The sequence below is a fragment of the Heteronotia binoei genome, chromosome 15 (assembly GCF_032191835.1).
Source record: "Heteronotia binoei isolate CCM8104 ecotype False Entrance Well chromosome 15, APGP_CSIRO_Hbin_v1, whole genome shotgun sequence".
NCBI classification, from domain to species: domain Eukaryota; kingdom Metazoa; phylum Chordata; class Lepidosauria; order Squamata; family Gekkonidae; genus Heteronotia; species Heteronotia binoei.
The window spans coordinates 24329906-24468270 of record NC_083237.1 but is presented as its reverse complement, the minus strand read 5'-3'; the positions used below and the strand labels follow the sequence as shown (position 1 = coordinate 24468270).

The 138365-nt window shown below is 46.7% G+C and overlaps 4 protein-coding genes across 6 annotated transcripts; 2 read left to right on the top strand and 2 right to left on the bottom strand.

The window, feature by feature from the left end:
* The first annotated feature begins 549 nt into the window (after positions 1 to 549).
* Positions 550 to 39014, top strand: NTN5 (netrin 5). Its single transcript, XM_060255714.1, has 7 exons — positions 550 to 936; positions 28651 to 29625; positions 30613 to 30801; positions 33264 to 33413; positions 36001 to 36054; positions 37211 to 37291; positions 37832 to 39014. The coding sequence occupies exons 2-7, from the start codon at positions 28695 to 28697 to the stop codon at positions 38158 to 38160; spliced, it is 1734 nt and encodes a 577-aa protein (XP_060111697.1). The 5' UTR covers positions 550 to 936; positions 28651 to 28694; the 3' UTR covers positions 38161 to 39014.
* A 1063-nt stretch (positions 39015 to 40077) lies between these two features.
* On the bottom strand, positions 40078 to 47809 carry LOC132584103 (sulfotransferase 2B1-like). Of its 3 annotated transcripts, XM_060255898.1 has the most exons (9): positions 47409 to 47809; positions 46771 to 46881; positions 44302 to 44407; positions 43389 to 43537; positions 42861 to 43069; positions 42552 to 42678; positions 41393 to 41487; positions 41090 to 41270; positions 40078 to 40772 (listed from the first exon to the last, which is right to left on the bottom strand). In XM_060255898.1, exons 4-9 carry the CDS (start codon positions 43531 to 43533, stop codon positions 40633 to 40635), a joined length of 897 nt encoding a protein of 298 aa, XP_060111881.1. In that variant the 5' UTR covers positions 43534 to 43537; positions 44302 to 44407; positions 46771 to 46881; positions 47409 to 47809; the 3' UTR covers positions 40078 to 40632. The 3 variants fall into 3 exon arrangements, with proteins under 3 accessions (XP_060111881.1, XP_060111880.1, XP_060111882.1); XM_060255897.1 differs by lacking the exons at positions 46771 to 46881; positions 47409 to 47809 and adding an exon at positions 47264 to 47355; XM_060255899.1 differs by lacking the exons at positions 44302 to 44407; positions 46771 to 46881; positions 47409 to 47809 and having other exon boundaries at positions 43432 to 43511.
* Positions 47810 to 58928: 11119 nt separating this feature from the next.
* CA11 (carbonic anhydrase 11) lies at positions 58929 to 74114 on the top strand. The gene is made up of 9 exons (XM_060256323.1): positions 58929 to 59093; positions 60174 to 60248; positions 66591 to 66733; positions 67731 to 67916; positions 69779 to 69874; positions 69978 to 70050; positions 71343 to 71497; positions 72148 to 72313; positions 73052 to 74114. Exons 1-9 carry the CDS (start codon positions 59018 to 59020, stop codon positions 73084 to 73086), a joined length of 1005 nt encoding a protein of 334 aa, XP_060112306.1. The 5' UTR covers positions 58929 to 59017; the 3' UTR covers positions 73087 to 74114.
* A 1954-nt stretch (positions 74115 to 76068) lies between these two features.
* LOC132583953 (sulfotransferase 2B1-like) lies at positions 76069 to 117755 on the bottom strand. The gene is made up of 7 exons (XM_060255708.1): positions 117619 to 117755; positions 102449 to 102692; positions 87412 to 87620; positions 83081 to 83207; positions 82419 to 82513; positions 81241 to 81421; positions 76069 to 76871 (listed from the first exon to the last, which is right to left on the bottom strand). The coding sequence occupies exons 2-7, from the start codon at positions 102582 to 102584 to the stop codon at positions 76717 to 76719; spliced, it is 903 nt and encodes a 300-aa protein (XP_060111691.1). The 5' UTR covers positions 102585 to 102692; positions 117619 to 117755; the 3' UTR covers positions 76069 to 76716.
* Positions 117756 to 138365: the final 20610 nt, after the last annotated feature.

Sequence of the window (138365 nt, the reverse complement as noted above, 5' to 3'; positions counted from 1 at the left end):
CTTAGCAGCCTTCCTGTTTGTATTGTCTCAGACAATAAATATAAAACATTTACAGACAGGCAATAAATACAAAACATTTACCAAGTTTTGTGCTGGTGAGCTGTGTTTGTTTGATGTGCTGGGCCTTCAGTTGTACTGGCTTGCTTTACAACTGTACCTTCTGAGGTAAAATATGTGCTAGCAGGTGATTTCCCCCCTGGTGGTGTATGTGTGGTAAAATATCCTTGAGAGACCATGACTCTTCACCCTTCACCATTTAAACCTTTCTTGTCTTCTTCCTCAAGAATCAGAAAAAACATAAAAGTCCTGAATTCTTTCCCCGTGTGGTTTTTGGATTCATCGCTATGTTTGTGTTACTGCTGTTCCATGTACATTTCTGGGGATGCTACTGTGTATGTGTCGGTAGGGTGTGTATGTGCCTGTTTATGTTTGTCTCTCTCCCCCTCTCTCCTGACCCACCTGTCTGCATGCGTTTGGGCATCTGTCTTGTCTGTGTGCTTATCCGTTCTCCTTGACACACTGTTCATCACTGTCAGAAGCCAACTTGCTCTATCCCATGCTACCCGGGAATGTAACACCCACAGATCAAAGCCACAGAGTTCTCGAACCCTCTTTCACCACCAGTGGCTCATGGTTCCAACCCTGGGCGAGAAATCTGAATATCAAAATTCACTTAGCTGACTAATGCTTTTGCAGATCTTCAGAGGCTCTATTTCCCCTTTCCCATCAGTGGATCGGATCTAATTCGACGGGGGTGAATTCGCCTGCCATTTACACAAGGGCTTGTAAAACTCACCAAACTTCCTCATAAACTCCCCACAAAGAGGGTTTCATTTTTAAGAAACTCCAGCCCCGGCTGATATCGGATTCCAGAAACCTCGGCGGGGAGAGTGGTGGACGAGGTACTCCAGACCCGGCATTCGGGGGGGAGAAAAGGTTGGTTTGCAATCATCGCTGTATTGTGTCACTATGTTATTGTATCACATCGTTTTCCTGCATTCTTTTCCCTAATGCATGATAAATTCTAGCGCAGCCTGACTAAGCAGCCGAAACCGAAAAATGCGATCAGAGGAAAATATTTAAGACAGCAAAGTCTGCAGCATTCATGTGGATACATTATCTGCATTATATCGGCCTTGCCGATGGTTTTGTAGTATAATGGCTATAGATAATACCCTAGCTAACAAATGCAATAGAAAGCCGACATGGTTATTGGAATATGTGGTGTGTGTCACCTAAAGCCAGCAATGTTTATATTGCAGCAATATCCAAACGAATCCATAATATCAGACGCAGGCGAGAAAAGATTAGATAAAGGTTAGTCAAGCTATTGAGACAACTAACATGCTGGCGGTTATATTGCTTAAATATATCCATATTTGCGACAGACATTGGATAATAAATTATGTAAGAGATGCAGGGCAAGGAAAGCATCTTGCTAGTAAATGGCACAATCTTTGTTTATAATTTCTGGTTTCAGAGACAATTTTGGGGATATTTTAGGGGGGCTTTGCAAGCCTTCCAAAAATGCTTGCGGGGGGGGAAGTTGCCCTGAACATTTGCATCTCAGGAACCCGCAAATCCTTTGTTTCCTGTCCCTCCCTCTGCTCCAAATTGCAACGAAATATTGAATTGTCCCAAGTGACATGCTGAAATTATTGTGACGCTTGTTTAATTACCTACTCCACAGCTCGTAAGTAGAATAGGAGCTGGGCTGAATATTCGGCAAATGTGAGCAGCAGCTTCAGCCCCAGCAGCTGTGTGTTGATGTGAGCTAGTTGATTTTGGTGTAATGGATTCTTTATTTCTACATATTGGTTGTTGTAGCAGGAATTGCAATTGAAATAGGCAGTAGTGAATTCTGGTAAACATCTATGTCATATATATGACAGAATTTTTAAAAAGAATTTCATGGGGAGGACTAGGTTTGACTAGATCAAACCTTGATTATTTGCACTCAGGATTGTGCACACTCTTCTAATACATGAAATTCCATAAAAAGCCATCATTTCCTCCATTTTGTGGAGGACAGCCTCCCTTGTTGGAGAAATCCACAGTCTTCTACTAAATTTGAATTTGCTGGAGTTGAAAGCTTGCTGATGTGAAATTTGCTGAGTATCAACTGAAGAGAAAAAGATTTTGAAACTGGAAAGGGATTTGGCCTCAAAATTTTATGAACTGGTTTTTCAGAAATGCTGCATATACACCAGCTTTTGCTGTGATAAGTTTCCTCATCGAGACTGAAGCCATTTGAATTTGGGTATAACATCCTTCTCCTGAAGAAATAAGCAGCTTCATATATATATGCTAACATTTAAGACTTGATTGCAGGTATTTTGTTTTAATGACACTGAGAACAGGTAGATTAAATGCCACAATTCCTTAATTTAAATGTAATTTGAGTAGGAATTTTTCATCACAAAAACAAATTACAGTGAAGCAAGAGTAGAGAAGATGGATAAGCAATTCATGGGCTTTCGACATTTGCCAAGACAGAAAATTAAAATAGGCTTATTTTATATCAGGTTTAAGAATGCATATTCAATGAAAGCTTAAAAATGAGAAGATGAGATACCAGGTTGGATCCTGGTAGGTTTTCCTCTGGCAGAAGAGGAGGATAAGTGTCTCTTCTAAATGCCCAGAGGGGTACACCAGAAATTGTGGGACCCTTGTGGACAAAAGTTGAATGGGTCCTGGAACAAGGAAGGGAAGAAAAACAGATAGGATCCAACCCGTCATTTTCATGTGGAAGGGGGACACAGTTGGTATGGCCTGCTAATTGTTTTAGAAGCATTCGGAATGTACCCTTTCCTATTGCTTGGATACACACCCATGTTTGTTTATAAAACTGGTAAGTAGGTGCTTTGTTCCAAAGAACAATTCTGAAAACAAGTTGCAACCAAAATATCCTAATGTAGTTTACAAGCTTTTGTGTTTCCCAGAACTCTTCATCAAACTGGATGTTTGCTACAGAATGGTGTGGGAGGTGTTCTTAGCATGATGGAGAAAGCTCCCCCCCAGTCTACAATAGTCTACACAGTCTACAATAATTTTCAGATTATCAACCTAGTTCTCCAAATAATACATTTCCCTCCAGAGTTTGAGGGCCCAGCTAATACTAGCAATGTTGTTAGTACTGAAAGCAAACTGAGGAAAGATGTTATTTGAAGAAAAGGCCTATGTTAGATACAAGTACGGTGCTTAGCTGGAATCAGCATCAGCAATGAGAAAATGGGAATTGTGTCTGCAAAGGTGGAATCTCTCTCTCTCTCTCTCTCGGCTTGGCTTGGCTTCGCGAACGAAGATTTAAGAAGGGTGCAATAGTCCACGTTTGCTGCAGGCTCGCTGGTGGAATAATTGGACAGAAAATACTCATTCGAGAGGAGATTACAAAGAGAACATATATGTGTTTATTTATAGCCTTGTTGAGTTGTATATTCGCATGTGTGGAACCTTCTATACCTAATAAGGGCCATCATTAGGTACTCTACAATGCAAGTCTAATTATGAATCATCATCAAGGTCCACAGAATCAGAGCCCGGTGGCTCCTCAGCTTTTCTTCAACAGTGTTTCAGCTGCTACCTACTGGTTTGTGCAGCTGAACAACAATTTTATTATTAACTACTTTCTTGGTACTTTTACAAGTCATTTTGGCTTCGTAGCATTACCAGCCTTGTCAGGTAGGCATCTCTATTACCATATCACAAGGAGGAACTGAAATTAAGAGGGGATGACATGACCATGGCTGTCCAGGATGACTGTGGCAGAGAAAAGCCCTCTCAACAGTGGTTTTCCAACTGTGTTCAGGCAGGCGGGTGCGGGGGCTTGTCTGGAACCCCTTAATGAGGCAATCGCAGAGGGTGGAATAGTTTCTGTAAAAGACACCTTGGCTGCTTTCACTTGTTCTCCTATAATGTGCAGTCACAGGAGTCCATCAATGTGTGTAGGTTGCAGTTTTCATTTTACACAAAGCAAGAGCTGTGCTGGTAACCCACATACCACTGAGAACATGCCCCAGAATTCACAGCCTTTGACAGACGGAGGTGATTGGATAGATACAGTCTGGATGGAAAGGGAAGGTTGTTTGAAGAATACATCCTCAAATCCCTTCACTAGTAAAACGTTTTCCTCTTATCTACAGAATAATTTTTTTTAACGCAAGGGCTATTTTAAATGCAAATAGTTTCTATTGTCAGGAGAGCAGGCAGCCTGTTTCAAAATCTTTCCACCCCAGTGCCTTAACTATAAAATCTGTATATGCATTTCATTGAAGTAACAGAGAAGATGAACAACAAAACCAGCTTGCATCAATGTAATAATATGGAGACCATGTTTCATCAGTTGAGGAGTTTGCTTAGGGGTATTGGTGCATTTCACTATTGAGATGTAGGGAGTGATAGATTTTCCATTACTATTTTTATTTTCGCTTTAACGGACCAGAGTAAAATGTATCCAAATTCAGACCCCAATCTTGTTAAAATCACTGGATAACTCTTGTGCATATTGCTCATATTTACGCTATATTTTATTCTGCCCAAAATGCAACAGAGAGAGAAGAAGCCATTGAGATATCTTGCTTGGCTGTCCACTTTCCCCATTACAAAATGTTTGGGATTTCTGCTTCAGCCCAAAATTATTAATGCGGAAAATGTTGCATAAATTTCAGTGGGACTTGCTTTGTTGTGCCACTTTGTGGGTTTCAGCTATGTTCTGTGCTTAAGCTAACCATTTCTCTATAGAAGGGTCTGTGGATTTTGGCCATCTACTAGTAATCAGTATCATGGGAACAGGCAGTGGATTTCAATAGTAATGCAATGTGGTTTTTATTTTCCTATTTTCAAAACCTTTTTCATAAAGGCTTTTAGACATTTGATAGGTCAACAGGCAACTACATAATCTGGAATAAACTGAGTCTCTCGAAGTACCTGAGTCTCGGAGAAAAAATCATATTTAGGAAGATTTACACAATACATTTTTGATAAAATACAAACTTCTGATGGCACTGGCTATTCCTCTTCTGCGTATATCTGATCCTGGTTTTGTTTGTTTTGGTGAAAGCTGCTCTGTACCCTTCTTTGTTGCCAGTTTTGGAGGGGAGGGAGATGAATCCAGCCTCCTGTCCTAAAAAAGTTTAACAAGAAACCTTTTGATTTTCAATAGGAGAAATCTAAGCAGACAGAACACACCCTTTTGCCTAGCCCCTAGCTGTCTAATCTCAGAAGACAAAACTTCAATTAGCATCCAGCATGCAAGACCGGAAGTAATTGTCACGTTCATTATCTTGTTACAAATTAAAAGTTAATGATTCATCAAGTCACTAAAGTGGCAAGGGGGGTAATGATAATGAGAATAAATAGCGCATGTTTGAAAATAGGCCAAATTCTTAGACAATCTAATGCCACTCATCCATGAACATAATCACAGGCAAGTTCCCAATGTAGGCACATTTCTTAGGGTTATTCACAGGTGAAACACTGGTTTGGAATATACCTGAATTATTCAATAGCACAGTCCTTTCTGTGTGTACCTGTCTGTCTCAGTCATAACAGAGATTGCAAAGCAAAGGTAGGAAATAAAAAATCAATATTTAGCCAGACAAATAAAAAGAATTAGAGGATAGAACCCTTCTGAAATAATTCTGATTGTTCTCGCAACTATGACATTCTTTTCCATTATTGATACTTTCCTGACAATACTGTGCCACATTATAAGATTCCAAGAAATCCCTGAGTGACAATATTTGGTTGTTTCTTATTGACCAGAAGGGAAGGGAATGTGTGTATCTCTTTCTGTGAGATGTTGTGCTTTATGAGAACTGGTCATTAAGTTTAATTACTCCAAATTATCAGACCTGAGTTTTCCATTCTTCATTAGACACTGGCTAGTTTCTGAGCATCAGAAATCAATAAGGAAATTAACATAATGTTAATTTAACGCTCATAATGTTTTTTTAGCAGTTCTTGATAAATGGAATCTCTGTCAGTGGTAAGGGAAATGTAGTTTACATGACAGTGAAGCAGAAATATAGACTGGGGAAAAATCAGTATTTCAGATAACGAAAGGCAAATGTTAAGAACACGGAAGAGAATCAGAGGAAAAGAGTCTACAAAATTGAATTGATTTAAATTAAGAACTGTGAAAATGTTTGCAACAAGGAAGGTCAGTGCAGAAAGAGTTGAATCTCTATTGCAGTATTTCTCAGGCTTCTGGTTGTTGGGACACCTTTTTATCTGAATTAAAATTGGAACGATGGTTCACTCACACTGCTTTATTTTTAGACCATGAAAAAGTAAGACTTGTCCATCTAGGGAAGAGCTGACTCCCTGGGTTTCTCCTTTGTCATTGTTCTGCCTTTTGATTGGAAGGACATATCCCCAAAGCAGAAACTGATGCAGAGATTAAGCAAGTGGTTGGCCTCCTTTGTGGGCCGGTAATTTGGGTATATCTCTGTAGTGGAGGCAATGGGGTCATTCTGTCCCACCATGCAGAGACAGGGCAGAATCAATACCACAGTGACTTCTGTGGAGGCTGGCTATATGAAGGCAAGGAATGACCTGAACCAAGTACAGATGCAGTTCAAATAGAGATAGCTTCTGTGGATTTTGTGTTGAGCTCATAATGGCTCTGGCTTTATTCTTGTGGCATGTGAGCTGCAACTTCTTAAGAATAGCCACACAAAAGCAGCAGGTGTGTGTGTGGAAGGAGGGAATTTCACACTAAATAACAAAAAGACAGACTTGAGTGAGAGACAAGCTGTTCTCTGCAGAGGAGTATAACTGGGGTGATTGTCATTTTATGGTAACCTTGCTACTTGGTGGGGATTGAAGAAGCAGCTAGGTCACCAGGGAGCCATGTGATCAAAATAACGTAATGACTAACAACTCTTATTCCAGTATGAGCTTTGGTAAGCAAGCACTCACTTCCTCAGTGAAGAATCATTGTCCTCATTTTTACAGAAAATTACAGAAGGGGGGGAGGAAAGGAGGAGTCCTCACATAGAGAATCCCCCACAGAGAGCCAGTTTGGTGTAGTGGTTAAGTGTGTGGACTCTTATCGGGGAGAACCGGGTTTGATTCCCTACTCCTCCACTTGCAGCTGCTGGAATGGCCTTGGGTCAGCCATAGCTCTGGCAGAGGTTGTCCTTGAAAGGGCAGCTGCTGTGAGGTCCCTCTCAGCCCCACCCACCTCACAGGGTATCTGTTGTGGGGGAGAAGACAGGGAATTGTAAGGTGCTACTGGATTTCTGTTTTATTGTTTTGCTACAATAGACTAACACAGCTATCCTACTGGAACTGTCATTTCAGCTGCAGTTTAAAGTCTCTTCTGTACACATGCTCAATGTGTTTGAAAAGTGGCAACAGTGGGTTTTGCAGAGTAAATTTTTGTGGAGCTGTGTGCAGCAGGAAGGGCAATTATTTCAAGTTCACTCATTCCAAATGAGAGAATGTGTTCTGAGGGACATCTACTCTTCTGTTTCTTTTCTCCCCCTCCATTTTCAAACATTTGACTTCACAGATTTTGTAGTCTATGAGGTGAGAGAACATGCTCATGATTTTTAAATGCCCACAGTAACCGCTCTGTGGAAGCCATGTGCTATTGTGACAGATACATTTCAAAGTTAAATGTTTGAATGTTTGTGTACTGAGACCCTCCCCTTTGTGCGTGAAGGGGGGGTTCTTTGTGTTTTAAGCTGAATACTGGCTGTGACTTTACTGGCTAGCAAATGAAGATGTTTGGTTATTTGAGGGAGGGGAGTGTTTCCCCTGTCATCTGGCAATAATTTATTTATATGTCAAAGGTCATCTAATGTGGCATTGGGGATTCCAAAAGTTAGTAAAATGTTGCTGTGGATTCTATTACATAAAAGAAGAAACAAGAACACAACACCCAGCAGTGGCAAGGGATATTATTGTGTTCCAAAATACTAAAAAGATACTAGTTTCCCCCTCCCTGGGCATGTATTTTGATCTGTTTAAGAACATTTATATACTGTTCTATTCCCATGGTTAGACTGGCCTACAGATAGATTATAAATGCGTATTAGTGATAGTAAATTATAAACAGAAAATAGTAACCCATCAAGCCATAATAAAATACTATACATCAGTATCTGACAATAATGCTCATAGAAATGTTTAGCATTTGTATAGCGTTGTCAAGTGCTCCAAGGCATTTATGTACATTAACTTTTTTTAAAAATCCCTTGAACTCAAAAGGAAACTATGATATCTCTTTTGAGAACAGAGATGTTGCATTCCTGACTTCCCGCTGGTAAAGATTAGATAAAAATAGGACAGCGTTAGGAGTGTCTGTATGCATAAACAACACTTTATCCCATTTCCTTTAGGTTAGTGATTTTAAAACGCAATGAGTTGGATTCAGCCAGTCTACTTTTTCACTCCATCTTGCTTGTTACGGCCTCTGCCACACCCTGTTTTTGTTTATGCAGATTCTAGCATAACCTTTTTTTGGTGGTGTTGGCCACAGGACTCTCTCATCGTTTTTTCACCAGTGGAAAAGTTGGCTGGATCCAACCCAGTGTCTTTTACTCCTGAGAAGACCTTTCAAAACCAGTGTGGCTGATCCAAGCGGGGAAAGCCCATCACCACTGTGCTTCTGCAGATCTGAAACTGGAAGGCAATTAACTACTTGTAGCTATTTCAAATAGTACTATCTATGCAGATCTAACAACGCATGCAACATTCAGATTTGTGCTCACATATTCTCGAGACATCAATATATGCAGAGAGATGCTTCTTTTAACCAGAGAAATTATAGACCGTTCAGCCACTTCCTACATCGGCAGCTCATTAGAGGCTCATGTTTGAGAGCTTCCTTATAAACTGGAGCAGTATTTACGGAGTTTTGAGAAAGATAGGCTTCAATTTCCCAGCAATTGCTAGTTATTTTCTAGAAGATTTTGCTTTGTATTGTGTCCTTTGCATTTTCTCCTTCCTGTCCTCCAAAGAACAGAGCGCAGGATGTGTAGTTTTCCCCTCCTCCCAGGCCCAGGGAAATTGAACTCTTTGGCACTGAAGTGATGTGAGGCCAGCAGTAATGTACATGACAGTATTTTGATAGAAGATGCTGCATCTCATTCAGTTGGTCGCAGTGATGAATACTTCTTTGATTCATCATTTTTCATGTGGATCTTGATGTTGTCCAATGAGATGGTATGAGAAAAATATGGACTCACTTTTGTCTGTAATAAATTTTCTATTTATTACGGACAAAGCTTGCAAATAAGGATGCTCCATAAAAACGATGAATGGCTGGTAATCATGCAAAGATTTTTGTTTGTTTTGGGTTTTTTTGCAAACAGGAGAAAATAATCCATGGGTTTAAGTGTGCTTAATTTTGTGCTGGATTGGGGCCACTGGCAATGTAATCCTAAAAACATTTTTCTGGGAGTAAGTTTCCTTGAATATAATGATATTTACTTCTGAGTAGACCTGCTTAGGTACAATTGTAGTACCAAACTACATATAATGCACATACATGTGCTGGTCCCCAGTATTTTATTTGCCTCTCCCCAATGTGGCCATGCAGGCTTCAGTATGCAGCAGAAAACCAGCACATGGTGCTGTGGGTGGTGGTGGGGGAGACTTTTTTAGTGGAGTTTTCAAATAAAAGTGCTTGTCTCTAGGATTCTCTGCCAATGTTTGGGAAAGACAGAAAACATTTACAACAAAAAACATAACATGGGGACTCTCAGAACTCCTGGTGAAGAAAATACCAGATGGGGTAAGGTCCCACGTTACCAGATTTCAGTGAGCTTTCCTCTCCTAGATCTTTTTCCTCCACCAAAGAAATGAATTTTCCTCCCTTCTTTTTCTTCTACCATCACTAGGAAGAATTACAATTTTAGAGGCTTAGTCCTCCTCCTAACTGAAACTGTTCCTTTTCCCCACAATGGTTCCTCGGGCGTCTTCCCTGGTTTCCTCTGAGTGCAGGGCTGGAGCAACCTCTGAATCTAACCAGAATGCAAATCAAACATTTTCTAACAAAGCTGTGAGTTCTACACAGGTTGCCCGTGGGGTGAGGAGTCATTTTGCAACAGGGAGTATGAAAAAGCAGAGGGTGTGGGTGGTCAGTGTGCCCGTTTCTTATCTCCCAATATTAGTCAAATGTTTGACTTCTCTACTTGATTCTGAGAAGTGGGCTTAAATTGGCACAAATAACCACTTCAGCAGCTGAGCATTTAAAGATTCAACAGCTTAATTGCTGCCTCTTTCCACCCCATCTAATCTGCATAGATGCAAGTGAGAGTTCTCTGATTATCACACAGAGTTTCTTGAATTACGCACATTTTGGAATCATTCACAAATTCAGCCAATTTACAGAACATCCCTCACTCATTCATAAAGCGCACCAGTTCCTGCCTTGCATGAAACAATGAAGAAAATACGGTATTCATAACATTTGGATCATATTACAACCTCTGCTAATGAACTGTTTATTAAGAGAACGGAGGTCAGTTTTGAGCGAGATTTTAGATAATACTAACATTAACACACTTGACAATTATCAGTTGTTACAACAGCTGAGTATATCTTTCAAAACTAGGAGACTGTTATGTTCTGTGAGAATGTGATGTGAAATGAAGGACTTATATATATATATATTCATCCCTAGACCCTTAAATTGGACGGGGAGACTCTCCTCTGTGCCATTTTCTTTCTGGAAGTCAAGCCTTTGGGGGCACTTTTTGGATCTTGCTACTTTCAGGGTGTCGCTGGAGAAGTAGGAAGACATCCGTGTTATCCAAAAACATACTAAGATTATAGTTAATAAAACAAATTCAAAGCACGTTTTCAGAGCTCTGTTTGATGAACCATAAGCCACAAGGCAATCACACTATCCATAGGTAGTTTTATTAAGCCAGGATTTCACATTCAGTCTCGACGGAGACTGACAGAAAGTCAAGGGAAAACCTTAATGTAGAACAAAAGCAGCAAGCAAGACATGTCTGTCTGTGACCTAAAGATGTTCCTAAAGGAATGCCATCTTCTACTTGGATAAATACTAGCTTGACCTGATAAATACCTTCTTTTTTTACCCTGAAGAAAAAAGTATAATTTCCTGGAGACATACAAGAAAACATTATTCCCGACATACAAGAGGGTGAAATGCCTCTGCTCTGCACACAGCATGTCTCAGATTCAATCCCCAACATCTCCAGTTAAAAGGATTACTTTGTAGGTGATGTGAATATTTTATTTAGGAAGTTGATATGCCTCCTCTTCAGAGTGCACCTTCCTAACAGATGTACAACTGTGCATTTGTGCATTTCATGCAAATGCACCAGTAGAAGCCATAGATTCCAAGATCTGCTTTGGTAATTGAATGAGAGAGACTTCACTGAGTGGAAGGGGTGAATACATATGTATATATTTACCCGCTGAGAGGACAGCTTGAAAGGAGATAGAGGACCTTCTTTGTGGTGAGTGAGTGCCAGGCTAGGATTGGGCTATCCAATGGCGGTAAAATTGCCACTCTCTTAGCTGAAATATTAGCTGACCCTGTCAAGAACGGTCTTATTTCCGACAACACTTGGTCCCTCCTGGGTTTCATTTGGTATAATAGCAAAAGGAGATGAAACAGAGATATGCCAGTGGGAGTCAAGAGCCAAATATCCTCAGAAGAGGAATGAAAGCCAGAAATTCTGACATCATGGAAAGGATGTTGTGAGTGCCAAAAGAGTGTGTATGAGAGAGAGAGAGAGATTGGCATTTCAGCAAACAGAAAACATTGCTTTCTTTTTTAATAAAGTTTTTAAAAGTAAAGGCAAATGACAAAATAATGTATCTATCTAACCCTGAACCCACAAAATCCTTTTATTTTGTTCCAGTTGCCTCCTCAGGGAGGAGGTAGGGTGAATTAGTAGCACAGACAGGGAACAGAAAAGCATAAAGTCCAGATTCAGCAAACTAATAGGCAAATGGTTCTGAAGCCTCTGTGAGAATCAGCGTCAAGTGATGTACAGCGCTGTACTTGGCCTCTGGAGAAGCACTGAATAGGTTTGGCCAAGTCTGGCAAGGCCAGACATTATTTTAGGCCTCTGTCACTGGGCCTCTGTACATTTACTCTAACCTTAAAAGGGGGAGGCTGGGATGACCACTTAGAATGGGGTCCATGGGGTGAGATTAGAAGGCTTAACTCTTTCCCTCCTGCACCATTTCCCAAATGAAAATTGCCTTGCCCCATGAGCTGCTGTTTGCCGTAATGTGAGGGCAGTACTCATGTTGTACCAGGATTCCCACCCCCCATCACTAGGGCCTTTAGCAGCTGGGTCTAGGGCATAGAGGAACTTTTCTGGATGAGTGCTCAACAGAAAGTGAAGGAAGAACTTTAGATAATGGCAATTGACACCCCCAAATTGAAAGGCTGTTTCATGGGGCTGCACCTCAGAGAGCTTTGGCAGGAAAAAAAATTAATTGGGGGCTTTTAATAGATTTTTCACCAGCATTCCTATTGTGAGATCTTTTCAGTGCCATAGAACACAAGTCTGCAAGAAGGCAGACTAAAATATTTCTTCCTGAAGAAAAGACCAAAGCTTATTTGTATTTGACGGTAACAGTCGCTAGGCCTTTTCTGGGTATTTTAGGTTCCAGTAGGGGAAGGGGGGCAGTAGAGGGGCGATTCACATCAAGGTCTTTGAGATACTGAAGACTGAAATATTTTTTGAAAACCCATATATTTAAAAATAATTCCTTATGTCTTCTTTTTAGACCTTGCAATAATTATAGCAATGTTAATAGCACAGACTATTCACATACAACCCTGGCCTAGATAGCCCAGGCTAGAAGATGTCATCAGATTTCAGAAGCTAAGAGTGTCAGCCCTGGTTAGTGCTTGGATGGGAGGCCACCAAGGAAGTCCAGCATGGCTAAGCAGAGGCAGGCAATGGCAAACCACCTCTGAATGTTTCTTGCCTTGAAAACCCTATGGGGTTGCCATAAGTTGACTGCAACTTGACAAAAAAAAAAGATTCACATGCATGCATACACATACATACACACACATCTACATCTTGAGAGCCAGTATGGTGTAGTGAAGAGCAGCAGACTCTATTCTGGAGAACTGGGTTTGATTCCCCTCTCCTCCATGTGATGCCTGCTGGGAGACCTTGGACCACTCACGGTTCTCTCAGATAGGGTTGCCAAGTCCAATTCAAGAAATATCTGGGGACTTTGGGGGTGGAGCCAGGAGACATTGGGGTGGAGCCAGTAACAAGGGTGTGACAAGCATAATTGAACTCCAAGGGAGTTCTGGCCATCACATTTAAAGGGACAGCACACCTTTTTAAATGCCTTTCTTCCATAGGAAATAATGAAGGATAGGGGCACTATCTTTTAGGGCTCATAGAATTGGACCCCCTGGTTCAATAGTTTTGAAACTTGGGGGGTATTTTGGGAAGAGGCACTAGATGCTATACTAAAAATTCGGTGCTTCTACCTCAAAACATAGCCCCCCCAGAGCCCCCAATACCCACGGATCAATTCCCCATTATTCCCTATGGGAATCATTATCCATAGGGAATAATAGAGTACCCAGTAGACATTCCCCCCCCCATGCTTTCTAAAGTGGGGGGAGGGCCTCCAAACCAGGGAATCCCCTGCCCCCTCCCTCTCTCACACACGCAAATACTTACTGGGTCTTGTTCCTGAAGAACTTTACTTGATCTGAAAATGAAAGCAAAACAAAGGGAGGGGCCGTTCACCGAAGCCCTTCCTGTTTCCTGCTTCCTGCTCAGCCCTAAAGGCACATATTTTAAAAATGGACCTGCAGGAGCTCTAAATCTACATGGTGACTGTGGGGGGCAGGGCTTCCCCTGCCAGCCAGCTGGCTGGAGGTGGGGAGAAGCCTGTAAAAACGGGGGATCCCCTGCTGGGACCTGGGGATTGGGAAGCCTACTCTCAGAACTCTTTCAGCTCCACCTACCTCACAAGTGCATTTTGTGGGAAGAGGAAGGGAAGGGGATTTTAAGGTGCTTTGAGACTCTTTCAGGTAGAAAAAAGCAGGGTATTAAAACTAATACCGTTTTCGCACACAGCTTACCACGCGGTCACATTCCTGTTCTCTCTGCAGCGTCTGTCGGATTTCCCACTATCTGCGCCGGAGTTACAGGAAGTGCTGCAGCTTTTGCGTAGCAAATGAAAACTGGGTTTTAGTGGTTTACGTTTGCTACACAAAAGCCACGGCACTTCCTGTAACTCTGGCGCAGATAGTGGGAAATCCGATGGATGCTGCGGAGAGAACAGGAACGTGACTGCGTGGTAAGCTGTGTGCAAAAAATGGTCTAACTCTTCTTATTTAAGGAAGGGGTTTTGTGTTTTTCTGAGATGTGCAGCTTGCATAGACTCATTGGGTTGGAGACAACCAGCTTTTCTTCTGGTGAAACAAAAAGGAGGGGGAGTCCTTTTGGACCACCAGAAAGTTTATGCTGGAGATGATGGAACTTGCATGGACAAAAGCCAGTCAGGATAGAGGCTGCAAGAAGGAGGGGAATCGGGCAAGATAAGAGCAAAAAATGCTGTCCAGAAGGATCCAACCCATTTGATTTGTTCATGAGCTGACCAGACATATTGATACTTCTAAGAAATAATCCTATGCAGCCTGGAAGAAGAAGAAGACAAGATGTACAAGGAAGAAGGCCAGAAAGAGCTCCCCCCACTTTCAAAGTGGTGCCCCTGCTTTTTCTTCTGTGTTGACACGCTCTAAACAGCACAGTCTGCATGCTTGGAGAAGGTGACATAACATATGTGTAACGAATCAGTACAGAGAACAAAAATTGATGGTCAAGTGGATAGTGGCGGGGGGGGGTAGTTTTTAGCTATGATTTATGCTTCCTGTACCCCTCCTGGAGCAGCAGTGTCTCCAGCCACCTGGTCTCTGGGATGCAAGTAAAGCGTCCAAGTGTAAAATCTAGCAAATAGGCTGTTGCCTACAATCAGCCGCCACCTGCCCCCTGCCGAGTAGTGGTTTACAGGGAATCTTTCCCCCTCTTGGCTTTACCTAAGTTTATTTTAAACCCTGTGTCATTGACAGCTTTGAGGCTGAGTGCTAATGCAGAACGAATCCCCAAAACACCCCTGACAGGTTCCTACTCCGAGTGCTCTGCTCCCTGGAGAGATCTCAGAAATATTTGCTGGCGCGGGGAGGGGGGCGCGGAGAGAACAGGACAGGGAGAGAAGACCAAATCCTGATGGCAGAACCAAGCAGATGGCTGTGTACTAGAAAAAAGCAAGAGACCCATTTCCTCATTTGGTGGCAACTGACAGGATTCTGGCCTCTAGTTCAAGACACGGACGATAGAGACAGGTGAGATTTAGTGGCAGGTGATCCAGATTACCTCCCAGTGGGGAGGGGAAGTGCTGGTTTCGGGAAGGGATTGGGGGCATCAAGGATACTGCTTGCCTGGGGCACCCCAAGAAAACAGAGGGTTGAATCCAACCAATTTTTCTGCAGGTGGAAAAGGAAGGCGGGATCCCAACTGACTACACAAAAATGGCTAGGCTGGGGATCATGGAAATCATGGACAGAAGCCATGCAGGGCAGGGCAGCAGTTGTAGTAAGGACGAAATCTGAGTGAAGCTTAGGTGCAAAAGCTGGCTGATTCACACCAGAGAATGGCGCTAACAGCAAATGTTTATTGGCATGGATGGTCATGGCAGGCACAGTGGGTTTAGGTTTGCCAGCAGAACTGGCTGGTGGCCAGAAAGGCAAGGAACAAAGTCTGAGAGGTTTTTTCCCCCTCTCATGCCTATTTAAGCTAATTTCCCAAGAACTTTCATTGCTCTTCACCATCTCCTCTTCTTCCACCACCACCACCATTGTAATAGCTTTAGCTGCAGTTATAGAGGGTAGCTATATTGGCTTGCGGTAGAGGAGCTAGATTTGAGTTCAGTAGCACCTTCAGACAAAGTGAACTTTGACTCTCGAAAGCTCATACCCTGAAGCTCTTGTTCATCTCTAGGTGCTCCTGGAACTGAATCTAACAGCATCAGTTGAAGAGAGAGACAATAAGACCTCTGGAGAGGCAGTTTGGTGTAGTGGTTAAGAGCAGCAGGTTTTCATCTGGAGAACCAGCTTTGATTCTCCATTCCTCCATGTGCAGCCAACTGGCTGGCATTGGGTGAGTCACAGTTCTCTCAGAGCCCTCTCAGCTCCACCTACCTCAGCGGGTGTCTGTTGTGGGGAGAGGAGAGGAGAGGAAGATTATAAGCTGCTCTGAGACTCTTGAGTGAATTTCTTTTAGCTCTTTTGGGATGCCCATTTCTAAGTTCCCTCCTTAACTGCAAGGCCTGAGGCTTGTAACCAAGATCAGCTGTCAGCCTGAACACCTCGTCTTGGCCACTGGAATGCCAGAGGTGCTGAGGCTACTGTCAAGAGGAAAACAACCACCCCCACAATCTTGGGATGATGATCTGGGGCAAAGGTGAAGTGTGACTCCCAACACTCACAACTTTCCCAGCCGCAGCCCCCTTCTCTTCCCTCCATTTACAGAGGGAATAAAGGGGAAATAGTACACAATTCCTTTCCTCTCCCACCATTCAAAGACGTGGGGCTGTGAAATTCCTTTCCACTCAGGGGCAGCAAAACATCCCAAGCCAGGCCTACTTATATCTTCTCCAAATCCTGGGGGATGTCACTTTCCCCTCCAAACTGCGGTTTTTGTAAATGCGCAACCCCTTTCAAGCCAAAACTTGAAAGGGAAATTTATTCCCACCAAAAAAAAAAGACACAAAGAAATAAAGCCAGTCTGTGAGATAAGTGAGCGTGAAATAAAGCAGCTTCAAACACCAAAGCCCCTCGAGTTCAGGGCTGTGAACAAGAATGGATATCCACTCACAAAAAAATGTAAACGAGTTAAGCTCTGCTTAATTCCTAAAGAGAGAAATAAGTGCCAGAGAGCCGGCCTTCCAAAACATCACATTTTTCTCCTCCTAGAAGCCACATCCTTACCATTTTCAAGTTTGTGGAAAATGGTTGTAGTTATATAGTACTGATCAGCCACTGTGTAACAACTGCACATGGTCAGGAGAACAAGGGAACAGTTGCTCTTTAAGTCTACCCTTCCTTTCCACCACTAGCATTAGCCCTAAGATGACTTTTTGCAGTTAGGGTTGCCAAGTCTGACTCAAGAAATACCTAGGGACTTTGGGGGTGGAGCGGAAGCAAGGGTGTGACAAGCATGATTGCACTCCAAAAGGAGTTCTGGCCGTTAAAGAGACCGTGCTCCTTTTAAATGCCTTCCTTCCATAGGAAATAATGGAGGATGGGGGCACCTTCTTTGGGGGCTCATAGAACTGGACCCCCTGGTCCAATCTTTTTGAAACTTGAGGGGTATTTTGAGGAGAGGCACCAGATGCTATGCTGAAATTGTGGTGCCTCTACCTCAAAAAACATCCCCTCTGGAGCCCCAGGTAGCTATGGATCAATTCTCCATTATACCCTATGGGAATTGGTCTCCATATGGAATAATGGAGTTGTGAGAAAAATACCCCTAATTTCAGAACATCGTAGTCACCCATTTGGTTGCCAGGGTGTCTGGAGACTCAACTCATACACATCTGCCAGGAAAATGTGGGTTTTGTCTACCAGACTGTAAGGGACTTATATGAAGTGCTAACAGCCACAACGTTGCAGCAGCACTCCGTATCTCCGGAAGAGTGCTAACCAGGAGAACAGATGGGTTTCCAGTCGTTCTGTGCGATCACCATCTCGGCCACTGCAGAGGAAGAAGTTGCGCTGCCAGGAACTGTCCAGGCAAGTGGTTTCCAGCCTTGACCATAGAATCCATATGGGAAGGCTAACATCACCAGCAACTATCTTCCTGCAGTGCCAGACTCCATGACAGCGAAGCAGGAGGCTCACGTACTCTACAGATGTCACCTATGCATAAGGCAATCAAGCTTATCTTAGGCGTGGATCCTGTTAGACTGCCTAAAGTCTTTGTCCAACAGAACTCAAGACAAAGGATGATGCCAGTAGAGGAATGAAGAAGAGGAAGAACATCTTCACCCAGAGCCAAGTTTCTTTGTATAGATCGGGTGTTACCTTAGGTAGCAATTTGGCCATCTATTGTCACCTTTTAGATAAGTTTTGATAGCCTTAATCACCTCCTCTCCCGTTCTTTCCCTTAATGGTCATCCTGGAGCCTCCCCCTTTGCCCATTGTTACCTGGAAGTCCAATCAGGTAACCAGGGCCAGGTCTGCTCATTGGCCAGGTATGGGCATCCAATCAGGTGCCCCCAATAAACTGGCTATTGGCTACTGCATAAGTCCAGCCCTTGTGGTCATTGCGGAGCCTCCCCTTTTTCTGAGGTCATGTACCAGCTGACCACTTGTCATCCACCCCTGTACCTCCCACCCCCTAAGGGCTCAAGGTAGTCCTTATAATCACGGTCCCAACTCCCCACAGGTGTACATCTAGCAGTACCCCATACCTGCTGTTTAGATACATCCCCGATTCTTGGCCAGTTGAGGGTCCCCTTCCCCATCGTCCTCGTTTGTCGCCATTGGAGCCTTCCTTGAAGACTAGGATCGGTAATTATCACCCTGTTTGTCCATCCTCATGTTACCTCTATGCATTTCTCTCTATTTTTATTAGGACTGTATGTGTGTTGTATGTATCCATTACCTTGTATGTATGTTCTATAATTTTTGTAATAAATTTTTAATTGTTTTACTTAATTAGTGTCCTTGGTAAATTTAGCAATAATTTCTGGAGGTGGATTCCTGTATACATAGATTCTAGATACTTTTTAAGCTAAAGATGCCCACCTGTCAATTCTCCAACCTCTTTTGAGGGCATTTTGGCTTACAGAGTGCTCAGCAGCAATTCCCGCCCCCCCTTTCTGATGACCCTAAAGTGGGGGGAGAGCCTCCAAACTGGGGATCCCCTACCCCCACCCGCGGATTGGCAACCCTATTTGCAATCCATTCTAAACAACCCAGGGGTGGGGATCCTGCCAGTTTTTCTGCTGGTAAAAGGTGAGTGGAGAACCACTGAATTAGGTTACACCAGGGATTACAGGAGGACGCATGTGAACAAAAACCGTGGGAGGCGGGGGCTGAAGTGAGGAGGGAAATCAGGTGAATTTGCATGGAAAAGCTAATAGAATTGAACCTTCAACAAATACCCATTTTTAACAAAAAGCTTCAAAAGGCATGTATTAGCAGTAACAAACAGCAGTTAAAATAAATCGGTCTTTATAAACCACTCTCAAAGGCTCAAAAGGGCAGGACAGATTTAAGTTGCTAACATCCAGGTGGGGCCTGCAGATCTCCCAGAATTACAACCAATCAGCAGGCTAGTTGGATCAATTCCCCTGGAGAAAATGGCTGCTTTTGGAACATGAACTCTTAGCATCATATCCCGTCCAAATGCCCTCCCTTTCCTAAACCCCGCCTAGCCCAGGCTCCAGCCCCAAATCTCCAGGATGTTCCCTACCCAGAACTGGCAACTCTAGATTTAGCCAAATAAAACAAAGCTAGCTGCCAGCCAGATGGCACATTGAAGAAGGAAGGGCCACAGTGATGATGTCACCATAGAGAAGGCGTTGTCTCTGGCAACCATCGTTACTCTCTTTGGTAGAGCAGTGCCTTTGATGATGATGACCAGGGCTTTTTTGAGCAGGAATGCACAGGCATGCAGTTCCGACTGGCTTGGTGTTAGGGGATGTGGCCTAATATGCAAATGAGTTCCTGCTGAGCTGTTTTGTTTTGTTTTTTTACAAAAAAAGCCCTGTATGAAATGATGGTGACATCAGGGGGTGCGGTCTAATATGCAATTGACTTCCTGCTGGGCTTTTTCTACAAAATAAGCACGGATGATGACAGTAGATAGGCCAGCTTATGTGAAGAAGGCAGTTCTTTATGACATCATGCACTTAGTGGCTGAGCCTTTGTAAGGGAAGTCAGTAGAGGAGTGCTCTCATTAAAAGCAAGTTTTGTGACCAGACTCTCTTAATCCTGGCTTAAAGTTGATCCTCAAGCAAACACCATCTACTTTTCACCCTTTGAGTTAAACCTTTCAAGGCAGCGATAAAAGGTCATCGCTAAATAAATGTGTATATACAGGGCCTTTTTCATAGGAGAAAGGCCAGCAGGAACTCATTTGCATATTAGGCCACACTCCCTGATGTCACCATTGTTTGGCACAGAGCTTTTTGTAGAAAAAGCCCAGCAGGAATTCATTTGCGTATTAGGTCACACCCCCTGACACCAAGCCAGCCGGAACTGTGTTCCTGTGCGTTCCTGCTCAAAAAAAGCCCTGTAATAAAACAATTTATACAAGTTAATCCATGCTCCGTGGCTGCTTACGTTCAAGCAGGATTTAACTCACTGGGAGCTGTTGATCCACTTTTTAGTGGGGGTCTATTGGCTAAAAAATTGATTGGAACAAAAGAGATGATCTGCATCAGAGCTGACCTTGCACAGTTCCTTTTCTGAGCACCTCATTCTAGATCACTGAGAGTTTTGGCCTCACCAAGCTCTCAAGCAGTTAAATATTTTTTAGGAAATTTGCCTTTTCCTAGCAACAAAATGTTGCAGCTTGATTGCAGAGAAAACACAATTTCCTTTCAATAGCAATGCCACCTTGGGGAAAGAATCCTGGATCCGCACAACAGCACAGCAACACTTCTAATGGATAAAGCGATTGTCCAGAAAGGACTCATGAGGAGAGAACTAATGTAATGTTTCTAAGAGTAGCTAAAGGGGCATCTGTTTCTACATGGGAATTCTGGTATGTCCCATCCTTTCCAGTGGAGATGGGAGGGGAGGCTACAACTCAGATCTTTACATGCTCTTCCAAATAATCTAATTTTGGCAACTGGGTAAACTGTAAGCCTATTCACCCTAGCCTGGTGCATGGTGGCCTTGTTAGGGTTGCCAACTCTGGATTGGGAATTCCTTGAGATTTGGGGGTGGAGCCTAGGGATTTGAGGAGGAAAGGGACTTTATAGTCCCGCTATCCAAAGCTGCCATTTTCTCCAAAGGAACTAATCTCTGTAGTCTGGAGAGATCAGCTGCCATTTCAGTAGATCTCCAGGTTCTACCTGGAGGCTGGCAACCCTGCTTGTTGTGGATTTGCTCAATCTATTTTGTGCATTTTGGCTGCTTTTCCAGTGGTGCCATTTTTGTGGCGTCAGTTGCTCATGGTGAAGCCTAGATACCCTCCACCCATGTTTGTTTGAATGAATGCATGTTTTACACGGATTTCCAACATGAATATTTTTCACAGAATTAGAATTTTCTGGCTTGAAGTGGGGCTAGTACATTAGCCTCACCCCCACCCCATCCCATACACCTCCCTCCCTAAAGGAAGGCATTTGTTTTATGTTTGACAAATGATTTATTGGTGTTCCAGATGTTTTCTGACCCATTCTCCAATTTGTCAAGATAGTCTTTGCTACTGGAAAAGAGAAAAGGGGGGAGCTCTTTGTAGAGGGGGAAACAGAAAGAATAAATTGCCCCCCCTTAAGTGACCATCTCAATTTTTAAGCAGTTACACTAGAGCCACCCCACCCCCATTAAGCTTCACTTTAAAGTGCCCCCCTTCCACGGCAGGTGCTAAGGCAGAAGACTTGTCAATAAGGATGTTTAGAGTTTCACAGAAGGGCATAAAATCAGATTTGGAACGTTTCACTTGTTACAGTGGAAAGGAAGGGGAAAACCTTGAGGCTGAGCATTTAAAGCAAAACAGAATATCAAGGCAACCATCTTGGCTCAGGCTAATGGAAGAAACAGCTCTCACCTGTGCTTAACTTCTTAGAAATGTCAGCACATAAGCCTGGATGGGAGCCAGACATCCCAGCAGCTGTGTCCCCTAATCTCAGATGTGCAGGGAATACTCAGTAGTTAGGAAATTATACTCTGTATACACTCAGGGATATTTTCCCTTTTCATCCCTCTTCCTTTACCTCCTCTCAAAATGGCCACTGGATGGAGCATCCTTGGGGCAGTGACCTATCACTTTTGTTTGTTCCTTTGTAAAGCACAATGGACACTGGTGGTTCCATTCTGTAAATTTTGATTATTGCTTCATATTTTCCAGCATTCATCCATATCCATCCAGCTTTTCTCCCCACTGAAAACCCAAAGTGGCTTACAATGCAAAAGAAAAAAATACTAGAGAAAAGGGAAGGGAAGCCTTCCAAGTACAGACTGGGTCTTCCTTTCTCTCTTAACTCATCTTGCTGTCAGCTCAAGACTAAAAGCAGATAGATGAGAGCCAGTCCAATCACATCCAAGGGCTTACACCTCTGGGCATGGCCAGTAGGCATCTCATTTCTCCACCTAGGGCTGGGGATTACTTGCCTCAGTCCCAGTTTCCTGCTCCTGAGGAACTGAGGAGAAGGAGAAAAAATGGCCTCCACATAGTGACTCTCTAGGAATTTATTTTATGGTAAGGACCATAGAGAAGGGAGACCACCAAGGAAGACTCTGCAAAGGAAGGCAATGACAAACCACCTAAGCTTCTCACTTGCCTTGAAAGCCCCCTGCTGTGGTCACCATAAGTTGGCTACAACTTGACCTTACTGTGTTTGTGTGTGTGCTTGCACACAAATCCCATAGAGACTAGCCTAGAGCATTACCCAATGTGATATCCTTTGAAACTCTGCCCTCTTTGGGCACTGGCTCCCAAATTTCCCAGCATTTGCTGAGGCAGGGTTGGGAACCCTAACACCTGTGGAGCTAACTGCTATGTAGCTACTTCCAGCCAGCTAGCAAGCTGTTCCCCTTTTCTTCCTTCCTCCTGTTGAACAATTGCATTTAGAACAGCTCCCTGGTCAACCCTAGCTCAAAAGAAGCTGCAGGTGTTTTAAGGCATCACCTCTGAGATGCTCGATTTACAAGTCTCATAGAGCTATATCAACATTGGTTGTGTCAGGATTGGCCATCTAATTTCAGAGAAGGATACCTCGTTCTTGTTGGCTCCCACTCAATGGAATCTCTGGAGAGGGAGGAATATCCATGTAGATGACCAATTGCAGTGTATTTCACTCACATGTCGAATCCTGTTGGGATCTTTCCAAAGGTAGTATCCGCAGAAGAAGCCACTGCACATAGCTGGAAAGAGTCTGACGCTGGCCAAGCCTGGGAACAGGATGCTGCCTGGTAGTGAGAAGAAGAAGCCACACACTGTGAAAGTCAAGACCTCCCTGGTGGCTGAGGAATGCGCCACAATCAAAGCCCCCAGGCAATTAGCGATTAAGAAAATCAGAGACAAGACAGAGGCATTGCTTTCCTCTCTTCCAAGGATTATCCCCCTATCAAGGGAGCAGAATCTGAGACTGGGCTCCCAAGGCCGCCAGACCTCCAGGAGCGCCTTGGTCCGGGCTGTAACCAACTGCCTCACCCAGAGCCCCGACTATGTTCAGGACATGTCATAAAAAAGCTGATTTCACGGTTGTGACTTGGGGGCAGCTTCTCTGCTTCTCACACTGTGAGGCCTTCTTTGCAAGTGGCGTGGAAAAAGCCTTTGGCTTTAGCATTGCTGCAAGGTGCCTGGGTTTTATTGGCCTGACAAGTCACATTGCGTTCTCCAGGGTAATCGGTAAATGCCTGAAAAGGTCTAGATTCCGCCAGGCTGTGCCATGCATGACCTGCGGTGTGCTGCTTATGCCCCATAAGATTCTGCCTTCTCTCTTTTAGGGTTACTAGCTAGGGTTGCCAGTCTTCAGGTGGGACCTGGAGATCTCCTGCTTTTACAATTGATCTCCTGGTGGCAGAGATCAGCTCCCCTGGAGAAAATAGCTGCTTTGAAGGGTGGCACTGCACCATGCTCCTCCCCTCCCCAAACCCCGCCCTTTCCCAAATCCACCCCAAGTCTCCAGGTATTTTCCAACCCAGGCCTGACAACCCTACCAGCCTCCAGGTGGGGCCTGGAGATCTCCTGCTATTATTATTATCAGGGCTTTTCTTGAGCAGGAACACACTGGAATGCAGTTCCGGCTGACTTGGTGTCAGGGTGTGTGGCCTGATACGCAAATTAGTCCCTTCTGGACTTTTTCTTAGAAAAAAGCCCTGTGCGAAACAGTGGTGATGCTAGGGGTGTGTAGCCTAATATGCAAATAAGTTCCTGCTGGACTTTTTCTACAAAAAAGCCCTGATTATTCTTTAATCGATTCTGCATTGGACCTTTAATTCTGGTTCAACCTTGTCCCCAAACTGACATTCTGCACATGAATCATGGAATCATAGAAACCAACTCTATGAGTCTATGATTCTATGGTTCTAGTGTAAAAAGCAGATAGGACTGAACCAAGATTAAAGGTCTAGTGCAAAACTGGCCTTTATCTCCAGACTACAGAGATTGGTTCCCCAGGAGAAAATGGCTGCTTTGAAGGATGAACTTCATAGCATTATGCCCCATTAAGGCCCCTCCCCTCCTTAAACCCCACCTTCCCCAGACTCTACCCCAAAAAATCCAAACCCAAAGCAGACAACCCTTCCTTACCCCTGGCCTCCATCCTGATTGACTCCTTCTCTGACTTCCCAAATTCCTTTGGCTCCATCTTTGCCCCACCCAGCTTCTGGCTCTGTTTGCCAGGGGAAAGCCTTATTTTTTGATACTTGTCTCCCTATTTTTACCTTTGGCAGAACTTCTTTGGGGGTACCCTTTCAAGTTTGTCTGTTTAAGCACACAGGCACTCGGAGTGCTATTTATGAGGTTTTCAGCTTCTTCAGCATGGGCTTTAGAACTTAAATCACTCAAATAGGAAATACAATTGAGGTGGCCAAACTTGCTTAACATGAAAATCACATAGCTGTCAGATGTTTGAGAACCACAAGACATGAATGTCAGATGTTTGAGAGAGGAAGGAAGGGAGGGAGGGAGAAGCGGAAAGAAAGCAACTTTAAATATAAATGCATTCTCCAAGCCACCAACTGGCTTGGCTTGGAGACATGATTTCAAGAGACAAATGCCTTCTCCAAGCCAGCCAATGGGGTGGAGGGGGCTTTAAGAGCCACACAATATGTGTGAAAGAGCCACATGTGGCTCCCGAGCCTCAGTGTGGCCACCCCTGGAATAGATGCAGCCTCTCTGAAGGGCTCCAAGAGGGAAGTCTTGCCAAACTCTAGGACAGCTGGAGAGCGATAGTCATCAACCAACAGAGACCAGAGTTCCTGGATACTGAACAATTGTGCAGGAAATGAAATTCCACAAGGCACAGCTTGTCACAACAGGACAGAGTATAGCAATTTGCACCTGCTAAATTCTCTTTTCTGCACTATGGTTGGATAGTGCTGCTGCTGCTGCATCTGATTGCCCAACAAGCAGCAAGTGGATGTCTCCAGATGTGAATGTAACAGGTTGGCCTCTAATCTGGAAGCAGGGTTGCTGCTAAAATCTTGCCAGTCAAAAATATATACTCTCAAAACTTCAGGCACTGTTATGAAATTTGTGGCTCTGCCCTCTCTGCCATTGCTAAACTGGAAGGAGACACTCTTCTTAGGCCATCTTCTCACTCACAAACTTCCCTGTGCAGAAGTGTGGCTGTTGTGGGTCCCTTGGGGAACAACCATGTTTACTCAACCCTTGGCAGGCTGGAACGCAGGGAGAATCGAGAATTCAGCTTATCATAACCCGCAAGTTAGCACTCCCTGATCCATCAGTCATTGTCAACGACACACCACTCCCAAAAGCCTTCCCCTCCCTCTGTGCCAGAGGCCAGATGCAACCCCTCATTGCCTGTGACCCCTCCCATCTCACTATCTGCTCCTCCCCCACCCCCTGCACTCGGGACTGGGTTAATTCCCATTCGTGCCTCTACTGTGAAAAGGGAGTTTAAGGCCACTTTCTCACGCTCATTAAATTCTCATCTATTTGCGTCTTTGGGCCCAGTTTCGAGATTGGGGCAAGTTGTTGAGATGTGCGTGCGTGTATGAATGATTCTTTCATGAGTGATCATAGAGCAGAGAACAGGTGGAGTAACCGCTTGGGAAGGCAGATACGCATTCATCTGCCTCTTGTTTACCAAGGGCAACCGACCACCTGCAGGAACATCCCCTTTAAATTCTAGAGAGGGTTTGGAGGAAGAGTGTGGTAGATGCTGTTGTCTTTCATAGCAACGTAGAAAGCATCTACTTTCTATGCTGATATGGAAGGTATTAACATCTACTTTCTACACTGATATGGAAAGTATTAACAACAGCATCTTGTATGTTGTATACAGATTGGAGGAAGCCTAGAGCAATGAAAAAGGATCGTTATAATGAATTTTGGCATGCTGGACCAATTGAAATTCTGTGAATAATTTAAATGATCCCAAGAAGAAGGATTTCCCATCCAAAACGGTTTTTATAATTGGACTGGCCTGCTGTTGGACTACCTGCAAGGACACTAACGTAACTTTGGCAATTCTTGCTTTATATGGACAGTAGCTGCAATGTTTAACTGTCATGGCTTTCCTTTTGTATTTTTCCCATTTTTGTGTTATATGGTGATTTATGGTGTTATTAGGATTATTAGAGCAATTCAAATATATATTCATTGAGTTTTATACATGGAGAGCTGGTTGTGTAATTCTGTAATTTTGGGGGTGGAGCCAGGAACAAGGGTGTGACAAGCATGTTTGAACTCCAAAGGCAGTTCTGGCAATTACATTTAAAGGGACTGCATGCCTTTTAAATGCCTTCCCACCATTTGGAAATAATGAACTATTGGGGCACCTTCTTTTGTGACTCATAGAATTGGACCCCCTGGCCCAATCTCTTTGAAACTTGGAGGGTGTTTTCGGGACAGGCACTGGATGTTAGACTGAAAATTTGATGTCTCTACCTCAAAAAAAAAAACAGCCTCCCCAGAGCCCCAAATACCCACAGATCAATTCTCCATTATACCCTATAGGAATCAATCTCCACAGGGTATAATGGAGTGCCCAGCAGACATTTCCGTCTCCCCCTGCCCTTGCATTCTGATAACCCTGAAGCGAGGGGAAGGGCTCCAAACTGGGGAATCCCCAGCCCCCACCTGGGGATTGGCAACCCTATCCCACTCCCATTCACCCCCCCCCCCGCCCCGAGGGCAACACGTTGGCCTGGAATTGGTCACACGTTGCAAATGAGGCTGGACTGGGCCTTCTAAAGTAGTGGCAACAGAAGGGTGAGGCATTGCTTAGAACTGGGCACAATATGATAAGGAGGTTTTTAAAGGCTTCAGATCAGAACCATAGAGTTAAGAAAGAGCTGGAGTAACCCACCACAATGCAGATGAATGGAATGTTCTGTCCCCTCTTTAAGGTTGCCAGCTCTGGGTTGAGAAATCCTTAGAGGTTTAGGGGTGCAGCCTGGGGAGTGTGGAGTTTAGAGAAGACAGGGACCTCTGTAGGATACAATGCCACAGTTACCCTCCAAAGCAGCCATTTGCTCCAGGATCTGGAGATCAGTTAGAATTTTGGGAGATCTTCAGACCTCAACTGGAGGACCCCCGTTTCTATGAACAAAAGAATACAAGAGAAACCCTGCTGGATTAGACCAGTTGTTCAGCACTCTGTCTCACACAGTGTCCAAGTAGTTACTCTGGAGGGCAAAAAACAGGGAATAGAGGCTGAGGACTTCCTTGGATGTTGTCTTGTGGTACTGTTGTTCATTTCTAGAGAAAGTCTAATTTGGGAACCACCCCCAAATGCTGTTGCTTGTACTGTAAGTGCTGATCAACTCACATTAGGATTGGGAGCCCTTGTTTATACAGAGGCATCCTTTATGAATTATCAATATGGACCCTTCTGTAAGCTTCGACAGGGAGGCTGGCTGCATCGGACAAGAGGCCTGGCATAGCCCTTCACATTTGTTTAATTTGGGGGGCTCCTACCTTGTGAACTGGGAAAGCACACCATGTGCAATCCTCCTCTTCTGTGCATTTGCCATTTTGTGTAATTAGGGAAATGCATGCACTTTCAAGCTTCAGTATGCATGAACGTGTACCTGCACCAAATCTGGGTACAGTCCAGAGAGATAGCCATGTCAGTCTAATTGCAGCAAAATAAAACCGGAGTGCAGTGGCACCTTAAAGAGGAACAACATTTATTCTAGCATGAGCTTTCATGAGTCAGGGCTCGGTTCCTCAGATGCAACCAAAAGAAAGAAAAGCCGATTTGTACATCCCTAACAATAAACAGTAGCTCTGACCTGGACTAGCCTGGTCTCCTCAGATCTTGAGAGCTAAGCAGGGCTTTTTTCTTTTAGCAGGAATGCACAGGAGCACAGTTCCGGCTGGCTTGGCATGAGGCAGTGTGGCCTAATATGCTGGGCTTTTTCTACAAAAAAAGCCTTCGAGCTAAGCAGGGATGGCCCTGGGTAGTATTTGGATGGGAGACCACCAAGGAATACCAGGGGCATGACATGAACACAGGAAACAGCTAACCACTTCTGAACATCTCTTGCCTACAGGTAGCCATAACTCATTTGTGACTTGACAGCACTTTCCACCACCACCAATAACATCATATATTTTGCTATAAATATGTTGTGCCTAAAGATAAGCAGTATATTCTGTAGTCACAGGAAAATGGGGGATAATGTAGGAAGGGATGGGGGAGGGGAGGGGAGGGGGGCAGATTGTCTTACTCCTTTTCTGATTGCAATCTGTCCTAATGCATCCATGGTGTCTTTTTTCTCCCTTTCTCTTCCAGGTGATGCATAGTTATTCTTGACTCCTGGCCCCCTCCCCCCAGAGATGCTTCACTTCCCATGGGGCTTTGCAGTCTTTCTTCTATTTCTTCTCAGCCTGGCTTCCGATCCCCGCAACCCTTGCTACGATGCCAACCGACAGCCACGTTACTGCCTTCCAGAACTGTCTGAACTGGCCTCAGGGCTTCTGGTGGAAGCGTCCAGCACATGCGGCAGACCACCTGGGCGATTCTGCACTTTCCGGGATTCAACCAACACTGCCTCCAAATTCTGTCAGCGCTGCAAAGATAACTCTCACCCGCCAGAGTACCTCACAGACACCGACAGTGGTGCTACCTGCTGGTGGTCCCAGCCAGCAGCCAATGCCACGCTTACGTTGGCACTGGGACGCCGCGTTGAAATTCTCTATGTGGCTCTCCGGTTCTGTTCCCCACGACCGGAATCCCTGGCTATTTACAAGTCTATGGACTACGGGCGCAGTTGGATGCCCTTTCAGTTCTTCTCTGCCCACTGCCAGCGTCGCTACCACTTGCCAACCACCACTGTTATTTTGAAGTCCATGGAGCACGAGGCAGCCTGTATTGATGCCCAAACAGCCCCAAAGCCTCTGGCTGGAGGATTGGTAGCTTTTATGCCTCTAGCTGGCCGTCCCTCGGCCAGAATGTTTGAATACAGTCCTGTCCTCCAGGACTGGGTGACTGCCACTGACCTGCGGGTGTCATTTGACCGCATGCACCCAACAAGGATACTGGGGCTGCGGAGAAGGGAGGCATCCTATGGGGTAGCTGAACTGCAGATCGGGGGCAGATGCAAATGCAACGGGCATGCATCACGGTGCACATCTGGGAAAGACGGTGGGGTGCCCCAGTGTGACTGCCAACACAATACAGCTGGGCTGGAATGTGACACCTGCAAGGCCTTCTACTGGGACAGACCCTGGCAACGGGCAACACCCAAAGATGCGCATGAGTGTGTGGGTGAGACTGAGAGAGGCTGAACATAAAGAGCCAATGATTAGGGAGGGTTCAAAGTAGAGCTAGGCTAGTAGCTTGGTAGTTTTCTTGAATTGTAGCAGGAACTCCTTTGCATATTAGGCCACACACCCCTCTTATGTAACCAATCCTCCAAGAGTTCACAGGGCTCTTCGAACAGGGCCTACTGTAAACTCTTGGAGGATGGGCTACATCAGGTGGGTGTGGCCTAATATGCAAATGAGTTCCTACTACAAAAAAAAACCCCTGGATTAATCCTCCATCCTGGAGTCCCTGTTTCCTCCAACCAAATCCCACAAGGGCTGATGGAGTTGAATGCAAACCTTGCCCATATTCTTACACAAATCAGGGTTTTATTTCAGAAGTGAGGATTTGTCTAAAATTGCAGGTGCAGCTTGAACCTCCCAGAAGTCAAACTGAGCAAATGTCTACCCTGCCTCTAAGCAAGGCTGGCCCTGGTTTAAAGGGAAGGATGGGGTTAAGGTTATGAACTCCAGGTTGGAAAATTGCTCCAGATTTGTGGAACCTGAAGAGGGGAGTATTTGGGGAGGGGAGGTAGGGTTGCCAGCCTCCAGGTGGGGGCTGGAGATCTCCCACTTTTACAACTGACCTCCAGCTGGCAGAGATCAGCTCCCCTGGAGAAAATGGCTGCTATGGAGGGTGGATTTGAGGGCATTGCACCATGCTGAGGCCCCTCCCCAAACTCCACCCTCTCCTGGGTCCACCCTCAAAGTCTTCAGGTATTTTCCAGCATAGACCGGACAACCCTAAGGGGAGGGGAGGGAGTTCAGTGGCTATAAGACCATGGAGTCCACCCTCCACAACAGCCATTTTCTCAGAGAAAACAGATCTCTGTATCCTGGTGTATCCTTGGAGACTGGCAGCCCTAAAACGGTGGGCAATGGGGGGCAGCTTTCAGCCAGGGTTTTGGGAAACTGGCAGTCCTGATAGATCCCCTTCCTGCTTCCTCAGCTTGCAACTGCCACCTCCACTCCAACCGCTGCCGGTTCAGCATGGAACTCTTTGAACTCTCGGGACGCCAAAGCGGGGGGATATGCTTGAACTGCCGGCACCACACAGCTGGGCGCCACTGCCAGTATTGCTTGCCTGGCTTCAGACGGGATCTTAACCGCTCCATCACAAGCAGTAAGGCCTGCAAAGGTGAGTTGGGACTCTGAAAAACACACCAGTGAAGTCCTGTTACCTTTTTTCTGTTTTCCCCATTTTGACTGCAAGGAAAAGCAAAAGGAATTGTGTATAATTGAGAGAAGCTGGCTTCACTCCCTGACAGAAATTCTCACAGAAGTGTATACTGCGAAAGTATTTCTGTGTCATTTTCTTCAGGGGAATTGATCTCTGCAGTCTCCAGGTCCTACATGGAGGATGGCAACCCTGTGCATTCTTTTCTCTTTGACAGATGGAGCATGCCTTTAAATTGGTTTCTAAGTTAATGTAACTCTCAGGATTTCCTCTAGTGAAGAAACTTGGGAAATGTAGGTTTTGTGAGGCTGCTGAGATTTCACAGAGATCTCTCATCTTCTTAGAGCCAGTTTGGTGTAGTAGTTAAGTGCATGGACTCTTATCTGAGAGAACTGGGTTAGATTCCCCACTCCTTCACATGCACCTGCTGATGTGAGCTTGGGTCAGCCATAAGTTCTCTCAGGGCTGCTCCAATCAAGAGCAGTTTCTATAATAACTCTCTCAGCCCCACTGCACCTATCTCACAAGGTGTCTGTTATTGGGAGGGGTAGGGAAAGGAGATTGTAAGCTACTTTGAGACTCCTTCAGGTAGTGAAAGATGGGATATAAACCCAATCTCCTCCTCCTCCTCTTTTTCTGTTTCTTCTTCTTCTTGCATTTCCTTGGGTGGTAAAAAGGACAGCTTATATCCTATTGTCTGTGCCACTTAGCAGGTATGAAGTCTTCCTCCATCTTAAGCACCTCATCTGCTAGTGGAAGGTGGAGGATGTCTTTTTTGGTTGGAGGAAGTCTCCAGCTTTTATTGGTGGCACAAGCTGGTAGAACATGAGGTGATATCATTCCCACTGGTGTCATAGATACATTTATTGTCTTCTGTTCAAAAGTGGTAGGCTTGAGATATTTATTGATTAATTTAAACTGTTTATCTCCTACTTTCCCTTGTGGCTCAAGGCTGATTATAATTCCAAGATTTAAAAAAAAAATACAAAATACAAGCCTGGCTGGCCCTAGGGTGCCCGGAGCCCTAGGCAAGCCCACTGCCTGCCACCCCCCATGAGGGGCACCCTGTTCTTTCTCCTTCATTTCCCTCTTGAGAGTTCCAGCAGCTCTTAAAAAAAAAAAAAAGCCCTGATATGTGGATGTGAGACTATCAAGAAAGTCCAGGGTTGCTATCAGGAATTCATTTGCATATTAGGCCACACCCCAACACCACCATTGTTTCACATTTTTTTGTAGAAAAAGCCCAGGAGGGACTCATTTGCATATTAGACCACATCCCCTGAAACCACCATTGCTTCACATGGGTTTTTGCAGGAAAAGCCTAGGCAGAACTCATTTGCATATTAGACCACACCCCCTGACACCACCATTGTTTCACATGGGTTTTTTGTAGGAAAAACCCAGGAGGAACTCATTTGCATATTAGGCCACACCCCGATGCCAAGCCAGCCAGAACTGTGTTCCTGCTCATAAAAAGCCCTGGTTGCTATGCAAATTGGGTTTGCCAGCTCAGGGTTGAAAAAGGTAGAAATTTATTTTTTTTAGGGGGGGGAGCCTGGGAAGGGTGGGATAGGAGAGGGGAGGAACCTCAGCAGAGAATAATGCTATAAAGTTCAGCTTCCCAAGCAGCCATTTTATTCAGGACAACTCATCATGATCTTCTGGAGATCACACTTAATTCCAGGAGATCTCCAGACTCCACCTGGAGGTTGGCAATATTGTGTTCAGAGACAAACACTCTCAAACAATCTCTGAACATCTCTTGTCTTGAAAACTCTAGGGTTGCCAGAAGTCAGCTGTGACTTGACAGCACTTCCCACCTCGAAGGATGGAGGAGCATTAGATGAGGACTGATTTCTCACTAGGCTTGTTCTGGTCTTGGAGTTTCCCCCTCCCCCAGCGCTTCTGTCCAACTTCGCACAAGCTGCCGGGGAGCTGCGACTTGCCCTGCCTCTTTTCCGTGGCAAGCAGAAACCGGGTTTCAGAGGATCTTGCTTGCTGTGGGAAAGAGGCGAGGCAAGTTGTAGCCCTGCGACAGCTTGTGTGAAATTGGACAGAAGTGCCAGGGGCACTTTTGTCTTCACAGGCCCCTCCCACCATAATCATATCAATATTAAAAGTTATTTTGATATAACTTTAAAGACTTCAATGTTTTTGTTTTTTTTTGTTTTAGACAAAATTTAATAGATTTGCATGGGCCCTAAAAATTCATTTGTTTTCTGATGTAAGAAAAAAAATTAAAACTTTTTCTTAGATCCTAAACATTCACTTCCCCCCCCTTCTGATTTTAAAAGAAATGAAAACATTTCCGTAGGCCCCTAAAAGAATCATGGACCCTAAGTACACTGTGTCTGATGGACAACTCTACACAAGACTCATGCTACTCTAACGCAATAACTGCCGTTGCCTTGTTTTCTTCACAGCTTGCCAGTGTCACCCTATTGGAGCAGCCAGTGCCATATGTAACCAGACGACCGGGCAGTGCCAATGCAAGAACGGGGTCACTGGACTGACCTGCAACCGCTGTGCCCAAGGTTTCCAGCAGAGCCGCAGTGCTCATACCCCCTGCATCCGTAAGCTTGCCATTGGAACCTTACTCAGAAGTAGTACCCTTTTTGGTATGCCCCCAGGTGTGGCCACAGCAGGCATCCCCAGTAAAGGCATTGATGTTGCAGTATCTGCATTTCAGCAGGTCCTTCTACTACCCAATCTCAACATGGCTATCTGGTAGACTTTCTCAGAAAAACAAAGCTGCCAGTCATATTTCTCTTTACAGAACCTGCCAGTGTCTTGGCATCTCTAGAAAGGCCTGTGTGTCAAAGGTAATGCCAACATGTCCTATAGGAGCAGAGGCAGTCAGCCTCTGAATTCCAGAATCAGAAAGGAGGGTATATCAAGGGAAGGTCTCTGCCCTGTTGTTGGATGTCTAGAGTATGGGTGTCAAACATGCGGCCTAAGGGCCAGATCAGGCCTCCAGAGGGCTCCTCCATGAGCATCTCACTGTCATCTGCTTCCTTCTTTCTCTCTTGTTTCCTTCTGTATCTCAACTTGCTTTGCCAGGCTTGCTTAATCGCACAGGAGCTATCAAGCAAAGCCTCTATTTTCTCCACTGGCTGACCAGCATATGAAGCAGCATATGTACAAAAGCCCATAATGCCCAGCCATTTCATGTTTTCCTCTGGGTCTTAGGCTCAAAGCATTGACCATGAAAATGTCAATAAATTGAAAGTAGGTTTGCAACTTACAGATACGCACTTGAACAGCAGCATACTCAAGATTGCTCTAGCACAGACACTGTCTCCAGATTTTGATGCAATAATTCAAAGCAAGAAGTGTCAGCTAACAGAAACTGTTAAATAAACAAAATATTGCAAGAGTGCTAATCTTTTAAGCATATTTTATTTTAAGTTTTTAAAAAAATCTTGAATTGTGTTTGTCTGTGCCCTTTATGTTTATATCTCCACTACCTGGCATTACATTGTATGACACACATGGCCCAGCAAGCTCTCATTTATGTCAGATCTGGCCCTCATAACAAATGAATTCACCACCCCTGCACTAGAGGTAATGGTCGGTCACTGTGTGAGACAAAATGATGGACTAGATCGGGGATGGCCAAACTTGCTTAATGTGAGAGCCACACAGAATAAACATTCAATGTTTGAAAGCCACAAGGAAGAAAGGAAGGAGGGAGGGAGGGAAGGAAGGAGGAGAGGTGGAAAGAAAGCAACTTCAACTTTAAATGCATTCTCCAAGTCACCAGCTGGCTTGGCTTGGAGAAGTGATTTCAAGAGACAAACGCCCTTTCCAAGCCAGCCAACAGGGCGGTGGGGGCTTTAAGAGCCACATGCGGCTCCTGAGCCTCAGTTTGGCCACCCCTGGACTAGATGGACTACTGGTCTGATACAGCAGGGCTCTCCTTATGTTCTTACGAACACCTCGTAACTGGGCAGCCATATATTTCTTCCCAACATAGCAATGTCAGAGCGTGCTAATTCCAGTAAACAAAAAATCCCTTCTCCAAAACCCGCTCCTCACCATCCTGGTATGTTGCACTTGGAGTAATTCTGCTTTCAAGATAAAAGGCAGTGAAAACAGAACATTCTGTCGCAGCTGCAGAAGCCCCGTGGTTCTCCAGTGAGCCCCACGCATTCTGCAGGAGGTGCTAGAATCATCTGACAAAGCCAGCTCCGGCTCTCACAAAAAATGTATGTCACACTTAATCCGTTAGTCTTTTGGGATCTGAGCAAAGCACCAAAATATCATTTGTGGTGGAACTGATGTGAGACATCCAAGATATCATACCTGCCGCCTTCTGGCAATATAATTCATAAAACCTTCCACTCACATCATGCCTGCACCAGATGTCACTGAGCACCTCCCTCCTCAACCACCTTGGCTTGGATCCAGGCGAGCATTTCCAAAGGCACCAGGACTTGCACCCACGAAGGGTGATTTTCCCTGTTTCCTTCTCCCACAGCAGTCCAAAACGTCCCCTGAAATCCTGTCCCCAGGGGACAGTTCTGTCTGCTGTGAAAGGGGGAAGGCCGAAAGGTCACACTGTGAAACACTGGCCTGGATCCAACTGCTATCTTGTCGTTTCAGTGGATGTAAACTGCTCAAGAAGCCAATCTGTAGCTGAAAAGCATACTAGAACACAACAGAAAAAAATTTGGTTCAGGGAATCATTGCAAAAAATCTCTGGGAGCTTAAAGAGTTCTCCTGACTATGTTCTTTTCCTGTGAGCTGACAACTAAAAGATCAGCTTGAGATCACACCTGCAAGAAATTCTAGTGCCGGAAGTAGGCTGGGCTAGGAAGACTTTTAACGTTCAGAAGAGATTTCCAATGTTGGCCCTTCTGATTTTCACACTAGACCTTTAAACCTGGTTTAGCCCTGTTCCCAAACTGACATTCTACACTAGAATCAGAGAAACCAACTCTATGACTCTAGGATTCTATTATTTCAGTGCAGAATGTCAGCTTGGGGACAGCACTAAACCAGAATTAAAGGTCTAGTGTGAAAAAGTCTATGCAAAAATCAGTGTGTGCAAATAGACTTCATCAGGATCCATTTGCTCAAACCACGAGGATTACTTTGCTATTGGTGAAGAATTTTCTTTAAATGTAAACCCCTTGCTCTGTACTTTTCATCCCTCAGGGATCCCAGAAGTGATGACGACCACAATGGTTCCCCCGCAGGAATGGAACACAGGTGAGGTAGAAAGGAAAGCTTGTCAGAGCTCTTTGGTCTTCTGAAGGAGAGGCACAAGCTTCTTTTGTAGATCCTCTGAAAGATACCCCCTGACATCTGGCTAGCATTGCCAACTCCAGGTTGGGAAATTCCTGGAGATTTGGGGAGGGGATCTTAAGGAAGGCAGAGTTTGGGGAGGGAACTTAGCAGCAGAGTCCACCCACTAAAGCTACCTTTTTTCTCCAGGGGAACAGGCCTTTGTAGACTAGTGATCAGTGGTCATTCCAGAAGAACTCCAGCCCTACCTGGAAGGTGGCAACCCTAAATCTGGCAGCTATTTGACTCCACCAGAAGACCTGCCACCAATTTCCAATCCTTTTTAAAAAATCAAGTGATGCCTATCTAAAAGATAGGTAGCACAATAGGGGAGAAGTATGGGCCATTACATGTGATGTTCCCCTCTTCTCCCAACCTCCAGTAAATCATTGTACTGGAACCCCTTCCTGTAGCTCTTATCCCCTTCTCTGTGTGGTTTGGCTGTTTAATTTCTTTCAGCAGCCATTTTGAGGTATGAGAGCTCATGACACAAGATGAGATCTGGGAGCTCTCTGGGCCAGCGTACACCATTTCCCACAAGCCACAGCTTGCTCTCAGCAACAGGTGGGCCTGGCATCATTTGGGAAAATGGAAGTTTGGTTTGGGCTGGATCTGGATATAGCCACTGCATTAGTACAGTAACAGTGGCTAGAAAAAGTGCTATAAAAAGTTTTTTTTAAAAAAGCAGGAATGCACAGGAATGCAGTTCCAGTTGGCTTGGTGCTGGGGTGTGTGGCCTAATATGCAAATGAGTTCCTGCTGGGCTTTCTCTACCAAAAAAGCCCTGGCTATAATGATAGAAATGGTTGTCAGCTGGCCCTTTGTACAGCCTCATTCCCGCAAGTCACAGCTGTGCAACCAAACATGCTAATCAGAGGCACTGATTCTCCATGAGAACACAGGTGTTCTCACACAGCCAGCCAGTCCTTATGCATGCTCAAGTGTAGGGTGGACAGGATGCATTTCTTTGTCTGAAGAATCTAGCAACTGATAATGATGCAGGTCTCACTTGGGGGGGATGACAGTCAGGAAAAGTTAGCAAGGCGGATATTACCACAGCCTAACCCTGTACATCTACCAGGCACTGAATGTCATAACCACTGTGAACCGCCACGAGGACGTGTCCACATGAATTTGAGGAACTACTGCAAGACGGATTATGGTAATATAAACCTTTGGTATGGTAATAGGAATATGGATCTGTTTCCTCAAGCACATCTTCCTGTGCCAAAGGGATGCTACATCTGCTATTCATGTCAAACCCCTATGACATGAATTGTAGAGCTTGGGGAGGTGGAAGCTTGAGAGGGCAGCAAAGATGTGATGCCATACAGTCCACTTTCTGAAGTTGCCATTTCCCCCCTCACAGAAACTGTCCTTTGTAGCCTGAAGATCAGTTGTAATTGTGGGAGAATTCCAGCCCCACCTCTGAAGGTTTCCAGCCTCACCCTTAAGAGGGGAAAAAATGAAGTGAGATGTACATGCAGGCTTGCTCATTCAGGAAGTGTTATCATAATTCCTCAGTTATGTTCATCATACCCTCCTGATTCTCTGTGGGATTTTGTCAGGAAATGGCATCATATTCTTGAAAGAACAGGAAACAGCCCTGTTCCCTGGAAAAGCAGGGCAGAATTGCTGACAAAGGAAGTGATGTATCTGTGACCGTGATTTCTCTTTCTTTAATTCTCCCTTGAAACTGCAGTTCTCCGTGCCCAGCTACTGGCCATGGAAAAGTCAGGCACATGGTGGAAATTCACAGCCACGGTCCTATCTGTCTACCGCCAGCGCCATGTGCCCATTCGACGGGGTGAACAGCCATTCTGGGTGCCGGAGCAGGATTTGGCATGTCGATGCCTCTACCTCCAAGTGAGCAAATCTTACCTGGTTATTGGAAATGACAAAGAATCGCCGGACCCAGCCCGCTTAATTCTTGATAAAAACAGCCTTGCCTTGCCTTGGAGGGATGCCTGGGCGTATAAACTGCGCAGTTTCCAGCAGCAAAGCAGAAGAGGAAAATGCCGGGTCGCCTGAACTACAGTGGCGGGGATGAGGGTGGACAGGAAATAAACAGAACCAGGGCAGTAGCCACACAGGTAATTACCTGCCTGAGCTTTGAGATACACCCTAGTTCTGAAAGCCAGAATTGCTGCAGCAGGAAAATTACACACTGCAACAAAACCCAGATCCCCAAAAGGAATTTATGGCAATCTGGATTTTGTTTTTATTACAACTACACAAGGCCTTTCATCCGTCCTCTAAAGGGGGCCATGTGGTGAGATTACAGTTATTCCAGCCCCCCCCCTTTTTTCCCAGGAGGTCCGGCTGAAAAATAGGAACTTGCCTTAGACTATGCACAGTGATGGGAAATAACTGAATACAAGATGGTGGTCAAATCTGGCAGAGGGAAGTAGAACGAGGAACATGTTAAACAGCTGGTATGAAATCTGAGGCAATAGCAAAATAGGTGAGACTGACATAAAATTGATTCAGGTTGCTGATAAGAACTGTAGAAATCCCTCAGCAATTTTTCCCATTCAACTAGGGTTGCCAACTCCAGGCTGGGAAATTCCTAGATATTTGGGGGCTGGAACCTGGGGACAGCAAGGTTTGAAGAGGAGATGCCATGGCGCCCACCCTGCAAAGCAGACATTTTCCCCAGGGGAACTGATCCCTGCAGTCCAGAGATCAGTTGTAATTCTAGGGGATCTCCAGGCCCCACCTGGAGGCTGGCAACCCTATCATAAGAGAGGAAGAGAGAGGAAACCCGGCAATTTGGAAAGGCTTAAGTCAAACTCTTCCAACATCAAGAAAGACCACAGGTGACCCATGACCTCTAACCCCCAGATATACTTGTTGAAATGATGTGAAATATTTTTTCAAAAAAACTGTCTTGTTCTTGATGGGGGAGGCATGGACGAGGGAGGAAAAATGAAAGGAAGACATGTGGTAAGTGCCAAGCTGTGTGTGACTGCCTGGCCTGAGTCGGCACAGGGGGAACCAGAACTTGGGGAGGCGGGAGGGTTGGCTTGGAATTCTTCCAGTATTGCTTGAGGGAGGGGAGTGTCAGTCCTCAAGAACTTTTCAGGAAAGATAAATGCTCTCGATTGAGATGCCATTTTGGGGGGGTTGCCAACCCCCAGGTGGGGGCAGGGGATCCCCTGGTTTGGAAGCCCTCTCCCCGCTTCAGGGTCATCAGAAAGCGGGTTGGCGGGAGGGAAATGTCTGCTGGGCATTTCATTATTCCCTATGGAGACCGATTCCCATAGTGTATAATTGAGAATTGAGCCACGGGTATCTGGGGCTCTGGCGAGACTGTTTTTTTGAGGTAGATGTACCAAATTTTTAGCATAGCATCTGATGCCCTCTCCTCAAAACACCTGCCAAGCTTCAATAGGATTGGACCAAGGAGTCCAGTTCTATGACCCAAAAGAAAGTGCCCCTATCCTTCATTATTTGCGATGAAGGGAAGGCATTTAAGAGGTGTGAGATCTCTTTAAATATGATGGCTAGAACTTCCTTTGGAGTTCAGTTATGCTTGTCACAATCTTGCTCCTGGCTCCAGCCCCAAAGTCCCCAGATATTTCTTGAATTGGACCTGGCACCCCTACGTTTTTGGGGGTCAATCTGAGGCTTGGCCAGACTGTTAGGCCTCAGATTTGGGCAGATGGCCCAAAGCTTATGCTAAAGTACAGCTTTATGAGAAATTTAGGGCTCACATAGAGCACCAGGCCTAGCTTGGTTTAACTGTCATGGCGTTCCTTCACACAAGACAGGCCTTAGGGGGGTGGGGAAGGAGGTATTGCTCCCACAATTCTTCAGAGAAAGCCAGGAGAGTTAAACCAGTTTAAAACTACCTTCTCCTTTGTGTAGTACCAGTAGCCCCACTATCTCACCGTCACCATTCCCTAATTATGCCTAAAGCAAAGGCTCCATCTAGTGTACAGCCAGGAGAGCAATTATTGTTTTATTTATTTGTTTGGGGAGGCAACATTTTACACCTATTGTCAATGCCTCCCCTCCCCCAAAATTTGCTTTATATTCATGATAAAAAGCAGATAAGCCAGTAAACAAAGGCCCAAAAATGTTAAAAATATAGTATTATATAAGACAATAGACTAAAGCAAGCACCCAGGATTTCAATTATCCCCTTAGGAATGTTCTCTCATGAAAACTCTCTGCCGGTAGAAAACCAGCATCTCAAAAAGAAAGTGCAGCCAAATTTGTCTTCCTGACACAAACACTGCTACATATTTCTTAGAAAAGTGTTGCCACATTCTTCTGACTGTATAAACAAATCCTCTGGGTTTCTTCTATTTCATACTGCTCACAGCTTAGAGTACAAGCTTGCATTGGGATCTGAATAGCACCTATGGTTGACATTCCCATACCTTCCATGGAAGGAGTGGACGCTAACAAATCAAAGGAAGGAAGCTAGTCCTCAAGGCAAAGAGTGAAGCAATAGTAGGTAGCATAATGCAGTCCTGATCTTTCCCTCTCCAAAACTCAAGGGTCCTGATAGCTTTTGCTTTGGAGTTCATCCCAGGGAAATCGGATGTCCACCTCCTTCATGTTTTGCTGGTAGAGACAATGAAATGCAGCACTCTGTTCTGGGGTGAAGTGATTTTTCCAGTCCCCAGAGATGCCTAAAAAGTAAGGGAAACAGGGAAGAGAGTCATTGTGCTACAGTAGCACCACCTGTCAGCAAAACTCAGAACTGCAGATATTCACATAAGAACGTAAGAGAAGCCATGTTGGATCAGGCCAATGGCCCATCCAGTCCAACACTCTGTGTCACACAGTGGCCAAAAAGAAAACAGGTGCCATCAGGAGGTCCATTAGTGGGGCCAGGACACTAGAAGTCCTCCCACTGTTGTCCCCCCCACCCCGCAAAGCACCAAGAATACAGAGCATCACTGCCCCAGACACAAAGTGCTTCTTTACCTGCCAGCTTCAGTTTTACCTTTTCGGAGGAAGGGGCTGACCTTTTGGTCCATAATATCTTCAGGGACGAGGCTGTAATTCACCATCTTGTTGCCCTTCATTGTCTCAAAGGAGGCGTTTGCCACAACAGAGTCCACAGCGGAGGCATCTAAGTCTTTGCCAAGGAATTGGCAGATGCGGAGAATGGTGTCCTGAAGGTTCTGGGAAAACAGGAAACCATGAATTGGAGCTAGAGGGCCTGAGGCCAGGCCTGGATGGCCAGAGAATCTGACCCAGGGCAGCAGGGAATGAGGGGCAAGGATTTTTTTAAAATATTGTTCACCTGCAGTAAATCATCATAGGTCAGAAGCAGAAAATTTGTCCGGTTTCTGTAAGTCAACCAGCCTTTGACGTGATCAAACCAGGAACCAAACAGAACTGGGATGCAGATTCAAGAGAAGATGTTTTGTTTTCACTAGGTTTTCTTTTTAAAGCAGAATGGAAATTTTAAAGACAAGATTAAAATCTTAACTGCCTAAAATCTTGAACTGTAGGGCTGGATCTAGTTGCAGCCTTTCCATGGGCACAAGAGAGACACTGTGCTGCATCCAGCCCATAAGTTCAACCACCAATTAATTGACACAAGCAGGGAATGAACAGTCCAAGGCCAGGCTGAGTGCAGATTTACACAGTATCAATAAAAATATGTAACAGATTTCAATTACAAGCTGCTTCGAGTACCAATTCAACTGGGAAAGCAAGGTATAAATTAAGAGTTTCCAAGTCACCCTTTGCCACCAGCCGGCGATGGGGACAGGGTAGGGGCCAGATCCAGGTTGGAAACCCCTGGAGATTTGAGGATGGAACCAGGAGAAGACAGGAATCTCAGTGAGGTACAAAGCCCTAGTAGAGCCCACCCTCCAAAGCATCCGTTTTCTCCAGGGGAACTGATCTCTGCAGTCTGGAGATGAGCTGTAATTCCAGGGGATCTCCAGGTCCCTCCCAGAGGCTGGCATCCTTAGTGTAAATGCATCTGAAGAATACTTAGTTCATAAAAGAATCGTATGACACAACTGATACTATGCTGAATGTTAAAAGATAACATGGTTTTTATGCCAATAAAGGTACTGACTGACTGACTGACAACATGGTTGCTTCAGCTATTAATGCAACAATAGGTGAATATGAAGCAAGACCAAACCAATCAGTTTTGCCAACAGCATCGTGCCCTTCTTGTATGTAGGTCAGTCCCATGACTTACTAAGAAACCATCGGCAGGTTTCATCAGAAATAGTACAGAACTGTCAAGTTTTATTTCACAAGAGGGGAAAGGAAGCAAGTACGAAGAGGGCAAAGCGGCTAATGGAGCACACTGTGGGACTGAAAGGGGAAAGAGAATCACTTCTGTCCATTCTCTTTCTGTCACACACAGACGAAAATGCTCTGTCTTGCAGCCTCCCCAGAGAACTCTGGATTCCTGGCTACTAGTTCGGCCAGCGTACTTTTTCCTGCAGCAAACGTCTCGATGAATTCGCCGAAATCCTCCTTGTGCTCCAGAAATGAGGCCATCTTGGCATAATAATAGAGTGACACGCAGACATCTCTGGGGTCTCGGACAGTATAAATGGCCTGGGAGGAGAAAAGGTTGTTGGGGGCTGGAACAACTTCATTCCAGTGGTGCTAAACCCTAAGGAGGCACGCTCACTAATGGGATGCCCTGAATCAGGCTTCGGGAGGGGGTACCAATCCACACTGCCTCCCAGTCTATGCAATCCCATCCCTGCCCCACTATAGACCACCCATAGAGTCACCTTGGCCTGCGACGCAAAAAAAGATTCTGGAAAGACTGTGGGGGGCAAGTGAGAGGTGATGAGACGGGGACTAGGCCGGTTCTCCAAGTATTCAGCTGCCGTCTTCTGTTCAATCCAGGGGACCCGTTCCCAGGAGGGAACTGACTGCGACAGTGTAGGCTCCCCATTGCTATAGATCAGGGAGAGAATTTCTTGCATCCAGGTAGTCCCTGGGAGGGGGGGGGAATCAAGGGGAAAAAACATTCTCTACTGATTGCCTCGAATCTGAAAGGAGCATCCACAGCTTTTTGGAAACATTCCAGCATGCATCCAGGTTGCAGTTACCGCCTGCTTCCTGGTTGGCAAGGTTCCTTTGCCTTTTGACAGCAGCTTGATGTGCAGCAGTTCAACAGGTGCTGCTTCCCAGATTACTAGAAAAGCATCACCTGTTGGATTTCCTAACTGCTGTGCAGCCTTACCATGCACAATGCTAAGAAATACTTCCCCTTTTCAGGCCTGAAAACAAGGCAGGCACAAAGGGCATCTCACCAGATTTGGGGTACGTGAGGTTGAAGACATCGCTGTCGCGCACCTGAAAGCTCCGATGAGCATACCGAACACTTGCCTCAGTGTGGACAATGCCTGGAAGGATGATTCCACCATACTCTATGGCACCTGTTGCCTCTCCCGCCATGGGTCTTTTGTTGGGGGAGAAGAAAGGTAGAAAAATATATAAAACCTACACTTCCCAGAGTTGGGGAAGAAGGGAAAAGGAAATCCCACCCTCAACAAGGGGGAAAAGAACAATTAGGAGATGTGTATGGGGGCGGGCAGGGAAGGGATAGGGCTGTATCCCACATAGGGTTGCTAGGACACCCCTGGCCAATGGCAGGAGATGGTGGGGCAGGGTTGCCTGATCCAGGCTGGGAAACTCCTGGCGATTTGGGGATGGAGCCTGGGGAGGATGGGAGCCTCAGTGGGATCCAATGCCATCGAGTCCACCCTCCCAAGCAGCCATTTTCTCCAGGGGAACTGATCTCTAGTCCGGAGATGAGCTATAATTCCAAAGGTCCTATCCAGAATTCCCATTTCTGTTCTTGGGCAAACAGGAACACAAGACATTAGCTGCAAGTAGTCTTTGCACTAAGTCAACTTTGATTGTATTTCCACTCACACAAGACATAGGTCCCCCCCCCCCCAGTAATGACCTTCTTTGATCAAATCATATTGCATCTCCAAAGTGCACTATAATGAGGGCATCTAATAGCCCTGAGAGTCTTGTATACTGCAATAGTGATTGGAAATGAAAAAAAGAAATTAGCCCAGTAGCTCTTGTACGAAGGGAGCTGTGCGAAGCCAAAGTTCTCTTCTGCTGTTACATGGTAAGACCCACCCAACCCACTCTTTGTGCTTCCCTGTATTTTCTCCCTTTGCTGTTTTGATGCGGAGATAAACCACTCACCTCTCCCAGACTTGGATTCCCAGCAGAGCTTGCTTCGTCGATCCCCTCTGGCCTCCTCTCCTAGTTCTCGTACCCTAGTTCTTTGCAGTAGAATCTAGACCACTGGCTATGGGGAAGTACAAAAGGAGGTTTTGTTTCTTGGGAGAAAGGGAGCCAGCGTGACCAAATCAAGGTCACATCTCTCTACAGACAGCTCTCCCTGCCTCTCACATGCTGAAGCCAGGCATACACCCAAGTTCTGTGATCACAATTCTCTCTCCGTCCCTTACCTCAAACTGTCCCTTCACATCTTCATGTAAGGATCAAATAAGCACATTGTGCTGAACTGTTTACCTCAGAAGACTACTGTTTTTCTCCCTAAGTAGGAGACAGTGTGCATTGCACTCTGCACAAGAATTAAACTGTGACTAGTCTCTTCCTTTTCTGGGAGAGGGCCCTCTCCCTCTCCCCCAGTTGTAATTGCTCTGGATAACTTTGTTGGACAACCCTGGAATCAGGGGTTCCCATTGCTAGGGTAACTCACTACATGGGCAACTGTCCTTTCTCAGGTGACTCAGCAAGAGCAGCTTCTTTTCTCTTGCCAAGAGGACTTCTGTACTGACAGTAGAAGAAGATGTTTAATTTACATCCCGCCCTGTACTCTGAATCTCAGAGTCTCAGAGCGGTCACAATCTCCTTTACCTTCCCCACCCCACCCCACACAACAGACACCTTGTGAGATAGGTGGGGCTGAGAGAGCTCTAACAGCAGCTGCCCTTTCAAGGACAACTCCTATGACAGCTACGGCTGACCCAAGGCCATTCCAGCAGCTGCGAGTAGAGGAGTGGAGAATCAAATCCGGTTCTCCCAGATAAGAGTCCAGGTACTTAACTACTACACCAAACTGGCTCTCTAGTAGAGCTTTGGCACATCTTTCTGGGTAGAAGAATAACTCTTCCTTAAGGATGGCAACTCTGTCTCATTTGGTGCCCAAACTCTTCCATATCCTGGTCCCCTGCCTTCTAAAACAGAGTCTGCTTCTTCTACCAAAGTGACTGCAAATATTAGCTCTTGTCAATCTAATTAAGTTACAATATGACACTCCCCACCCCCCCACCCCAAAAAAAACCCCTCTGGACTGCCCTGCTCTTGTGCCTTTATCTGAAATAATGCAGAAACTAGAGAGGCTATTCAAAGCAAAAATGTTTTAGGAAAAAATATTATTTGGTCACCAGGCTTCCACTTGGTCACCAGGCTTCCCAGTCTTACTTAGGTTCACTGGGCTGGACAGGAATCTGGCTAGAACCAAGTCTTGGTAGGAGAAGAGGAGAACACAAGCATGTACTAATCTATTTTACTGAACCTTAAGCAAAATAACAGAAAAGCTCAGAGGATAGAACTTAAACACAGTGTACACTGCTTAACCAAAGCTAAGAAAGTGAATTTCCTTGTCCTCCTTTCACTGCCCCCCAAAAGGACATGGAACATTGACAATATTTATACTTTTTTGCAAGATATAAAGACATACATCAAGCATTCCTGTGGGAATGTCATGAGGGCACCAGTAGCCACACCCTTTCCCTTGATGGCACCATAAAAGCATAAACTTTGTCCACCAACAGCAACACTTCCTCTAAGCTATGGATTCTTGTGAGCAAAAATTCTACTTTGTGAGCTACTGGCATTAAAGTTGTGAGATGCTGCATAAATTAGTTTGCTCTGGGGCCATTTTTCCTGAGCTAAGAAAAAAATATGTGAGCTGGAGGCTAAAAAACTGTGAGCTAGATTAGAGGGAACACTGGTTAACATTCAGGTGAAAAGCCTCTGCCCACCAGCAGGTTGTCAGGTGAAAAGCCTTTGATGTATAAACAAAAATCTCTAGATAGTCAGCCTTGCAGCTTAATGTATTTGGTTAAAGGAATATGAGCTATGTGTGGGAAAAGAACTTATGGTGTTCATAGCCAGCTACTAGAAAGAGAGGCATTGGACATAGTGCAGAGCATCATGGGAAGAAACCAAAGTCTGCTTTTACTAACATTTGATACATAAATAATCGAGTCTCCCTTAATCCAAAATTCTGTCACACAAAAAAAAAATCAACATTATTGCCCACTAAAAACGTTCCTAATGTAGTGGAGTGAAGGGGTGAAGGGCACAGGAGCAGAGGCCAGGAACACAGTTGGCAAGTTGTTCCCTTTAAGCTGCAGAGTCTTGTGAGCAAAAATTCTACTTTGTGAGCTCCTGGCATGAGAGTTGTGAGCTGCTGCATAAATTAGTTTGCTCTGGGCCCATTTTTCCTGAGCAAAGACAAAAATGTGTGAGCTAGAGGCTAAAAATCTGTGAGCCAGCTCACGCTAACTCAGTTTAGGGGGAACACTGTTGGCAACTATCAGTCTAACTTATGGGCGCTTGTTTCCTCTTCCAACGGGATTCTCTTCTCTCCCCCCCCCCCCCCCCCTGCTTTCCACACTTGGGCTATAACTGACTTACATGTGTGAATAAGCCACTGCGGAGTGATGGCTGCTGCTGAGCGGGTTTCTGTTATCACCCAATGCCAACTCAAACACAATGAAGAGGATTTTCAATGGAGAGGAATTCAGGCTGAAAAAATCATGGAGTGTTGTGTAACCAGGCAATAAGAGATTAAGTAACACACAAGCATGCGTAACGCATCCCAGTGATGCTGCTGGACCAATCTAGTTTACAGGAGGAAGGTGAGTGCAGGAGGAGGAGGAGGAAGGTCTTCTCACAGGAGTTCGGTCCCCTCCCTGCCTTCCCCCCTCCTTTCCTAATAATTCTACAGGTGCCCCCCTCCTTTTGCGGTGGCACAACAGCAAACAGATTTCTGCTTGCTCTGAATTTCTGCTTGTTTCTCCAAAAAACAGAATTTTTGCTTGTTTTGCTAAAACCAGAAGAGCTGTGTTTGGGGGGGGGGGTGTGTTAGCCCACCGGGCGGTCCATTTTATCTTGCTAGATCACTTACCCCGGCTTTCGCATTCATTGAGAAGGATTGCTCTCCCTTTCCCTCCTCCCTTCCCCCAGCCAATAACTCTGACTCCCAGGAGTCTCTCCCCACACTTGTCCCCCCCCCCCCGCTTCCCTTTTAACCCACTGAGTTCCCTTCTCACCTCACGAATCGTGACATGCAGGGCTTTTGAGAGTTCAATGTACTCCCATGCATTATTTTGCAATCCTTAGAACAGCCTAATAAGGTACTACTATCCCCATACGGGGGAGGGGGGTGAGGCACAGAGAGCTGCCTACGGGGATCACTTGAATTCATGGCTGAGGCATCATTTGAACCCACGACTTCCCGATACAAGGCTCACTCACAGTACATACGCTGTTCCGGCATCTATTTAGCCACGCGATTTCCCGGCGCTTCTCGCCTCTCAAACTAATAAACCTCCGTTCCCTCCCCGAGAAGCGAGAAATCGCGGCTCTCAGCCCTTCCCTTCTCCTAACCTACTAAATTTCACTTCATTCCCAAGGGACCCAGGAGTCCTGATTTTGCGATAACCAATCCAATGAAGGCAGCACTGGGCGGGACTTCCCTTTGAATAAACTTCGAAGCTTTGCCTCCTTACTAGGGAACCTCAGCCTTAAGGTGGCACCGCAGAGATGCGCGTGGAGCTCGGCTTCTTGTTACAAGGGGTAAGGCAGCTCCAAAAACACTCTAGGCGAGAGAGGTTTACATCAGCAGCGGTTACCAATGTGCAGATTGCCAAAAGCCTCGATAAAGTCCTCATCAAGCTGGCCAACCGGAATAATAACGAAATTGTTCAGTGAAAAAGGCTTCCTCAGTTGCCATCTCCTGATTTCATTATACACCCATTCACAAAACACTGCTTTACTTGGTTAGTTGTGAGTTTGACACTGTGTTTTCAACTTCCAGGGGTTCGTTTAAGGCCTCTTCATTCTCCTGGTCCTCTGGAGTTCCCTCATTTTCAAACTCCTCAGAAGGGGTCCAGTAAATACACTACAGTGGGTTGGGTATTTCCAGGGCTTTTTTAGTACAAAAAGCCCAGCATGAACTCATTTGCATATTAGGTCACACCTCCTGCGTCACCATTGTTTTACACAAGGCTTTTTGTAGAAAAAGCCCAGCAGGCTAATATTTGCATATTAGGCCACACCCCTTGACACAAGCCAGCTGGAACTGCATTCCTGTGCGTTTCTGCTCAAAAAAATCCCTGGGTATTCCCAAGTCTATCCCATCCGCAAGGGGGCCAGAAAGCACCATAATGGCTTCCCCACGATGATAGCCTTGGGTTTTCTATGTTTGTCAGGCCATTTACCTCTGGAGTCATAGAGTGCTTGTGCATCTCAGCCTCCTCATTGGGGGTCCCATAAATACAATGCATGGAAACAACCCTGCCAAAGTACATCTTAGATGCTGTTGGGATATTAAATTCCAGGTACCTGACAAGAGTGTCCATGTTCTCATCAAGAGCCTGAGCAGCACATCTTTCCTAAAATCACCTAATCTGGAACTGGTCCGAACCATTTGCGATTGCTCGGGGTGACTGGGCATGTTGCTAGAGGGGTCACACAGTCATACTTGGACATTCCCAGGGGTGGTTCCCTCATTTATGGAGTGGGCTGCAGCAAGTGGAAGTTCATTGGTGCTGCAGGGGTTGGCAGTGGAGAAAGGACATGTGGTGACATGAAAGGAAGGTGATGGTGGGGTTAGACACATCATTTCTAGTGATAGGGAAGGGGTGCAGCTGAATATGGAAATTGCTCAATTAATATGCAAGGTGTCCCCATCTTTTCCAGATATAGACGGGGAAGTGACATGATCATGACACTTCTGGTGACACAAGAGGGGAGGGAGGGTGGCCTATGCATATCACTTCTGGTGATGTGGTGGTGGGGAGTGGCTGGTTTATGTAAATTCCAGTGAAACATCACGTCTAGAAATGTGGCAGGCACATGGCCTGCTGATGTCACTTCTGGAGGCGTGGCAGGGAGAGTGTGGCAGGATGAAGACACTTCCAATGGGTGTGGTTTAATGTGCAAATTACAATATTTAAGTGTACCTTTTTGCTGCTTCTCTATGTATCTGAACACTGAGTTACCCTACAAGTGATGTAACAAGGCTAGGGAGGGACAGAGAAACATGATCAAGTCCTCCTGTTCCAGAATAGCTGTTCCCACCACCCCCAGCAGACTGCCATTTCCTTAACCAGAAGGCAGAGTTTGGCCTCTCAGAAGTGACTTTGCTTTCCCCAGGCCCACTTTTCTCCCTTAATGTCACTTATCTAAGTGCTGGTAGAACAAACTGGGACAGTGTCCAAAAGAAGTCGCCAAACACAATATTTATGTTTGCTTCTTTTTGGGCTTGGTCCCCTGACCAAGGCCACAGAGTCTTTAGGAACTAGTAGTTTGTCAAGGCATGTTCACACACACTAACTTATTTTTCCCTCAGCATGATTGTATACGTGAGAGTACAACCACATTGAGGAACATCAGTGCCTTGTTTGTGTGTTTGTGTTATGTCCTGTCAAGTCTCTTCTGACTTACAGCAACCCTATAAATCATTGACCTCTAAAACATCCCATTAATGAGAGCCTTGCTCAGATCTTGCAAACTGAGGGCCACAGCTTCCTTGACTGATCAGTCCATCTCAGGCTGGGTCTTCCTCGTTTCCTGCTGCCTTCCACTTCTCCCCACTCCTCCACTTGCTCCTGCTGGAATGGCCTTGGGTCAGTCATAGCTTTCGTAGAAGTTGTCCTTGAAAGGGCAAGTGCTGTAAAAGCTCTCTTAGCCCCACCTACCTCACAGGGTGTCTGTTGTGTGTGGGGGGGGGGGGTGGAAGGTAAAGGAGATTGTGACCACTGAGATTCTGAGAGTATTGGGCAGGATATAAATCCAATTTCTTCTTCTTCTTCCTCTAACCATTATTATCTTTTCCAGTGACTCTTATCTTCTCATAATGTGACCAAAATACAATAGCCTCAGTTGAATCATTTCAACTTTTAGGGAAAATTCAGGCCTGATTTGATCTAGAATTCATTTACTTGTCTTTTGCATGGTCCATAAAACTCTCCTTCCTCACCACATTTCAAAGAAATCATTTTTTCTCTGTCAGCTTTCTTCACTGTCCAGCTTTCACACCTGTACCCAGGAATGGGAAATACCACAATATGGATTGCCTTGATCTTAGTCTTCAGTGACACTTTTTTACACTTGAGGGGTTTTTTTCTAATTCCTTCATGGCTGCCCTTTCAAGTCTCAGTTTCCATTTGATTTTTTTGGTTGCAGTCTCCCTTGTGGTTGATGGTTGAGCCAAGGAACAGAAAATCTTTACCTAGCAACTAGTTTTCCTATCTAATACATTTGCATTATACCTAATACATTTTTTCTTTCACCTTCTCTCTACAATGCTTACAGTGACATCCATGACTGTCCCTTCCTTGTTTTAACCCTGTGAGGTAGGTGAGGTAGAGAATATGTGACAGATCCACTTAGGTCAGGCCCAGCCAGCTTCATAGAAGGGGGAGGATCTCTGGGATCCTAGACTAATACCCTAACCACTCCTCCTCACAGGAAGAAGAAATTGGATTTATATCCCGCCCTTCACGCTGAATCTCAAGAGTCTCAAGGTGGCTTACAATCTTCTTTATCTTCTTCCCCCACAACAGACAACCTGTGAGATGGGTGGGGCTGATAGAGCTGTCCCAGAAGCTGCCCTTTCAAGGACAGCTCTGTGAGAGCTACGGCTAACCCAAGGCCATTCCAGCAGCTGCAAGTGGAGGAGTGGGAAATCAAACCTGGTTCTCCCAGATAAGAATCCACTCACTTAACCACTACCCCAAACTGAAGATGAAGAAATCCATCTTCAACCTAAAAAATTCATCTTTATGTATAATATAGTGGGTTCTATGCATGGCAGAGTCTCGGAGTAAGTGATAACAAGCTCTTTAATGGGAATCACATAGTAACAGATCACAGTACAAGACTGGTTTTGGGGCCCACAGGCCGAACTTATATACATCTCTGGGTTCCCATGCAAGCACGGTTTTGGGTCATTCAAACAGGTGGGGGCTTGTGATTGGTCCTGGGCTACGGGGGTTTGAATCCTACAGCCCTTTGTTCCCAAGTCCCCAAGTTCAGTCCGTATGGCTTCAATGAGCCAGGTGGAAGCACCAAAGTCTTCCCTTGAGTCCACATACATAACATCCCTCCCCCCCTTAGTTCACAAGCCCCTAGTACGCGGTACGCGGGCTTGCAGAGCTTTCGCATCAACCTCCTGAGCGCAGGAGTTGGTAGCAACACGGTTTCTGCTTCAGGCATTGCTGGCGGAGGCCCTGGTGCCAAGGGGGAATCCGCTGGCTGGACTGAGTCCTCCGAGGTTTCTGGCGCCGATGGTGGTCCCATCTGTTCCGCTGGTTCTGGCACGGGTGTAGCTGCTGGCTCTTCTGGTTCCTCCAGCTCAGGGGTTGTTTCGCCAAGAGTAGGAGCTGGGGAGGTTGCGTTCTCGTCCTCATCTTTCCCCTCGGGCACCTCTCATGCACGTAATTGGTCAATGTGTAGCCTTATTGTGAATCCCCCCTCTGAGGTGACTTAATACATGACGGCCCTAGTACTCGGGATACTCATGCTGGTATCTATGCTGGCCCCCCCACCAAAGTTTTTGACAAACACTAAGTCCCCTGTGTCGAATCCCTGGGGGCCCCAGACCGCCTCTGGCACCTCTTGCATGTCGGGCACGTGGTCCAGATGCATACGATCTAGGAGGGTTGTCAGCTACCAGCCCATGGGAAGCTCTGCTGGGCTGCGGCCGGTGACCGTACTGGGGGTGGAATGTTGCGCTAGGAGGCACTCGGCGAGGCGTGCTCTCCACTCCCCATATATGATGCAACGGAGCGTTTCCTTCGTAGCCCGCACCATTCTTTCCACTTGGCCATTTGTGGCTGGGTGAAAGGGGGCTGACCTTGTGTGTTTTATTAAATTCTGGCCACAGAAATCCTGAAACTCGGCAGAGGTGAAGGCCGTCCCATTATCAGATACCAACGTGTCTGGGAGGCCATGTGTGGCGAATACCCTAATGCCACCTGAGAAGAGGTGGAGGCCTACCTCTAGCCATTTGGAGTAGAAGTCCCTCTCTCTCTCGGCTTGACTTCGCGAACGAAGATTTAAGAAGGGTGCAGTAGTCCACATCTGTTGCAGGCTCGCTGGTGGCTGACAAGACCAATGCGGGACAGGCAGATCCGGCCACAGTGGCTGCAGGGAAAAGTCTGATTTGGGATTGGTGCTGTAGCAGTGCAATTCTTCCTCAATCTCCTTTTGTCCTCAAGACCAGCTATGCGTGTGTTCTCAAAGGAAGAGACAGCCTGGTGGATGGTGTGCCTCCATGCTTTGCGATCTGAGGCTAGGTCAGACCACTGGTGATGGTTGATGCGACAGGTGCCAAGGGATTTCTTCAAGGAGTCCTTGTACCTCTTCTTTGGTGCCCCTCTATTTCGATGGCCGGTGGAAAGTTCGCCATACAGAGCAATCTTGGGAAGGCGGTGGTTTTCCATCCTAGAAATATGCTCTGCCCAGCGCAACTGCGTCTTCAACAGCAGTGCCTCGATGCTTGTAACCTCCGCCCTTTTGAGGACTTCAGTGTTGGTCACAAAGTCACTCCAGTGGATGTTGAGGATGGTGCGAAGGCAGCGCTGATGAAAGCGCTCGAGGAGTCGCAGGTGATGACGGTATAAAACCCACAATTCAGAGCCGTAGATGAGGGTTGTCATCACAACCGCTTTGTAAACATTGATCTTTGTGCCTTTTTTCAGATGCTTGTTGCTCAACACTCTTTTGTGCAGTCGGCCAAATGCACGGTTTGCCTTTGCCAGCCTGTTGTCAATCTCCTTGTCGATCTTGGCATCGGAGGAGATGATGCACCCCAGGTAGCTGAACTGCTGGACTGTCTTCAGAACTGATTCACCCACAGTGATGCAGGGAGGGTGATAATCTTCCTGGGGTGCAGGCTGGTGGAGAACTTCTGTCTTCTTCAGACTAACTTCTAGGCCGAATAGCTTGGCAGCCTCTGCAAAGCAGGACGTCATATGCTGCAGAGCTGATACCGAGTGGGAGACGAGTGCAGCGTCATCAGCAAACAGTAGCTCTCGGATAAGTTTTTCTATTGTCTTGGAGCGAACCTTTAGTCGCCTCAGGTTGAACAGGCTGCCATCGGTGCGATAGCGGATGTAGACACCATCGTCATCATCTAGATCTACTGCGGCTCTTTGAAGCATCATGCTAAAGAAGATCGTAAAGAAGAAGAAGAAGATATTGGATTTATATCCCGCCCTCCACTCCGAAGAGTCTCAGAGCGGCTTACAATCTCCTTTACCTTCTTCCCCCACAACAGACACCCTGTGAGGTGGGTGGGGCTAGAGAGGGCTCTCACAGCAGCTGCCCTTTCAAGGACAACCTGTGCCAGAGCTATGGCTGACCCAAGAGAGTTGGCGCGAGAACGCAGCCTTGCTTTACACCTGTGCCTATTGGGAAGGGCTCCGAGAGGTCATTGCAGTGTCTGACTTAGCCTCGCTGGTCTTCATGTAGCTGGATGATCATGCTGAGGAACCTTGGGGGACATCCTAAACATTCCAAGATTTGCCACAGGCCTTTCCTGCTAACGGTATCGAAAGCTTTGGTAAGGTCGACAAAAGTCACATATAGACCCTTGTTCTGTTCCCTGCATTTCTCTTGGAGCTGCCTGAGTAGAAGTCCACAATGAGGAAGAATATATGCCCATGGAAGGGCCCTGCGAAGTCGAGGTGCAGGCGGGACCAGGGGTTCTGAGTGGACTCCCACTGTTGGGCCAGGGTGTGGGGCGCCGCCGGACGGGTCTCCTGGCATGGCTGACATCAGGCCACCCAGGATTCAATGGCATCATCAATTCCTGGCCACCATACATAGCTGCGGGCCAGCGCCTTCATGTGTACAATCCCCGGATGGGTTTCGTGCAGCGCTGTTAGGACTCGCTGCCACAGTACTGGGGGCACCACCACCCTACTTCCCCACAACAGGCACCCTTTATGCACAGACAGTTTGTCCTGGTGGGACGCAAACGCAGAGAATTCCGAGCCTACCCGTCCTTCTGGCCACCCCCTCCACACCCAGTCCAGAACTCGGGAGAGTTTTGTCCTTGGAACAGCAGCAGGCAATGTCCTTCGCGTGAACCGGGCGGTCCAGGAGGGCTTCCATTGACATGATCTGGAACGCCGGGGCTGGCGCTGGATCCATGGAGGACAGCGGCAGGCAGCTCAGAGCATCAGCGTGACCCATTGCTTTCCCCGGGCGGTACTTAAGGTCATACAGATAACCCACCAGGAAGATGGAGCACCTCAACACCCTCGGTGAGAGCATTTGGGGCGTTTGTCGGTCAGGGGCGAACAGACCCAGCTGGGGCTTGTGGTCCATCAAGATAGTGAAGGGCCGGCCATACAGGTAATCGTAGAACTTTTTTACCCCTGCCACGATAGCCAGGCCCTCTTTGTCTATCTGAGTGTAGTTTCGCTCCAGTTTTTGTAAGGTCCTTGAATAATAGGCTACCGGAACCTCGCAACCATCCGGCAGCCTGTGGGCCAACATGGCGCTGACCCTGTAAGGTGAAGCGTCACATGCAAGCATGACAGGTAGCTGCTCGTCGAAGTGCGCCAGCAAGCTATTTGAAGTCAAAATGTCTTTTACTGCCTGGAACGCAGCGGCTTGCCAATGACCCCAAACCCACTGTGCCCTTTTGTCCAGCAGTCTGTGTAAGGGCTCTGCTACCGCCACCTTGTGGGGAAGAAAGGCATGGTAAAAATTGAGAATTCCCAAGAACGACTGGAATTCTGCCTTGTTGGTGGGAGCCGGCGCATCACAAATGGCCTTTATTTTGTCCTGGGCCAGATGAATGTTGCTTACATCCACTGTATACCCCAGAAAACCTATGGTGGGCACCCCCAATACACATTTTTCCCGTTTTTCCTTTAACCTTGCCCCCTTGAAATGCTGTAACACCATTCAGAGGCGGTCGCCGAATTCGTCTTCGGTGGCTGCCGCAATCAGCACATTGTCGAAGAACAGCTGGACCCTGGGGATGCCTTTAAGAAGGGAGTCCATCAAGTTCTGAAACTGACCCCGAACTGTAAGCGTCTAACTCTGAAGACCCCCCGGTGCGTTATGATAGTTTGATCTTCTGCTGTGGCAGTGTCCACAAGGAGCTGTTGGTACGCCTGCGCCAAATCCAGTTTTCCAAAAATTTGTGCTCCCGCTAAGGATGCTGACACTTGGCTCACCACCAGGATGGGGTATGCATGGCCTTGCAGCACCTTATTAATCGTATATTTATAGTCCGCACAGATGCATACGCTGCCATTGGGTTTGATTGGGGTTACTATGGGAGTCTCCCACTTCGCATTAGCGACTGCTTACAGAACCCCCTGGGCAACGAGGTGGTCCAGCTCCTCTTCGATCTGGGCCTCAGAGCTAGTGGCATGCACCTAGCCTTCAACCATATGGGTTGCACGTTGGAGTCCAGTTGTAATGATACGGGGACCCTGGTGTACATCCCCAAAGTTACATCGAAAACAGCGGCGAACTCTTCGCACATCTTTTGAAAATCTCTTTGAACAGGGGTGTAATGGATCCCCGTCACTTGGATGCTCAGGGCCTGGAACCAGGACCAACCTAGAAGGCTGCACAGATCGCCCTCCACCACGATGAGGGGGAGCTTGCCCTTGAACCTTCTGTATCTGATATGGACCAGGCCCACTCCCAGGACTGCAACCTCCCGCTTCTGAAAGTCCCGCACTATGAATGAAGTTGGTTGTAACTGGGCTTCCCCCCCAGGGCGGATCTCCTTGAACATGCGGGCCAAAATGACTGTCTGGTCTGCCCCAGAGTCTACCTCCATTTTGCAGGGCTTGCCTTCTATGAACACAGTCACGTAATATTTATCCGGGGAGGGAAGGGGCAACTGGCATACCTGGGTCCCTGAAATGGTGAGTGCCTGGATGTCGTCCATGAGCACAACCTCATGGCAGTGGCCATTCTGTTGGCAAGGAAATTTCCCTTGGCGCAGCGCCGCCGACCAGCACACCCGGGCTATGTGCCCGGCCTTCCCGCATGTATGGCAGGTCGCACTCCTGAACTTGCAAGTGCTCGTGTGGCTCCCCACAGCTGGCGCAGGTCTTGGAGGTGGTCGATTCTGTTGCTCGTGGCCTAGGCTTTTGTTGGGTCGCCTGATGCAGCTTGAGGGCGTCATCCCCGTCTGAGTTGTCTGATTCTGCGGCCGGTCACAGCTGATGAGTGCTGGTCCCTGGGCAGCGGGCCTTCTCTTTGTGCGCATCCTCGGCAGCAGTGGCTATTTGTGGGGCCTTCTCTGAGGTTCGCTTTGATTCTGTCGCGATTTTCCGACGGGCCTTGCCATCTCTGAGGCCGTGAGTGAACGTCATGAGCAGGGTCTCTTCCAATTGTGTGCCGTACTCCGCCTTCCTGCCCAAGTCTCGCAGGCAGGCTAGGAAGGTCACTATGGTCTCGTTCGGCTCCTGGAAGCTGTCAAGGAACTGTAGCTTCCGGGTGAGGAGAGTAGGCTTCGGGATGAAATGGCCGGTCAGCGCCTCGATGATCTTGTCGAAGGAAGATGCCTCGGGCGTCTTTGGCGCAACCAGGCTCTCCGCTAACTGTAGCGTGGCGATGCCACAGTTACTCAGCAGGATGGCCTTCTTGATTTCAGGTTCATCATCCTTGATTCCCTGTGCCACGAGGTGGTACTTGAGTCTTTTGACCCAGGCTTCCCAGGCCTTGGGCTGGGTCATGTCAAACTCCAGAATGGAGTTTTGCGATCCGGACACAGCAGCCATGATCGGGCTGGGCGATGGTGCCTGTTACGCGGTGGCGCTGGAGCTCAGTGCGCTTGGTGGTGCCAGGGTGCCCTGGACCTCGCTCATCTGGATCCCATCCTCATCGCCACTATACTATAGTGGGTTCTATGCATGGCAGAATCTCGGAGTAAGTAATAACAAGCTCTTTAATAGGAATCACATAGTAAAAGGTCACAGTACAAGACTGGCTTTGGGGCCCACGGGCCAAACTTACATACATCTCTGGGTTCCCACGCAAGCACGTTATTGGGTCATTCAAACCGGTGGGGGCTGCGGGGGTTTGAATCCTACAGCCCTTTGTTCCCAAGTCTCCAAGCTCAGTCCATATGGGTCCAATGAGCCAGGCAGAAACACTAAAGTCTTCCCTTGAGTCCACATACATAACATTATGAATTCTGAAAAGCCACTTTGAGAAAAGAGTGGTGTATGGCAAGCAATTGCTTTAACTTGTATTTCCTAAAACGGCCTCTATTTCTGTGGCTATAAACCCCATGCATCACACTTCCTGGTTCCACAATCTCCAGACTGCTAACTGGGGGAAACCATTCTCAGGGATTGGACCTGACTCTGGGGCCTCTAGTTCCTGACTTCTGTGTTAGCATTAACAGGATGGTACACAGAGCCTGGGAACAGAAGGGACGTCAGCATGGTACAATGCCATAGAATTCATCCTCCAAAGCAGCCATTTTCTCCAAGGGAACTGAGCTCTGTAGTGGGGGGGGGGGATCAGCTGTAAAAGTAAGAGCTCTCCAGGCTCCACCTGGAGGTTGGGAACCCTATCACCCAGCAGTAGGTTCACAAATGCGTGTGGTGGAAGAAGGCTTCACAGTGGTGGCTGCTGGGCATGTCTGGTCTGGACCCAAGACATCCTGAGAGGAGCTGGAGAGACCAACGTTTCTCAAGGAGAGTTCCCCCACAACAGATTTGGAGCCGCCACCACCATTTCCGCCAGTCCACCTTAAAACATCTCTTCCCCCCCGCCCCTCAATTGCATCTCTCTGGGTCCCTTGGGAGTGGGGAAGGGAGAGAGAGAGAGAGATCTGTGCGTTTTAGACGGCGAGGGGAAGGAGGGAGGGGGAAAGGGAAGGCTGTGCGAGAGATGCGGGGAAGAAGGGACAGGGGAAAGCCGCCAGGGGAAGAGTAAAGAGCGGCGAGAAGCAAGAGGAGGAGGGACGGGGGAGAGTTGGAGGGGGGGCAGAGAAAGATCTTTGGAGAGGAGAGGCGGGAGGGTCTGGCGCCCCAAAAGGAGGGGGGGGGGGTTAAATAGGACAGCGAGAAGGTAGAGAGGGAGGAAAGGGAAGGGGGGAGAGAGCCAGGTGAAGGAGGGAAGCAGCCAGAGAGAGCCACGCTGCCTGGAGGAGAAAGAGGGAGCGCAGGAGGCGGCGGCAGGGGAAGTCCAGAGGAGAAAAAGCGAGCGGGGAGGGCGGCAGAACCAGGCAGAAGTTCAGGCAGGGACCCCCCGCGCCGCGCTGCTCCTCTCCCTCCCTCCCTCCGCCGCCCTCTCCCCGCTGACCCACGCGGCAGGGAGTCCCACAGCTCCTCGCAGCCGAGGGAAGGAGAGGACCGGAGGATGCCCAGCCCCGAAGAGTGACCTCCCACCTCGCCCGCCTTCCCCAGCCAGCCTGGGGAGGGGCGCGGAGGGCATCCCCTGGAGAGGGGGCGGGAGAGAGATGGAGGGCGGGCAGCAGGCGACCTAGGCGAGCGGGAGGGGGCGCGGGCGGACGCGATGGGCTGGCAGGGTCGGTAGGGGGGCAGCAGCCAGCGGGGAGGGGAGGAGGGTCGCCATCGCCGGAGGCTGCGGACCCGGCGCCGCCACGAGAAATGCTGAGGAGGGGGCACCTCCCGTTCTGAGTCCCCCCCCCACCCCCTCAATGCTCCACGCCGCGATGGGGACCGGTCTGGGGGGGCTGTGCCTGCTGGGAGTCCTGGCAGCAACTTGTATGGCTGGTAAGGGTCCACTCTGGGGAGAGAGATGGGACGTGGGGTGGGCGGGAGATCAGCCTGGGATGGTGGGGAGGGGGGTGGGCTGGTTGCTGGAGGGAGAGGGAATCCCCTAGAAGACTCCAGTTCAGCGGGGCTGGAGGTAGGGGGCAGCCGCTAGATATTGATTATCTATCTATCTATCTATCTATCTATCTATCTATCTATCTATCTATCTATCTATCTATCTATCTATCTATCTATCTATCTATCTATCTATCTATCTATCTCTGTCTAGCTATCTATCTGCTGTATCTTTATTTCAGCCCCTCATGTTTGTTTATTTCCCCTTTTGTTAATGTGTTTGCTCACATCCTAATTTACCCACAATGGCCAGTATATCCATATAACACCCACCCAGCTTCTATTGTTTTGTATCTTTCTACATATCTAATCTGTGCAGCCATTGTTTTCTAATCTGTCTTTGTGTGTGCTTGGCTGTCACCCATATTTTTCTATATGTGGACTAAGCAAAGTTTAATTTGTACCAGAATATTCCATCCCAGAACATTGCATGAAACAATATAATTAAAACAAAAGTGCCTCTGGGCATGTGCAGTGTGCTTTCCCCTTACCAGTGAACCCCATCACAAGCAGGCCACTCTGATCTCTGGGACTTTTTCTGCCAAGTGGTATAACTTCTTTCAGCTGGTCAAGTCCCAGAACTTCTTTTCCTGGCTATTTGTCCATCAATTGGTCTTTGGGGGTTTTTTTTACAGTCTTTCTATCTATCCATCACTCAAGGATAGAAGGATGGATTGATATTGTTAGGAGAATTATTGTGGTGTACGTTGAACACTGCTGAAACCCAGATTCAAATCCCAGCTCATACCTAAAGTTCACTGGCTGATGAATCTACCTTCCAGGATTATTGTGAAGATAAGAGGGGGAAGGGAACCACCTTGCCCTCCTGGGGGGGAAATTTGGGTAAGACTCAAATGTACATACAGGGTTTACAGACAGAGGTACTTTGTCCTTAAAGTTCCATGCTTCTGCCTACCCACCCCACTAATTAGCTCTTTCCCTTCCATTTCTCTTTTCCTGCAGTGCAGTTTGTCCCTGCGAAGACCTATGAGGACTGGTGGGCGTACAAGGAGACTCTTCATGGTAGCTTTGTGCCAGGTACGAGCCCCAGCTCACTGGTGATAGTGAGGGAAGTCTCAGAGAACCAGTAGTGGCTTAAGCCCTTTTTTGCTTCTTCCCTTTTTAATATGCTTTTCCCCAGTGATTCTACTTGACATCTGAAAGGGTAACATGTGGACTAAAAATCCACCTTGTAAACAGTTATTCTTGGGAACGGAACATATATGGCCCCAAATAATGGGCTGTGTAGCTCTTAAGGCAAACTTTTCCCCTCTTCTTTGCACAATACCTTATTGGCCAGTGGCCTGTGGAACTCACAATCACAAAAGGTCATAAAGATCAGTAGAGTAGTTGAATCTGGTTTGGCCTTTCCACTGAAGACATACTATTAAGGGAGGAAGAAAAGATCCTGGGAGAATGGATCACAAATCTGTATTTTCAGATGGATGTCCTTTTTAAAAAGGAACTAGGCAAATTTAGGGAAGGCGGCTTTCTCCGTGGATATTAGCCACAGCAAGTGAAATAGAGACTCTGTGACTGGAATCAGTGCTCCTATGAATGAACATACATACATACGAAGCTGCCTTATACTGAATCAGACTCTTGGTCCATCAAAGTCAGTATTGTCTACTCAGACTGGCAGCGGCTCTCCAGGGTCTCAAGCTGAGGTTTTTCACACCTATTTGCCTGGACCCTTTTTTAGTGGAGATGCCAGGGATTGAACCTGGGACCTTCTGCTTACCAAGCAGATGCTCTGCCACTGAGCCGTCCCTCCCCAATGCTGGAGGGAGGGAATGTCAAGACATAGATCTTGCTTATGAGGTGCCCCAAGTGAGTGTATGTGGGGCATCTAGCTGGTCATAGTTGAAGACAGAATGTAACCTTGGTCTGATTCAGCAGGTTGATGCTTAAAGGTGAATGGGTTGGGTGAGTACTGGGATGAAGGTGTGAGACCAACAGAAGCTGTTCTAGACAAGAAAAAGAGGCACAAAAATAGAAAACAAATGGATGAGTTCTGGGATATGCGGGAAATGGAAGAAACAAGTGGGGAGTGAAAGAGGGTGGGTGGAAAAATCATTTTGGAGACAGGACAATAAGTCATGTAGGACATGACGTGTTTCTGTTTTTCTACTTGTGATGGGGCTTTCCAGTAGAATTTTTACACCCTTCCTTTAAAAAGCTAGCCTGCTTCTAGTCCTCATGGTGATGCAGAAATACTCACATGTACACTGATGATGTCTGATAACAGCTGAGAAAGCAGAGTGGTTCTCAACCTGGATTTCACTCAGAGAGCAGAACATGTGCACCCTGGGATTCTGCTGTCTTGTTCCAGAACTTCAATTTCCCCGTAAATAGCCCTGGCCTCTCTCCATGTTTTGCTTTTTTCTGCCTTGAAATCAGAGGCGCCCCTTCTTTTTTTCCTTTCAGATAGCAAATGCCCCTCATCACACACGCCCCTTCCTTTCCTAAGCCTGGACCCTCTTTGAAACTTCTAAACGAAATAGATTTCTCCCCAAACCACCATCAGTGTTGCAGTCGGAATCATCCCAGACTGAGTTAAATGAATGCAGGCAAAAGGGCTCCTCCATTTGCATGATTAATTTTGAGCTCAGGATTGGGCTTTTCCTTGGCGCGGAACGTTGGCAACAGTTCCAGGTTGCCAGTTTAGGGTATTTTTCGACGCCAGATGGGAATCTGTGCCTCTCTCCTGACCCCCCGCGTTGAAGGTTGGGGATGACTTGCGGAGTCCCAGGTGGGGTGGGGGATGTCTCCTTAGCTGTACTGCGAGGGAGGGAACGCTGATTCGGGAGAGATTGGTGCGCCGTGCCTGTACGCAGTGCTGAGGCGAGGTGGGGGGGGGGCTGGGCTCGGTGACTGCAAGAGGCTGCATTAATATTTAATATCTCCCTCGCCAGCTCCAGCGATGCAGCGAACGGCAGGCAGAGGGAAACAGGGCCACAGCCTGTGTGTGTATGTCTGTCTGTCTGTCCGTGGTGAGGAAGGGGAAACTGGGTATTATGGGCTTGAACCCACAGGTCTCAGGAATGTGGCCCCCACAGGTCTCAGGAATGTGAGAACAGAAGGGAAAGAATATGTCCCCATGCTGAGAGAAAGCAGAAATTTTTTTTAAGTGCAGGAGGAGAGAAATTAAATATATACACATTGATGAGAATACAAAAACATGCAGACCCACTGAGAGAATGAGGAATGAAACGAGTCCAGGCGCACCTAAATGGAAGAGGGTAGACATTTTGCATTGCGAAAACGCACGTAATCACCACCTCAGTGAAAACTATTTCTTTGCCTTCTTCAAACATACAGAGACAGCTTAGCCAAGAGAAACTGGCTTTGGTGTGAATTCACATGAGGCAAATGTATGTGTGCATAGTTCTAACAAACACACAAGCTGACTAAAATTGACTTTTTCGTGTGCAACAGGGACATGTCGTGAAGGTATAAACCTCTCTCTGGTTAAAACACACACACACACAAATAGAGTTAATCTGAATCTGTTCAGTTACACAAGCTGTTCTGGTCCTTTCTCTCTTCTTTAAAGTATTGCTTATTGTAATACTACATTCAGTATTATATTCTCCCAACACATAACAATAAAAGGGAAAAAATGGTTTCCTCCAAGCTTTTTCTTATGCAAGCAAAGATCCCTCTTGATTAGAACTTTAGTACACATACACATCATGTGGGCGGTCTGTGTTCACAGGCCCACGTATGCCCAGAGTTAAAAATAGAAACACGCAAGCATTATGAGGCATTTCAACTGTCACTCTCTTCCTCTCATGAAGAGTTGAGTTAAAACTCATAACAACACGTACAAAAGGCCCCATTTGGCTCCAGGGGGTTTATTTCTGAGTAAACATGTATAGAACTGATCAGTTTTCTCTCACACACACACACACATCCATACACACACAGGCGGCCTCCACATGGAGTTTGTGATCCAGCGGTGCAGGACTCTGGAGGGGATGGCATGGGCGATACCCAGGAAAACATGAGGAATGTCCTCATGTAGATGCTTGTTAGCAGGGGTCGTTTTGTAGAAAAATAGGTGGTGGAGCTCATTAGCATAACTCATTAGCATATGCCATCTCTCCCCCAGCCAAAAGCAAACCAATGCAAGAAAGGAGAGCCTTGGGTGAGTGAGGCCTGTTTGGGCTGGCTAGAGATCAAGCCAGCCCAAGTAGGCCTCACTCACCTGGGGCTCTCCTTGGCCGCTGCCTGTACAGTCAAAAGGCCAGCAAACCACCCGCCACCCCAAACCACATAAGAAGTGAAGAAAGGGTGGTGTGGGCTTCTCCACGGGTTAATGAGGGCTGGTGGGGGGGCGGGGTGGCGAAGCTCCTGGTGGCTGGCTGGCTGCCTGCTCTCCTAATCCAGAGATTGTTATGCAGCTGCATCTATTATTCAATGGACAAGGTAGGTGAGGAGGAGGAGAAGCGGGAACCCTCAGAAAGGTTCAGGAGCTGTGCTCCTGTGAGCTCCTGCTGAATTCAAGGCCTGCTTGTTAGCAGTCACCTGGATGGCTCAGGGTAGCCCAGTCTCATTAGATCTTGCAAGCTAAGCAGGGTCAGCCCTGGGGAGACCTCTCAGGAAGCCCAGAGGAGCTCCCCCTGTTCTGTCCATGAAAACCATATCAGGGTCGCCCTAAGCCAGCTGTGGCTGGACAGCACTTTCCACCACCCACAGGGTTTGCCAGATCTGACTCAAGAAATATCTGGGGACTTTGGGGGTGGAGCCAGCAGCAAGGGTGTGACGAGCACAGCTGAACTCCAAAGGGAGTTCTGGCCATCATATTTAAAGGGACTGTGTGCCTTTTAAATGCCTTCCCTCATTTGGAAATAATGAAGGATAGGAGCACCTTCTTTGGGGGCTTATAGAATTGGACCCCCTGGTCCAATCTTTCTGAAACTTGGGGGGTGTTTTGGGGAGAGGCATTGGATGCTATGCTGAAAATTTGGTGCTTCTACCTCAAAATACAGCCCCCCCAGAACCCCCAATAACCACAGATCAGTCCTCCATTATAACCTATGGGAGCCAGTCTCCATAGGTTATAATGGAGTGCCCAGCAGCAGCCATTTCCCACCCCCACTTTCTGATTACTCTGAAGCAGGGGAGGGTCTCCAAACTGGGGGATCCTCAGCCCCAAACTGGGGATTGCAACAGTGAAAGCCTCTGCCTCTGAAGCACAGCGAGTCCTCAGCAGGGAATTATGCGGAAGCAGCCACAGATGAGGATTCAGCAAATTTCCAAAAGCCAATCCAGAAAAGGCTGGGAATTGCAGAAGCCTGGCCTGCCCTTGTGAAGTCACAAGCAGGAGTGGAGAAAGGAAAGGAATGGACAGGCAAACAGGGCTTTTTTTATAGCAGGAGCTCCTTTGCGTATTAGGCCACACACCCCTGATGTAGCCAATCTTGGAGCTTACAGTAAGCCCTGTACTAAGAGCCCTGTAAGCTCCAGGAGGACTGGCTACATCAGGGGTGTATGGCCTAATATGCAAAGGAGTTCCTGCTACAAAAAAAGTCCTGCAGGCGAACAAGCTGAGTGAGCAGAGTGGCCCTTGCAACGACACTTGTGTGACTGCGAGACCCTTTGGCTTGGCCCTGCTGACAAAAGGCGATGGGTGAGCCCCTCTGTGCCCATCCTCGTTTACACTGCTTGGGTCCACATTGCAGACGGCCCTTTTGGTGATGCCATTGTTGCTGCCTTTTGACTTGGCATGCTCCTGATGGGCAGCGGCCCACACAGAACCTTCCCAGGTAGGTAAATGGCCAATCCGGCCCAGGGTATGACTAGCATCCATTTCACGGTACGGTGGAATGTTATGGATGAGCTTTCACCTGGGGACATTTCCCTATTATGGGCTCACTGCTGCTGCTAATGGGGAGGCATTCATAGTGGTTACAGCGCGTCCACACCAAGCAATTCTCTGTTCTTTCCTTCTATCCCCTCGTGCCTGTCTCACCCACACCTATGCCACCCAAGGGCTTTATCACTACAGTGCCTTCTCCAGTTTGGTGTAGTGGTTAAGTGTGCGGACTCTTATCTGGGAGAACCGGGTTTGATTCTCCACTCCTCCACTTGCAGCAGCTGGAATGGCCTTGGGTCAGCTATAGCTATTGTAGGAGTTGTCCTTGAAAGGGCAGCTTCTGGGAGAGCTCTCTCAGCCCCACCCACCTCACAAGGTGTCTGTTGTGGAGGAGGAAGGTAAAGGCAGGGGTCGTTTTGTAGAAAAATAGGTGGTGGAGCTCATTAGCATAACTCATTAGCATTTCCCCACACACACCAAAAGCAATCTGATGCAAGAAAGGAGAGCCATGGGTGAGCGAGGCCTGCTTGGGCTGGCTAGAGATCCTGGCTAGAGACCCAGCCAGCCCAAGCAGGCTTCACTTGCCTGGGGCTCTCCTGGGCTGCCCCCTCCAGTCAAAAGGCCAGCAAGCTACCTGCGACCCAAAATTACATAAGAAGTGGAGAATGGGTGGTGCGGGCTTCTTCAGGGGTTAATGAGGGCTGTTGGGGGGCGTGGCAAAGTCCTTGGTGGCTGGCTGCCCGCTCTCCTAATCCAGGGATTGCTATGCAGCTGCAGCTACTATTCAATGGGCAAGGTAGGTGGGGAGACAGAGGGGGAACTCTCAAAAAGGTTCAAGAGCTGTGCTCCTGTGAGCTCCAGCTGAATCTGAGGCCTGGGTAAAGGAGATTGTAAACCGCTCTGAGTCTCTGATTCAGAGAAAAGGGTGGGGTACAGATCTGCAGTCTTCTTCTTCCTTACCGTGGGGAAATCCACTTTGACTCCAATATTTCCAGAAAGATCAGCACAAACCATGGAAAGGGAAGGGGAAACGGTGTATGTGCTGAAAACCCCTGGTTGGATTTGAGAGCCAGGGTGGAGCAAATTGTCTATTATGGAAGCAGCCTATCCCCCTCCTCCCCACCAAACTAGTTTTCCTGCAGATGTGAAACCTTCAGTGGCTAGAAAGGACATTTAATTTCTTTCCCCCATTCTATTCTCTATTAACAGTCTTCACACCAGCTCTGGGAGACACGTACACACAAAGGCGCTCTTAAGCCTCAAGTGTGAAAATGGTCTCTAGTAGCTGCATCCAAGGATTTCAAAAGAAATAAGGGACTCTGGTCATAAAGGATGTCATGTGCTTTGCCTAGCATGCTCCATGCACACTTCTTAGACAAGGTCCTGGCTTCTTCTGTTGTCTGGGTGAAATACTCCCCAGACGCTGTTCCCAGTTCTTCCATTTTAGAACTCCCACCTGTGGGGAAAGAATAGTAAATCCTTGGCTAGCTCTTAATCAAGATTTGGAGGGGGGGACTCAGCAGTCCCAGAACTAAATGTTTCCTCCTCCTCTTTTCCAGGTCCTCCATTTTGGGGTCTGGTGAATTCCGCTTGGAGTCTCTGCGCCATTGGCAAACGCCAGTCGCCCCTGGATGTGAACACAAGCCAAATGGTGTTTGACCCCTTCCTTCTTCCTCTTCGCCTCAGCACAGGTGGGAAGAAGGTGTGTAAGATCTATAGAGTTTCCTTCAGAGTAACTGTGATCATTAAATGGAACCTCCATATTCAGAGGCAGTGTACCTCTGGGGTCAGTTTTTGAGTGGAGGGGGAAGCTGAATGGAGGGCTGTTGTTTTATGCTCAGCTTGAGGGCTTCCTCAGAAACTCTTGGCTGGCCACTGAGAGAGACTTGATGCAGGACTAGGTGGACCATTGGTGGATTCCACCAGGAGTCTCATGTTCATTATATTGGGAACTGTGACAGCAGTTCTTCTAGGTAGGCAATGGGGGATTATTCAAGGCCATCTAATGGCTGAGGAAATTATGTGCCTTTCACCCCAACCTGGACTGTCCAGGCTAGCCTGATCTTGTTAAATCTTGGAAGCTAAACCAGGTCTGCCCTGGTTAGTGCTTGGATGGGAGCACCAGCAAGGAAACCCAGTGTCATTATAAGACGTAAGAGAAGCCATGTTGGAGCAAGCCAATGGCCCATCCAGTCCAACACTTTGCGTCACACAGTGGCCAAAAAACCAGGTGCCCTCAGGAGGTCCGCCAGGACCCCTCCCACTGTCACCCCCCCAAACACCCAAGAATGCAGAGCATCACTTGCCCCAGACAGAGAATTCCATCTATACCTTGTGGCTAATAGCCACGGATGAACCTCTGTGCTTCATATGTTTACCCAATCCCCTCTTGAAGCTGTCTATGCTTGTAGCTGCCACCACCTCCTGTGGCAGTGAATTCCATGTGTTAATCACTCTGGATGAAGAAGTACTTCCTTTTATCCATTCTAACCTGGCTGCTCCGCAATTTCATTGAGTGCTGAGCAAGTTCACTGAGTTTTGCAGAGGCAGGCAATGGCAAACCACCTCTGAACATCTCTTGCCTTGAAAACCCTACAGAGTTGCCGTAAGTCACCTGTGACTTGATGGCATTTCCCACCACCACTTTCCATCCCAGTTGCCTTCTGCTGCTTTCTCCGCCTCGCTGTCTCCCCCTGCAGGTCAGTGGTACCATGTACAACACAGGACGGCATGTATCCTTCCGTCCAGATCCACTACAGCTGGTTAACGTTTCCGGAGGGCCTCTTCTGTACAGCCACCGGCTCCAGGAGATACGCCTGCATTTTGGCAGCGAAGACGGATTTGGCTCCGAGCACTGGATCGACGGCGAGAGCTTTTCTGCTGAGGTAGTCCCAGCCCCTTTTCAGTATACCCTTTACAGCAACAAAAGTAGTGTTTTGCGGACTGTCTTTAAGTTCAGAGGGCCAGTTTATGCATGCAGAATCAATTGTCATTCGAGTGAACAGTAATGAACAAACTGTTTACATATTTAAAACATACACCCGGAGGAACAGAGAGCCCTTGCACACCTTTAGGAAGGAGAGTTCAGCCTAACTTCTTCAGGGTGGTCTGTTTTCCTGCAGGCAGGGAGTCCCTTCCATCCACGGCACTGCTGTGGCTCAGGGGCAGAGAGTCAGCTTTGCATGAAGAAGGTTGGTGGTTCAGTCCTTGGCCTCTCCGTTTAAAACAATCAGACAGTAGGAGATGGAGAGAGCTTTGACCTGAGAACCTGGCGGGCTGCCGCCTGTCCAAGCAGCCCTTAACAGACCAAAGGTCTGATTCAAAAGAAGGCAGCTTTGTGTGTCCATGGGGGAGCATTCAAACAGGCAACAGCCAAGTTACACTTTGCTGCCCTAATGAGATATCGGGTGACATATCTCGCTAGAGTTTGTTAGCCGTGCTGACAAGAAGGAGAGGTGAGATGGCATCAGCCGTTGATTGGGAGGGGGGCAGCAGACTCCCTTTCAGAACTCCACTCCGCTATCTTATCTCCGCCACCCGCCAGGAGTTGGGGCAGCGATTGTGCCTTCCCTCTTCATTCTCCAGGCATCTTTCAAGACACCCGCAGCAAACTGTTCACGCTCAGTAGGGTTCCAGCACTCTTGCAAGAGAGCTGAGCTGCTACCGGTTGCCTGGATCCCATGTCTGTCTGCTCCTGTGATCATCAGTTCTAAGTAGGCTGGCCATCCCACACAGGAGAGGCTTTAAAAAGATGCTCGGCCTCACTGATACTCACGGAGCAGTACTGAAATATTTAGGGTGATCGGTGAAAATCCTGCTGCTCAGGGCTTTTTTTTTTTTTTTTTGAGCAGAGGAACCCAGTTCCAGCTGGCTTGCACCAGGGGGTGTGGTCTAATGTGCAAATGAGTTCCTGCTGGGCTTTTTCTACCAAAAAAAGCCCCGCTGCCACTTGTTAACTTGCAAAGTGCAAGATCTCTGATAATCTGGAAATTGAATATTTGTACATTGCTCCCTCAAAGTGGGGGTGGGAGAATGTAAAGTGTTGGTTCAGGTACCTCCTGGCCACTCAGAAAGCTGAAATTTGGAGGTTTACAACTCTTTGACTGCTAGGAAAGGAGAACCTTACAAATGGGAGAGGTTAAGGCATTATCCTTCCCCATAGTTATGGCATTCCCAGGTTATTTAGAAAACTGAAGCTTGATATACTGGCAGCCAAAGACATGGCAGTTTACTAGAAAAGTCTGATTTTTTTTTTCAACTAAGAGTCAACATAAAAGGAACTAGGGCAAACCAAGCTGAACTACACTTAAGATGTAAGTTGGGATGTGGACAGTCTCTTTTCCCTTACAGACTGGTAGGGTTGCCAAACCTCCAGGTGAGACCTGGGGGGGTCCTCTGGAATGACCACTCATCTCCAGACTGGAGATCTGTTCCCCTGGAGAAAATGGATGCTTTAGAGGGGAGACTCTATGACATTGTACCACAGTGAGGTTGCTCTCCTCCCCAGGCTGTATCCACAAATCTCCAGGAGTATCCCAACCCAGATCTGGCAACCCTACCCCCTGCACATCTCCTGCCAGTGGCTAGAGGGGACCTGGAAACCCTACAGACTGGATTTGGGAGAAAGCAGCTCTTCCAGAGTCAGCTGGAATCATAGTCTCTGCGGGCAGAATACAAGCTTCATTGCCTGTTTTCCCTCTCTCAGAATGCACATAGACATCTTTTTCCTTTTCCTGCTTACCCCTAGGTGCAGTTGATCCACTACAACCAAGAGCTGTACCCCAATATCTCAGAGGCCTCACGCAACCCCAATGGCTTGGCTGTTATTTCAATCTTTGCTAATGTGAGTCCATCCTTGGGCATGGGACAGGCCCCCAGATGGGCTCAAGGTGGGCTGGAAATCAGGGACTGGGATACAAGGCTTTTGATCGACTTTCTGCTTGCAGGTCGGACCAAGTCCTAACCCATTCCTAACCAGGCTATTAAACAGAGAGACCATTACCCGGATCTCCTATAAAAGTAAGTGGGGAGAGCTCTGGGGTGTGCTGCATTGGCAAAAATGGGGGGGGGGGGTCTGAAAAGGCTGAAGACTAAAGGAAAACAGAGTTTAAATTTAAAGAGATATGTTTGCTCTTCTCTGGTGGTGCTTGATTTTGGAGTTACCTATTGGAAGCAAATTGGCTATAGAGTTCAGAGCAGGCAAAAGAAAATGCACTGGAGAGTAGACCCAGGACAATAGTTAACCTTCCTCTCCAGCTAGAGGTTGCCATCCTCCAGGTGGTGGCTGGAGATATACCACTATTATAATTCCCTCCAGGCAACACAGATCACCTGGAGAAAATAGCTTCTTTGGAAGGTGGATTCTATGGCATTATGTGCCCCATTATGTGTCCATTGAAGTCTCTCCCCTCCCTAAACCCCGCCCTCCTCAGGATCTATCCCTAAAATCTCCAGGTATTTCCCAATCCAGAGATGGTTACAGGATGAAATGCCTGTGAGAGTGTAGTGGTTAGACTGTCAGCCTAGGATCTGAGAGACCCAGGTTCAAACCCCATTCTAGATTTTAAAAAAACAAACAGGGCGGGGATTGCTTTGGCAAATCAGTGCTGTAGGTGGAATGGCTCACCTGGCGTCCCTACCTAAACTGGTAGATCCACTGGACATAACAGCCAAGTGGAATTTCTATATTCAGAGGTAGTATAACTCTGAACATCACATGCCCTAAAGAGCCAAAAAGGGAAGGTCACTTACCTCAAGCCAGGGCTTTGTTTTCTTTAGCAGGAATGCACAGAAATGCAGTTCTGGCTGGCTTGGCCAGGGCTCTGGCTCAAAAAAAAGGTCTCTGGCAGAGAGAAGGCACTAGGCAGCCACGCGCTCCAAGACCGCACACTCTGTCCTCTCTACCACCTCCAGCCTCCAATGGACTTGCAAAGAGAGACACAGCCGCCCATGAACACTGCGTGGCTCTCTCTCTCTAGCCGTGTTTGGAGGGGGGGATGAAACAAGGTCTCTCATGGATCTGTGAGAATACACATCCATGAAATGCAGCTGGTGGCACTGTACTGTTCTTCTGTGTTAATATGCAGAAAGTATCCTATTGAACAGGTGACATCACTTCTGGTGATGTCAGGGGGTGTGGCCCAATATGCAAATGAGTTCCTGCTGGGCTTTCTCTACCCCAAACGCCCTGCTTGTGAGTCTCCCAGAGGCATCTAGCTGACCACTCATATTAACAGGCTGTAGTCTGGAATGCCTGGTCTACACTGGATGTTGGTCTGTTCTGTGCTAGCAGATCCATTCTAATGTTACAGATGATGCCTATCTTCTACATGACCTGAGTCTTGAGGATCTTTACCCTGAGACATTCGGTTTCATCACCTACCAGGGATCCATGTCAACCCCTCCATGCTATGAAACGGTCACCTGGATCCTCATTGACCGACCCATCAACATTACCTCTGTCCAGGTGGGCCTGCATGGCAGTGGCTCCTAGTTCAGGAAAAGTTAGAGTGCTCCAGTAACTTCTCTAACCTGTTTTATAGATTCCCAGCTAACGAAATCAGTACAGATGGGGGTGGAAATGAGGTACTTCCTTGCTAAAGGAATAATTGACCTGTGGAATTTGCTGCCAGAGGATGCAGAGATGACAGTACATGGAATGTACTGTCCAGTAGCTCTTGACTTATGGGAACCCTGGGAATTAACAATCTCCAAAATGTCTTATTATTAACAGCCTTTCTCCGGCATTGCAAACAGAAGGCCATGGCTTCCTTTATTGAGCTTAGTTGGTGTTAAAGGGGAGTTGTCTAATTGATGACTAATCAAACAATCATTGGCTTTTGGATAAAATGAGAACTTCATGTTCAGAGTACCAGTTCTGGGGAGGGCAACAATGCGGGTATCTTTGCCCTCATTCCTTGTCTGTAGACCTTTCAGAAGCATCTGTTCAACCACTGTCTGAAATGGGATGCTGGACAAAGATGTACCATTGGCCTGAGTCAGCATGGCTGCTCTTAAGTTCTAGCTTCCATTTTTTTCCAGTTTACAAGCCTTTAAGAGCTTTCTATTCTTCCAAAGATCCAGTCACATGTTGTAGTTTCCCTCTCTCTTTCCCAGATACACTCCCTTCGCCTTCTCAGCCAGAACCTTCCTTCCCAAATTTTCCGGAGCATGAGCGATAACTCGAGACCCCTCCAGCCCCTCTTACAACGAAGCCTTCGGAGCAACCGAGACCTGCGGCGCCCCACACGACGGTGCAAAGGAGCCAACTACAAACTACATGGTATGAAACCAAAGGAAGCTGGCCGCTGATCTGCTCACTCCCATTCCCTTTGGGAAGTATCACCCCAAGGAAGATCTGCTTAGAGGGCCCTAACCTCCAGGGGTAGAATTCTAGCGGGAGCTCCTTTGCATATTAGGCCACATACCTTTGATGTAGCCAAGAGCTTACAAAAAAAGAGCCTGTAAGCTCTTGGAGGATTGGCTGCATCAGGGGTGTGTGGCCTAATATGCAAAGGAGCTTCTGCTAGAATTCCACCCCTGCTAACCTCTAAACTGTTTGCACAGCTCTTTGAACCTTAGTTGCCATCTCTGGAGATTTGGGGTGGAGCCTGTGGAGGGGTTAGGGAGGGGAGGGTCCTGAGCAGAGTATAATGCCTTAGAATCCAGTCTCCAAAGCTGCCAGTTGCTGCAGGGGAGCTGGAGATCAGTTGTCATTCTGGGAGATCTCCAGGCCCCACCTGGAGGTTGGCACCACTACTCTTGGCACTTCATTTCCAAAAACATCAAAGCTGTGTGAGTGTGCAAAGTCCTGGGGGTTGTGGGACTCCCTTCTCTTTTGAAATAGCTATTGGGAGGGGAATTGTTTAAGGATAGGAGAATGGGTGGAATTTGCAGACTGCCTCAAGAGCCCCTGATCCCACTGGTCCTCCAGCTGACCTTTCCATTTCACAAAATAAATATATATTTTTATATATATTAAAAGCCTTCCCCTAACTTGTATGTTTCTTTTCTCTTGCAGTCGATGGTGCACGGCCCTCCAAAACTGTCATGTAGAGAGGCCCTGCCGCAGCCAATGTTGTCCTGTTGAATGTTCAAGGGTGTCTGTCACTCCCTCATAATTCAGTCTCTTCTTGAGGAAGCCACAGTCTCCCAGTTCTGGGTCACTCTGCCTCCCCTCATGTGAAGGGGAATAATGTGGCATGCCTCTGAACTATACTGGACTGTCTGCCTCAGGTGTTTGGAGCATCCATTTTCCCCCTGTATCGCTTCCAGAGAACTGAAAAACTTAGGCAGAATGTGGTATAGCCCAGTTTAACAGACTACCTTTAAAAGGGAAGAGGGCCTACAAGAGCTCCTGAAGGGAGAATTTTGCCCTTTGACATTGCTTCCCTGTAATCCCAAAAGTGAACATCGAATATACCCTAATCCCAAATGTTAGGGAGAGAGGAACACAGAGGGAGAAAATGCCCCAAATGTTGGACAGGCCAGCTAAACTGTATTTTCCAGAAGGGTGTATCATGCAGAGGGATGTACTTCGAAACCTCCTTATAGTTGGTGGAGCAAATAACCAGAGTTCTACCCTCATAGTGTCCGAATGCATGCCAAGGTATTGACAGGACATCCTGTGAACCTGGGCAGCCATCAGGCACAATAATAAAAGCAGGATTGTGCCTTGAAATGGTAAATGGCCTGAATAACGTATGGGTTGTGGAAAATTTAGTGTGGGGGGAGGGGTGCGTAGAAGGAAAGTGCACTAGGGCCACGAAGGAATGACCCCACAAATTCTGATCCTCTCTCTTGGCTTTGGGAGAAGAATACTTGAAACTTCACCCACTTTGTGTGTGAATTTTGGGGAGTCTAGAGTAGAAAAGACAAAGAGAAACCTACCCCCAAGTTCTCAGCATAGCCTGGGAAGTTTGGGGTCTGGGTGAGAGGACAAAGAGACACTGGAATATGATCTTCTGAATGGCCTTCAAAAACCTTAACTGGGAAGTAGGGGAGGGAAGAATTTCATTGCCAAAACAATCCAACTTTTGACTGTGGATGAATATTATTAATTAAAAAGACAGTTTTCAAAATGAGCTTTGATGTGTTTGGAGTAGTATTTCTGTAACCTGAGCAGGACCAGACCGAACCCAACTGTGATCCTGCATAATTCAGACAGAACATGTGTGAGGAAGAGCAATTAAAAGCACAGCGCAAAGAAGGGAGGTGAATCTTTCCCTCACTTGCACTTCTCTGTACCAGAGGAACCTCTTGCTTCTCCCCAGCCTTCAGCAGGGATTATTCCAAAGGCATCAATGAAATTTTCAGATTCTGATCGATAGATGTCCATCCGTATTCCACTCCTCAACACAAAACCAACTGCATCAGTGTTCCAAGTAGAAACTGGGTTTATTTGAGAACCTTTGGTACAGATATAAGGGTCAGAGAAGTAGCTCATATTTAGAGCACATGCGCTGCATACTGATAATTCAAAATTTGGTCTCCAGTCTTGAAAGGATTTGTTCTGCCTTGGAGAACCACTAGCAGCGGCCATAGAGAGTAGTAAGTTTGGTGATCTAAGGCAATTTTGTATGTAAGACTGATCACCTTCTTTGTTGAGCTGAGGTTCTCAAGCATTATTTATTATTTATTTAACTGAATTTTTGACTGCCCTTCCTGAAGCCAGGCTCAGGGCGATTCACAACAAGGCATAGTTACAATTATAGCAAAGTAAATTGAGAATAAATAAACAATAAAAACATTACAGTTCCCTAAAAAAGAGAGATGGCGTTCAGATCCTAGCAGCACTGCAGTCTTGCAGAAGGGGTGGAAAGTGGGAGTGCCAAGATGAAACTATCACTGCCCTCAGCCAAATACTGTCAGAACACAGCTGCCTACAGACCCTGTGGAATGGTAATAAGTCCCGCAGGGCCCAGATTGTGACCGTTTTTGCACACAGCTCACCTTGCAGTCACAATCCTGTTCCCTCCAAAGCGTCTGGTCGGATTTCCCACCATCTGCGCCGAAGTTACAGGAAGTGCCGCAGCTTTTGTGTAGCAAACATAAACCGCTAAAACCCATACCGTTTTTGCACACAGCTTACCTCACAGTCACAATCCTGTTCCCTCCGCACTGTCCGGTTGGATTTCCCACCATCTGCGCTGGAGTTACAGGAAGTGCTGCGGCTTTTGCGTAGCAAATGTAAACCGCTAAAACCCAGTTTACGTTTGCTACGCAGAAGCTGCGGCACTTCCTGTAACTCCGGCGCAGATGGTGGAAAATCCGACCGGACGCTGCGGAGGGAACAGGATTGTGACTGCGAGGTAAGCTGTGTGCAAAAATGGTACAAGTTTACGTTTGCTACGCAAAAGCTGCGGCACTTCCTGTAACTCTGGCGCAGATGGTGGGAAATCCGACAGACGCTGCGGAGGGAACAGGATTGTGACTGCGAGGTAAGCTGTGTGCAAAAACGGTCGGAGTTTGGCAGAGAGTTCCACCAGGTTGGGGCCAGGGCAGAGAAGGCCTGATTAGCTCTCCAGGTCTTCTCATGGGAACAAAATAGCCGGCAGTTCCCTAGATTTAACTGTGAGATGATTTGTAGAGCCCTGAATGTAAACTAGAATGTAGATTTAGGAGATTGAGACCTGAATTTGAGAGTGCAGTGACTTCTTTATTTCAAAACACCCATGTCCCCAACCATTTGTAGGGGTTCACCTCACAGTCTTTAGCGTTAAAATTGTTTTAATTACTACTACTGAATATAGCGATAGCCTCCAGCTTTCCCAAGGACCAGTTGTCAGGACAGAACCTCAATCTGGATGGGGGTGGGGGGATGACTAAAGAGGTCTTTATCAGATCCAGCTTCTTCCACTCTGCCTCAGGAATTGTCAGCACCAATGGTGGTAGCAGAAAAACTGGGATTACTTTTGGAAGAACATTGTTCAAAATTGTTCAGATGTAATAAACCAAAAGGGGGCAGGATATATGTGAGTAGAATTTGGATCTGGCTGGGTGGAGGTTGTTAAAAATGGAGTCACTGCTGCCCTCTGGTGAGAGAAGAAGTCAACATTTATTTAGTTCTCCCCTAAACATGTCTGGAAGGAGAGGAATCCTGTAAATGAGATACTGAGCAGTTGGGATTGTCAGCCATAGCACAGCAGCAATGCAGAAAAGTGCTGAAGGATCTTGTGAGGGGAAACAGAAAGTCCCAATATGGAAACCACTTAACATTAGTTAACATATACGTGTCTACATATATGTTGATGAGTTACTATTAAAGTTATGCATAATTCAATCCTTGACTTTTTGTGGATGGCTTCACCTCCTACAGCATCCATTTTGTGATTGGCTCCACCTACTGTGGCAGCCATTTTGTGATTGGCTCCACCTACTGTGGCAGCCATTTTGTGATTGTGCCCACTTCCTGTATCAAATTCCAAAGGTGCCTGCAGGTTCTAAAAGGTTGGGGACTCCTGTCTTAAACCAAAGAACAGTGCTTCTGTCCCCGTTTGGCCACCTCCGGAATATATTCCAGTACTTTCCATTGTTTTCTGGAACCTTAGCTGCCTGTTCTTACTCACTAAGTCTTATTTTCTCCCATACCATCCAAAAATGCCAACTTCTGCTTCTCCCACCCTAGATGTTCCCATTAATCTACTGCATGTTACACTAACTGTTGGTGTCCCACAGAGTTATGAATCAGTCTGATGAGGGGGAAGAGCCAAGGGAGAGCAGGTTGCATTTTTTGTCCCAAGGAAATGTAATATCTAAATCTTGCACACGCTCCCGGTAGATCCGGTCGAAACGTTCACTCTGTTCAGCTGTCAGATGGTTCTTCCAGTCACCAGAGATCCCTGGAAATAGATGGCAATAATGAATACACAAATAGATTCAGAACAGCCAGAGGGAAGTATTTCTTCAGGCAGTTCATGACGAACCTGCCAGAATGTTCAGCTACAAGCTGTGACAACGGCTGCTGTCCCAGAGCCCTGGGCAAATTCATGCAGGACAGGACTGTGAGTGCTCGCATCAGCTGAAAAGAGAGCCTCCATGTTCCGAGGCAATCTATTTCTGATCGCCAAAAAGGAGACAACATCTGGGGTTGCCTTTTCCTACCAAGTCACGCTCATGAGCTTACCAGAGATGTCTGGCTGTACACATTGCTGTACTAGACAAATTTTTATTCGATCTAGGCTAAATCACAAGAAGGCAACAGAATTTTCTGGGATTGGCAAGGAAATATAACACCAAATTATGCCAGAAAAGGATTCAATTTTCTGTGAATGATGATCCACTAGGCAATTAGGCTTTTTATCCTGCAACACAAGGGTCGATCAGTCCATCTTTTTTTTCCAATATACCCAATACATTTCCTTCCTTTCTGTGTTCAGTCTTCACAACAGTCTTGTGAGGTTGATTGTGCCAAGAGAGGGGTGGCTGGCTCAGGGTTACCCACTGAGTTTCATGGAAGAATGGAGATTTGAACCCAGATCTCCCACTGACACTCTAACCATTGCATTGCACTGACCCTCAAAAACAAACAAAATGAAAGCATCAATGAATTTAATCCAGCCTGGTTTTGCCCCAGGCCTGAGCTAGGGCCTTCAGCTTGGTTCAAAGGACCTATTTAACAAGTATCAGCGACATCTTGCTGAGAGTCTGTTGTGTATGTGGACTCATGCGAGTGTTCTTTATTAGTGTTCCTGCCTGGCTCATTGGAGCCTTGAGGACTGAGCTTGGGGACTCTAGAACAGGGGTCCCCAACCCCCGGGCCATGGACCAGTACTGGTTCGTGGCCTAGCAACCGGGCCATGAGTTGTATAATTATTTCATTATATATTACACTGTAGTAATAATAAAAATAAGATATTGGATTTATATCCTGCCCTCTACTCCAAATTTCAGAATCTCAGAGTAGCTCACAATCTCCCTTACCTTCCTCTCCCACAACAGACACCCTGTGAGGTGGGTGGGGCTGAGAGAACTCTGATAGAAGCTGCCCTTTCAAGGACAACTCTGTAAGAGCTATGACTGACCCAAGGCCATTCCAGCAGCTGCAAATGGAGGAGAGAACCAGCCCTCTGCTGGTTCAAACGATCCAATGGTGTCCTAGCACAAGAACCCAGGACTGTATATAATTGGCCGTGTTGGCCCAGTTCAGCAGTCTTCTAGTTCAGCCGCTCCTATGCTGTACTGAATAAAGAGAGCTATGATCATGGTAACTTCACCTCTTCTATGCATTGAACCCACTACATTATAGAGTCCTTTTTTTCAAGAGCAGGTAGCCATCATTCCCACTTGGAAAAGTCTGCTGTTCCAACTGCTGGTGGACAGTGGGAGAAGCTTTGCTTGGCTGCCATGTCTTTCCTGAGCTTCTGCAGAGCTCCAGGATCAGCAGCCCACATTCCTGCTTTGGCTATCAAATGACACTGGGACACAACAATTTAAAAAAAGGGAAACAGCCACCTCCATAGGGGCATTCTTGGCTTCTGAGGATATCTATTATTAGACAGAGATTAAACAATGGGAAATCCATTAACAAATTTTGACCAGTCAATTGGCCAGCTGGCCAATCTAGAGAAGTTGTACACAAGACACAGAACTGCTGCAACAGAGGACAGACCTGCTAGGTTCCCTAGCACTTTGCATATATACTTCCACTGCCCCCAAACAAGGAATGGGGTAGGTTAAAGGCAAAAAGGCAGGCTATAGCTACAGTGGTCAATAGGCCTGGAGAAAAATGCCCCACCCATTATATAGAGACTTCAGCAGATAACAGACGGCTGCTTTGGGGTGGCTAGCAGCCGCCCCAAATACAGACAGCTGGAAATTGAGTGCCCCAGAGCTTCCAGACGGTGCTCAAGCAAAGGGGTGGCCCCTGGGCAGCCAGGGAGCGTCTGGAATGCTCACGTGTCCCGCTCATGGCTCCCCGGGAGCTCTTCAAGGGCTCTCCAGCCTTCCAGACAGCCGGGAGCCACCCCAGTGAAAAGGGATCACTTTTGCAGTGGTCCTTTTTTGAGCCGGGTGGATCGTCTTCCAGGATGGGGTGAGTACGGGATCCGGCCGGCCGGCAGACGTTGCTGTCCGGAAGGTTTTTTTGGGCCGATCTCAGAGGCGTCTCTGAGTTGACCCAAAGTGCCGGTCTGTAATCAGCCTAAGGGCACTTTTACACATGCTAAACATTGCACTTTCAATTTACTTTAGCAATCATTTGCAAGTGGGATTCGCCATTCCATACACTAAAATCCAGCTACAAAGCACATTGAAAGTGGATTGAAAGTGCATTATTCAGCATGTGTGAAAGCACCTTTAAACAGGCCACTGAAGCTTTTTGTGGCAAAGAGGTAGATGGCATCACCTGGTAAATTACATGCCCATAAGCCTCTGTAGCGTTGTGAGAGCAACGTCACCCCAGAGTCGGAAATGACTGGTGCCTTTCCTTTTCAGGCCTCTGTAAAGGGACAGGACAATTGTTTCTCCAGGTTGCTGGCAAAGTCCTGCTGAACACCAACAAGGGATCTCATCCATGGGTATGAAACTCTTTGCTCAAGGCTGCCTGCATTCACACATGCAACATAAAATGAAGAAACTGAATCTGTGGAAGAGCCAAGGCAGGTCAAATACCGGACAGAAGCATTGACAAGTAATACAATACGAAATTATTCATTACGGTGTACAAGAATGCTGTGTTGTTGGTGCTGGAGACCTTGCCTACAAATATCACAGAATAAGATAGTGGAAGGGATCTGCATTGTAGGTCACAAATTTTAATGCCCCCATCCCATGTAAAAACTCTACATAAATAAAACTCCACAGGGAGAAAGATTCTTTTGAGTTAAGCCTGCCACATGTTCTACTAAAAAGGAAATGATTAAGGGAAGTTTTAAAAAATGTAATCAATCCCCCTTACATCCCCCTTACAGTCCATCCTATCCCCTCACCACACTGCAAGTGGGATGTGGTGCCTAAAAAGGCAAATGCAATTTTGGGCTGTATCTACAGAAGTATAGTGTCCAGATCATGTGAAGTGATGGTATCACTTTACTCTGCTCTGTTAAGACCTCACCTGGAGTATTGTGTTCAGTTTTGGGCACCACATTTTAAGAAGGATATAGACAAGCTGGAACGGGTCCAGAGGAGGGTGACGAAGATGGTGAGGGGTCTGGAGACCAAGTCCTATGAGGAAAGGTTGAAGGAGCTGGGGATGTTTAGCCTGGAGAGGAGGCAGTTGAAAGGTGATATGATCACCATCTTCAAGTACTTGAAGAGCTGTCATATAGAGGATGGTATGGAATTGTTTTCTGTGGCCCCAGAAGGTAGGACCAGAACCAGTGGGTTGAAATTAAATCAAAAGAGGTTCTGGCTCAACATAAGGAAGAACTTCCTGACGATTAGAGCAATTCCTCAGTGAAACAGGCTTCCTCGGGAGGTGGTGGGCTCTCCTTCCTTGGAGGTTTTTAAACAGAGGCTAGATGGCCATCTGACAGCAATGAAGATCCTGTGAATTTAGGGGGAGGTGTTTGTGAGTTTCCTGCATTGTGCAGGGGGTTGGACTAGATGACCCAGGAGGTCCCTTCCAACTCTATGATTCCATTATTCTATCTCATTCCTTTCTCTTTTTATTGCCCGTATAGACTAGGCTTTGGTTTTGGATATGGGATAAGATTCAAACCAATGTTGGACATCTGTGATTTGATACCCCAGGTCAAGGTTGCCAACTGGTAGTGGCTGCAGTTTCCCCCCGGCCACTGAGAAAAGGGTCACTTTGGAAGTTGGACTCTATGGCATCATGCTCCAAACACCTTCTGAAGCTCCACCTCCAAAGTCTCAGGCATTTCTCAACACAGAACTGGCAACCCCACTTTCCCCTCCATGCCATACCTCTTCTCTATTCAAAACTGGATCTGAACTGCTCTTAACTCCAGTAGGGAAAAAAGACAGGCATATATTGTGCCTGTCTTTTTCCCTTACCAAACCTGAAAGCTCCAGAGAAGGGGGGTGGGTTGTTGTTGTGGGAAAGGCACAAGGGAGGAGAATCCACTAACGCTTTCCCCAGCACTGAAGTTCCAGTCCATATTAGCTCCTGCCGCAGCTCCTTTTTCAGGCTAAATCAGGAGAGCGGTGTAGGTCCTCAACATCATGTGTGATGACAGAATACCCCCAGCTGTTATCCTTCACACTTGGAGGGCAGGTCTCTCCTCCCCCGCCCCATTTTGCCCTCACCTTTGCGAAGAAAAGCACTTTTCTTCTGGTCCATGAGGAATCGTGGCGCACGGGAGAAGTTTGACATTTTATTGCTTTTCATGGCTTCAAAGGAGGCATTTGCCACCACAGAGTCGATGGCTGTGTCGTCTAGATCCTTACCCAAGAACTGGCTGATACGGACTATGCTTCCCCGCAGGTCCTAGAGAAGGGGATAGAACAAGGCAGGGGAGATGGTCTTTGGTTACAAAGAGTGTACTTCTAACACGAATGATCTTAAAACACTACACTTTTAAACCATGGATCTTCCCAAGCAAGAGACAGCTGAAGGATGCTACTAAAAAGACTTTGGAGTTGTAGTTAGGGAACATGCACCGAGAATCTTTTGTTGAACATTCCTAACTTCTTTGCAAAACTATATATTTTCAAAGTTCTTTCCTTAACTGAGTGCCATGAAAATTTAATAGGTTTGAAATGGGATTAAATCTATATCTCCCTAAGCCTCCATTTCCTTCTCCCTTCCAAAGTAATTCAGAAGCCTTAGCTCTCTGTTCCTCCCCTCCATCTTAAGTCCAGCAGGCCACAATCCTTTCCCAGAGAAGCCAGTCATTACAGAGTCTAGTCCTTTGTTCACTTTTCAGCCAGCCTTTGGCAGGCTAGTTTTTTGCAGCTTCATCGACCCAGACAGGGCTTTTTTTGTGTGTGAGGCTAATAGATAGTCCAGCACTTCACTAAAAAAGCACTATGGAAATGATTAACAAACATAGTTAATATACTTCCACACCAGACAGAATGATGTTTTTGTTTCCACACAGTCAACCGCAATATGATTATTTTTTAAGTCTTGAAACCAAAACATTTTTATCTCTTATTTAAAGCAACAGGAGGAGAAATCTACTTCAGAATCTTAGCCAGTGTCCTAACATGATGCAGATGGAGCCAAACAATACACAATAGAAAGCATCTCCTTGGTCCTAGGTTGGAAACACAGGGATGCGCAGCCAAGACTAGAAACCTAAAACCTTTCATGCGGAATGCCACATTTGGACATTATTTCCCCCCTTTACGCACTTTAATGACCTTCAGAACCTGGCTTCTATTGCCAGCATAGATACATTCCAGCAAACACAGCTGGCAAAATTGTATCTACGTTTGCAAAACGCAAGTTGAGAGCACAGCTAAAACAACATAATAACAACCTCTTGCAGCTCCTCATACGTGATGAAGAAGATGTTCTCCTCATCCTTCAGGTTCATCCAGCCTTTAACATGGTCAAACCAGGATCCAAAAGGCACTGGAGGGAGAAGCAAGAATTAGGCAGGTGGAGAATTAGGCTCTTTGTGCCCACTTGGGGAAAGGGGGAACTCTCTAAACCACAGAAAAGGAGAGAGGGAGGTCACATGAACACAGGAGCCCAAAGAGCTGCCATATAATGAATCAGACCCATCATCTATCAAGGTCAGTACTGCTAGGGTTGCCAGCCTCCAGGTGGGACCTGGGGACCCCCCAGAATTACAGCTTATCCCCCGACTCCAGAAATCAGTTCCCCTGGAGAAAATGGCTGCTTTGGAGGGCGGACTCTATGGCATTGTATGCCACTGAGTTTCCTGTCCTCCCCAGGTTCCATCCCCAAATCTTAGGAAGTTTCCCAATCCCAACTCTACTTCTTCATCCCTCTGCAGTGGCCAGAGGAGATCTGGCAGCAGCTCTCCAGGGTCTTAGGCAGAGGGCTTTCACATCTTCTACCACTTGGTCCTTTTAGCTGGAGATGCTGGGGATTGAACCTGAGACCTTCTGCATGGCAAACAGATGCCTTGCTACTGAGCCACAGCCCTTCCCGGCTCATCCCCCAGTCACTCACCATCCCCCTTTAGAAACTCTTCCAGAAATCGGTCCAAGGTTCCAGGGTCTTTATAAGGGCGAAACATCGAGGCAAAGTGGTAGAGGGACACTAAGACATCTTTCGGGTTCCTAACTGTATAGATTATCTGTCGGGAGAAGGGAGCGGTTGAGTAGGCTATATGGAACGCTGCTATATCAGACAATACAAGCCATCTCCACCTGTATGAAATCTGGATTAGACTGTTTATGAGTGCGCCAGTGAAATACAGAGCTCTGTAGCTCAGAACTCTAAGCCTGTTAATGAATGCTGTACAATATTTTTGCCCTCTTGCTCTATAATCTCAAAATGCAAAGACAGGTGTAATTTTAGTTCAGGAGCAGGTGATTTTTTTTTGTTTGCTCTGCCGCCCCGATGGGCACCTTTCCCTCCTTAACTGCTGCATGCTTGGCTCCAGTTCTAGGATGCAGCTAACTTCACCTCTCCTTCCACGCTTTGGATAGCTGCCAGTCTTTCCTAAAACACTGTTTGCAGGTGCACATCTTATTTATTCACTTCAGTTTTGACTCAGCACCTTCAAAACAAAGAGCCACTCTGCTGTATTTTGGTTTGTTTGGGGTGGTTTTTTTTCCCTGTTAAAGCATTGTTCTGGGTAAGCGGGGCAGGGGGAGCTGGGGGGGTGGCTTTTCAATTCTCACGAGAGTCAGTCAATCAGGACAGGCAGCCAGTCTCTGCTGGGAATGGGGAGAATCAGGGTCAAACTTAGGGTTCTCATGGCTGCCAGTCCAGGGCTTTTTCTGTAGCAGGAACTCCTTTGCATATTAGGCTACACCAGGGGTGGAATTCTAGCAGGAGCTCCTTTGCATATTAGGCCACACCTCCTGATGCAGCAAATCCTCCAAGAGCTTACAAGACTCTTTTTTGTAAGCTCTTGGAGGATTGGCTACATCAGGGGTGTGTGGCCTAATATGCAAAGGAGCTCCTGCTAGATTTCCACCCCTGGGCTACACCCTCCTGATGTAACCAATCATCCAAGAGCTTATAGTAGGCCCTGTAAGCTCTTGGAGGATTGGCTGTATCAGTGGGGTGTAGACTAATATGCAAAGGAGCTCCTATTACAAAAAAAAGCCCTGGCTGCCACTATTTCAAGCCATTCAAAAATGCTATGAAGCAGCTTTGTTCTTCCTCTGGCACCTTTTCAAGTGCCAAAACTTCCACGGGGTGTGTCGCTGTTTTGGGACTTGATACAGTATGAGTAGGGCTGCCTGCTCTGGTTTGGGGAAATACCTGAAGATTTGGAGGGTGAAGCCTGGGGAGGGCAGGGTTTGGCAAGGGGAGGGACCTCAGCAGCGTACAATGTCATAGGGTCCATCTTCCAAAGGAGCCATTTTCTCCCAAGGAATTGATTTCTATTGCCTGCAGATCAGTTGTGCCCCCAGGAGATTTCCTGCCACCACCTGGGGGTCAGCAACCTTAGGTATGAGGGAGACAAGAGACAGTGCCAAATTAAACTCTATGGAGGCCCCTAGGCAGTCAAAATCTCGGGGGCCCCTCACAAATTTATTTCAGAGTTGGAGTGCCCGCCCCACCACCCACAGCCCCTGCTGCAGCCTGCAGGCCCCTTCTCACAAGCCCCTTTGACAAAGCTGCAGGGGACAGGCAAAGAGAGGCAAACTTGGCTCCACCACCAGCAGCAGCTGCACCAGGCAAGTTGGGCAAAGAGTGGCTCAGTTACTGGCTGCGCATCCAGGCTGAAAGGGCTGCAAACAGGGGGAAAAGCTGGCCTGGGGCCCCTAATGGGGTGGGGGCCCCTAGGCCATTGGCTACTTGGCCTATTTGTTAATCCAGCCCTGACAAGAGAGCCTCAGCCTACCACACTGTGGGCCTGATCCCAGTTTTAAATGACTTTAAAATGGAGGCAGCAGCCTTGTTGCAGATACAAGGATACCATCACATCTAGTTTAGTCCAAGTTGTTCCTAGCCTTGATTCAGTTTGAAAGTTTCTACATCTGCCCCAAAAATGTGTGAGTATAGATCCAAAATGGGCTCTCCACACAATATCTGTCATTGGCAACTTTAAAACTTCCTGATTTCTAATCCATCCCCTTGCACGAGAAAACACCAGTTCTCAGCCAAACCGTTCCAACTGCATTCCCACACTGACTCCCAGCATATTTCTTTCTTGCTGCTGTGCCTCAGCATACCTCCTAGACAGAGTTGCTAACCTCCAGGTGTCCCAGAATTAAAACTGATCTCCAGACTAGAGAAATCCATTTCCCTGAAGAAAACGGGAGTTCCATAGGGTGGATCCTATGACATCATATCCCAGCTGAGCTCCCTGAACCTTACCTTCCCCAGACTTTGTCCCCAAACCTCCAAGAATTTCCCCAACCTAAAGTTGGCAACCCTGTGCCCAGATCACTTTTGGGAATTCTCCTCTCCTCTCCCTTCCTTCAAATCTCTTCTCAAAAGCCATCTTTCTCAAGTGCTTTAGTACAATCCCTTAGTTCTCCTTTCTACTACAAATAAATACACAACTGATCCTTGCTAATTCATACCTCCACCATCCTTCTGTTTCTTCTCCTGTTCCACACTATAGTTTGTAAGCTCTTTGGGAAAGAATTATCTCATTACTTTGCAAAGTGCCATGAATATTGATGATACTATTTAAATACGTGTGTTTCCAAAGTGCAGTCAAGCTGCAACCAACTTGTGGCGACCCCACAGGGCTTTCCAAGCAAGAGGCAAATGGAGGTGTCTGCCATTGCCTGCCTCTGTGCAGAGATCCTGGACTTTCCTGGAGGTCTCCCATCCAAGTACTAACCAGAGTCGACCCTGCTTAGCTTTCAAGATCTGATAACCTGGGCCATATAAATATGCACATGCATAAATACAGGGGTTTTACCCGATAAATGCAAACTACACTGTTCTCTGCATCCAGAAAGAGCCAGGGGCCAGGGGCAGTTTTATGGTTTAATACCAGAAACTCAGGCTGTGCATGTAAGTGAACTTTGTCTTTCAGCATTTTTGAGACTAGCAGCAATTCCTTAGCAGTCAAGAGAGGGGACTCCACTAGATCTGCCACCTTTCCTGACAACCTCTGTAGCTGCGCAGCAGTTCAGCATGTAAGAATAAACTGGTGACACTTTTCAGGATATGGACACGAGCAATTCCACCTGTCAGTGGCTGCAGATCAAGCAGTTTTTAAAGGCACAGCAGAAGACAGTTGAAAATTTGGCAGCTCCAGGACATCTGTAAATGCTCTTTTTTCTTGCTAGTTTACATTGCTGAGCCCTGGCATTAAAGCTAATTTCCGAGCCTTGGCTCGAATTAAGCTGCAAGAGAATTCTTCCTTACAACTTAATTCCAGCCAAGACTTGGATAATGCCAAATCTTGATGACGCTTGCTCCTATCATCTGGTGCAGCATAGTGGCTGACACTGCAGTCCTAAATTGAGTTTTGCCTTCTAAGTCCATTGACTTCAATGGAGTTAACATAAGAACAGAAAGAGAACCTTGCCTGATCAGACCATCCATCTAGTCCACCATCCTGTCTCAAACAACAGCCAGGCAGTTAATCTGGAGGGCCAACTACAGGATGTAGAGGCCAAGACCTTCCCTGCTTGTTCTCTGCAAGGCCTTCCCCGCGTGTTGCCTGCTGGCTAGGGCTGCCAAGTTCCCAGGCTGGGTGGGGATTCCTCCACCCTGGAGGTTCCTAACCCACCAGCCCGCATTGGGCCGACGAGGGGGGGATCCTCCCCCAACATCACTGGTGCGATGATGTCACTTACACTGGTGTGATGACATCACTTGCCCCCGGTTTGGAGGCCCTCCCCCCCACTTCAGGGTTATCAGAAAGCGGGGAGGGGGAGGGAAATGTCTGCTGGAACTCTATTATACCCTACGGAGTCTGATTCTCATAGGGTATAATTGAGAATTGATCCATGGGTATCTGGGGCTCGGGGGAGGATCTTTTTGGGGGGATAGATGGACCAAATTTTCAGCAAATCATCTGGTGCCTCTCCTCAAAAAATCCCCCAAGTTTAAAAAAGGTTGCACCTGGGGGTCCAATTCTATGAGTCCCCAAAGAAGGTGCCCCATCCTTCATTATTTTGAAATGGAGAGAAAGCATTTAAAAAGCATGCTCTCTCTTTAAATGTGATTGCCAGAACTCTCTTTGGAATTCAATCGTGCTTGTCACACCCTTTATCCTGGCTCCACGCCCAAAGTCCCCAGATATTTCTTGACTTGGACCTAGCAATCCTATTCCCCATCAATGTCCTCAGAACACCTTGCTTAGCTAGCCGCTGCCTTAAAGAGACCTCCCCCGGTCACATGTTGTTTGCTCTTACCTTGGCTTTGGACTTGAAGAAGGACTTTGCAAACAGTTGAATTGGCAGGTGAGAGCTGATGAGGCGAGGTGACTTGTTGGTTAAAGCCTTCCGGTAGCCCATCACTGTCTCGTACCAAGGGGCCCGGTCCCAGTTGGGGATGCTCTGACACCAGGTGGGGTCCCCATTCCTCAGGATGAGACTGAGGATCTCCAGCATCCATACTGTCCCTTAAAAAATGAAAGAGGGGAGCCCCCAAAACATTTCGTTATTTAGAAATCTTATATGCAGAAAGCTACTTTAAAAAAACCAACAGTATCTCATGGGCTAAGAGGGAAATAGTAAGGTTCCATCTGATATCCTCTACTTACGTATTTTATTTTAAAATGTTGGCCATTTGTATGCCCATGCTTTGCGGTATGCTTGCAAAGCAGTTTGCAACGGAAACATATCCAAAATAAATTCAGTGACACATGGATAAACACACTCAAACCTCAAGGAAGAAACACAACAAAGCAGCAGATAAATTTGTCTTGTTGGCTAATAGCAATCCTAAAAGGCTCTCGGAGACAGGAGAGGAGAAGCTAGGGTTGCCAACTCTGGGTTGGGAAACTCCTAGAGATTTAGGGGTGCAGCATAGGGAGGGGGGGTTGGGGAGGGGAGGTATAATGCCATAGAACCCACCTTTCAAAGCAGCCATTTTCTCCAGGGGAACTGATCTTTGTAGTCTGCAGATCAGTTGCAATACTGGGAGATCTTAGGGTTGCCAACTTCCAGGTGGAGGCTGGAGGTCTCTCGCTATTACAATTTATATCCAGGAGACAGAGATCAATCCACCTGGAGAAAAGGGCCACTTTGGAAGGTGGAATCTATGACATTGTATCCCACTGAAGTCCCTCCCCTCTTGAACACCTACCATCAGGCTCCACCCCCAACATCTCCAGGTATTTACCAACTGGAGCTGGCAGGCAACCCTAGAGATCTCCAGTCTCCACTTAGAATCATAGAATCACAGAGTTGGGAGGGGCCATACAGCCATCCTCCTGCTCAATGCAGGACCAGCCTAGAGCATCCCTGACAAGTGTTTGTCCAGCCACTGCTTAAAGACTGCTGGTGAGGGGAAGCTCACCACCACCCTTGGTAGCTGATTCCACTGTTGAACAATACTGTAAACAAGTTTTCCCTAATATCCAGGTGGTACTACTTGGAGGTTGGCAACCCAAGGAGAAGCCCATACAAGGAGAGAGGGCTGGGGAGGAAGAATCACTGAAAAGGCCCTGTTCCACCAGAGAGGATACTCTGAGCAGTGCCCTGCGAGCAGACTTTCATATTCATGAGGGTTTATGTTGTGGTGGGATAATTCTGAAAGGGTTTGACATTTTTTAATTTTACTGTTTGTGGAAACTGTAGGCAATTTTCACTGCACTGTTTGCTGTATATACCATGCTTCTTTATTGCATCCTTTTCTAATTTTGTAATCCAGCAATGCTGTATCTATTTTACTGTTTTATGACATTGTTCTTCCTTTTTGTAACCATGTTTTATTGTGCTGTGTGTTGTATGCATTACAGGGTTGTTTTCTAATTAGGCTAGCTGGATGTTGTCAGATCCTGGAAGTAAAGAAGGGTCGGCCCTGAGTGAGAGACCGCCAAGGAAGTCCATGGCTGCTACGCAGAGGCAGGCAACATCAAACCTCCTCTGCACATCTTTTGCCATGGAAACCCCAGGAGAGGTCACCATAAATCGGCTGCAGTTTGACAGCATTTTCCACCATCAATTTTGTAACCCATTTTTTACGGGTTGTTTGTACAATTTATATTGTTTTTATTGCATTGTTTTAAAAATTATGTAATCCTCCTTGAGTGTTAGCCAACAAAGGTGGTGTTGTGTCCTAGGTTCAAATGGAGAACTGTTACTTTTGGAGGGAACTGTTACTTTTGGAGGGAAGCTGAACAAGCCAAGCTTGTACTCCACACCAGGGTTCCAGAGAAGGCCTAAGCGTGCCCAATCAGGGGAAGGATTGAAACATAAGTAGCCAATCAACATCTAGGCTCATACTGTACCCTGATAGGCCCTTAGGCCTCTGTAAATAGCCAATCCATGTACATAGTTAAGGTCCAATCAGAAGGGGGCAAGAATTGTATAAAGGAGCGGGAGGTTTGAATAGAGCTCAGTCTGTGTTGGTGTTCCTGAAGTAAAGCTTGCTGAAATCACTCTCCGACTCTGGTCTCTTACTGCGCCGACCCCAGTACTTTACACTGGCGACGAGGATGGGATGCCAGTAAGAACCAGCAACAGAACCAGGAACACGGAAAGGTGGCTAAATCCAAGCCATCTGGGTCCGCACCTCCGCTCTGCGCACACCCCATCTCTCAAGCCGCCCAGACTCGCTGCCAAGAATGGAGGCTTCAGCTAACCTCCTGCAGCCCTTTAGCATCGATCGCCCCGAGCTGTGGGACTCGTGGGTCGAAGGCTTCCAGTCATACCTGACCTTCTGGAAGATTACAGAGACTACCATGCAGAGAGCTCTGCTTATCAGTACGTGTGGCACGGAGACCGTGGACTTAGCCAGGGCTCTTCTCCAACCCAGGAAGCTCTCAGAGACGCCGGTGGATGACATCATCAGCACTCTGGAGAAGTATTTCCAGCCCCAGCCAACCAAGCTCACCCGGCACTGGGACTTCCGACAAAGGACACAGAAGGCAGGCGAAACCACGATGGCGTTCTTGACAAGCCTGCGCCGGGTGGCAAGCCGATGCAGTTTCGTAGACCTCAACGAAGCCCTTCTCAACCAGTTTGTATGGGGCTTGAGGGACGAAAAACTAGTACAGAAACTCCTGTCCCTCTCCGAGTGCGACCTAACAAAGGCAATCGATGTGGCCACTAGCTGGGAGAAGGGCAGATCAGCAGAGCCACGGCTGACAAGACAGGCTGCGGCACACCAGATCAACCCTGAACCATCTACAGAGGACTCAGACGAGGACAAAGCTCTACAAACCGGCTATCGTTCAGCAGGAAGGAAGACCACCCATGCCCCACAGGGCATGAGACACAAGACACCACCTGCATGTGCAAGCTGCGGGGGCCAGCACGAGCGAAAGACCTGCCGATTCCGGAATGCCACCTGTCGACTCTGCAACAAGGAAGGCCACATCGCCTGTGCCTGCAGATCCACATCCCGAGCACGCGTCCCGCAAAGATCTGCGCACTCCGAAGGCCAGCCAGACTTCGAGACCGACGCTCTCCACGCCCACCCATACCCGGTACAGTACCTACCCTCGCCAGTCAGGCCCTCCAAAATCCGGGTCAATGTAGGGATCGGGGGGGGTGCCCTGCCAAATGGAGGTGGACTCTGGGTCAGCATCATCTATTATAGCGGCAGAGACATTTTTTAAAATCCCCACCAGGCTGAGGCCTCGTCTCAGGGACCCGGGGTTTACCTTAGTGGACTTCCAGAAGAATAAGGTGCCTATCTTGGGAGTGGGCCCGGTCCCAGTCCAATACAAGGGGTTCAAGGGCCAGCTACAAGTGCTAGTGGTCAAGAACCACCTTACAAACCTTTTGAGTCTTGACTGGTTCAAGCCCCTGAGAATAGAGATCAGGGGGGTCAATAAGACTGTCGGAGTGGACTTTAACAAGGTTTGTGAAGAGTTCCCGGCCGTTTTCGATGGCACCTTGGGCTGCTACACGGGTCCCCCGGTTACACTACACCTCGACCCCACAGTGCGGCCTATTAGGCTTAAAGCGCGGCGAGTTCCATTCGCGCTCAAGCCTAAAATTGAGGAGGAACTGGATAAACTGATTGCACAGGGAATACTAGAGCCTGTCACCCACGCAACCTGGGAAACTCCCATCGTGACTCCAGTCAAGCCCAGTGGGGAAGTGCGGATTTGTGCAGACTATAAGTGCACCCTCAACAAGGCTCTTCAGGCCCACGCATACCCTGTGCCCATCGTCAGCCACGTTCTAGCCACCCTAGCCAGCGCAAAATTTTTTGGCAAGTTGGACTTGGCCCAAGCTTACCAACAGCTGCCGGTGGATGAGGCCACGGCCAACGCCCAAACAATTGTGACCCACCGGGGGGCCTTTAGAGTAAAGCGGTTGCAATTTGGCATGAGTGTGGCTCCGGGGTTGTTCCAGGAACTCGTGGACTCTCTTTTAAAAGGACTTCCCGGAGTCACTCCATTCTTCGATGATGTGCTGATCGCGGCAGCCTCACCTGAAGAATTCGCCGCCCGCCTTAGAGGAGTCCTACAACGTTTTGAAACAGCCGGCCTCAAGGTCAAACGGGAGAAGTGCCTCCTGGGCGTGGATCGGGTGGAATTCCTGGGGTTCTCCATCGATGCCCAGGGGGTCCATCCCTCCGACTCCAAGCTGCGTGCCATCAGAGATGCTCCAGCGCCCACCAACAAGCAAGAACTCCAGGCCTTCCTCGGCCTCCTAAACTTTTATCATGCTTTTCTCCCCCACAAGGCAGCGGTGGCCGAACCCCTGCACCGGCTTCTAGACAAGAACCGACCCTGGGCGTGGGGCCGCCAGCACGCTAAAGCCTTCCAGGATATCAAGGGCCTCCTGATGTCCAACTCCGTCCTTGCCCATTTCGACAAGACCCTGCCCTTGGTCCTTGCATGCGACGCATCCCCTTATGGCGTGGGAGCAGTTCTGGGCCACCAACTCCCTGATGGGACCGAAGTCCCTATCGCGTACTACTCGCGGACCCTCTCATCGGCGGAGCGGAACTATGCCCAAATCGACAAAGAAGGGTTGGCAGTCGTGGCCGGCGTCAAAAAATTTCATGATTACATCTACGGCCGGCCCTTTACCCTCTATACAGACCACAAACCCCTCTTGGGCCTCTTTGCATCGGACCGGCAGACCCCTCAGGTGTTGTCCCCACGGGTCCTCCGTTGGTCCATTTTTCTAGCCGGCTACACCTACACCCTAGTGCATCGCCCGGGCAAGGCAATGGGCCATGCTGACTCCCTGAGCCGCTTGCCCTTGCCTGACGTGGATCCTGATCCAGCCCCGGCTCATCAGATCCTACTGATGGACATGCTTCCGGACAGGCCATTGCTCGCCCGCGACGTTGCTGCCCGCTCCGCTCGTGATCCAGTCCTCTCCCGTGTCTTGGACTGGGTGGGGAGGGGGCGGCCCAAGGGCTCGACTGGGCCGGAATTTACTCCGTTTGCAGCCCGGAAAGACGAACTATCCACCCACAAAGGCTGCCTACTATGGGGCAACAGAGTCGTCATCCCCAAACCCTTGCAAGACCAAGTGCTGAGAGCCCTGCACGAGGCACACCCAGGCATAGTCCGCATGAAGGCTCTCGCACGGAGCTATGTCTGGTGGCCCGGCCTCGATGCAGAAATTGAGGCTTGGGTTAAAAGGTGCCCGACATGCCAGGTATCAAGGCCTGACCCCCCACGTGGCCCAGTGCAATCATGGGAATCCACCAAAAACCACTGGTCAAGAGTGCATATGGACTTTGCTGGCCCTTTCCATGGGCGGACTCTACTCATACTAGTGGATTCATACTCCAAGTGGTTGGAGGTGGTCCAGGTGCCCTCGCCATCATCGCAGGCGACCATCACGGCTCTGAGGGCCATCTTTGCAACCCACGGGTTGCCGGACACCATTGTCACCGACAATGGCACAGCATTCACGTCCGCAGTGTTCCAGGACTTCTTAGCCAGGAACCTCATCAGGCACATTCGCTCTGCCCCGTTTCATCCAGCCACCAACGGCCAGGCAGAGCGGATGGTGCGCACGGCAAAGGAGGCCTTGAACCGTCTGGGCCCCTCAGACTGGCCAAAAGACTTGGCGTGTTTCCTAATGGCCTACCGGACCACACCCACCGCCTCCACAGGTCGCAGTCCAGCCGAACTCCTCATGGGACGCCGCATCACCACCCTGCTGGACAAGCTGCACCCTGACCGAGCCCCAGACAGGCGACCGGCGCCGGAACACCTTAAAGCCCCCAGAGGGTTCTACCCAGGTGAGACAGTGTGGGCACGGAACTATGCCACCACTGGCCCCGCCTGGCTCCCTGGACCGGTCTCCTATGCAGTGGCCTTGGAGGGTGGACATCTCCTGAGGCGACACATCGACCAACTCCGAGGTCGCCTGCCTGCCGGGGAGCCAAGGTCAGAGGCTCCAGATCCGGACAACGTAAGTCCCCGTGAGCCTGACACAGAACAGGGTTCCGTAGAGCCCGCTTCGGCCCAGCAGGAGGAGACCCCCGACCGCGTAGCTGAACCCAGGTCTCCCGGGGCCGCCGTCCCAGATGTCTCCAGCTCTGCAGCCGCGGAACCACCAACCGAGTCGGAACGCCCAGTCCCCTCGGAGCTCCGACGCTCGACACGAGACCGCCACCCTCCGGCATATCTCCAGGACTATGTCACCTGATAGCTGGAACTATGGGGGGAGGGGTGTTGTGTCCTAGGTTCAAATGGAGAACTGTTACTTTTGGAGGGAACTGTTACTTTTGGAGGGAAGCTGAACAAGCCAAGCTTGTACTCCACACCTGGGTTCCAGAGAAGGCCTAAGCGTGCCCAATCAGGGGAAGGATTGAAACATAAGTAGCCAATCAACATCTAGGCTCATACTGTACCCTGATAGGCCCTTAGGCCTCTGTAAATAGCCAATCCATGTACATAGTTAAGGTCCAATCAGAAGGGGGCAAGAATTGTATAAAGGAGCGGGAGGTTTGAATAGAGCTCAGTCTGTGTTGGTGTTCCTGAAGTAAAGCTTGCTGAAATCACTCTCCGACTCTGGTCTCTTACTGCGCCGACCCCAGTACTTTACAGGTGGGTTACCAACCAAGTAAGTATGGATCCTGTGACACACAAAGCGGGAGCCAGGGCCAGTAGGCTGATAAAACGAATGTTCCATATGACATGAAGACATTGGATTTATATGGTCCCCTGGTGGCTCCATAAAGAGCTTTACCAGTTGAGGGAAAGTGGCAGACAAGTGTATACAGTTAGATTTGAGTCCACTCACACCTTAGAGACCAACAGCAGTTTCAGGACATAAGCTTTCGTGATACTCTGTCTCTAACATAGAGAGTTGCCAGCTCCAGGTGGGTTCTGGAGATCTCTTGGTTTAGATCAGCTCCCCTAGAGACAATGGCTGCTTTGAGGGGTGGACTCTACGGCACTGCACCCTGCTGAGGTTTCCCTTCCCCAAACCTCACTCTCTTCCAGATCCACCCCCAAAGTCTCCAGGTATTTTCCAACACCAATCTGGCAACCCTACTAATGTGCAAGTAGACTCAAATCTAACTGTGCTGCGGCAGACCAACATGGAATAGTGTGTGTGTATGTGAAGGAACAGCAGAATGTCTTTGAAAAAAGAGGGAGAAGGGGAAGAATAGACAGCTATGAGTTAGCTGAAGTACCTTGAGGAATCTTTCTCTGGGATCTGATATGGGGGTATTGGATTTGTGCCTCCGCAGAACCATTTATTTGACTTTGCCTATGCTCTATATGCCCACTTGTCAACCACAAAAATATTATGGAAGTGATATAAGTTTTAAGTGCTCTCCCACCCACAGGAACCCAGACATAAGAAGCATATCTTTGAGCATTTCATTGACTCACAGAAGGTGGGGGGGCATGTAACAAGGGGAACAATATTTCTGTCAATTTATTCTTTACAGGTTTTAATTCCACTTTTCAGGCCAAAATTGTTTCAGAGTATCTTGCAGAAATAAAAGAAGACAAGAAGAGTATAAAAGAAGAGTCCTGCTGGATCTAGAGTTGCCAACAGTCTGGAGGGGGGGGGGGAAGTCCTGTCCTTTTAAAAGAGGCCCAGTTAGGGTTGCCAACCTCCAGGTGGGGCCTAAAGGTCTTCCACTTTTACAACTGATCTCCAGCTCCTCTGGAAAAAATGGCTGCTTTGAAAAGTGGACTCTATGGCATTGTAACATGCTGAGGCCCCTCTCCTCCCCAAACCCTGCCCTCTCCTGGATCCATCCCCTAAGTCTCCAGGCATTTTCCAATGCAGACTTGGCAACCTAGGCTCAATAGAAGGTTAGCTGTATTATTTCCCACCATGCCCTGAAAAAGCTTTAAGTGCCCATTTCCACACATCAAATTTCAATTAAATGGGCAGACTGTGGCTCAGTGGCAGAGAATTTGCTTGGCAGGCAGAAGGTCCCAGATTTATTCCCTAGAATCTCCAGTTAATGATATAGGGTTGCCAATCCCCAGGTGGGGGCAGGGAATCCCCCGGTTTGGAGGCCCTCCCCCCACTTCAGGGTCGTCAGAAAGCGGGGGGGGGGGGATTTCTGCTGGGAACTCTATTATTCCCTATGGAGATTTATTCCCATAGAAAATCATGGAGAATTGATCCATGGGTATCTGGGGCTCTGGGGGGGCTGTTTTATGGGGTAGAGGCACCAAATTTTCAGTATAGCATCTAGTGCCTCTTCCCAAAATATCCCCCAAGTTTCAAAAGGATTGGACCAGGGGGTCCAATTCTATGAGCCCCAAAAGAAGGTGCCCCTATCTTTCATTATTTCCTATGGAAGGACGGAATTGAAAAGGTGTGCCGTCCCTTTAAATGTGATGGCCAGAACTCCCTTTGGAGTTCAATTATGCTTGTTACAGCCTTGATCTTGACTCCACCCCCAAAGTCTCCTGGCTCCACCCCCAAAGTCCCCAGATATTTCTTGAATTGGATTTGGCAACCCTACGGCGGAGCCAGGCGCGGCCCAGGGCGGTGAGGGAGCTCTGCAGCACAGCCCCGCTTCTCCACGCGCGGCAGCGCTGGTGGCCGAGGAGGAGGCCCCGAGCCCCCGGCCCCACTCTCCATGCCCGCGCCACCTGCTTCACCCAGGCCTTCAGCCTCAGGCGGCCGCCAAGGGATGGGGAGAACGAGCGGGAGGAGGAGGGAGGGACAGTGCGGCTGCGGCGTGGGAACCTCCGGCGCTTGTCACAGCCTAGATATTGGCTCCACCCCTAACATCTCCTGGCTCCACCCCCAAAGTCTCCTGGCTCCACCCCCAAAGTCCCCAGCTATTTCTTCCATTGGACTTGGCAACCCTAGATGAGATTAATGGTCCACCTATATCACCATATTGTTTCACAGATGGCTGTTGGCCAACCAGATGCCTTCTGGAAGGCCCACAAGCTTGACGTGGAGGCAGAAACCTTGCCCTCACTGATATTTAGTGAGTACTGCCTCAGAAGGAGGATAGGCCATAATTACAAATGGCTATAATATAATTTGAGTTTAATTCGAAACGGTTCTTGGAGATAGAGTCTCCCAGCTGAGATAGATGCAACAACAGGAAGCAGAGTCTAACTGCTTCCTCCCCTCCCTCTCATTGTCCCATTAATGGCATTTAGAAGTTGAAGGAAGAAGGGCTTCCAGCTCAGACTTCAGTATGTCTAATAGAGGGGTGGCTGACTGCCTGAGCATTGCCAAGTCCCAGGTTTTGGCTCAAGGCTTGTGTTTTGGGGCTCGGTTTGTTTTTATTTATTTATTTATATTTCGATTTGTATCCCGCCCTTCCCACCAGAGTAGCTGAGGATGGGAGGTTGAAATTTCTGGGTTGTCAGCCAGCCTGGAGGTTTGATGGCTTCTTCTAAGGTTTCTGTTGTCTGAAGATCAGTTGTAATTCTCATTGATCTCCAGAATCCAAGTGGAAGCTGGCAACTCTAATTGAAGGTCTTCCCCTGATGCTCAGCTCCTCTGCTCTTACCCATATCTGGTGGGTGTGCAGGACTGGGTTACCTCAGACATTATGCCCCTAAATGCATTCCTTGCCCTGAAAAGCCCACCTGTCCCCTTTACTCCTTTTTCTTCCAATGTTCAATTAAGATAAGACATTTTTGTTTAGGAAGACTGAGAAGAGGTGCAGGTAATACTGTAGCTATTTTTATCTGTTCTATCACTGTGTGGTTGTGGGTGTTGTTTTTTGTTTTACAATTGCGGCAACTGGTGTGTCATTTTATTAGGATGTACCTATTCAGTGATTTAAAAGCTTTATTAGACTGCAACTCTCAACCAGTAGTCCCAGAGGTGCTCAGTTCAAAGGAGCAACCAAAACAAGCTACAATACAATAAAACCAGACTGAAAGGGGGTTGGGAAATCCCACAGAGCAGTGATATATAAGCTGCAAAACTAAGGCCCCTCAAAGGCCAGCACAGCAATAAAACAACCAGACCAAAAATAAGCTGAAAAGCAAATACAATGCTATCAACCAAGCAAATGAAAGTGAAGAAAGTTAAATCAAACCAAATAACACCAACCAAAATCCTGAGTAAAGCAGAAGGTCTTTAAACTGGAGTTTAAAATTGGTCAGATCCAGGGGTCATTTTGTAGAAAAATAAGTGGTGGAGCTCATTAGCATAACTCATTAGCATATGCTGCCCCTCCCCCAGCCAAAAGCAACCTGTTGCAAGAAAGGAGAGCCCTGGGCAGGCGAGGCCTGCTTGGGCTGGCTAGAGATCCAGCCAGCCCAAGCAGGCCTTGTTCACCTGAGGCTCTCCTTGCCCCCCCCAGTCAAAAGGTCAGCAAGCCACCAGCCACCCAAAATCACATAAGAAGTGAAGAAAGGGTGGCATGGGCTTCTCCAGGGGTTAATGAGAGTTGCTGGGGGTGTGGCAAAGCCCTTGGTGGCTGGCTGGCTGGCTGCTCTCCTAATCCAGGGATTGTTATACAGCCACACCTACTATTCAATGGACAAGGTAGGTGGGTGGGGAGGAGGGGGGCTGTTAGAAAGGTTCAGGAGCTGCACTCCTGTGAGCTCCTGCTGAATTCAAAGCCTGGTCAGATCTTAGTGCCCTGGAAGGGTGTTCCAGAGCTGAGGTGCCACCACCAAAAAGACCCAGCAAATTGTGTTAATTTTGAAGGTGGGTTGCACGAACCAGAGCTCTTAAGGTGGATCTTTATTGCCAGGATGGTTCATGGGGGACAATGAGATCCTTTGAGTCAAAAATGCTATTTGGAATAGTATTTTGTAAGTGTCAGCCTCAGCTACTTTTGGAGCTATGTATATTACAGAAATGCTAACCCAATAACCGCAAGAGGCACACAGCACCTGGAATGAAAATTGGAACACGATACTGTGCTAGCTCCAAAACACTTCAAAATACTGCCTATATGAATGCTATATAATTCAGTTGTCATCAATATCTCATAAAGAGTAAATAAACACTGTATGGAAATATATGCAAAGCAATACCACTAGGAATCCCCCCATTTTCTAGAGATGTCTAATTGTATTATATTCAGTTTATTTACTCTTTATGAGATATTGTTGCAGCTAGCACAGCATCGTGTTCTGGGTTTTTATTACAGAAATGCAGCATAATGATTGTACATGGTACATTTTTATTCCACGCTTCCTCTGAGAAGCTCAAGTTGCATTTTTGAGTCTCTGTTTTGTTCTCACAACGACCCTGTGAGGTGAGGTATGGAAGGCTGAGCGAGAATGACTGGTGCAAGGTCACCCAGCAGGCTTTCTGTCAGGGAGGGGATCCTGGTCCAGCACCACCACGACTCTGGCTAAGGTTATTTGCAGCACAATTCTGCACAGACTTTCTCCCATTACTCCAAAACCAATAGGCTTAGACCGGAATGCCTCTGCATAGGATTGCACAACTGGTGCTCCAAAGGTCAAGAATAGCACCTTCAATTGAGCCTAGAGACACAATGACAATCAACAGACTTGCTATAAACCAGGGGTGGCCAAACTTGCTTAACATAAGAGCCACATAGAAAAAATGCCACATGTTTGAGAGCTGCAAGGAAGGAAGGAAGGAAGGAAGGAAGGAAGGAAATAGATGGGGGAGGTGGAGGTAGAAAAAAAGCAACTTTAACTTTAAATGCATTGCCTTCCCCAGTCATCTACAATTTCCCCAGAAGGATGGAAGGCTGAGTCAACCATGAGCTGGCTACCTGAACCCAGCTTCTGCCTGGATCAAACTCGGGTGGTGAGCAGAGAGCTCAGACTGCGGTACTGCAGCTTTATCACTGCACCACGGTGCTCACCTGATGGTGCTTAAAGCTAAAAAGAGCTAGAACAGGGGTGGCCAAACTTGCTTAATGTAAGAGCCACATAGAATAAATGCCAGATGTTTGAAAGCCACAAGACATGAATATCAGATGTTTGAGGGAAGGAAGGAAAATAGATGGGGAGATGGAGGTGGAAAGAAAGCAACTTTAACTTTAAATGCATTCTCTAAGCTTCCAGCTGGCTTGGCTTGAATAAGAGATGTAAAGAGAGAAATGCCTTCTCCATGCCAGCCAATGGGGTGGTGGGGACTCTGAAAGACTGCAATATGTATGAAAGAGCCACATGTGGCTCACTCCTGAGCCACAGTTTGGCCACCCCTGCCATGAACCATGAAAAGTGTGCTCCAGCAGCACTAGCTACTTTCATGTTTATCCAACCCTGAGCTAAATTTTCTGACCTAGCCTGTTTGCACCCACTTTAGCCTGCCTATGTCTGAAGACTCTCTGGTGCTATTTGGATCAAGACCTGCTCCAAGTACCCACACCTTCCAAGCAGGATTTGTGACTATTAAGGGCAAAGAGTTGGGTCCAACCAGTATGTCTGCTGGTGAACACGTGGAGGAAATTTTGCTTTTGACCACCAAAAAGGCTATGCCGGGGATCTCATGACATGCACAGACAAGAGACATATTTGGTTGAGACTTTGGTAAGGAGGAGAACTGGGTGAGATTGAATGAAAAGCTGGCAGGAGTCAACCCAACACCTTTTCAGTTTGATTATGAAGATACGCAAAGCTGTCTTGTCACTTGCTAACTTATTCCTTTTAATAATAATAATTGGAGATGCAGGGGATTGAACCTGGGGCCTTCTGCATGCAAAGATGGCATTACACTCCTGAACCACAGGAGTGAGGGATGGTGGCTCAGTGGTAGAGCATCTGCTTGGTAAGCAGAAGGTCCCAGGTTCAATCCCTGGCATCTCCAAAAATAGGGTCCAGGCAAATAGGTGTGAAAAAAAACTCAGCTTGAGACCCTGGAGAGCCGCTGTCAGTCTGAGTAGACAATACTGACTTTGATGGACCAAGGGTCTGATTCAGTAAAAGGCAGCTTCATATGTTCATATATGTTCACACAGCCCCTTTCTGCATTATGGAATGCACATCCTGGGCATAACTGCCAGACTCCTACTTTACTATTTTATTTTCTTATGCCTTGTAGCCTGTGGTTTATGGGTTTTCCGCTGGTAATATTTGGGTGGTTGAACTTGATAGTTTCACTAACATTTTTCTCTGTTTTGGCTGGATTAAAACTTTGTAAAAAGCTTGCTGAATTTGATTGTGACTTTTGACAGCTAAATACTTTTGGTCCTGAAACTTCAGGAAGGAGGCAGTTGTAGAAATGGGGTAGACAGATAAAAAGGAAAGAGGAGAATTGCCAGGATTGCGGGATGATTCATATGTTACACAGTCTGGTGGACAGGTGGACTGTCAACAGATGTGCACCTTGGGAATTCTGTAATGGTAACTCTTCCTCAGGTGTTCAGGAGCTCAATCTGGATCAAGGTGCATGAAGAGAAGTGGTTTAAGCTGCCCCACACACTTTGATTTCCTGAAATGGCCCCAGAAGGTACTAATTGCTCTTTTGGGAGAGACTTATATGTAGCTATTGGTAGACAAAATCTTCTGCAACAGAGCAAATAGTGGCTCACTGGTCCATTTCAGGTTGGAAAAATAGTATAAGGGGAAAAGTTTAATCTCTTATCACGAATCTAGATAGGGCCCTGCATGCTTGAGAACCAAATCAGCAGCATAGAAGCCCAGGAGCATGTCTGATCCAAGGTTCTCAAAATGCCCACTGGATGGCCTTTGTAATATGAGAATCGTCCCTAAGTGAAGACAGGATGTACATAGGACTATGGTTGCTAGGACCATTTTTTAACATACACACACTGCAGTTTCCGTTTCGGCACTTGTCACCTGATAAGAAATGTCAACACAACTTGAAAGAGGCATTTCTAGTAGACTCCTGGCTGTAGGGTTGAATCTTTGGGGATAAAGTCTCACACATTCTTAAATATCAAGTTAAGGGGGAGCATCAGAAATCTCCCACCACACTGGCAGTCTTTCTTTCCTTGTTCATTTCTGTTCTCTTTCTTACTCCTCACAAAACTCAGTTTAAGAAACAGGGTGAAAACCCCATGAGAAAAGTTGCATTTGGTAAAATTCTTCTACGGTATCATTACAAGTTTTGTTCTGCCTTGAATTCTAACCCCTGTACCACTTCCAGGCCTGTAGCCACAGGGGGCCTGTGGGGGCATTGCCCCCTGACTCCCAGGGGGCTCTCCAGGGTGCAGCCTGCTTTTTTTTTTGTCTTTTTGCCATGGCTGAGCCAGCAAAGCGCCATCAGTTGCAGCCAGTACCAGAAGAGCTGAGCAGGGCACAGTGCACTGCAGCAGCAAAAACAGCAGGCGGAGAGGAGGAAGGTGGAGGAATGGGAGGTGGAGGAAACCATGTGGAATGGGCCAGGGTGGGAGGGGGACAGATGGAGCTGCTCGCTGCAAAACGCTGGGGTGGGGGATAGGGAGGTAGAAGGGAAACCCCCTGCTTGCATGCAACATGCAGTTCCTTCTTGAGCCCAGAATTTTAGGGTTTTCTGCCTCAACTTGGCCACTTTCAGAACCTCCAGCTTTTGCCCCTACCCCAAAAAGCTTCTGAGAAGCGGCAAGCCCCACAGTGGATGGGAAAGTGCACCCCCTGACTTTTTAAAAAGCCCTTCCACTTTTAAAACCCTGGCTACGGCCCTGACTACTCCCCACCACTGCCAGGGTTGCCAGATCATGTTTGGGAAATAACTGGAAGTGTTGAGGGTGGAGCCTGAGAAGCGTGGGGTTTGGGAGGGGAAGGGCTTCAATGGAGTATAACCCAACAGAGTCCACCACCTGAAGCAGTCATTTTTTCCCCAGGGGAACTGATCTTGGATGCCTGGAGATCAGCTGTAACAGCGGGAGATGTCCAGCCACCCCCTGGAGGTTGGCCACCCTACCACCCAACTTGCTTCAACAGGCCCTTTCCCTCCCCAGGAAGCTCGGCACCTGATTTTTGGTAGGTGACGTTGAAAACGTCATCGTCTCGAACTTGAAAACTGTTTTCCACCAACTGCAGCACTTGTTCTGAATAGATGATGTGAGGAAAGTTGACCCCCTTGTATTGGAAATATTCCTTGAACATTCTGCTAAGGACCCAGAAGAGAGCATGCAGGGCTTTAATTACTGGGGAAGCTGACAGTAAGGCTGAATCCAAATGAAGAGCGTCTTAGCTGGGAAGTGCAGCAGGATCCTGTAAAAACATTTATGAAATATCAGATGAGTTGGTGAGAACACAGAGAGCAGCCTGCATGGCGCTATAGTAATCAGAGACAAAACAATAAGACTAAGGCTGATGGTGCAAGTAAAATAAAATATATTTATTACTCAGCCAAAGATTGCATTTTGCCAACAGGCTTCTACAGGGGAACCTGTCATATAATATACAAATACAGTACTGGGTTCTCATAAATATAGAGAGATTTTTAAAGTTAAAATTATGTAAATAAACAAAACACTGTTTGGAACATCTATTTGCAGGTTGTTACAGTATCATGCCATGATCTCAAGCTAGTCTGATCTCATCAGGTCTAGGAAGCTAAGCAGGGTCAGCCGTGATCAGTATTTGGATGGGAGACTACCAAGGAATATACAGAGGCAGGCAATGGCAGACCACTTCTGAACATCTCTTTCCTTAAAAGCCCTATAGCAGGACTGTCATATGTGCAGCCTGAGAACTGGATCAGGTTCCCAGAGGGCTCGTATGAGGCCCGCAAGTAACTCTCTGTCATCTGCTTCCTTCTCTCTCTCTCTTGCTTCATTCTGCATCATAGCTTGCTTTGCCAAGCTTGCTCAATCACACAGGAGCTACAGTGCAAAACCTATTTTCTCCACTGGCTGACCAGCACATGAAGCAACTTATGTACAAAAGCTCACAATGCCCAGCTGTTTCATGTTATCCCCTGGGTCTTAGTTCAAAGCACTGACTGTGAGATTTCTGTAACGAATGTCAATACACACCTGAATAGCATACTCAAGATTGCTACAGAACAGACATTGTCTCCAGATTTTGATGCAATAATTCAGAGCATGAGGTGTCAGTTATCAGAAACTGTTAAATAAATAAAATATTGCAAGAGTGCTAATCTTTTAAGCATCTTTTTTAAAAAATCTCTAATTGTGTTTGTCTGTGTCCTTTATAAAGTTTATATCTCTGATAACCTGGCATTACATTTTATGACACACATCGCCCAGCCTGACAAGGTCTCATTTATGTCAGATCCGACCCTCATAACAAATGAGTTCAACGCCCCTGCCCTAGAGAGTCAACATAAATTGATTTTAACTTGATGGCAAGAGAAAAAAATCAAACAGGTACAAACCATTGAGTATAACTGCTAGAGTTTATTCTGTACTTATGGTTGCATAAAGGGAAACGAGAGAGAGAGAGAGAGGGAAAACTTCCTGTATGTAAGATAAATAAGACAGAGAAACTGTCCAGCCGGCACACAACAGGTTTTGGCTTGATTTAGGGTTGCCAACCTCCAGGTGGTGGCAGGAGACCTGCTGGCAGGGCTTTTTTTTTTAGCAGGAACGTAGTTCTGGCTAGCTTGGCACCAGAGGGTGTGGCCTAATATGCAAATGAGTTCCTGCTGGGCTTTTTCTACAAAAAAAGGCCTGCCTGCTGGTATTACAACTGAACTCCATGTGACAGAGATCAATTTGCCTGGAGGAAACGGCCACTTTGGAAGGTGGCCTTTGTGGCAATAAAGTGCCTCCCCCTCCTCAAACCCCATCCTCCTCAGACTCTACCCTGAAACCTCCTGGTATTTCCCAACCCAGAGCTGGCAACACCAATAGTAGGAATCCCCAATGTGGTGCCTGCAGATCGGTTTCCCAGCACCCATTTCTTCTTCAACAAGGCATCTCTTCCACAGCAAGACTGGTCTTGGCTTTCCCTACCATCAGAACCAATTCAAACATGGCTACTTCCACTGGAGAGGATCTTCCTATGTTGTCATTGGCCTCACAACCACATGGCAGCCATCTTGGCATAGATAGCACCTTCTCGCCATTCTCAAAATGTCAGGAATGCCCAGAATGTCAACAAGATTAGGCCCCCCCAGAGCTAGACTGTTGTACTTAAGAACAGATAAGCATGGATTTGAACCCAGATGTTCCTGCTTTTTACTTAGGAACGCCAGCCTCCCTTAGAATTACAGGTCATCTCCAGACTACAGAGATCAGTTTGATGCTTCAGAGGATGAACTCTATGGCATTGTACCCCACTGAGGCTTCCATCTTCCCCAGGCTCAGGCCTCAAATCTCCAGGAGTTTCCCAACATGGATCTGACATAGGGTTGCCAGGTGTGGAGCCAGGAGCAAGGGTCTGGCAAGCACAATTGAACTCCAAAAGGAGTTCTGGGACCATGCTCCTTTAAAATGCCTTCCCTCCATTTGGAATAATGAATGATAGGGGCACTTACTTTTGGGGGGTCATAGAATTGGACCCCTGGTCTAATATTTTGAAACTTGGTGAATTTTTTGAAGAGAGGCACCAGATGCTATGCTGAAAATCTGGTGCCTCTACCTCAAAAAACAGCCCCCCCCCAAGCCCCAGATGCCCACGGATCAATTTTCTATTGTATCCTATGAGAATTGGTCTCTATAAGGAATAATGGAGTGCCCAACAAACATCCCCCCCCCATACTTTCTGATTATCCTGAAATGGGGGGAGGGCCTCCAAACCAGGATTGAGGATTGGCAACCACCTGAGGATTGGCAACCCTAACCTGGCTAGGGTTGCCAAGTCCCCTACATTCTCCTACGTCACGCACAGCCACTCTAGGTGGTTTTCCTGAATGCTCTAGCCATTTGGGAGGGGAAGACTTTATGGTACCTATTATACCATAGAATTTTCCCTCCCAAATGGCTAGAGTGTCTGGGAAAAGCATAGTTTTCCCAGGAATGCCTAGAGCGGCCTTGCGTGACATTGCCTGCATGATGAAGTCATTGCTCCGGTGATGTTGGGGGAGGCTCCCCCCGCTGGCCCAATGTGGGCTGGCAGGTTGGGAACTTCCCAGGCGGGAGAACCCCCACCCAGACCGGGGCCTTGGTAGGCTTAAATCTGGCAGTCCAACCCGCCTTCCCTGCCAGTGGCAGGGAGAATCTGGCAACCCTATTTATTATACTGGAATAACGTATTCTTCTTTTGCTAGCTCAAGTGTGTGGGGGGGGGGGGGCAGTGCTTTTTTTTTTTTTTTTGAAAAAGCCTCGCAAGAGCTCATTTGCATATCGGGCCACACTGCCTGGCCTGGGAGCACACGGCTGCTGCATGGTGGGTTGGGCCAGCCCAGGCAGAGCTCTGCTCCTGTGGGCTCTGGTAGGAAAAAAAGCCCTGGTGTAGGGGAATTACAAGAAGCTACACAGAGCACTACAATTTCACTACCACTCCCAAGAATAGAATAGCACCCTTTGCTGACAGCATAGGTGTTTTCAAGTTTTATAGGAACAAGAAAAGGGCCATGCTAGATTGGACCAAAAGTCTACCTAGTCGATCATCCTTCATGGAAATGTGCAAGCGAAGCCTGAAGGCATGATTATCCCCAGCCTCTGTTATTCAGAGGTATGCTGCTTCAGAAAAAGGAAGTTTTTCAAAAGAAAAAAATGAATGAAATTCCTGGTGGATAGGTCTATCAGTAATAGCTGAACGGGGCCAGGCCTCCTTGTTCCAGACATTAGTAGTTCTACTGGCCCTAAACCAGGGGTGGCCAAACTTGATTAACATTAGGAGCCACATAGAATAAATGTCAGATGCTTGAGAGCTGCAAGACATGAACATCAGATGTTTGAGAACCACAAGACAGGAAGGAAAGAAGGAAAAAAGACAAATAGATTGGGAGGGGGAGCTACAGAGAGATGGAAAGAAAGCAACTTTAACTTTAAATGTATTTTCCAAGCTGCCAGCTAGCTTGGCTTGGAGAAGCAATTTAAAGAGAGAAATGCCTTCTCCAAGCTGGCCAGCGCAGTGGTAGGGGCTCCGAGAGCCACACAATATGTGAAAGAGCCACATGTGGTTCCCGCACCACAGTTTGGCCACCCCTGCCCTAGACTGTCGGACATCCTAGGCAAGGCTAACTTCTGGCACACACACCCTGCACTGATAACATCATCGAGTCACATGGGGGTGCCCAATTTGGTGCCCCCAGAAGGCCAGTGCCCAATTTGGTGCCCCCAGAAGGCCAGTGCCCTAGGTAATCACCTAGTTTGCCTAGTGGCAGTGCTATCCCTGCCACCCCCCCCTCCCCCGGGCCATTCCAGTATGACTAGAAAAGGATGACAAATGTCCCGCTGCCTAATCCTCCTTGCACACCAACAGAATATGAAGCTTTGTACTGGAGAGATTTCAATAGCCATGTGCCTTTCCATTCCTTCAGTCAAAACAACATCCTATTTTTATGTCAAGGAAGGCTCCTAATTTTTCTCATCCTGGACAAGACACTCAGATGTATTGGTGGTAACATCATAAGTTAATATTGCAGGGTTCAAAGAAACCAGCCATGCCAGTCTGACTTGACCAGACACCTCCCAAGGTATCATAAACAATACCTCAGTAATGAATCGCACTTCAGGCATTCCCCAGCTGAATGTGGAGGGAACGTGAGGTTCCAGGAGAAACCTGCTCATGTAGCACAAGGAATGAATTCAGCAGTTAAGTGTTCCTCCCACAAGCCCAAAGAGACATTTTTAAGACGAGGCTGTACATTGTATCTCTGTGTGATTAAAACCATCTTTGGCCTGCTTCTGTCCAGTTCACTTTACTCTAGGGTAAGTCGTTCTTAGAGTCTCTGCATTGAATGGAATTGGCTAATTCAATTCCTCACAATGCAGAGATGCAGAAGAATTGCCGGCCCACTGAGGAAGCTGCCCATTGCATCTCAGTGTGAGTTAGTGGTCTAGGCATGTCTCCTTCCAAGTCAGAAGTCAAAATTCTTACTCTCTAAAACAAAACATTTTTTAGGTACAACAGTGTGGCTTGCCTCTAATTTTAATTCAGGGGGAAATGTGTGCTTCGCTGGGATGCATTGTTTGGGGTAGTTTGGTCTAAAATAGAAAGGTTAAAGCACTTGGGGCTCTTTAGCTTGGAGAAACGTCAACCGAAGGGTGACATGATAAAGCCTTACAACATTATGCATAGGATAGAGAAGGCAGAGAAAGAAGTACCTTTCTCACTTTCTCATAATACAAGAACTTGTGGGCACTCAATGAAATTGCTGAGCAGTCGGATTAGAATGGATAAAAGGAAGTACTTCTTCACCCAAAGGGTGATTAACACATGGAACTCACTGCCACAGGAGCTGGTGGCAGCTACAAGTATAGACAGCTTCAAGAGAAGACTGGATAAATATATGGAGCAGAAGTCCATCAGTGATTATTAGACATAGGTATAGATGGAACTTTGAGTCTGGGGCAGTGATGCTCTGTATTCTTGGTGCTTGGGGGGCAACAGTGGGACGACTTCTAGTCTCATGGCCCCACTAGTGGACCTCCTGATGGCACCTTTTTTTGGGGGGGGGGCAATTGTGTGACACAGAGTGTTGGACTGGATGGACCATTGGCCTGGTCCAACATAGCTTCTCATGTTCTTAAAATATTGCAAAAGTTTGATGGATGGAAAACCCATCCATCCAAGGCTACCAGGGCCTACCTCTCACTGTGGCACATGAAAGACAGCCATGGTTTAATCCTCACAGTAGCTTCTTTTTCACAATAATCCTCTTGGGTGCATCCCTATTATTTTAAGGGAGTATCTGGAGGACCTGTATTAATCTGCCAGTCAGTTAAGCATGAGGCATCTTTCTTCCGGTGCTTCTGCATCCAGTTAGGCTATCGGAGACAGATAGGATGCTTTCTGCAATGGCATCCTGGTTGTGAAATTTCCCTCCTTAAGTAGATTAATTTGGCACCTACACTAACGTATTATCAGGTGTCAGGAGAAATCCATGCCGCTTGCTCATGCTTCTAAACCTATAAAGGGACTTCTAAAATAGCTTTGCCATCCTCCAGGAGATCTCTAGCTATTACACCTGATCTCCAGGTGACAGAGATCAGTTCACCTGGAGAAAATAGCCACTTTGGATGATGAATTCTATGGCATTGAAGTCTCTCCCCTCCCCAAGCCCCACCCCTTTCAAGCTTCACCTTGAAAATCTCTGGGTATTTTCCAAACAGGAGCTGTTGACCCTGTTCCAAAAACATCCGCTTTTCTCATTTGTTTGTTGGCGACCTCTGAAAGCTTGCAAAGTTTAGGAACCAAGATTTATATAACAACCTGTCCTAAGCCATCTAGCAATGATCACCTAGCAGAAAAGAGTTATCCTTTTAAAGCATTTGTGTCACTGTATTTACAGCATGGGGTATGTTCAAGTGTGGTAAATATATGGAGGGGGTTTTCTTTGTATTTGCTTAACACATGTTTGCATGAGCAGGGTATTTTATTCACATTGGAAGTTGTGTTTGTGGATACAGCGTTGCCACCTCTGGGTTGGGAAATTCCTGGAGATATGGGGCTGGAGACTGGAGAGAGTGGAATTTGGGGAGGGGAGGGAACTCAGCAGGGTATAATGCCATAGAGTCCACTTTGCAAAGTTGCCATTTTCTCCAAGAGGAACTGATCCCTGTAGCCTGGAGATCACTCATAATTCCAGGAGATCTTCAAACCTTACTTGGAGGCTGGCCACCCTAGTTTGGAACCTGAACAGAATGGGTCTTCTGGATTAATCAGAATAATTTATTCCACAATGTGTGACTTTTGTAAAGATAATGGGGACAGTGGGGAGGGGGGGGGGAAGAAGGCTTCATATAAAAGACAGTGTAATTTTCTCTGGAAGGTAATACAAAGCACAGAGGCCTGAATTTAAAGGTCAAGACCTCTGGAAAACCTCTTAAAGTAACAGGCAAGCATAATTTAACCTCTTAACTAAAGTGATCTCTTTAAGTAAAGTAACCTCTTAACCTTGGAAGTAACAAGCAATTGTAACTTTCTATTATTGCATTTTGTGTCTTTGAACCTATGAGAGAGAATAGAATTGCATCCAGGTCTTGAAGGTCATATTCCCCAACTAAGTTCATAATATTTGTTTGTCTAATGAATAGTTTCACTGATTGTTGCACCCTCTCTTCAGAGAACTGTCCTTTTAGTTTTGAATTGTATTTCTTATTACACATTATTCCTCTAGACAGTGTGTATATTTCACAGTTACCCTCACAACAACCCTGTGAGGGAGATTTGGTTGGAAGAAGGTGAGTACCACCACCACCAACCCACCCAGTAAGCTTTGTGGTTGAGAGGGAAATCTGAAACCTCTGGCAGCTCAACCACTGCACACTATCAGCTCTCTGGCCTTGACTTGCTCCTTCTCTACAGGTTGTTCACTTAAACTATTTGAAGAATTCAGTGGTGTAATTTACCTCAACTAACTGGGCTTGATTAATGTAGAGAAAGTGAGGCGTTCTCAACCCTGTGTACTCAGATAAGCCAATGACCCTACTAGACATAATGGCGTCTTTTAAAATGTTTTTAAATGCTGTGAGAATCAGGGTGAGACCCACAGTGCAGCGGACTGAGGCGTTTTTGTCCCCAACCTAGTGCTTGGAACTGTGAGGGAGGTGACTGTTTCAGCACATAATGGGGGGGCAGGGGATCCCCTGGTTTGGAGGCCCTCCCCCCGCTTCAGGGTCATCAGAAGGGGGGGGGGGTATGTCTGCCGCACACTTCATTATTCCCTGTGGAGACCGATTCCCATAGGATATAATGGAGAATTGATCTGCAGGTATCTGGGACTTGGGGTAGGAGCTGTTTTTTGAGGTAGAGGCACCAAATTTTCAGAGAAGTATCCAAGTTTCAAAAAGCTTGGGCCAGGGGGTCCAATCCTATGAGCCCCAAAAGAAGGTGGCCCTATCCTTCATTGTTTCCAGTGGAAGGAAGGCATTTAAAAGGTGTGCAATCCTTTTAAATGTGATGGCTGGAGCTCCCTTTGGAGTTCAGTTATGCTTGTCACAACCTTGCTCCTGGTTCCACCCCCAAAGTCCCCAGATATTTTTTTAATTGGACCTAGCAACCCTAGCACATAAGCAGACACATAGGGGGAACAACAGCACTACAGCCCATGTTGCTGCAAGCCTGATCAGGCCCTTATGGCATTTTAAAATCACTTTAGCATAGTGTCCGTATCCCCGTGGTGGACTTGGCATGTCTTGTTAGAGCTGCCAAGCCCCCAGCCCCGGGTGGGGGTTCTCCTGCCCAGGAGGTTCCCAACCCACCAGCCCACATAGGGCCGGTGGGGGGGACCTCCCCCAACGTCGCCGGCATGATGATGTCACCTGTGAGTGATGCCGCCGTGGCACACTGGCCGCTCTAGTTGTTTCTGGGAAAACTATGGTTTTCCCTGGACACTCTAGCAATTTGGGAGAGAAAACTCTATGGTACAATAGGTAGAGGAAGGTTCCCGCCGGAGGCAGTGGAGGACTTGGCAACCCTATGTCAAGTAGGCCCCAAGACCTCCCATTCTAAAGGGGGAGGAGCACAGTCAATTCCTTTACAGTCCTGTAAATGAGGCACAAGTAGACTATGCCATGGGTACTTGGCAGAGCATTGCCAACTGACCCCCCGCAGCCTGTTCCTGTCATTGTAACAGCAGCTTTAAGTACTAGATCAGCAGCAAGGGTTCCCAAGTATCTGGGTTAGGGTTGCCAGGTATGGGCTGGAAAATACCTGGAGACTTTGGGGGTGAATCTGGGAGAGGTTGGGATCTGGGGAGGGGAAGGCCTCAGTATGGCACTATGTTATAGAGTCCCCCCTTCAAAGCAGCCATTTTCTCCAGGGGAGCAGATCTCTGCCAGTTGGAGATCAGTTGTAAAAGCAGGAGATCTCTAGACCCCACCTGGAAGCTGGCAATCGTACTGTAGCCTGAGAAATTTGGTGGAGACTTGGAATAGTTAGGGTCCTCAACTCTGGTTTGGGAAATACTAGGAGATTTTGGGGTGGAGCCTGGGGAGGGTGGGGCTTGGGAAGGGGAGGATCTCAGTGAGGTATGGTGCCATAGAGTCCATCCTCAAAAGTGGCCATTTTCTCCAGGGGAGCTGATCTTGATCACCTGGTGGATCAACTGTAATATTGGGAGATCTCCAGGCATAACCTGGAGGTTGGCAATCCTAGGCATAGAGCTTGAAGAGGGCAGTATTTGGGCAGAAAAAAATTCTCAGTGGGGTATAATGTGCCATAGAGTCTATTGCAAAGCAGCCATTTTCTCCAGGGAAACTGCCTCTGCTTAGGGTTGCCAAGTCCAATTCAAGAAATATCTGGGGACTTTGGGGGTGGATCCAGGAGACTTTGGGGGTGGAATCAGGAGCAAGGGTGTGACAAACATGATTGAACTACAAAGGGAGTTCTGGCCATCACATTGAAAGGGACCGCACACCATTTTAAGTGCCTTCCTTCCATTGGAAATAATGAAGGATAGGGACACCTTCTTTGGGGGCTCCTAGAATTAGACCCCCTGGTCCAATCCTTTTGAAACCTGGAGGGTATTTTGGGGAGAGCCATCAGATGCTATGCTTCAAATGTGGTGCCTCTACCTCAAAAAACAGCCCTCCAGAGCCCCAGACACCCACAGATCCTTCTCCATTATACCCTATGGGAATCAGTCTCCATAGGGAATAATGAGTGGCCAGCAGACCTTTCCCTCCCCCCCCCCACTTTCTGATGACCCTGAAGCGGGGGGGGGTCCAAACCGGGGGATCCCCTGCCCCCACCTGGGGATTGGCAACCCAAAGGGGACAGGAGGCGCTGAAGGGGAGCCTCTCCACTGCTCACCCGCACGCCCTTCACCACCGTCACGTTGTCATTCTCGTCCGCCTCAAAGTTGACTCTCCGCGAAGCGCTACTGCCGCCTCCCATCGCCCCGAGGTCGGTTGGTCGGTCACCTGCAGCACCCGACTATGCTGCAAAGCAGTACGGGGCTCAAGGAGACTCGCGCTCCGCCCTTAAGGCCCCTGCCAAGCGCGCCATTGGCCCATCACACTGCTCTTCGCACCTCCCGCTCTGGAGAGCGCCTTTGCTATTGGTCGGCGCACGGTTGCCCTTAGCAACTGCCCGGCCCGGCAAGTGACAGGAGTGTGGAAACTTTTCCTCCCTCATGAGCGACAGAAGAGAGAAACTTCATCGGGAAGTGCAGAACTACGAGTCCCAGAATGCATCTAGGCAGGGGGTAAGGGTGGGTTGGCACAAGGAAGGCTGGGGTGTGTGGTCCGAAGTGGATTACGGCGGCGCAAGATAGACCGGCGTGCCTTAAAGTCACGCAGCATGCTGGAGTCTGTAGTTCATACTGGAGGATGAATTGCAAGTGACCGGGGCCTGGTGGGACGGAGGGAGAGGAGTCCCTCTGCTGCTCTCCTCAGGCAGCCTGTAGCTCGGGCTGCAGCGGCGGCGGTGGCGGCGGCTGCTGCCTGTGCCCGGGCCGGTGGCGCTGGTGGTGGTGGCGCTGGTGTTGCTGCGGTGGCAGGGCGCTGTGAGGGGGAAGCGCCGCCCCCCCCCCCCGCTTCCAGATTTTTGGAGAGCGGGGGAGGAGGCCGCAAATTCGGGGGTCCCCCGCCAGGGCGGGGGTTGGGGTTGGGAAGCCTACCTCTGCTGTATGGAAATGTTGTAATTTCAGGAGATCTCCAGGGCCTGCCTGGAAGTTGGCAATTCCACCAGGATCTGAAACTTTTTTTAGCATGTAGATAACGGACATTCCCCTCTTTTACTGTTGCCACTTCAGGCTATTGTTAACACTCACAGTGACAGCAGCTAAATGTGTTTACAGTGGTCTTTCAGCTGGAACCACAAGAGCAGGCTTTCATGGCGGCACATAGGATTTTGAGATAGCTATTTCATGGTTGCCCAATTGTGGATGGCCCAGGCTAACCCAATCTCAATATCATCAGATTTCATGAAGGTAAGAAGGACCAGCCCTGGTTAATACAATGGATGGGAGACCATCAAGGAGTATTGAGGTAACTACACAGAGGCAAACAATGGCCAACCACCTCTGTTTGTCTCTTGCCTTGAAAACCCTATGGGGGTCACCATAAGTTGGCTGTAATTTGATGGCACTTTTCACCACCATTTCATGCTCAAGTTGAAGGTGGAACTACACTTTACATCTGTTTTTTTTAAACCCAAATATCAACAATGAGGCTGTGATTTAAAAGAGAAGAGAGATTGGAAGGAAGAATATAAAATCTATTTACTCCATTCCTTTTCCTCTTGTTTCACCTGCCCACAGGATTTAGCAATACTGAGGAAAACATAATTTTCAGCCAGAAGATACAGGAAGGGGGAAATGTTAGGGTCCTCCAGACATACCCAGTTCTTTCCCTCCTCCACACCTGCACCTCCATTCTGTACAGAAACAAAATTGTGGCGAAAAGGATCCACTGAGTAACCTGTATTACTACTACTCCCCTCGAGGCAACAACCTTACCTATCTACACAAACAAGGCATTGTCAACCACAAGCAGCCCCCTCTCTAGGGTCATTCATAAGTTAATGTATGGAACAGCAAACTGCATTCACCAAAGATAACCATCTCTCGCTAATTATCTCCTTCTTCTGGAATGAAAAATAGGTGAGCCAAGAGCTGCTGATCTTACCAGCGGATGTTGATTCTCCTTTCATGCATGTTACCTTTTTAATCACCTGTGGTGCAAACAACTACTTCCCAAATATGTGCCAGGGCACTTGCAGCATGGCATGAAAGGACCACTAGCATGTTGTAAGAAATAAATCAAAATAAATATAAAAGCTCAGACCCACAGGGGAGACTGCCTTGCTTTGTCTTGGGATGGCACACAACTTTGGCATTACTTGCTTCGTAAACAGCCTCCAATGGAATAAGATGATCCCATTTCTGATGCTGGGGGTGAAGGGCTGATTCAATTTATTCTCATTGCGATGATGCAGTAGAACCACCTGCTTACAGAGGAGGCTGCCTGTTGTGTCTCTGAATGGTTCACTGCAAGAGCTTTATTGGGCACAGCAAGGAATAGGCTCTTCTAAAGGGCATTTAAAAACATTATTTCACACTTTTAAATATTTTCAGAGGGTACCCATACTGGTATGAGATAGAACAACTAGATTTGAGCACAGCAGTACCTTTTTTAAAAAGTAAAGGTAGTCCCCTGTCCAAGTACCAGTCATTTTCGACTCTGGGATGATGTCGCATCATAACATTTTCACAGCAGACTTTTTACGGGGTGGTTTGCCAATACTTTCCCCAATTATCTACACTTTTCCCCCAGCAAGCTGGGTACTCATTTTACTGACCTCAGAAGGATGGAAGGCTGAGTCAACCTGGAGCCGGCTACCTGGACCCAGCTTCCACCAGGATTGAACTCAGGTCATGAGCAGAGAGTTCAGACTGCAGTACTGCAGCTTTACCACTCTGTGCTGCTGGGCTGCTTACAGACCAATAATATTTTTTGGGGTATAAACATTTGAAAGTCAGAGCTCGAAGGGAGTGTTGACTCTCAAAAACATATGCCTTGGGAAACTTGTTGGTCTTTAACAGGGCTTTGTTTGTAGAACAAGCCCAGCAGGAACTCATTTGCATATTAGGTCACACCCTCTGATATCACCATTGTTTTACATAGGGCTTTTCCTACAAAAAGCAGGGACTAATTTGCATATTAAGCCATACTCCCTGCCACCAAGCCAGCCGGAACCATTCCTTTGTGCGTTCCTGCTAAAAAAAAAAAAGCCTTGGTAAGGTACTTGCTGGACTTGAATCTAGCTGTTCAAACTTTACAAGTAAACCACTTGGGGCTTAAATATCCCCTCCCGCATTTTAATTAATCAAAATGTCCAGCTATCTGAACACTCAGACCCAATCATATTTAGCATTTGCACAGGACTTCCAGCTTCTAATATTTCGTAACTATTATCTTGTGATCCTAACAACAACACTGTAAGGGAGGTCAGAGTTAACCCCATGCTGCAGATGGTGGGGTGAGGCTAAAAGAACATAGATTGCCTAAGGAAACAACAGCAGAGATGTTAGAAACTGGGACTCAGGAGTGAGTTTGGATGGCATCATTAATAAGAATATTCCAAAGCAACTGATCTCATAAGCACTTGAAGGGTGGTTTTCTTTTCCTATGGATTTGGAGATTTGCACAAAATTCCTAGGGGGGGAAAGGGCAAGTTTTTCAACCCCGAGCAATCTACCTCTCCAATTAGAAATCCTTCCACCTCTAAAGCAGCTAAGCAACCTCCCTTCTGCATGCAGTTCCCTGGAGAAATTAGCAGCTAACCTACAGTAGTCAAAATAAACACACCGGATCTATTTTTGTCCCTGCTGCTCTCTATAAGAGTGTTCTACAGCATTTCTTGAACTTGCTGGCTTGAGGAAAAAAGATAATTTAATGCAAAACAATCCCAGGGACTTTTAGATTCCACAGTGAAAAGAGCCTTGTCACTGCACTGGCTGAACAGATGCAAGGTTTAGTTTATGCATTTATGTAATTTATAACCTGCGTTTCTCCCCCATGGAGAACCCAAAAGCAGCATGACCTTCTCTTCTCCTCCATTTTACCCTCCCCACAACCCTGTGAAGTGGTTAAGACTGAGAGTGTGTGGCCAGCCCAGGGTCACCCAGCAAGTTTCCATGGCAGAGTGGGGGGGGGGGGAGTTTGAACCTGGAGTCTCCCAGATCCTAGTCTGATGCTCTAAAAACTACAACACACACATAATGTTTACCCAGCAAAACACAAGCATCCCCTGTCCGAGCAAAGACCAGCCTCTGATACAGATGGGGAGACAGGTCACAAAGCCAACATAACATGCATGTTGGGGAAAAGATAGCGCTCCACCCCACAGCCTGAAAATAGAGTCCGCAACTGCCTTCTGTGCAACTGATATGGGTTAGACTCTAGATAGCCATAAATTCTTTTTGACTGTGATCACACACACACACACACAAACACAAAATAATGCACTTTCAATCCACTCTCCATGTCATTTCCAACTGGATTTTACTGTCTGAACTAGCAAAAATCCAGTTGGAAAGTGCATTGAAAGTGGATTGAAAGTGCATTGTTTTGTGTGTGTGATCACAGCATATGGTACTCTTTCAAACATGCAGCCATGCCCCTAGACATCATTCCCTCTCTTCCTTTGTTCAGCTGACCAGAATATCTACTGTCCTTATTCCTCTGTACAATTTCTGTTTCCTCAGTCTTTTTATTCACCCAACCTTCCTACTGATCCTTCTTTTCTTGTTCTTCTGTCTCTTCCTCCACACACCCCCACCCCATTCTACTTGTCCTTTCATCCCTCTGTCCTTTGGGACTTCTCCTTCCTTTTTCTCCTCTAGCCCAACCCCCTCCCCAATTCTTTGGTCCTTATCTGTGTTTAACCTTCTTGACAATCTTACTCTTTTCCTCTCTTCTCGTCCTTCTATGAACATATGAAGCTGCTTTATACTGAATGAGACCCTCAGTCCAACAAAGTCAGTATTGTCTACTCAGACTGGCAGTGGCTCTCCAGGGTCTCAAGCTGAGGATTTTCACTCCTATTGTCTGGACCCTTTTTAGTTGGAGATGCCAGGGATTGAACCTGGGACCTTCTGCTTGCCAAGCGGATGCTCTGTCAACTGAGCCACCATCCCTCCCTCCTGTTCTACAATCCTCCATTCCCCCACCTGACTGAGTTGGATTAAAACCCACTTTGCTGCTTGTGGACAAGGGAGGAAGGGTCTCAAAGTGGACCACCCCCCAAAAGTCCATACTGGCAATCATGGGACCTGCGTGGACTAAAGCCACATAGGACAGGGGGCTGTAGTAAGGAGAAGGACTGGGTGAGACTGAGTGGAAAAAAACCCTGCCTCGATCCAACTGACCTTTCAAACTATCTTTGGCAAGCTATAACTTTTTAAAAAGCCATGCTAGTCAGGAGGGACACTTACAGTGCCACTAATGTGCCGCTGCAACAGTCACTTTGCACCAGAATATACACCCTTTTGTTCGTGTGCTCTCGTCTTTGCACCCAGCTCTGGATACTGCATAGCCAAATCAAATAAACCCTTCCCCACATGCCCACCCAAGCTTCTCCTAGCCCTCTTCAATGTCCTGCAAGTACTCACCTGTCTGATCTCTTCTACTGGGCAAACTGGGATTCCTCCCAAGAACCACAGGTTTATGAGGAGTTCCAAAGGCACCTGATCTGTCCTTCTCTGTCTCACCTCAAACCGCCTTCCCTGGGCATCTCTTATCCACTCACTGGGATTGCAAACACAAGTGTTCCTCCTGTGGATTCCCTAGAGCTGTTATAGTTCCAAGACTTTCTCTAAGGGTGTGTAATTGGTTGACTCAGTCCAGTGGGTGTTAAATGAGGAGGATGCTGCAGTTAAAGGGTGTGTTTGTCACCTTGGAAGGAGATCAGAAAACATCCCACGCCAGGCGGATGGACAGACAGGCAAGCACAGTGTCGCATTTTCATACTTTGCTGCAGAGAAATATGACAAGGGTAATTGTTTTTTTTTACTTGGAGAAACTGACTTTCCATTGTTTGCAAAATAAGAGCAACCCCTTATTTAAGATTAATTTTGTGGCACTCCTAATTGTACTCCTAATTGCCAAATAAGTGTGTTTTCTTCTTTGCAATGGGACCTGGTTGGACTCTGGTCACCGCCCACTGGAGTCAATCCTGAGGCACTCTTGATTACATTATGTTGCCATCTCAGTTTCCTTTGGGGGGGGATGACTGTAACTATTCCCACTGGCAGTGGAGTCAGTGTTAGATTCTGACCTAAAATCCTTCTTTTGTATAGATCTGGTAACTTTCTTTCTTTCTTTCTTTCTTTCTTTCTTTCTTTCTTTCTTTCTTTCTTTCTTTCTTTCTTTCTTTCTTTCTTTCTTTCTTTCTTTCTTTCTTTCTTTCTTTCTCCAGAGTCGTTCTAGATTCCACTTGGAATCTGATCTTAATTTCCCAAGTAATATGTCTCAGAATAGCCACTGTGATGTGAATGGTTCCTATCATAAAGTGCACAAGCAATTTTTCGAAGGGGTGCTGTCCTGAGATTCTTGAAGGATAGGGCAAGATAATAATTCAGTAGGCAGATTTTTAGAAATACACTCAATTTTTATTTTTATTTTAAAGTGCTTTATTTTTTAAAAAGCCATTCAATTGAAATGTCACAGACTTAATTGCTCTCAAAACATTTGCTTTTATGCTTGTGTGGTTTCTCAGTTTTTACAATTTTACTCTGGGACTCCATGGAAATGATGTAGATTGGGGTGGCCAAACTATGGCTTAGGAGCCACATGTGGCTCTTTCACACATATTGTGTGGCTCTTGAGGTCCCCACCATCCTGTTGGCTGGCTTGGAAAATGCATTTAAAGTTAAAGTTTCTTTCTTTTTACCTCTCCCTCCCCCATCTATTTTCCTTCCTGTCTTCCTTCCTCCCTCCCTTCCTTCCTGTCTTGCAGCTCTCAAACATCTGACATTTATTCTATGTGGCTCTTACATTGCGCAAATTTGGCCACCCCGATGTAGATTAACTAGAGAAGAAAGTCAGAGGATCACAGCCTGTGGCATGAAGCCTTGGGATTCCTAGCTCTCCCACTGAACTAGATTTCCAAGGGCAGACCAGCCAAGCACAACCAAACACAGAAGTTACCCAGAGACCTTGGAAGAACACAGAGTTCAAGATAACTTTAAAATTGCAACTTTGATCTTTCCCTGTTCCGAAACAGGGAAGCCAAACATACTTTCTATTTATTGGCATGTTTATTACATTTTATCCCACCCTTCTCTCAGGAACCTCAAGAGGCAGTACACACCATTCTCTCTTCCCTATTTTATCCCCACAATAACTCTGTGAGGTAGGAGGAACTGAGTGCACATGGCTGGCCGAAGTCACCCCACAAACTTCATGGCACAGTGGGGATTTAAACCTGGAATTACCAGACCCTCATCTAAAACAGAAACAACTGCACCTCACTGGCTGTCTACTGGTTCCCAAGTTTTGACCTTCCCACCCCATGGGAAAAATTTAGGTCAGGTAGACATGAAGTTTGGCAATGTTTTCTAAATGTCACATGGCTAGAATAACTATCACCTTACTCATCTTGAACCATCATCACCTCTATCCCTGGATTAAGCTTAGATGTGGCTCCTCTGATCCATCCCTGATCAGACGCTTGCTCCTGAGGTCACTTCAGCAGCTGGATCTCATAAAAAGGAGCAATAAAACTGGGTGTCCACAGCATACTGATGATACCCCATGGATGACCTCCTCTGGTGCTTTCATGGAGGTGAGAAAAGGTGTAGGAGGAGGCAGTAGTGAATCTTGAGGCCCTACAGTAGCTATTTCCAGGTTGGGAAATTCCTGGAGACTTCCATGTGGAACCTGGGGAGGGACCACTGTGGGGTATACCAAAGACCACCCTCCAAAACAGCCACTTTCTCCAGAGGAACTGGCCTTTGTCATCTGGAGTGCCCAGGGCTTTTTTTGTAGCAGGAACTCCTTTGCATATTAGTCCACACCCTCCTGATGTAGCCAATCCTCCTGGAGCTTACAGTAGACCCTGTTCTGAGAGCCCTGTAAGCTTTTGGAGGATTGGCTACATCAGGGATGTGTGGCCTAATATGCAAAGGAGTTCCTGCTACAAAGAAACTCCTGGGAATGCCATTGTAATTCCAGGAACTCTTCAGGCTCCAGCTGAAGAAAGCCAGAGTGGTGTAATGGTGAAGAGCATTGAACTCTGTTCTGGAGACTGAGTTTGATTCCCCTCTCCTCCTCCACATGATGCTTGCTGAGTGACCTTGGACCAGTCACAGTTCTGTCAGAACTCTCTCAACTCCACCTACCTCACAAGGATGACTGTTGTGGGGAGACCAAAGTTGGAGTGCCGTGACACCTTTAAGACCAACAAAGTTGAATTCTGGGTATGTGTGTGCACACTTCTTCAGATGCATCGAAACAGACTTTCTCAACCTTTGCATATAGTTGGGGGGGTTAAGTTGCCAGGAAGAGCTAATTAGAGCCAAAATGCATATGTAACTGAGTTATAAGTATACCTAAGATTGGCGTAAAGCAGTTTGTAAGACCTGTTGATAGCAGAGGAAGAAAAAGGAGATGTTTAAGCTGCTTTGAGACTCCTTAAGGTAGAGAAAAGTGCAATATAAAAACCAACTCTTCTTGCAATTTTGGGCTGTATCAACAGAAGTATAGTGTCCAGATCATGCTTTACTCTGCTCTGGTTAGACCTCACCTAGAATATTGTGTTCAGTTTTGGGCACCACAATTTACGAAAGATATAGACAAGCTGCAGCGTGTCCAGAGGAGGGCAATGAAGATGGTGAGGGGTCTGGAAACCAAGTCCTATGAAGAAAGGTTGAAGGGGCTGAGTATATTTAGCCTGGAGAAGAGAGAACTGAGAGGTGATATGATATGATAATGATAATCTTCAAATACTTGAAGAGGTGCATATAGATGATAGCGTGGACTTGTTTTCTGTTGCCCGAGAAGGTCAAACCAGAACCAGTGGGTTGAAGTTAACTCAAAAGAGTTTTTAGCTAAATATTAGGAAGAACTTCCTGCCAGAGTGGTTCCTCAGTGGAACAGGGTTCCTCAGGAGATGGTGGGTTCTCCTCCAATGAAGGTTTTTAAACAGAGGCCAGATAGCCATCTGACAGTAATGCTGATTCTGTCCACTTAGGCAAATCATGGGAAGGAGGGCAGGATGTCAAGCATCAGATCTCAGAATAACCAGTCCTTGATTTTGAAACAAAGTATTGGTTTATTGATAATCCATGTTGCTCGAATAGGCACAAGATTGGAAGTGATACAATGTAACTCAAGAGTACTAGCTTTAAGGGGGCACATCAAAGATACCTTAGGAATTTCTACCCTAGCGTGTGAAATTCACATGCTTGCTATTTTATCTACCATTGCGGTTTGCTACATCCTGGGTTCAGACTCCCAACATGAGCCTGAGAAAGTATTCCTGGAGGCCTTATCTTCAAAACGGACATTCCTGCATTTGCTGCTAGTGAGAACTAAAGAAAGGTTACGTGGCTTTGATGTGCACTACATTAAAATAACAGTCAGTAATACAGGCATAGCAATAAGGAAACAATAAAGAGACAAGATGCTTGACATACTGCCCCCCCCCCCTAAGCTCTTGCTCGGGGTTTGTCTGGGTGCAGTAGATAAAATCTTTTCACCAATATCAGGGCCCGGACATTGGATGCTTCCACCCACTCATCACAGCTTGGGGGAAAGTTTTTCCATCATACCAGAAAGAAAAGCAATCCCCTCTTTATTTTAGCATCCAATATCTCTTGCACCTCATGGTGACTCTGACCATTCACTTGAATCGGACTGGGTGCTGGCGGGCAGGGATGCCAGCTCGTAGCCCCCGGATCTCGCCGTAGAATGCTGCAATGGAAAACAGGATGTATTTTACTAAACAGTTTGGGTAACTCCAGTTCCACAGTCACTTTGTTGATTGCTCTCTTTATTTTAAAAGGTCCCAAATATTTGAACACCAGTTTTCTTGAGGCTTGTGGTAATGGCAAGTTTTTTGTTGACAGGAACACAGTCTCTCCTGCTTTGAAGTCCCATTCTGGCACATGCTTTTTATCATACTGATTTTTGTATTCCTCCTTGGCAGTTTTTAGATTCTCTTGAATCACTTTCCACCCTTTCCCCGGGGCCCCCCACCACTGTTCAATCGAGGAAGGGGTCAGATTGTTACCGCCTCCCGGCAATAGCAGAAAAGGCTTTCCATCATACCCATTCATGACTTTGAACAGGGAGGTTTTAGTGGAACTCTGAATGGTATTATTGTACCCATATTCTTCAAAAGGCAACAGCTCTACCCAGTTCGTTTGCTGGTAGTTTACATAACACTGTAAATATTGTTCTAGAAGCGCATTAACCCTTTCTGTCTGACTGTCCGTCTGCGGATGGTATGCGGAGCTCAAATCTTGCTCCATTCCAGTTAATTTGCAAAACTCCCGCCAGAAGGTGGCAACGAACTGTGGGCCCCTGTCACTAATGACCTTGTCGGGGAATGAGTGTACCTTGACCACGTGTTGGAAGAACAAATACGCCAATTTCTTTGCATTGGGTAACTTTTTACATGGGATGAAGTGAGCCTGCTTTAAGAAAGTGTCTACAATCACCAGGATCACTGTTTTGCCTTTGGAGACGGGTAATTCTACAATAAAGTCCATGGAGACAATGGACCAGGGGCGTTCAGTGGTTTCAGTTGGTTGTAACAGCCCGGGAGGTCCCCCCCCCCTTCTCTTAGCCATGATGCACACTGGGCATGCAGAAACATATTCAGAAATGTCTTTTTTCATATGTGGCCACCAGAATTGCCTATTGACTAAGTGCAGGGTTTTCACATACCCAAAATGGCCTGAGAGTTTGCTATTATGGCAGTGTTGTAGCACTTCCCTTCTTAGGCTCTTAGGCACATAGAGCTTTCCTTCATGGTACCAGAAACTACCTGGTCCTTTACGAAGCCCCTCCGGCTTCTCTCCCCCTTCCAATTCGGCCGCCTCTATCAGTCAGTTCCCCCCCCCCCAAGGCTCTACTGGTTCCTTTTTCTTCCCGGAGCGAGTGGTGACTACTCCGACTATGTGATTGGGGGAAATTATGGAGTCTACCACCTCCTCTTTTTGACTGTCATGCTGAGACAGCCGGGACAGGGCATCCGCTAAAAAGTTCTTTGAGCCCGGGATGTGCTTGAGAGTGAAATCGAATTTAGCAAAGAACCCCGCCCACCAGATTTGTTTCTCAGTTAGTTTTCGGCGCCCCTTAAGTGTCTCTAAGTTTTCGTGATCAGTCCAAATCTCAAATGGCACCCTCGCCCCCTCCAGCCAGGATCGCCACGTTTTTAAGGCAAAAGTCACTGCCAGCGCCTCTTTGTCCCACACAGACCAATTGCACTGTTCTTGAGAGAATTTTTTAGAGATGTCAGCTTGCATAAGTATTGCTCCTACGGCCACGTCAGAAGCGTCGCATTGTAGCATGAAGGGCCGGAGCTCATCGGGATGGCTCAGCACCAGTTCACTTGTGAACAATCATTTCAGTTTATCGAATGCTTGCTAGCACGCGGGAGTCCATTTTAATTTGGCTCCCGGATTTTTCACTTCCGGTCCCTTCCCCTTGGTCTTTAAGAGGTCTATCAGGGGCAACATGACTTGGGCGAACCCCTGAATGAAGGTCCGATAAAAATTTGCAAATCCGATAAATGATTGTAACTGTCTACGTGTCCTCGGGGGTGCCCAATCTAATACTGCTTGTGGTTTGGCTGGGTCCATGGCCAGTCTCTTCCCCGACACTCTAAACCCCAGGTAGTCCAACTCTGTTTTGTGGAACTCACATTTTGACAGTTTAGCATACAATTTATGTTTGTACAGAGTAGAAAGAACTTTTCTCGCTAGTTTCATGTGACTGCATATTATTTGAATAAATAATTATGTCATCCAGATACACCACCACCCCTTGATATAGGTATTCCCTCAAGACCTCATTGATGAAATTCATAAACACCCTGGGCGCTCCTTGTAACCCAAATGGCATCACCAAGTACTCAGACTGGCCCATCGGGGTGTTAAACGCTGTTTTCCACTCATCTCCCTCCTTAATCCGCACCCTGAAATACGCATCTCTCAAGTCCAGTTTGGTAAATATTGTCCCTTCTGAGACCGTACTTAACAGGTCTCGCATCAGGGGAATGGGGTAGGCATTGGAGGTTGAAATCCCATTTATCCCTCGAAAATCTGTGCAAAGCCTAAGACTTCCGTCCTTTTTTCGAAAGAGCACGGGCGCTGTGTGCGGTGCGGTTGCGGTGCGGATGAAACCCCTTTTGAGATTTTTCTCTATGAACTTCCTCAGTTCTGCCTTTTCCGCCCACCCCATGAAGTATAGCTTCACCTTGGGCAGTTCTTGCCCGGGAATAAGTTCAATCGCACAGTCCATGCTCCGGTGAGGAGGGAGCACGTTAGCTTCTTCCTCACTGAATACTTTTCTCAAGTCTCTGTATTCCCTGGGGATAGCTCAGACCTCCACTGCCACACACATCTTCTCATTTCTAGGGGGTGGGGTTGGGTCTCCATGGTCCCACCCATTGGTGGTGCTTGCACTTGTTGTCTGTAAAGTCAATGGTTTGACCCCCCATTTAATGTCCAGCTCTTGTTTAGCTAACCAGCCTACACCCAGAACTATATCAAAGGAAGCCAAGGGGGCAATTACAAACAGTTCCGTGTCCCAATGGTCCTCTATGCCCACAGGTACCCTCTGGGTTTGCTCCACACATGGTTCACCCCTCATTACGGTCCCATCCATCTGTTCTAATTGAATGGGATGGGGTAGCGGGGTTTGCATGAGTCCAAGGGCGTCCACCAACTTAGGAGTAATTATCTCCCAACTTCTGGAGTTGGAGCATAATGAGCTGACCTGTTTCTCTTAGGAGGAACGGACCGAGATCTTTGTTCTGGACATAAAAGACATTTTAATGCCTGCTGTCTACTTTTTCCAGCAAAGGAAACTGTTTAAGACGTGCATAAATCATTCAAGGGGAGTTACTTTGGCTGGCGAGAGATCCCAGGAGGGGTCTGTTTTCGGCTTTGAAGACTCCCCGATGAGAGTTTGCATTCCAGCGTCTACAAAGATTCTCTGGAGTTATTAAGTTGACATAAACTCATTAACGTTCCAGCTTCCTATGGACTGTAATAGCATCAGAAGACTGAGTGGACGGCGTAATAATGGTTAACGTCGTTAAGGTAAAAGATTCTTTTCTTTCACTTTGGAACTAATTTAAGACTGTTTTAAAAAAGCTTTAAAATCCAGAGCTATTGGCTACAGCATGAAATTAAACAGAAGTGGAAGGGGGTGACAGTGGAATTTTTGGAATTAAGTGAAAGCAGAAAAATGCAGATAAATATTTGTTGTTGAAAATTTCTGTGGCTTCTGGAAAAACCCCAGCCAGAACAACTGCAGTCTCTTATTACAAAGCAGGAAATGACGTGTGCTTCAAATATCGTGTGATTTACAACCAGTGAGTATGAGACTTCATTGCCAGAGAGTCAGGAAGTAATTGCTGAGAGAAAGAGGAACTTCTAAACATCCGGGTATTTTCAAGAACCAGAAACCATAGAGAAACATCGGAGGCCATTACAGAAAGGTCAAAGTTTTTTTCATAAAATACAGTGAAACTGGAGTGTAATAATACTCATAATCAACATATATCATCCCTAAAAGGAGAAACAATCTGGACTATATATTTGGAAATGAAAAATAAGCCCTAGGGAAAAAAGGAAAAGTTTTTTTTTTAAGTGAGGCTTGAAATATTGTGAACGCCATTTTGGAAATTTAAAAACGTTGAAAATTAATTTCTCGAGCCAGGGAGCTCTGAGGACAGTGATTTTGGGCTTGCTGGAAAGGGCATGCTCTAATTTATTAAATGCAACGATCAGATTGTGGATTGGTGAGATCAATTTGAACTCCATTACTTGCAATAGGCAGCCAGTAATGTCAGACCAGAAGTTGGGATTAAGAGCTACAAGGGCAAGAGCCTCCTCGTTGGCAGAAGGAAAAATGTCTAAACAAGGGCAGGATCAACTGGATGCTATGGAAGCAAGACTTTTAAAAGCAATGAAGGATTTAATAACAGGAAGTGAAAAGAAACTCACTAAGGAAATAATTAAAGAAATAAATTCAAGTGCTGAAGAAGTAAAGAAGAATATTAAAAAAGAAATTGATGAACTGAGAAAAGAGTCTCAAGCAACAGCAAAAAAGACTGAAGAGACTGAAGAAAAGATAAAAGATCAAGATGCTACCATTAAAAAGATGCAGGATAAAGCAATACTACAGGATTGCAAGCTGATGGAGAACATGATACGTCTAAGAGGAGTACCTGAGACTGACCAAGAGTATCTAAAGAACTATATTGCTACAATATTGGCTGATTTTATGGGAGATGACCCTGTGGAGATGGGACGTTTGTGTGATTATGTCTACAGGGTCAATTCAGAATTTGCCAGAAAGCGCAAGCTACCCAGGGATGTGGTAGTGAAGTTTACCACAAGAGATATGGTGGAAAGGATCTTAATTTGAAAGTCCACTGGTGGTGGAGGAAAGCAGAGTGCGGATGATGAAGGAACTGCTGAGGAAAGTCATTACTGACAGAAAACAATTCAAGAAACTGACAGACAAGTTGAGAGACAAGGATATAAGATACAGATGGATTTTACCTGAAGGTCTTAGCTTTGAATATAAAAGACTGAGGAAGACAATAGTGGACATGCAAGGCATGAATGAATTTTTGGCAGACAATAAAGAATTTGAGGATACAAAATAATTGAAAAATCATTATGGATTACAAATTAATTTCTTGGAATGTAAATAGACTTAATTCACCTCAAAAAAGAAAAGCAATTTTTCATTGGATTAAAAAGCAGAAATGTAATATAGTATGGTTACAAGAAGTACATATTAAGCAATTGGATTACAAATTTTTGTGGAATAAGGCTTTGGGGGGAGAATTTTTTTCATTAGCTAAAGAAAAAAAAGGAAGCGTTTTTTATGTTAAAAAAGAATTGGAGCCAAAATTGTTTTTTAAAGACAATGAAGGCAGATACATTGCTGTGGAAGTGTTTATGAATTAAAAAAAAAACTTTGTTGTTGGGACTATATGCCCCTAATGGGGCAAAAGATGCTTTTTAAAAAGACCTTCAGCAACAACTTGATCAAATGACTTATGAACAGGTAATGTTAATGGGAGATTTCAATGGAACAATTAAGAACTCTCTGGATAGATTGGGAAACAAAAAGAAAAAAGATGGCAAGCTGCCAAAGTCTTTTTTTGAAATAATAAAGCAAGAAAGTTTGGAAGACATCTGGAAAAAGTTTAATCCTAATGTACGTGACTATACTTTTTTCTCAGCAAGGCATGAGAAAAAAATCTTTTTTCTCAAGAATTGATATGATATGGACCACGAAGGATCTGGGACTTATTACTAATAAAATAGAGATTCTTCCGAAAATAGGTGCAGACCACAATGTGGTCTGCAAAGAGAAGGAGAAAGAGAAGAAGATGGAGACTAAATGAATACCTGTTGTTAAAAGCTGAAGTAGTGAAATCTCTTGAGAAAGAGACTAAAGCTTTCTTCCAGGCTAATGAAGACCAAGAGGTTAATATTCAGACTGTATGGGATGCGAATAAAGCTGTTATGAGAGGATTACTAATTACATTGAACAATAAAGACAAAAGAGCCAAGGAAAAACAACTGAAGGACTTGCAAGCAGAAATAGGCAGAAAAGAAAATGATTTGAAGAAAAGACCAGAGGGGAAAAAATAATCAGAAAGAGAACAATTTTACAGAATCAGTTGAGACATTTATTGAATTAAGAGATGGAGTGGAATTTTAAAAAGCTACAACAGAAATCATTTGAAGGCACTAATAAACCAGGGAAATACTTGGCCTGGCAACTGAAAAAAAAAGGAAGAAAATGTTTATAAATAAGATTTTTTTCGGAGGGAAAAGAAATTGTGGACCAAACTGGAATTAAAAGGGAGTTCTACAAATTCTATGCCAAATTATTCAAAAGTCAACAAGTAAATAGAGTGAAAATCAATGCCTACTTGAGAAAAATTAAAGTACAACCCTTAAGTGAGAATATGGAAAAGATTTTAAATGATCCAATTGAGAATATATATATATATATATATATACACACACACACACACACACACTGTGGCTAATAGCCACTGATGGACCTCTGCTCCATATTTTTATCTAACCCCTTCTTGAAGGTGGCTATGCTTGTGGCCGCCACCACCTCCTGTGGCAGTGAATTCCACATGTTAATCACCCTTTGGGTGAAGAAGTACTTCCTTTTATCCGTTTTAACCTTTCTGCTCAGCAATTTCATCGAATGCCCACGAGTTCTTGTATTGTGAGAAAGGGAGAAAAGTACTTCTTTCTCTACTTTCTCCATCCCATGCATTATCTTGTAAACCTCTATCATGTCACCCCTCAGTCGACGTTTCTCCAAGCTAAAGAGCCCTAAGCGTTTCAACCTTTCTTCATAGGGAAGGTGTTCCAGCCCTTTAATCATTTTAGTTGCCCTTTTCTGAACTTTCTCCAATGCTATAATATCCTTTTTGAGGTGCGGCGACCAGAACTGCACACAGTACTCCAAATGAGACCGCACCATCGATTTATACAGACGCATTATGATACTGGCTGATTTGTTTTCAATTCCCTTCCTAATAATTCCCAGCATGGCGTTGGCCTTTTTTATTGCAAACGCACACTGTCTTGACATTTTCAGTGAATTATCTACCATGACCCCAAGATCTCTCTCTTGGTCTGTCTCTGCCAGTTCACACCTCATCAACTTGTATTTGTAGCTGGGATTCTTGGCCCCAATGTGCATTACTTTGCACTTGGCCACATTGAACCGCATCTGCCACGTTGACGCCCACTCACCCAGCCTCAACAGATCCCTTTGGAGTTCCTCACAATCCTCTCTGGTTCTCACCACCCTGAACAATTTAGTGTCATCCGCAAATTTGGCCACTTCACTGCTCACTCCCAACTCTAAATCATTTATGAACAAGTTAAAGAGGATGGGACCCAGTACCGAGCCCTGCGGCACCCCACTGCTTACCGTCCTCCACTGCGAAGACTGCCCATTTATACTCACTCTCTGCTTCCTCTTACTCAGCCAGTTTTTGATCCACAAGAGGACCTGTCCTTTTACTCCATGACTCTCAAGCTTTCTAAGGAGCCTTTGATGAGGAACTTTATCAAAAGCTTTCTGGAAGTCAAGGTAAACAACATCTATCGGGTCTCCTTTGTCCACATGTTTGTTCACCCCCTCAAAGAAATGTAACAGGTTAGTGAGGCAAGATCTTCCCTTGCAGAACCCATGCTGAGTCTTCCTCAATAACCCGTGTTCATCAATGTGCCTACTCATTCTGTCCTTGATAATGGTTTCTACTAACTTTCCCGGTATTGAAGTCAGACTGACTGGCCTGTAATTTCCCGGATCTCCTCTGGAACCCTTTTTAAAGATGGGGGTGACATTTGCTACCTTCCAGTCCTCAGGAACGGAGGCAGATTTCAATGAAAGATTACAGATTTTTGTTAGAAGATCCACAAGTTCAACTTTGAGATCTTTCAGAACTCTCGGATGTATGCCATCCGGACCCGGTGACTTATTAGTTTTTAATTTGTCTATTAGTTGTAGGACCTCCTCTTTTGTCACCTCAATCTGACTCAGGTCTTTCACCACCCCTTCCAATATTAGTGGTTCTGGGGCGGGCAAACACTTCTCATCTTCCACGGTGAAGACGGAGGCAAAAAATGCATTCAGCTTCTCAGCCATTTCCCCATCCTCCTTCAGTAATCCTTTTACCCCATGGTCATCCAAGGGCCCCACTGCTTCCCTGGCTGGTTTCCTACTTCTAATATATTTGAAGAAATTTTTATTGTTGGTCTTTATGTTTTTTGCAATATGCTCCTCATAGTCCCTTTTTGCCTGCCTGATCACAGTCTTGCATTTGATTTGCCACTGCCTGTGTTCCCTTTTATTAATCTCACTTGGACTGGTTTTCCACCGCTTAAAGGAGTCCTTCTTACCTTTTACAGCTTCCATTACTTTGTTTGTTAACCATGCTGGCCTCTTCTTATACCTGTTTGTGCCTTTCCTAACTTGTGGTATGTATTTTATCTGAGCTTCTAGGATTATAGTTTTAAATAGTCTCCAAGCTTCCCCAAGGGTTTTGACCGTATTTACCTTTCCTTTCAGTTTCCTCCTCACATGCCTCCTCATCTCAGAGAATTTACCCCTTTTAAAGTTAAGTGTGGTTGTGGCGGTCTTTTTGGGCAACTCCCTATTTATACAAATGGTGAAATCAATAACATTATGGTCACTGTTCCCAAGCGGCGCAATCACTTTTACGTCTCTCACCAAGTCTTGGGCATTACTTAGGACCAGATCCAGGATCACCCCACCTCTGGTAGGTTCTGAGACCATTTGCTCCATAGCACAGTCATTGAGAGCATCAAGAAACTCAATCTCTTTCTCTCGACCAGAACACATATTGACCCAATCAATCTGCGGGTAGTTAAAATCACCTATTACGACACAGTTTTTACGTTTAGCCGCTATCTTTAATCCCTCCATCATATTATAATCGTCCTCTCTCTTTTGATTTGGTGGGCGATAACAAACTCCCATAGTTAAATTTCCTTTTGGGCCCTCTATTTCAACCCAAAGCATTTCTAAAAGGGAATCTAATTCTCTGACCTCAGTCTTTCTGGACCGTATATCCTCTCTGACATACAGAGCCACCCCACCTCCAATCCTTCCCTCCCTATCCTTCCGATATAACTTATATCCAGGAATCACCGTGTCCCACTGATTCTCCTCATTCCACCAAGTTTCTGAAATTCCCACAATGTCTATGTTTTCTCCCAACACTAAACATTCCAATTCACCAATTTTACTTCGGACACTTCTAGCATTTGCATACAAACATTTATAATTTCCCAAGCAAGCTAGGCCCGCCACCTCTCTCCTGCCGCCTCGAGACTCTAGCAGACAGTCCATACTGTTTGTCACCATCACAGTGGACAACTCTGATCCGTTACTCGGTAGAAAAATAGAAGCCAACCCTTCATCTCTTTGAGACGAGTCCTCCCGAACCAGAGACATTCCATCTCCTGTCGGCTTTCCCCCAAGATTTAGTTTAAAAACTGCTCTGCCACCTTTTTGATTTTAAGCGCCAGCAGCCTGGTTCCATCCGGAGACAAGTGGAGACCGTCTCTTTTGTACAGCTCCGGCTTGTTCCAGAAAGCATCCCAGTGCCTAACAAACTTAAACCCTTCCTCCTTACACCATCGTCTCATCCACACATTGAGACTTCTAATTTGCGCCTGTCTCTTCTGCCCTGCACGTGGAACAGGTAGCACTTCCGAGAAGGCCACCTTGGAGGTCCTGGCCTTAAGTCTCCCTAGCAGCCTAAATTTCTCCTCCAGGACCTCACGACTGCATTTCCCCACATCGTTGGTGCCAGCATGCACCATGACCACAGGCTCCTCCCCAGCACTGTCTATCAGCCTATCTACTACACGCGTAATGTCCGCTACCTTCGCACCAGGCAGGCAAGTCACCATACGGTCAATACGCGGTTTCGCCACCCAGCTGTCTACTTGCCTAAGGATCGAATCACCAACTACCAAGACCCCCCCTCTCCCCCTGCCCAGGGATGGTTCCTTGGCGCGAAAGGATACCCGCTCACCAATCTCACTATTGAATAATGATTATAAGATCTTTGCTAGAATTCTAGCCGAACGACTCAAACAGCATTTGAACATTTCTGTTCAAGAGGAACAAGCAGGTTTTCTCCCCTGAAGGCAAATAAGAGACAATATCAGAACTGTAATAGATATTGTAGAGTATTATGATAAGCATCCAGAAAAATAGGTGGCTTTATTTTTTGCTGATGCAGAAAAAGCTTTTGACAATCTTAACTGGGACTTTATGTTTGCTGTGATGGAAACAATGAAATTAGGAGATGATATTATAAGAATGATCAAGGCAATATACACAGAACAACAAGCTGATCTTTGTGTGAATGCTGACTTGACTGAGCAGATGAAGATTAGCAAAGGCACGACAAGGCTGCCCTCTATCTCCGTTGTTGTTTATAATGACCCTAGAGGTCTTGCTATCTCAAATTGATGATGATAATGAGATAGAGGGTTTGAAGTTGAAAGGTTTTTCATATAAATACAGGGCCTTTGTGGTTTATCAATGAAAATCCATTGCAAGTGACACCTTTGTTGTTAAAGAAAATAAATGACTATGGTGAGTTAGCAGGTTTTTATATTAAAGAAAAATCAAAAATTCTTACTAAGAACTTGTTATCAGGCAAACAGAAAGAGCTACAAAATGTTAGAGGCTGTGAAGTTATCTCAAAAGTAAAATACTTAGGTGTAGAAATTACGATGAGAAATATTGATTTATATAAGAATAATTATGAAAACCTTTGGCATAAGATTGAAGAAGATATGTTAAAATGAAAAAAAATTGAATTTATCTATTTTGGGGAGGATATCTGCTATTAAAATGAATGTTCTACCAAGAATTATGTTTCTTTTTCAAACCATTCCAATTGTGAGAGATAAAAAACAATTGAAATGTTGGCAAAGAAAGCTCTCAGAATTTATATGGGCGGGCAAGAAATCAAGAATTAAGATGAAAATTTTGACAGATGCAAAAGAAAGAGGTGGCTTCCAATTACCTGATTTAATGTTATATCATGATGCAGTAGGTTTGGTATGGATTAAGGACTGGATGACTTTGATTAATAAAAAATTATTGGCTTTAGAAGGGCAAGGAAATATTTTTGGTTGGCATGCATATATGTATTACGGGAAAGAGAAGATGGATGGTTTTTTCTCACACCATTATATCAGGAGGAACTTGTTGAATACATGGAAAAAATATAATAAATATGGTGATGAGAGAAAACCACTTTGGATAGTGCCGACTGAAGTTATTAAATTGTCTCAAAGTCCATGAGAAGAGAAATATGTATCATACGAACAACTGCTAAAATTTCAGGGAGGTAAAGGTGAAATGAAAGTGGCGGAAGAATTGCAAGGAAAATTTTATTGGTTTCAATTGCTTCAGATTAAAAGCTTGGTGGGAAAAGATACTAGTAGTTTTGAAAAGAAAAGATTTGAAAAAAAAGTTTTTCAAAGATAAGATTTGAAAAAAACAGAAATGGAAAAAATGCTGTTGGGTGAAAATGAAAAATTGATTTCAAGGACTTATAAGTTGCTATTGAAACGGTCTACAGAAGAGGAGGTTGTGAAACCTCAAATGATTAAATGGGCAATAAACTTTAATAAAGAAATACAAATGGAGACGTGGGAACACCTATGGAAAAACTCTATGAAAATTTCAACGTATTATAATATAAAAGAGAACTGTTTCAAAATGCTGTATAGGTGGTACATGACACCTAAAAAACTAGCAAAAATGAACAATCAAGCTTCAGATAGGTATTGGAAATGAAAAAACATGAAGGTTCTTTCTACCATATATGAAAGGCGAAACAATTTTGGCTAATGATTCAATAAGATGTTTAAAAAATCTTGGGATATAATATTAAGAGAGCACCAGATGTCTTTCTGGTGGGATTACAAATGGAAAGCTTTCCGAAGCAAGACAGGACATTGCTGTGGTATTTGCTTTCAGCTGCGAGGACATTGTATGCGCAAATGTGGAAGCAAGATAAAATACCAGAAAAATGGGACTGGATCTTAAAGGTTCTTAATTGGAGTGAAATGGACAAACTTACTAAAATCTTAAAAGACTGTAACTTGGAGAAATTTAAAGAAGATTGGAATAAATTCCAAAACTATGTGGAGATACAATGGAAGGTGAAAAGCCATTTAGTCGTTTTTGATAATATTAACTGAACTTTAAAAGAGAAAAAGGACTGTGATTACTGTGTATTGCTTTAGAAACGAAATATAAGTAGTTGAGTTCATATAGTAAGTCCATGTGAGTTAAGATAAGATTAAGACTTGAATAATTTTTAGTGATGATTTAATGACTATGACATCTGTTTAATGTTTAACAAGTAATAAATGAATTTTTAAAGTGCAAAGGAGAATAGATTATGGCTATCTGATTAAATGTGTAATATTGATGATTAAGTAGAAAGTATTAAGTAAAGGAATAAGAATAGTAGTTATATTGGAGCTATGACAAAGTTAAGTGAATGATAACTTTTAGTTAAGATTCTAGATATGGGAATTTTTACTTTTAAAAGGTTTTTAATTTGTTTTGTACACTGGCGGAGGTCACAATTTGGAGGGAGGGATGGGTGGGAAAATGTGTAATGTATTGATGAATTATATTTAGATTCTGATAGTAGAATATTTTTCAATATATTGCAAAATAAAACTTTGTTATTAAAAAAAAAGGAGTAATTATGTCCCTCGTACACCCCGAGTCAATTAGGGCCCGGGCATGTATAAACCTCTTGAGTTTTGGGTTTAGTAAAGTCAATGGGACAAAAAACAAAGACCCCGTTATTCTCACCCTCAGTGGTGCCGTTAGATCCATGACCTGCTGCTTGGCACCCTTCAGTGCAGCTCCCAGAACATCTCACTCAGATCATCAAGGATGATGGTTTCCTCTTCAGGAATGGCGGAAGCGACGGTGCTCCCCCTCGCTGATTCTTTGGATCAAACCGATGCTCTCTTGGGCATCACTGTTGGTGGCTTTGGAGCAAGGGGGGGCCTTGAGGTTTCTCCAGGCAGTCTGCCGCCAAGTGGTTTGGGTCCCCGCACCAATAGCATTTGCGTACTGTAGGATTTTTGGTGGCTCCCCCCGCCTGCGGACACTTCTTTCCATCCGGCTTCACCCCCGACCAAGACTCACGTCCCCCCTTACTCCCTTGCTGCAGTTGACGTTGTAGGGCCACTCGTTTCATGTTGGTTTCCACTTCCCCTGCCAGTTGCACCCACCCCACCAGCGTGGTAGGGTGCGCTTGCTGCAGGGCCTGATCCAGCAAACTCGCATTCAGGCCCCTCTGGAACTGCTCTATCTTCATCAGCTCACTCCAACCTTGGACCTTGGCTGAGTTTGCTCTGAAGTCGGCCGCATACTCACGCACCGACTTCGCCCCTTGCTGCATCTCCCATAATGCGGTGATAGCTCAGGTTTCTTGCAGGGGGTCTTCATACAGGGTGAGCAGTGCTTGCAGGAACCCTGCCATGGTGTCTAGCTCAAGGCCCCTGGTCTCATACAGGCTCACGTACCATCTTCGGGCCGCTCCTTTTAGCTTGGACCCGAGGTAGTCCACTCTGCTAAATTCATCGGGAAAAGTATTCCCCTAATAGTGCATGTAACTATTGGCTTGGATCGAGAAGTATTCTACTTCTTCTGGGTCACCATTGAAGGTGGCATCTAGGTCCCTCCCTCTCCCATAGTCTCGTGGACCTGGGGGTATCGGCTGGGGTACCGGGGCCGCTGGTTGCCCTGGGATTGGAGGTGGCCCTGCAGGCGGAGCTGGGGGTACCGCAGGTGGAGCAGGCGGCGCCACCGGCGGTGCCCTTATTGGGATCCCCAGTATTCCCTTCGGGTCCAGTCTCAGCAGGCGGTTGATCTGCCTCTGCATCTCCCGCGCCATGATTGCGGAGTTGATTTGGATCTCGTCTCTCAGCCCCCTCGCCATCATTATCATCGCCTCTCTCACCATCTCCAGGATGTCTGGCTCCCCCGGGCCTTTACCTCCGTCCTCCCCTTCAGAGTTGGAACCCGGGGGTGCTCTGCCGCCGTCCTCGAGCCGGGGTTCTTTACATCCATCTCCCTCTTCTGGGGGGCAACCCTCACAGCCTCCCCCTGGTACTCTGCCACCACGGCCCCCTTGGGATGGTCTTGTTAGGATGATCTCCCTGTGGGCTGGAGCCTCGTCCATCAGGGTGGTGGACATTCACGGTTCCCACTTCTGGGGGGTGATGAACATCTGTTGTATGTGTAGAGGGGACCCGCGCCCCGCGACTCATCTCACGTCGATGATGTGCCACGGGGGGGGGGGGGGGGGTCCGCACCTCTGTCTTCTCCAACGGGTTAATTGGTTCACTGTTAGCTAGTGCTCCTTCAGCCATTCTGCTTGAAAGTTGCCAGGTCAGTTGAACTTTTAAGGGATCACTTCCAAAATGTCAATTATCAGATCTCAGAATAACCAGTCCTTGATTTTGAAACAAAGTATTGGTTTATTGATAATCCATGTTGCTCGAATAGGCACAAGATTGGAAGTGATACAATGTAACTCAAGAGTACTAGCTTTAAGGGGGCACATCAAAGATACCTGGCATGATCGAGGTTTACCTGGCATGATCGAGGTTTACAAGATTATGCCTGGGACAGAGAAGGCAGAGAAAGACGTCCTTTTCTCCCTTTTCCGCAATACGAGAACTCGTGGGCACTCAATGGAATTGCTGAGCAGTCGGGTTAGAACTGATAAAAGGAAGTACTTCTTCACCGAAAGGGTGAATAACATGTGGAATTCACTGCCACAGGAGGTGGGTAGTGGCTACAAGCATAGCTAGCTTCAAGAGGGGATTGGATAAACATATGAAGCAGAGGTCAATCAGTGGCTATTAGCCACAGCATATCGTTGGAACTCTCTGTCTGGAGCAGTGATGCTCTGTATTCTTGGTGCTTGGGGGTGGGGGGTCAGTGGGAGGGCTTCTAGTGTTCTGGCCCCACTGATGGACCTCCTGATGGTGCCTGGTTTTTTTTCCCTGCGTGTGTGTGTGTGTGTGTGTGTGGGTTTTTTTTGCCACTGTGTGACACAGTGTTGGACTGGATGGGCCACTGGCCTGATCCAACATGGCTTCTCTTATGTTCTTATGTGACACAGTGTTGGACTGGATGGGCCACTGGCCTGATCCAACATGGCTTCTCTTATGTTCTTACCTTAGGAATTTCTACCCTAGCGTATGAAATTCACACGCTTGCTATTTTATCTACCATTGCGGTTTGCTACATCCTGGGTTCAGACTCCCAACATGAGCCTGAGAAAGTATTCCCGGAGACCTTATCTTCAAAGCGGACATTCCGGCATTTGCTGCTAGTGAGAACTAAAGAAAGGTTACATGGCTTTGATGTGCACTACATTAAAATAACAGTCAGTAATACAGGCATAGCAATAAAGAAACAATAAAGAGACAAGATGCTTGACACAGGAAGTGTATCGGTGCCTAGTTCTCATGGCCCTTTCTTACATGCCCAGGGAAATGTTGATTACCACTTTGGGGTCAGTCAGCAATTTTTCTGCAGGCCACTTTGGCCAGGGATCCTGGAGGGTTTTTTGTCATCTTCTGGGCATGGAGCAGGAGTCACTGAGTCTCTGGGGAGGAAGATATTTGTGAATGTTCTGTGAGGAAAAGCCCCCTACTTTTCATACACATGGACATCATGATCACCAGTATGGTTGCCAGGGTGCCTGGAGTTTTGACTCTCACACATCTGCTCTAAGAAGTGGACTTTGCTTGCAGTTTCTAAGGCTTATGTGGATACTATAAGCCTCAGCTTTGCATTCTACATCTCTGAAGAGTGTTAGCCAGAACTACAGACATGCTCCAGCTGCTCCTTGTGTGCCCAGTCTTGGCCACTGCAGTGGAAGAAGCCAGGCCACCATGTTTCCAGCCTGTCTCCATGAACCAAAGGCTTAACACCACCAGAATCCATCTTGCTTTCCTGATCCAAGCATACCCTGCCAGGCTGGACTCATTCCTTCTTAGTGGGAAAGTCACATGTACACACCCTGAGCCTGCAAGCAACCCATTTACCCCATGAATGGATTAACAGCTCCACTGTTGATCCTAATTGCTCAGCAATACCAGAACAATAGCTCTTGCCCAGCAGAAGATGAGATAAGAGGAAGAACATCTCCTGTCTTCATCAAGTCTTTTGTCTTACCCGGGTGATACCTAGGCCAGTATTTGATTCCCTATTGTCACCTTCCCAGATAATCCCATTTAACCTTAAGTATCCAGCCATTCCCATTCTCACCCCAGTCTAATACCTTGGAGCCGCCCCAGGCAGCATTGCAGCTTGGAAATTTCCAGGTTCACCGGACTAAGGTGAAGTTCATTGGCCCAAACTGGCATCCAATTAGGTGTCAGCAAGGGACTCACCATTGGCTCTGCGAATGTCCAGGCCTCCTTGGTCATCATAGAGCCTCCCCCTGCTCCTCCCCAAGACCTCCCAGCCCTTGAGGGTCTAAGAGAGCCTATTTAACCTCTGACCCAACTCCACTCATGTG

Coding starts and splice junctions, on each gene's coding strand:
- NTN5 (XM_060255714.1), top strand. CDS start 28,695: ATGCTTCACTTCCCATGGGGCTTTGCAGTCTTTCTTCTATTTCTTCTC. Junction 29,626..30,612: donor AGATGCGCATGAGTGTGTGG/GTGAGACTGAGA, acceptor CTGCTTCCTCAG/CTTGCAACTGCCACCTCCAC. Junction 36,055..37,210: donor CCCGCAGGAATGGAACACAG/GTGAGGTAGAAA, acceptor TACATCTACCAG/GCACTGAATGTCATAACCAC.
- LOC132584103 (XM_060255898.1), bottom strand. CDS start 43,533: ATGGCGGGAGAGGCAACAGGTGCCATAGAGTATGGTGGAATCATCCTT. Junction 43,070..43,388: donor CCTCACGTACCCCAAATCTG/GTGAGATGCCCT, acceptor CCCCCCTCCCAG/GGACTACCTGGATGCAAGAA. Junction 41,488..42,551: donor GACGTTTGCTGCAGGAAAAA/GTACGCTGGCCG, acceptor TCTGCATCCCAG/TTCTGTTTGGTTCCTGGTTT.
- CA11 (XM_060256323.1), top strand. CDS start 59,018: ATGCTCCACGCCGCGATGGGGACCGGTCTGGGGGGGCTGTGCCTGCTG. Junction 67,917..69,778: donor GCGAGAGCTTTTCTGCTGAG/GTAGTCCCAGCC, acceptor GCTTACCCCTAG/GTGCAGTTGATCCACTACAA. Junction 69,875..69,977: donor TTATTTCAATCTTTGCTAAT/GTGAGTCCATCC, acceptor TTCTGCTTGCAG/GTCGGACCAAGTCCTAACCC.
- LOC132583953 (XM_060255708.1), bottom strand. CDS start 102,584: ATGTTCAAGGAATATTTCCAATACAAGGGGGTCAACTTTCCTCACATC. Junction 82,514..83,080: donor AGAGTTTCTAAAGGGGGATG/GTGAGTGACTGG, acceptor TTCTCCCTCCAG/TGCCTTTTGGATCCTGGTTT. Junction 81,422..82,418: donor CGTATGAGGAGCTGCAAGAG/GTTGTTATTATG, acceptor CCCCTTCTCTAG/GACCTGCGGGGAAGCATAGT.